The sequence below is a fragment of the Ostrea edulis genome, chromosome 2, assembly GCF_947568905.1.
Source record: "Ostrea edulis chromosome 2, xbOstEdul1.1, whole genome shotgun sequence".
In the NCBI taxonomy this organism is placed as follows: Eukaryota; Metazoa; Mollusca; class Bivalvia; order Ostreida; family Ostreidae; genus Ostrea; species Ostrea edulis.
This window is the reverse complement of record NC_079165.1, coordinates 24448106-24592284: the sequence shown is the minus strand read 5'-3', so window position 1 is coordinate 24592284 and position 144179 is coordinate 24448106. Positions and strand designations below refer to the sequence as shown.

Genomic DNA, 144179 nt, shown 5'->3' with positions numbered 1-144179 from the left:
CAAGTTTGTGCCTATTCCGCCCCGGCCCCAAAGAGGGGTGAATATCGCAAACTGGTAAAATGACCAGTTTTGTTTAAAACTATGGAAGTAAAGTGGAGTGACTACAACCCTCTCGATCCGCCACTGATGAACAAGAACTACATTACGGGGATTAGGAAGCACAGGGTTCATTTAGAATAATTGTAATCTTTAAGGAAATCTTCGTGGAGCACATTATCGCAAATAGTTGCTGAAATTGAACCTTACCATAATTCCGCCGGCGAGGATTGCAGCTATTTTCACTTTCACATCGCAGGAGGTGCGTTTGATGAGCTATCAACTTATACAGACAGTATCTCCTCATATCTACATGTACAGGGGCGGATCCAGGAATTGTGGTTACGGGGCGCCACTTTATGAGGCAGTGGGTCCATGGCGAAGCCCTGGTTGGGGCCCAGGGGGCGAAGCCCCCGGAAACTCCTGGGTTTTACAAATTTTATGGGGCTTGAAATATTTCTCCTATTTAGTCATTTGTACTACATGTATTTTCTATCAATTTAATAAGGTGAAATTAATAAAATGACCCAAATTTTAAGGTTTGGGGGGGGGGGGAATATTAAGTTCTCCCAATAAAGTAATTTAAAAAAATTAAAAGATTTTGTCATTTATTTCTCCGCCTACGCCCCCTCTAAATCCGCCACTGATGTATATTGCAATAATCTACCAGAATATACTGACACCTTATAGGTGATACTTCATTAGTACAAATGGACACCACCACCACCACCATCCCTCCAAAGGGAGGGGGGTGAGACTAACAACGAAAGGGGAAAAACACATTCCGCAAATTATAATATACATGTAACAGGCTGTCTTTGCATTTAGTCCGAGTGTTTTCAGTTATCTTTTTAAAAATTCTATATATTGATTGCAACACAAACATCCTATTATAATTACATGGCGATGATAAAGTCTCAGTAAGTTTCCACAAAGCTGAAAATTGGTATACACCATATTGTACAAACTGATACAGAACTAAAATATTGCGGAAACTTATCAAAACTTTGCGGTAGACTATCAGTATAGCAATGTGCATACTAAAACAGAACAGTTTCTGCAAACCGAAATTTGCGCAAACTTGATCAGCTTTCAGCAAATTGTCGTTGCGGAAACTACTTGAAAACAACGTAGATATATCAAGTTTCAGCAGGACACACCAAGTTTTTGCAGGGAGAAAGCTATCAAGATGAAAAATGAGTGCGGAAACTTGACGAAAACCACTTGTACACCTAAGTCTATGTAGTGAAATTTGTATTTTTCATCCATTTGTAAATTCCATGTTTTTAATGAAAAGAACTTATAATAATTGACATTAGTAAATACTATGTAATATTGCAGGTAAATTTTGTAGGGTATATAAGCGAGTGGGGGGGGGGGGGGGGGATTCAGACCAGCTTTTAGTGTTAGGAATTTGTGTTACTCTGAAGTGAAGTCCCAGTTGGTTATTAAAATGCACGTACATAGATCTATACATTTCCATACACCTATATTCAGTGCAACCCCCCCCCCCCCTAAAATTTTCAAATTTAAGGTAAATCGCGGTATCTTGTTTAGAAAAATGTACTAAACGATAAAAGAAGCAATAATTTCTTCCACTCCCGGAGAAATAAATGACAAAATCTTTTGATTTCTTGCATTACTTTATTGGGAGAACTTAATTTTGTTCTAAAACCCATAAAATTTGAGTCATTTTATTAATTTCACAAATGACTAAATAGAAGACATATTTCAAGCCCTGTAAAATCCCGGAGCTTCCAGGGGCTTCGCCCCCCTGAACTCCACCAGCGCTTTGCTCTGGATCCACTGTGGGCCTCAAGGCGGCCCCCAGACCCCCTGCCTCATAAAGTGGCGCCCCCTCCCTGTAACCGCATTTCCTGGACCCACCCCTAATATTACGAAGTTCATACAGCCAGAATCATCGAAGCTTAGACTGGGTATTTTGAATTGAAGATTTCCAAAACGCAGTTTGACAAATAAAAACGGGTGTGTAATGCTCTAGTATGAAATTATATTGGAAAAGAAGAATCTACACGCGTGCACATGCGCATGCCTTTCTGTTGTCTGACTGGCTCTATCCTTCAGACTCTCGCGTTATAATCTAGGGGATAATTGAATTATCTCTCAAGATCCATGCAAATGGCACATTCAAGTAATAGACAATTGTGTAGTATTACATGAATTTACATTTGTTGATTTTAAAGCAAGATAACCATGAATTATGTATTGTATTCAGAGGCGGGTGCAATATTTCAGTTTGGGGCCCGGAGAAATTGCTGGGTGGGTGGGTCTAAAGACCGCCTTTAGACCTCAGTAAGTCCAGGACAAAGTCCTGGGTGGTTCCAGGGGACAATGCCTATGAAAGCTCCCGCTTTTTTCTCTCTTCTTTTTATTGCAAAAACTAGCACCAGTACTCTCTAAAGTATTTTGATTGCATATCTTTATTCTTAAAAGCTGTATATTTGGCATGCGCATATTTAATATACATTAATGAAAAAAAAGTATAAAACTATATCGCATTAAAAGTGTACAAATTAAGTTTACTTAGTTCATTCCCAACATTGGGTGCATGATCTTTAGTTCCTTAGAATGTATTAAGTACTAGAGACACACGTTACATGGATATGAAAACAGACTCAGATTTGATTGATAGGATATTGTTTAAGTTTCCTCTCGAGAATTTTTCACTCATATGAAGACGTCACCATTACCGGTGAAGGGCTGAAAACATAGGCCTATGCTCGGTGCTTACGGCCTTTGAGCATGGAGGGAATTTATCGTGCCACAGAAGTTGAGACAGTGGGCCTCGGTTTTTGCGTTCTCATCCGAAGGACTGTCCCATTGGGTCGTCTCTTACGACAGGCAAGGAGTACTGAGGACCTATTCTACCCGGTGTTGTAAAGCATAAGATTCTCCCCCGCATAGACTTTCCCTCCGTAAAAACGGGCCCGGGATAGACATTCCCCCCGGAAAGATGGGCCTGGAATAGAATTTCCCCTTACGAAGAATTAACCCGGGTCCAACCCAACCCCCCTTGGAAAAACCGTCCCAAAAAAGAAATTCCCCCTAAATGACAGTACACCCCCATTCTTACATTTTAGCTATGTATCTGTTTCCATTTCTATTACTAGAATTCTCTTGCTTATTTAGACCCAGTAATTCTTCTGATTATTTTTGTGTGTGTGTATCGTGAACAATCATCATCTTATGATTTTTTATAAAAAGGAAATTGCTCAAATCGTGTAATGGTATATCAAAATTCATTCAGACATCTTAAAAGTCTTTATCGTTATTTACTAGTATCTAACATTTGAATTAGTAAAGTTGGGAAGAACTTAAATGATTTTTTTAATTTAAATAAACGAGAAAATTTAATAACTTTTATTTATACAGTTCATCTATTTTACTTTTCAAATATTTTAATTATACATCTTATAGTCGATTTTTTACGAAAAATCCTACTTATATTGACCATCGTTAAAGTCTTTTGGTAAGCATATTGTATTTACAATATGCATTTCAAAGTTTTCAGCGTGTAAATCCAACTTCATCATGTCAACAACAAAAAATATTCGTTTGTTTTATGAATATCGTAATATTAATGAGCGCATATCTATTTCCTTAAACTATTATAACAAATGAAATCCGGAAACAGGGGGGGGGGGGGGTTCTATATATACCAGGGTGATTTTTCCGCCAAAGGGGAGACTCTTTACTGACTTTGTACATAGGGGGAAATTATATGCTGGGGCGCAATTCCGGGCCCGTTTTTCCGGGGGGGGGGGGGGGGTCTATGATACAACACCGGATCCCCACGGGATAAAACATATCTGATATACATATTACATGTAAAAGCCCTACATTAACTGGATACTGGATATTGGACTACAGGAGCTTTGCAATTGAGGACTAACCAAATCACGGTTAGGGTGGTTCGGGAGGGGTTGTCCCCCTCCCTTACGGGAGAAAATATTGAAGCAGAGCAATTTCAAGCACATTAAATTCTTATCTTTGAAATGATGGGGGGGGGGGGGGGGGGTGCGATCTCCACACCCCTTAATTCCGCAAGTGAGACTGTTAGTTAACTCTATGGTAAAATTTAGAAGATATAAAACAGAAAGAATTTTGATACAAGTAAAAAGTTTCATATATTTTTGGAAAATTATCTAGATGTGCAATATTTAGGATTAAGCTCAATAAAAATCCGAAGTATGTAACATTTGATAAGGGTAATTTTCGCATGGGGCGCCTCTATGCCGGCTTGATTAGATCGCGTCGTATACGTACATTTAATGACAGAGTGAAATTTCAGTGTTTTTATTGAAGAAAATATGTGGTTGTCATAGACAAAAAACTCCGCACTTTTATCGTGTCCAGAGTTAAATGTCGCACTTTTAAAGGTATTTTGTTGATTAGGAATATGCATTGATTGATCACTATTTTACGATCAAGTGTTGCATCTATATATTTTGGAAAATGAACTATACGTGATGGCTGGTCGAGGGGTTGGGGAAAGGGTGGGTGCTTTGATCAGTCCGCTACTAAAGTTTTCCTAGTAATGAAGACAGTATTAGTTCTTCATTGTAAAATCTATTTCCAATATCAACCGTAACTATTTCAACTCCAGTAAAGCTTCCACCAAAAATTACAACAAACAACAAATCATCAATACATAAATGTTCGAGATTATGTCTCTAGGTAGTGTCAAAAATAACAACGAAATCTTTCTTTGGAAGCGGAAGACCATAATGATAACAGAGATAACAATGAGGTCTTCAGTTGGAAGCGGAGGACCTGAATTACAGTAATCAAAAAACCCATATATACTAGACTAGATAGGTTAGGGTCAATGACTTATGATCTCGTATCTGACGAAGCGTAACGTGTAGAATTTAATAGGGTAGTTTGTTAATTGGGAATACAAAATGACTGACTAGTGGGACCACTATTTTTTTAAATTTTATTATTATTATTTAAGTAGTGTCAAGAACAACGGAATCTTCCGTTGGAAACGGAAGACCTTAATGATATCTTATTCAGGTTTCCATTTGGGAGCAGAAGACCTTAATTACAAGACTTGTTCGGTTAGGGTCAATCTGTTATGTTGTCGTGTCTGACGAAGCGTAACGACTAGGATTTAAAAGGATAGTTTGTTAATTGAGAATACACAATGACTGACCAGTTGGGCCACTATATTTTTTTTTTTTATATCCGTGTGATTATTTCCTGTACATATAGTATTGAAATTGTACATTGTATAGAATATCAGGGACTAAGTAGAGTGATTGATCAGTATTTTCCGTTCAAGTGCCATTTCTATCTGGTCAAAACGAGCCTTTTGTCAATTTTGGACAATAAATCCTGCAGGAGGAGGGATGGCTTCTGCTCCTCCGCCGCTAAAGTTTTTTTTTTTTTAATTTCAAAATATTCAAAAATAAACACGATTATCTATTCTAAATATTTAAATTATTCAAAATGTTAACGTTGTCTATTTCAACTTCCAATATAGTTAGGAAGCTAAGTGAATAACGCTGAATATTACCGCAGATATCCATTGACTTCATTTACCTAATTATTATAGATCAACACAATTATATTTATACATTTACTTAAAAAAGTGGCGGATCCAGGGGGTTAAATTGCAATATGAATACTTTACTTTTGAAGAAGAAGAAAATAGAAAACCCAAACAAATAGAAACTCCAAATAAACAATGAAACATACTAGTAAAGATCACAGGAATTTATCACGTACAAAATCAGTATCTAGGTAGTATTAGTGGGTTAGTGTCTGACGAAGCGTAACGGTCAGGACTCAATGGTGAAGTTCGTTAATTGGAATTACACAATGACTGACCAGTGCTTTACGTTCAAGGGTAAAAATGGGCCACTTGTCAATTCTAGAAATTGAATTGTGCGAGGGAGAGGGGGATGTTCGCTCTCAGTCATCCACCACTAAAGTTAATAAACATCATATGATGAATTCCTTAACATGTATATATGTAAAGTATTCAAAATGTTAACATTATATCTACTTGTATTTTAACTTCCAATAATGTTACAATGATAGATGAGTACCGCTGTTATAGGCATCACCAAAATTATCTAGCTAGTGGCGGATCCAGAGGGGTAAGAAGTAGGCATAAAATCGTGATAACAGTACTTTGCTTTTGGAATAATGATAAATAAACCCTGACAAGACAACCCTGATATATATATAAATGTCTGTGATCATAGAAATGTATCACATAACAAATCGATGACTAAGTGGAATAACAATTAATTGTCAATGATAACAGGTTTTCATTGCGAAGCAGACCTTAATTACAATAAACAAGTACATCCATACATACAAGACTAGTTCGGATATGTTGTCATGTCTGACGAACCGTAACGAGTAGGATTTAAAAGGGTAGTTTGTTAATTGGGAATACACAATGACTGACCAGTGTCCCCACTACATTTTTTTTTTTATTTCCGAACTAAACATCGTGTGACTGTTTATACCATACAGATATGAAATATTCAAATTGTACATTGTAGAATACCAGGGACCAAGTAGAGTTACAATGGGAGTAGTTTTTTTAATTGGAAGTACACAATGACTGACCAATATTTTCCGTTTGAAAGTGCCATTTCTATGTGGTCAAAACGAGCCTTTTGTCAATTTTGGACCATAAATCCTGCAGGAAGAGGGATGGCTTCCGCTCCTCCGCCTCTAAAGTTGTTTTTCTAATTTCAAAATATTAAAAAATAATCCTCGTATGATTATGTATCCTAGATATTTAAAGTATTCGAAATGTTAACGTTGTTTATTTCAACTTTCAATATAGTTAGGAAGCTAATATTAAGTGAATAACGCTAAATATTACCGCAGATATCCATTGAATTCATTTACCTAATTAGTAGATCAACACAATACGTCTACCTAATAACTGGCGGTTACAGGGGGTTAAACTGCAATATCAATACTTTGCTCTTGAAGAAGAAGAAGAAGGGGGAAAAACCAAACAAATAAAAACTCCAAATAAGCGATGAAACATACGAGTAAAGATCATAGGAATCTATCACCTACAAAATCAACTCACGACTAAGTAGTGTCAGTGGCAACATAACGGTCTGTATTCAATGATGAAGTTTGTTTATTAGAAATACACAATGACTGACCAGTGTTTTACGTTCAAGGGTAATGTCTATCTGGTCAAAATGGGCCGCTTGTCAATATTAGAAATTGAATTGTGCGAAGTAGGGGTGGGGTGTTGTTCTCGGTTATCCACCACTAAAGTTAATAAACATCATAACATTATATGATGAAGGCATGCCTTCATCATATGATATATATATATATATAGTATTCAAAATGTTTACATTATATCTACATTTATTTTAACTTTCAATGAGTTAGAATGATAGGTGAGTACATGTACGTACCGCTGACCATTAAGTGGCTGGGGAAATAATTAGTATTATGCATGAGGGATGGGAATGGGACGGGGGATCCGCCCATTCGCCACTGAAGTTATAATTTGAAAAATAAACATCGTATAGTTAAATTCTTTTGCGTATACAAGGTATTCAAAATATTAACGTCATCTATTTTATCATCCAATGAAATTAAAATGATAAGTGAAGACTGTTGTAACCACACAACTTGTGTAACTAATTAGTGGCGGATCTCGGGGTTAATACATTTGTAAGTAGACCTAAAAATTTGCGATAACATTGCTTTGCTTTATAAGTAAAAAAGTCTACAATATTCATAAAACATTGATACACAAATGTCGAAAATCATAGAAGTTTATCACAATAAAATCGCTCGAGATGTTTAGAACACTTAGAGCCGAACTTCCCTAGAGTCGAGACGTCTGTTAACCGTTTATTCTGACACGCCTGTCAAAGTCTTTTCGACGCTTAAGGTAATGGTAGCAATCGGAGAAAGTACTTTGACTTGAGAATGAATACGATTGTAGAAGGGAGGGAAAGATGGACCGAAGCATGCATTTTGTAAAACGATTCTTGTGTTGTTAAATAATCGAGAATCTTATTTGAGATGTCTGATTCGGTTCACTAAACAACTTAGCATCACCTAGCAGAGTTCATCTTTCACCGTAAGCACTTAACACTAATTTTAGAATATGTAAACAAGTTGTAAGTTAGGCCTATTCCGTAATTCAACAACATATCACAGGAACTGGTAATTTAATATGTAGTAATAATACTGCTACCCTTTATAAAACCACAAGGATGGTGGGTGACGATAATTTTAAGAACTATTTGAAACGAAGTTTTGAGTGAAGTATCAGCCCTTGTAGCCCCCCCCCCCCCCCCCCCCCCCCCCCCCCCCCCCCCCCCCCCCCCCCCCCCCCCCCCCCCCCCCCCCCCCCCCCCCCCCCCCCCCCCCCAATAGCAGCTGATTAGGGGATGGTACGGTATATGGTATACCCACACTATTATTAATACACTGACAAATTACCGGTTCCTGTGAACATATTTTAACACCTGACGACATATGAAGGGTTGTGAATAGTGAATGTGAGCAACTGCATGTGAATGCACGGGCAATGGAAGTTGATGTAAATAGATACATGTAGTATGTGCATGTATATATATTTATACATGCACATACTATATATTTACATTAACTTAAAGTGCCCGTGTGTGAATGAGTATTTCATAGTGTTCTTGTCTGCTTGTTGCAATAATATAGTCCCGTCCAATTTTATATGGAGATTTTTGTGCAAGGTTATATGTATACAATTAAAATTGCATGGGGAAAAGTTTAGTAATGCAGAGCTCTAATATCCTTTATTATCTCTCATGTTTTTTAGACATTTATTCACAAACACATAGGCCGACACATAAGAGTTTATAATTACTATATATATTTAAAAATTAATGTCATGCCTTGGCTTTTAAGTATATTTTAAGAATCATGACAAACAACACTTTTTAAGATACAATTTTCTGTTTTATTGTTATATTCATGGAATAAAAATCCCATCCTGTGCTTTATTTGGGATATCTATTCCCATTCATGCTCAAATAGGATATTTACTGCCATTTCATGTTCATTATGGGACATTTCCTCCTATGGGACATTGTATCCCATAATAAGTTTAAATATGGGAGTTAAAATCCTATGGGAGAAATTATATTTTTTCTCCCACAGGATTTTTGGTGGGAGTGAAAATCCCCCAAGTGGGATTAAAAATCCCTCCAAAATCCCATGGGATTTTTTTATTTCAGGTGAAATATCTTAAAAACTACAATAGTTACAAGTGTAAATGTTGGTGCATGTCTTGTGAACATAAAATCCCATCTTTTTTTGTAAAGGGTTTATTTGTATCCTTAATAAAAGGGTTGGCGAAACTCCGGACTTTTGTCGTGTCCAGAGTTAAATGTCGCACTGTTTATTTATACTTAATCATTTCAAGAATTATGATATATTACTTATACAGTACACGACACGAGTTTTATGCGTGTTCCACGCAACGCGGTGGAACAAATTTGCCCCAAACACGGTGGACCTTTAAAATTGTCGGCACCTTTGAAGTCCTATTTTTCCGCGCGAGCTAGACATTGAAGTCCACAGAGGATCTCCGTGGATGCCACCGCTCATCTCCGTGGATGTCACCTGTACCTCCGTCGATGTCACCGTGTACCTCCGTGTGATAAAACAAAGAAATAATTTCCGAAATGATTCACCCAAAAAACCTTTTCGCTTGGCCAGCATACATGCCCTCACCACATTACTTATTTAGAAATTAGCTATAAATCATTCAATTCTTGTAATTGTTGTTTAATGATACGTTGGTGTTTTCGGTTCATATCCGTATGTAAACTTCCCTGCAGACGTTCACACCTTTTTATGAAACGCCCAAATTCTCGACATCCTGTATATAAACACCTGTGTTATTCCTACCACTCGTCGGTACATTGTTTCACGGCACGTGCAGCACAATTTCACCAAATAAAAGAAGGGTCATGAACAACGACAATCACATGCCAGTAATTTCAATTTGATAAACAGCAGTTCAAAGAAATGTGTACCATAAGCAATAGTTTATTTTTACGTAAGGTTTTTATTGTAATTAGGAATATGTGATTAAGGTCAGCTATATACATGTACATGTTTACATTGGATATGAATTTCATTATGTACTCAACTGTGAAGCAATGTGAGCAAAGAATCAAATTTTTATCACTTAAACAAATAAATATTAAAACTATCTTTACTTTTAAACAAACCTTTAGAAAACTCCGTACTTTCATTTAATAGGAAAATTTCATTAGAATGCCCATACTTCACATTAATAATAACACGTTGGAATTTTTTTTAGGTTTTTTTTCTAACTTGATAAATACTTTATTACACGCATGTAGTATTTACTAAATGTATATATAACAGCTTTTTGTCTTTATATTTTTATATACCATTGCATAATGGTGATGAGATCCAATAAATTGAATTGATTACATGTAGTCTTGAAATATCACAAAGTAAAGAGTTGACAACGATTGAAATAAAACTGCAGACGTTTTCTCGTTTATTCAGTAACTCAATAACTTGCGCGTCTTCTGAATGAAAGTTGTAAAACAAACGTACTAGGTTTGGTCAGTTATAACATAATACGGGGGTAAAATTCATCTAATCTCCGCTAGCAATGGGTTTTGAGTCAACTGTGACTTCGTGCACGAATAATCTCGGCTAACGAAGATGAAAAAAAAACACCTATTTTTTATGATTACCAATGCTCTCTCTCTCTCTCTCTCTCTCTCTCTCTCTCTCTCTTGCTTTCATTATCTAATGCATCTAAAGATTAAATTAAAGATTTTAATAATCGATAGCGTATATGAATAAAAGCAAATAATCGTTAAGTCATTTCTGTTTATATTTATATTAGTTTTTTTTTTTCATGAACTAGTTGCATTTGACACCGAGGATTTACATCCTTAAATATTGATTACAAGCACGTAGAATCGGAGAGGGTGTACTTTGAAAACTTGAAAGGTTTTCGTAATCGGACAATTTAAGCACCATTTTTGTTGTTATTTTATTGCTTGTCAAGAAATTTACACAACTTAACCGGCAACATACCCCTTCTGATACATTGAAAAATATAAGTAATGTTAGCACGGGGCTCTATAAAGTTCAATCTGCAGTTTGGTCATACTTCGTCATTCAATAACTTATTCAAAATGAAAAAAAATGTTTGTCGGGTTAGCGGTACTATGATGTATGACTATAACAATGACCTGTGTATAACTTGTACATTCCATGCAAATTCGAAGGGGTTTTCGCCTCAGTAGAACAATGGGAGTCAGCTAATCCGTGTGTATTTGAAATCAACAAAAGTGCTTAGCTTCTTGCGGAAAGTGTGAAATATATTGGGTCGGCGTAAGATACCCGTGATCTTAGACTAGAACTGATATCGCGCCGACCCAATATATTTCACACTTTTCATGAGAAGTCAAAACTCAAACTAGCTAACCGTAATTTAGTTATACTGTGAGAAAGACCCTAGCAATTTGCATGGTATATACTTATTATACAAAAATCATTGCATTATCCAGACACTCCCGATGAACATTTTTTTTAATGAAAACCTCTATCAAAGTACATCGAACATAAGTCTCGGTCAAATGTAATTAACTCGGGATTTTAAAAATAAATCATTCGATGGTTTGTATTTTTGCTTCTATTAATTACGTAATAAATTAATTCCAATTTGTTAATCATCGACAATGCTCTAATTTCTATATTGGATAAAGTTATATTTGTCAAGATGCATATCAACACAAGATGATGGAGGTAATTATGTTAAACAGCGCATTTGTCACAGAGAGAGAGAGAGAGAGAGAGAGAGAGAGAGAGAGAGAGAGCACATCGGTAATTATTAAATATCCCTATCACATGTTGTACATGTATGTTTTTCATTTACTGAATATACTAATTCGCATTCAAAACAGGAATTGCCTGCAAGTACGCATTATTTAAACATAGAATTTAAGAATATTCTAATGAAGAAAGAAGACTAAAAGAAAAAAAGTCAAAACCAGGTTTTCTTAAAAACATAATATATAGTGTTTGGTATCGTTGGAATCGGTTCAATATGCTGAAAAACAATATAAGTATCAGGGGGGAAAATATTGACATTTTTTCTTTTCTTAAAATTCCACCCTTATCTTGATTATTTGGCCTGCGGCACATTTTCACATCTCCCGCAAGGCGCCCGTAGCCAGAACAAAGCTCTTAGCAGCTGTGTGTATTATAACACACACCGTGGAACACGGAGGACACGGTGTATCTCCGTGGATTTTCCTCCGTGGTCTTTCCACGGTGGGGTGTATAAAACTCGTGTCGTGTACTGTATATTAATTCTAACTTTTGACATTTTCCTTTCAATAAATTCATGACAAGTGAGGGTTCTTACACTTCATTTCCATTTTATGCCCCTGTAATGGAAGATTAGACGGCTCATAGTGCTTGGTCTGTCTGTTTATCTGCAAAAACTTTTACCCTGGCCATAACTTGTAAATGGTTAATGCTAGGAATTTCATATTTCACATTTACATACCTTGTGACCAGACCTTTGTTTGGTATCAAATTACCTTGACATGGAGTTTGTCCTACTTTTGAAAAACTTTAACCTTTGTCAAAACTTTTGAATGCTTAGTGAAAGGGCTTTCGTATTTCACATGTGTATTCCTTGTGACATGACTTTTTTGGTACCAGAATTATTCCGCTGCCATATGGGGACATCGGTGTTTCACAAAAATATCTAATTTTTATTTTATTTTTAGTGAAGATTATCATTATTGTGAAAATATTCAAAGGTCTGAATGAGGTTTAAAAAAACAAAGCTTTTATTCAAGAAAGTGATCAAAATAGAATGAATCTATCTTGTTTTTCATGCCTTGCCACTCCTCCTCATCAAACTCAATAACGTCCAAGTGATTTTCATCACAGAGCCACATAAAAAAGTAACACCAGTTTAGACCAGTCACTGCAAGTTGCATCATGACTTGGTAGAAGTAATTATGATTTTTTTTTCAGTCTCCACACATCTCCAACTTTTGTCAAGTAGTTGCATCTTACAAGGGCTTTAGAGGACACTTGATCTCAAGCAAGCCGTAAGGTTGATTCATAGTGGGGTTGTATACCTTCCGATCAGGTGTAGCAGCAAGCCATGGAGCATAAGGGCTAACTACAACTCCACATGGGTATATGTTGACGTTGTTATTTAGTAGCTGCAATTTAAATATGAAATCAAATAAGATTTTGAAATACATGTATAGCAATTATCTAAAAGGTGCATTGAACTAAATAGAATGTTAAATGCCATTGATCTTTTGTATACAATAGTGATGGCATGGAGTCTGATATCAAACTTAAACTTACTCTAACAAAGGCGTCAGCAGCAACTGCCTCAAATGACAACCCATGACGCATGCTCTCTGTAACAACTTTTCTTGTTGTCTTCAGTCTTCCAGTTAGAGGTTCAAAGGCTGTGAGAAGATTGAATGTAAAATGTTGGGATGTTTGAATTTATATACATGAAAGGTGAAAATAACGAACAATGATCAATCTCATAACTCCTATAACGAATACCAAATAAAGAGTGGTGGGCAAACACAGACCCATGGATATACCAGAGGTGGGATCAGGTGCTTTAAAAGGAGTAAGCATGAAATTGTAAATATTATTTCATAACGTTGCATGATTTATTATGCCTAACCTGCTCTCCGCTTTACGATATCACCAGCCACTGAAGCAGTAATTCTCTCCCTACGGATTGCGTGCCACTTCGGACTCTCTCCTTGTAGTCGTGTCATCTCCTCAGTTTGATGACATTCCTCCTCTGACACAAAAATTGAAGAAAAGCTACCAGTTCTTCTCTCATTCAGAATGATATGAAGTTGTTGTTTCATTAGATTTTCAGCAGGGAGAAGAGGAAATTCACTGGCATCTAAAATATTCAGTACATAATGTGGTGACAATTTCTGTTGCACTGCTAGAGGGGATCCTTTTGGAAATTTACTAAATTTTGTCTCTGTATATTCACAGTCACCTTTACCACTCAAATTCACAACTGTAAGCAACAAACAGGTTTTGTCAGCTTCAGAGACTCTAGAACACAGTTCTGAAATTTTTGGAACATCAGAGTTGATTGGTATGTACAGAGTAGATCTCAATCCACCAGGTTGTTAAGGAGATGACTAGGCATTGTATCCATGCACAATCACGTTTTCATCTGAACTTCCACATATCTTCTCTCCTCGGGGCACATGCTAAGTCTGGGAAAGGGAAGTCTTCAGAACATCAGATGGAATGAATTCCAGGTTTGTAGATTTCATATGCACCAGAGTGAATAGGATACCAGTACATGAGCACAGTGTACCGACTGTCCAATCGTGCAGGAACAACGGCTACTCTCCACACATGGTCCATCTAACAGAACAATCTACAAATGGAACAATGACAACATAAACAAAGGTGATTCATTCTTGCGCTAGGATCAATGACATTTCCCCTTCACAACACATCCATTCACAGCACTGTGAGCTAAATTGTTTCAAAATACAAATTTGATGAGTTATTTGATTGATGGTGATTATTCATTAAACATCAAATTTAATGTAAGAATCTGTTTCTTTACGTTCGTCGTGTATTTTTAAAAGCAGCTGATTATCAATTCATAGGAAAAGGCAAACGAAGGGTTTTTACTTACTTGTAATGTTAGTCACATATCTCTCACAGAAATATTTATATCCTTTGGATATTTCCTTTTCTATAAGGCTTTGGCTATCTCTTTTGACAAATTTCTCAACGAAGCCGAACGTGAGGTCTGAAACGATACTTAAATCGCGCTTAGCAGATGTTTTTTTCTCTTCCGTTTTCTATTTTTGTTTTCACTCAATACGACCTTAGCCTCGTTTTGAGTTTGCTATACATATTCATGAGATCTCATTAAGAAAGGAGTATACCTTAAAAAAGTCAATCTCCTCAATCTATGAAGGAAGCTACAATTTATGCTACTTACCCATTGTATTAAGAATTGAAGATAATGAAAAGTGATCGGACTTAAAAGTCCTGTATGAAATACAAAATCATGTGAAGGGAAAACAAGGACACTTAGACACATGGGGGTGTTAACCAGTCACACCCGACGTTAGCCCTATATCCGAATCAGGAAAACGGAGTAAGTCCGTAATCAAATTTTGTATGTAAAGAGCGGTCTTACAATTGGTATGAAGCATGTCACACAACACGTGGTCTAATGACAGATTGTATTTGTAAATTAGATCGTTATAGTATTATAGTACAATTCTATTTATCTTATCAACACAATTGCCCTAAAGCTCTTTACATCTAAAACAAAGAACAATGAATATATAAAATAACATTAAACTAATGTAACTAAGAATAGACATAGCTATGTAAGGTTTTTGCAGGGGGGTGGGGGTTATACTTGAATTATTGTCTGGATATGCATGTATGCTGGAGCTAATTCAGAGCCTTGAACGGTTACAGCAGGATTTTAAATTTCGTTAGAATGTCACAGGTTGCCAGTGAAGCGATATGAAAATTGATGTAATATGGTCATGTTTCCTTGAAAATGTCACTAGCCTGAAATAACAGTGATCTTACAAGTATCCTGCACTTGTTAAAAAACATATAATTCTACCTATATTTCTAAGTTCGAAATAATATGATTTAAGGCAATGCACCTATTTGACACTTTATGGTAAGTGTTTTACGAAAAGCATCCCACGGTTTTTGACAAATAAATATCTATTGACGACAAATCCACCGAACGCCAGTTGATATCTCCATACTTCAATAGCCTCTATGTATTGCAGTACAGATGTTAAGTTGTCTTCTATATAGTACTTAACGACTTTAATACATATAAGGAATGTTCACTGAACAGTAATAGCTGGTTCACCTTTATCGACATAGGTTCTATAACCTGAAGATATTTGTGCAGTGCCAAGAAGTACGCATGTTCCGTGTTGAGGATGGGGACAAGAATATGCCCGCTTAATTGTAGAATATTGATTGGAAGTTTACTGTCTAACGTAACTCTTGAGAATTTTTCACTAATATGGAGCTGTCACCATTGCCGGTGAAGGACTGCAAAAGTTAGGTTTATACTAGATATTTACGGCCTTTGAGCAGGGAGGGATCTTTGCTGTGGCATGGGGCCTCGGTGTTTGCGGTATCATCCGAAGGACCGCCGCATTTAGTCTCATCTTACGACAAGTAAGGGGTACTGAGGACCTATTCTAACCTGGATCCCCATGGGATTTATTGTAAGACACAAACAATTTACATGAAGTGTACCGTTGTAGACGTTTCTACATCACGGTCACATGATAGTAACCAATTGTTTTACCGATATCCCTAGATTTATTTTCCTGACCAACTCACATAGTTTAATCAAATGCACTTTCTTATAAAATGGTTGTAGTGATTCTTTTCTTTCAAAAATATAATTTTGATGCACGAATTTGATAGCAATTGAAGTATCCATGCTTATGCACTTTGTTGTTATTATAATCTGAAAGTGATATGCCCTGCAAATTACGTTCAACGCAAGATAAAAGTCAGAGTGGATCCGTATCTCGAAAATCCCGTATTATAACTTAATCATGTAAAAATGTTCGAATGTCAGATGCCAGATGGTAATCATTCTTATACTCCAACTGCCCTTTCGAAAGATGAAATTCTTTAAAACCATGCTTCAGTTTTAGACACATTTAATATCCCAGTCAATGGGTCGAATGAATATGAGTTACCGTACCTGTACTGGATTCCCAAACGACATAAAAACCCTTACAACCAAAGATACATTGCTGGATCCAGTAAGTGCTCTACCAGGCCCCTATCTTTGCTCCTCACGAAAATATTAACAGCTGTGAAGGAGAAACTTCAAACTTACTGTGTGACTACATATGCCTGAAGTGGTGTTAATCAAATGTGGATTCTAAAAAATTCTGAAGAACTTTTAGTAAACTTGAAATCACAGACCTTTTCTCAAATCAATAACATTAAAACCTATGACTTTTCAACACTATACACAACCATTTCTCTCGATAAATTAAACAGTAGACTTTTTGACATCATAGACAGTTGCTTCCTCAACAAAAACGGAAAACGGAAATGTTCTTATCTATTATTGGGTCAAATGCTGTCTGACGTGTTTCATACCAATTGTTAAGCCGTTCTTGGCACACTGATTTTGACTGCGGATAACTCCGTTTACCTGATCAGGATATGGGGCTCACGGCGGGTGTGACCGGTCAACAGGGGATGCTTACTCCTCCTAGGCACCTGATCCCACCTCTGGTGTGTCCAGGGGTCCGTGTTTGCCCAACTATCTATTTTGTATTGCTTGTAGGAGTTATGAGATTGATCACTGTTCGTTATCTTCACCTTGCATCTAGTGATCAACATTCAAAAACTTACTTTGTTAAACACCACTCTGATTCCACGCACAAGTACTCTGAAGTTGAAATAAAAAATATGCTAGAGTTCCTCATTGACAATATCTTCGTGGTCTTTGGGGATCAGGTCTTCCAACAGTCTGTTAGAATTTCCATGGGCACAAATTGTGCTCCTTTGTTAGCTGACCTGTTTTTATATTCATATGAAGCAGAAAATATTCAAAAACTTCTACGTGAGAAGAAAAAATCTCTCGCTGTGACCTTCAATTCGACTTTTAGATATATCGATGACGTTTTGTCTATTAACAATGATAGCTTTCATTCATATGTCGATTTGATATATCCCTGTGAGCTCAAAATAAAGGACACCACAGAGTCATCCACTTCTGCTTCATACTTAGATATTTTATTGAAAGTAGACATTAACGGCAAACTGACAACTCAACTGCATGACAAACGGGATGATTTCAGCTTCTCCATCGTCAACTTCCCACATTTATGTAGCAATATTCCATTATCACCTGCATATGGTGTTTATATATCTCAACTGATTCGATATGCAAGAGCTTGTTCTGGGTATAGTCAGTTTTTAAATCGAGGTAAGCTACTGAAAAACAAGTTGGTGGTACAGGGATTTCAACAGTCTCGATTGAAGTCAGCATTTCGCAAATTCTATGGTCGTTATAACGATCTAGTTCGTCAATACAACCTCTCATTGGGTCAAATGCTGTCTGACGTGTTTCATACCAATTGTTAAGCCGTTCTTGGCACACTGATTTGACTGCGGATAACTCCGTTTACCTGATCAGGATATGGGGCTCACGGCGGGTGTGACCGGTCAACAGGGGATGCTTACTCCTCCTAGGCACCTGATCCCACCTCTGGTGTGTCCAGGGGTCCGTGTTTGCCCAACTATCTATTTTGTATTGCTTGTAGGAGTTATGAGATTGATCATTGTTCGTTTTCTTCACCTTGCATATAGCTAGTTTCCATTTTGGTCCTGTTCTCTCGGTTTTTGAAATGTTATCTCGCACACGGAAATCAATATGTTTGTTGCATGCTGAATTTTAAAAGCGATTTTTCGTGTAAGTATTTATTTCTGTTTGATTCATATGGTGTAGGATTGCTTCCAATTTGTAATTATTGTAAGGAAAGAGTTATTTGATCAGTGAATAATTTAAGCTTAAAAAAATAAATGACCTTGAAAAACCTTATACTTGTACTGCATTTAGAAATGACAGGAAATTCTTTATTTCATTTTGTTCTGACACTCCTGATGTTCAGGGTTTCAAGTCCAATTCTTTTAATTCTATGGAGGATTGTAATTCCATTTTTTCTGATGGATTTGTTTGACTCATTGGTTCTAGCGAAGTTAAGCATGTTCATATTTTGATAGATAGTGTTGCTGCCCAAACGTCGTTGTTAGAAACTGATTTAAATCTGTCTCAACAAACTCATACTGGTGGGTTAGATCTATTACAGGGAGTTAAGCTAGGTGTCATTAATGTTCCCTTTCATGGACTTTATCTGAAATCAGATTTAATGGGTGTTTGTACACGAAATCATTCTGCGAAACTGACGACCACCTGACGCATCGTTAGGCATGTTATTCACCAGATAGTTGTCCCAGTGATATATGGTAGGGCCATCATGATTTTGGCTCACGACACCTTCATGACAGGTGATTTATGTGTCAATAAGACTTGTAAAATAATTTTGAGTGATTTTATTAGCCTAAGCCGAGAAACGATGCTTATGAATTCTGCAAGTCGTGTCATGTTTGCCATATGCTAGGTAAACCTAACTGCTCCTCTCCCACCCATTCCAGCTTTTGAAGAACCTTTTATTCGAGTGTTGGTAGATTCTACAGGACTAGGTCAGGAAACCAATATTTACTTACTATAATTGTGTATGTCCATTGGATATCATAAAACTACACCTCTTAGTGATGTTAAGGCAAAGAACATAGTCAAGGCCCTTACCAAGGTTTTTTTTTCAGTTTTGTAGGCGTGCCTAAGACTATTCAGTAAGATCAAGGATGTTCAAATTTCACGTTAGGGTTGTTTCAAAAGGTCCTGCATGAGTTTAGTGTTAAACAGTAAAAGTCTACTGTTTAGCATGCGGAATCTCAGGGATTCTTGAAAGTTTTCATCAGAACATTAAAACTTTTAAGACATTGTTAGCGGTATAATAAAGACTGAGGTGAAGGGGTTCACCTTGTTTTATTTGGTGCACAAGAAGTAGTTCAGGAGTCTCTTGAAAGCTTCAAGTCAGTCCCTTGGAATTAGTGTTTGACCATGCACTTGGAGGTCCTTTGATTTTTTAAGTGAAACGTGTTGACTGAGACTAATGCTTTTAACGTTTTAGACATTGTATCTAATATCAACGAGACTTTACAATGCTTGTAATTTGGCACAAGAACATTTCAAGAGTTCTCAAGCCACAGCGAAAGTTTGGTATGACAAAGATGCCAGGAACAGAGTTTTTAAACCAGGTGATACAGTTTTATTGGTATTTTTCCCGTCCCTGGTTATCTTCTACAGGCCAGATATTATGCTCCCTGGAAATCAAAAACAAGCTTATTGATGCGAACTATATAGTTAAGACACTTGGTCAGCGTAACAAAACCGAGTTTGTTACACTTGTTGAAAGGGATGTTGCCGAAATTGTGTAAAATCAGTTTCCAATTTTAACCGACACCTGTGATTTAGATATTATTCATCAATATGAATACGTAAACCTTGTTTTGCCAATACACTGTCTGTTTAAAAATGAAAGGTCTGGAAACGTCATTTTTGCATGCATATACTATTTTGTGGCATTAAGCACTCAGAATTGTTATGCATTTTATAAAACTACGGAATTTTCCGGGAATTTTGGACTTATCTTAATGATTGAATTTAAAAGTTGATTTGGGAGTTTATATTCTCGTGTGGGGATGCAGCTCGACATTGAAACCAGCATTGGACTCTAATTTTGTATCCCTATTTCAATGTAGTTATTTGTTATTGAGATATCTTTTCTTTCACTCATTGTAAATATATTGTTTAAAATCTTTGTATATCTTTGTGATTGATGAAAGGAGAATATAACGAACAGTGATCAATCTCATAACTCCTACAAGCAATACAAAATAGATAGTTGGGCAAACACGGTCCCCTGGACACACCAGAGGTGGACTTAGGTGCCTAGGAGGAGTAAGCTTCCCCTGTCGACCGGTCACACCCGCCGCGAGCCCTATATCCCGATCAGGTAGACGGAGTTTACGTATTGCTTGTAGGAGTTATAAGATTGATCACTGTTCGTTATCTTCATCTTTCATGATTGAGGAGAAGCTTATCCCCATGCATAAAGAAGAATAAAGCTGCCGACTACAAAGTGTCACTATGAAGTATCAAACCAATGCGTTGGAGCAGTATGGGAGGCATCCACTAAAAAGGATATCCAAAATACCTAATCCGAAAGAAAATATATGAGATAGAAGAATCTGAGAGCCAGAGCAGATGTGAACCTGACATCAATGGTAACATCAGTTCACAAAGGGTACGAAAGCCGATAAAATCTAGGATATGACCACATTGTTGCCCTTTTGCAATAGGACAAGTTCTTAATACTTAGGAAGTCTTAAATATCCAGACACTATCCAGAGACAAAGAATATAAAATGAAGATTTCAGTAACATTCGGAATCACATAATGTTTCTCTGACGTGTCCGAAACGTCTGGTCCGCAAACAGAAAAAATATCCTTGTAACACACGAGGCCGTGTCAACGTGCATGATCGTGCTCACCGCAATTTCGCCACGAGGTTTAATTTTCCTGTAATGGGTTTTAACTTCCTATCAATTACGCTCTACTACAAGTCAAGTGTCCGACAACAATACAACGATTAATATGTTGCCTTTTCATAATTTGCATGTTTATGATAGATATGGTTTCTTAAAATATATCATGATAATGGTATAATGAATTTGCATGTATTATTACTTCAGTAGTTTGACGTTACGGAAAAGAAGTGTCGTCGTCCTATGATAAGAAAAATAGGTTAATTATGAGCCGCTACGACGATGTATAAAAATCTTCTAAGCCTGACTCTGATTAAATTCAAAATCGATAAACGGCTGATATTTCACCACCTCGCATTGGGTCAAATGCTGTCTGACGTGTTTCTTACCAATTGTTAAGCCGTTCTTGGCACACTGATTTTGACTGCGGATAACTCCGTTTACCTGATCAGGATATGGGGCTCACGGCGGGTGTGACCGGTCAACAGGGGATGCTTACTCCTCCTAGGCACCTGATCCCACCTCTGGTGTGTCCAGGGGTCCGTGTTTGCCCAACTATCTATTTTGTATTGCTTGTAGGAGTTATGAGATTGATCACTGTTCGTTATCTTCACCTTGCTTATAACCACAAACAAACACACCGTTTCATACCTCTCAACATTGTATTCTCTTAACATTGTAAAAACAAGCATCAAATTCAGCGGCAACTACTTGGTAACTATCAAAACTATGTAAAGTGATTTTTCTTTTTAGAAAATAACGAACAGTGATCAATTTAGAAAATACCATAAGGTATACGAAAACAAGAGTGAGACCCGTATATTAGAGGTTGGATCTGGTGCCTGGGAGTAAGCATACCCTATTAAATATCAAAACTATGTAAAGCAAACCATTTGAAAACCTTCATATTTTTATATTGAAGCTTATTAATTTCCCCCTGCAATAGTCCTCCAATATATAGTTCATTAAGGGTATTGTTCACAGATAATATCCCATTACATTAGATAAAATCCCATTGAATTAATTTTCATCTTTAATTTTTTTAAATACTCAAAATAGTCATTTGAAATGTTAAGGAATATTGTTAAAAATGCAAATGCACGGAGTCATACAGGCAAACTATCGGCAAACATACATGGACCCACTTCACTGAGACTTCACAGTTTTTACTTTATTTTATTGTTACCAACAAGCATAACATGCTTTTAAAGAATTCCTTTTATGAATGGTTCTTGGATAAAAGTTAATGCTATCATTGTCTTGTCCAACACATATTACGAAGGTACTTTTTAAATTAATGTAGACCAATGAGATTTTGATAAATTCAAGGTGAAGATAACGAACAGTGATCAATCTCATAACTCCTACAAGCAATACAAAATAGATAGTTGGGCAAACACGGACCCCTGGATACACCAGAGGTGGGGTCAGGTGCTTAGGAGGAGTAAGCATCCCCTGTTGACCGGTCACACCCGCCGTGAGCCTCATATCCTGATCAGGTAAACGGAGTTATCCGCAGTCAAAATCAGTGTGCCAAGAACGGCTTAACAATCGGTATGAAACACGTCAGACAGCATTTGACCCAATGAGAGGTTGTATTGACGAACTAGATCGTTATAACGACCATAGAATTTGCGAAATGCTGACTTCAATCGAGATTGTTGAAATCCCTGTACCATCAACTTGTTTGTCAGTAGCTATAGCGCAAATTAACGAATGGAAGAAACAGATGTCATCTCACAAATTCTGTTATGGTCTTTCCATTATTTGCCAGTCTTGACTTTTTTTCTACTGTTAACAGTTTTGGTAATAATGATACAATGTTGTAGAATATTTACATGATCAAAAGGACAATGAAAGTACACATCTCCAACATGCATGGAAAGTTCTAGTCCATTCAGTACCACAATCATAGTATATAAATCGATTGTTTGGATGCATTGTCAGTGAGCAGTTGAAAATACCACTTTGAGTCATAAGTTATCTAATCTAATCCTAAACCTTCCAGGGTGATTCATATTGATTTTATCAAATCACGCAACATGTATCTCGAGGGGAAAGTTAAAATACCAAAAGGAGAACATATGCATATTACATCTCATCTTCACATTGGTTGCGATAGTATTCAACTGTTGACGATAAAAAGTCATCAACACATATATAAAAGTTAATTTCTATAGAAGTATTACAGTGTATACCAATTTCAGACCTGCATGATCTTCTGTAGATTTTAAAGTTTGCCTCTCAGTGGAGTTCAATCCTACACATAGTTCCTGAAATGACCTGAGTTGGTGTAGTAATCAGCTAATAAACAACCTAATAATCTACATGGCTTACATGAAAGATGACCCATTTAGGAATAGAAAAGTCATCGTACCTTCACGGAAGAGTCAATTAAACCGCTATAAACATCCCAGTATGTCCTGTATGGCCATAAATAATTATACAGCAACCTTTTTAATCCATATGACCTCAAACTTACAACTTCTCTTACAAAGTTACTTCAAATGACACTGGGGAATCCCGGAAGTAATACAGATTATTCACTCTAAACATGGCAATGAGGGGCAATGAGAGATTTCCCGAGGTTAAGATTTAAATGGGAATGGGGATTTCAATTAGTAATAATGTAGACTGTGTAAAATAAAATAACCAAGTTTATAAAAGCTATGTGTTGCATACAAACATTTCATAAAAGATTGAAAAGAATCAAGCAGCCCCAAAGTCGTGTTTATCTTATTAATGAGCCTGTTGCTTAGGAGTTTCATGCAAGGAAATTTAAGAATCTTCAGCTGAATGTGCTAAAGGAATTTAAACATATACCTATGTCACAATTTTGATTCGAGATAAGAAAGCCTCCTCGTTTTCAAACTGAACCTTGACATGTGAAAAAGAAACACAAACGAAAAATAACTTTATTCATACAAATCCATTTGACTTTACGCAAACAGCATTCCCACACTATACACTCACTAACACACGCACTTAAAATACATATTATATGGCAACACTACAATCTATACTTCCCTTGGATACACAGTCTATTTCACATAAACCCGACCAGTTCAAGTAGAACGTTCATTGGTTCACAGTACGATGCGCACATTCGGTAAGGAAACTTCCACATATTTTACAGTACTTGTTTATGTCACCATTTGGGATCCCGTTGATGTAGTATGTTTTACGGAACTTTGTTATGTCTCGTTGAGGTGCGATACGCTGATACATGTAGAACTAGATTTTAGCGTTACTTGTAGTACATGAACACTCACATGTACAAGTAGAAAGAACCAGTACATGGGTTTAGTGAATCGCCTCAACGAGTACACATCAGAGGTCACTTATAATAATTGTTCATGGTCGGGTTATAGTCGGGATTTCTACATATACAAATATAGCTTAACTCTATAATAACATTGATCTAATGAATAAGAAGAAGAATATACGCGATTGTATATATATATATATATATATATATATATATATATATATATATATATATATATACAGAATATCCACACAGAGAAAATTATATTAAAGAAAACCAGATTTACTGTTACTATACACAGAAAACCCGGCACCACCACCATATAATTCTATTACCACATAGGATAGTTCTATGATAACGTACATGTATATGACCACAAAGGTCCATACAGATGTTATGTCAGTGCCCAATGTATAAAAGACACACCTCGGTGACTCGTGCTGAACTGACGCACTACTAAAAAAACTGCAGGTATGTTCAATTACATGTTATCTTAGGACTATGACGTGTCCTAAGTATGTCTTGGACACGTCTTAGTCTTAAGTCTAGTTCTCGAAACTTTCCTAAATCTGGGACACGTCCTAAGTTCACCTTAACTTTAGGAAATCATAACCGCACTATTGGGAATAGGAAGACCTCTGAGTGGATGGATGATTTTATATATATATATATATATATATATATATATATATATATATATATAAAGCACAAACAAACAATTATAACACCCAACCTTACGTTTACCCCTAGGATCTAAACGACACATGTGAAAATCAATTACGTCGTTGTGGCCGAGTGGACTTAAGCACTGGTTTGACAATCTTGGTAGGCGGTGGGTGCCGTACGTCGCTGGTTCGCCCACGGGGTGGGGCGAAAATTTTCAGTACCTAGTTGTGATTATTTAGTGCTTTATATATATATATATATATATATATATATATATATATATATATATATATATAGATAGATAGATAGATAGATAGATTGATTGATATATATATATATATAGTTTGTAAATAAAGAATTCGGTATTTGATACAGTAAATACATCAAATAATAAAAGTCAAGAAACACAAAACTCGAATAACATTTCACTGTTAGCGCTTTCGGCTTTAATGCCTCTTCAGACAGTTATATATATATATATATATATATATATATATATATATATATATATATATATATATATAGTATATCTTTCCACAAATTATATCCATCGTTTTTGCAACGATGTTAGATAGTCTACTAAGTAAAATGTCTTTTTTGTCTACCACATCAACTAGAACTTGAATTTTCCCAGTTCAAAACTTTGGGTTCCTCTTCCTACTTACGATAAAACACTAATATACACAGACCACAAATGAAATTCAGTATCGAGTTGTGTCGGAAAAACGATTATTGAGTTATTGTTATCAAAGACCTTGATATAAGTATACATATCGGTTCGATTTTCAAGAAATCGTATACGAGTATTGCATGGCTCAGTGGTTTCATCATCAGAATAGTAATGTACTAGTATATTAAACATACATACATATCACAATATCCGTTTGTTTTTCTGCTTTATGTAAAACTTATACGGTACCAATTTTGATGCACCAGATGCGCATTTCGACAAATAATGTCTAAAGCATTAGTTAATCTTAAAAATGCCTAGTTTATAACATAGCTATATTGAATTCACGGTATTTGAATTAAGAATATTCATATAAATAAATTATATCTGTCTTTTCTCTAGTTGTATGTGTCTAGATTTTAATTGTTTACTCGAAAATTTGTCACGAATATCATGTGTATAAATACATGTAAAGGAATAAGAATGCTTCTAAGTAGTTAGGACGTCCTAATTTAAGATGTTCCTAAGATGTCGTCAAGAAACATCCTAAGATGTATCCTAAGTTGATCTTAGGATGTTTTTAAGTTTTCCTAAGTTATATCTGAGGACATATCTTAGGAAAGTTTCGTGAACATGCCTGCTGGTTGATCGCACTCTCGACTAAATATAGTGACTCTTGCATACAGGTTATAGCGCACAATTAGGAACAAACTTAATGACTATGTACACAAATTTTGAAAACTTAAAAAACTTCTTGGAATACATTTGCATGCGATACCTGCCGTCTATAAAACAGAGATCTAGCCTAATGTACACACTAATACACATCCAGAATAGCAATTTTTCATTTGGTTCGTTCACTTCCTCTTTTCCTCGGGGAGCACGTAACCCTTACACACCAGTGGTCCATCCTTGTGAAGAAGCATGGCCGCCCACACACACGTGTCCGCAATTTTACCTTTCCTGCCGTGGTGAGAAAACAAGGCTTTGTCTATCGTGTCACCTTTCTTCGGGAAAACTAGCTCCATAGGAGGGTCCTGCATACACATGAACCAGCACAGTTCCACGGATTTATTGATGTAGCTTCGAACTCTCTCGTCCTGGTGATGTTTCTCATCAGGTAAAAGCTCCCTTAGCTTTTGTTCAATGAACAACTGTTTTAGAATAAAAGATGTGTTTCTCATAATGAAATTCTGTACACATCTAGAACTAATGGATCATATAAAGTCAGGTTGTATTATCATGGATTGTTTGTCTGCAAGCTGCTTCATTTCTCATTACAGAATTTTTCACCCATATAGAGGACATCAAAGTGGTAACAAATTCTAATATGTTATACATTCTGGTAGATAGACAATCCCTCATGTCAAGTTCCATGATGTCGAAATACATGTATCATCAATGAAGCATACTGTTTCCTCATTACCAACATTCCCCTCTGTCAGAATAGGAAGTTACAGATAGCTTTATGGAGTTTTACGAAGAGGCTTACTTTTACAATCGACAGCTGACTTTTACAATTTAAGGGGATCAACTCCAACTACAGAAATTGGACCGAAATGAATATAGAGATTGCTTCAGTAAAAACACCAAAATAACCCGACAATTATGTTTATTACAAGGGTATTGTAAACGTTTGAGCAACTTTTATTCATTCTACATTTGTTCAACACTTTCACTATGCACTACTCGTTTTAATATTTCATTAAGTTAAATTTATCGATATTCAAATGTACATGTAATCTATTAACTGCGAATGACGAGCTGAGAAATGCATGAAGGGACCTAGAAAATTACCATATAAAGAAATAGTGTTTTTAAGCTTTACTATATATCATAAGTGTACCACAGCGCGCTCAAAATAAGCAGACGACCTCAAGTTATCCTCACATTTCTAAATAATGTGTCATTAGCACTGAAAACTTAGAAGTTCTCTACACCTCACTTCTTAGGATTCTGGTTTCCCTAGGAAGACAGCAACCCCTACCCATCCACACACATGGCAGTTCTATACTAGACCAAAAAGGCGAGGGGGTAGGCTTGTCGAGATATATTTTTTCATAGCCCCTCCCTCTCATTTTGAAAATTAAAAAAATGCTACATCCTTGTTTTCCTTTCTTTCGTGTTGAATATCTAGGTTTAAATGTAAATACAACCAATAAGTGATGTGTGATTGTATACATCAATACGTATACATGTATAATGTATATCAATGTACACAGTAGAATCAACAATTTTTGTGGTAATAACTCATGAAAATTGGCCCCTATGAAAATCGATTACTCCCTAGTATACTAATATATTCTATACATTATCGATATAAACATATGAGATGTGCTTGTCCTTTAGAAATGCTGTACCCCGTGGATACCCGGATTAGAATGGGTCCTCTGCAATACCCCTTGCTTGTCGTAAGAGGCGACTAAATAAAGCGATCCTTCGGGTAAGACCGGAAAAACTGAGGCCCCGTGTCACAACAGGTGTGGCATGATAAAGATATATCCCTGATCAGAGATCGTAAGCGCCGAGCATATGCGTACATTTTGCAGCCCTTCACCGGCAATAGTGACGTCTCGATATGATTGATCAGTTGCTTTTATGTCCCTTTCTGGATTTTCACTGATATTGAGAGGTCACCATCTGTAGGTGAAGTACAACAAATGTTGATCTGGCCTATGTTTAGCGCTCATCGCCGTAGTAGTGAGGGCTCTTTATCGTGCCAACGCATGCCGTGGCACGGGACCTCCGTTTTTAAGGTCATACCTGAACGACTCGTGATTCTCACTTTTAAATGCCGTGGGTTTGGCGAAGGAGCAATCACTACTTATTTTAACGCCCTGGGTTTGCCATATGAGTGAAAAAAAATTGAGAGGGACGTTAAACAATATTTAAATCAATCAATCTTAAACTTGACGCGGCCATGGCACGAGATGGGCTCAAACTCGCAACCTCCCGGTTACGAAGCGAACGCTCTACTACTGAGCTACCGTGACCCCATATGAGTGAAATATTATCGAGTGGGACGTTAAACAATATATACAACAACTAAATGCGGTAAAGTTTTTGAATTTTGCAAATACCACTCCCAATTTTTTTCATATTTGGGGTTGGCCCCTTTAAATTGTAAAAGTAAGCCTCTTCGTAAAACTCTAATAAGGGGTCTACATCTCATACAGCCGGTTAGGCTTTATTTTTAGGGGGAATGCTACAAAAGTGGAGGATATGTACAAATATTTTTTGAAGTTGAAAACTTTCAGATTCACTTTCTTTAGTAAAAAAAAAAAAAACTACCGTTAATCGCTATCAACACATTCCGGTCTCGGATACCCAGGTGACTTGCTGGATTAAAGCTGTCAATTAGGACCTGAGCTATTGTCTCTTATATGATTGACAAGCGGTGGTTTTTTTTTTTTTTTTATCTTTATCCAGGTATATTTTAAGGGAGATGGCTTAGAAATGGGTCTTTCAGTTTTCTGTGTAATTTCAGCTGCTGCAATTAAATAAATGACTTATACAGGCTGCCTTTGGGACTTAAGGAGGTGTAATACATTGTCATAATGGCTGACTTCCTTTTAATTATAAATATCAGCCCATTATTTGTCTATAATTTCTTTTCGATTTAAAAGCCTGGCTGAGTAGCTCAGTAGGTTAGCATGTCAATTGTAGAACTGTAGATTGCGGGTTCAAGTCCAGCAGGGGTTTTAAATTTTTACAGATTACTGTCTACTAAAACTGCATTTTTGGACATAATAAAGTGAATTTGAAAGTTTCAAAATATTGTACATTTCTCTGGTGTAGCATTCCTCCTTAAGATTTATCTCGGGTGTCTTTATGACATAGATTTACATTGTACCTTAGTGTGATGTCTGTATGATATCTATTGTAAGTCCCTACCTTAGCCTGATGTTGGGCTGTCTCAGTAGATGTTGCCTTTCTGACCTCCTTGCCATGTCTTTCCACTACCTGATCTAGTAGAGAATTTCCACCCTCCATCTTCTCTCCTCCAACTTCTGTCTTTCCTTCTCCACCCCCTGCAGGGCTCTGATCCACCTCCATCTTCTCTTCCTCAGAATTTGATGTAGAGGACTTCAAATACCAAAGTACACTAATAGTTCAGGTTTTATGGTTTCATGTCTGTTGTTTTATTTTCTGGCACAAAGAAATGCTTATCATTCATATCATATGCTTCTGATCTGGGCTACGTCTGTGGCTCTGAATATAGAATTCTATGTACTGAATGATCCATCTTATGTCTGTGCCTCTGAATATAGAATTCTATGTACTGAATGATCTGTGTTACGTCTGTGGCTCTGAGTATAGAATTCTATGTACTGAATGATCTGTGTTACGTCTGTGGCTCTGAATATAGAATTCTATGTACTGATAGATCTAGGTTACGTCTGTGGCTCTGAATATAGAATTCTATGTACTGATAGATCTAGGTTACGTCTGTGGCTCTGAGTATAGAATTCTATGTACTGATAGATCTAGGTTACGTCTGTGGCTCTGAGTATAGAATTCTATGTACTGATAGATCTAGGTTACGTCTGTGGCTCTGAGTATAGAATTCTATGTACTGATAGATCTAGGTTATGTCTGTGGCTCAGAACATAGAATTTTTTGTACTCAATGATCTAGGTTACGTCTGTGGCTCTGAACATAGAATTATTTGAACTGAATGATCTCGGTTACGCCTGTGGCTCTGGAGCCAGTTGCACAAAAGTTAGATAATTTTAACTGACAGTTAACGTTTAGTTAATACTATATAAATGTAAGAGTTAATGGGAAGTTAACTGTCTGTTAAAGTTAACTAACTTTTGTACAACTGGGTCCTGAATATAAAATTTTATATACTGAATGAAGCACTCACTTGTCTTAGTTGTAGGGCTTCTTTCATGTAATTTTCCAGTCTTTGTAGTTGTTCTATTGACTTCTTCTGGCAGAATGTGAAAAGAACAAGGTACGGTTGTATACATAAAAAGGCCCAAAAAATTTCTCTCTATAAAATGTGTCTGGAATTAACCTTAATCAGCGTTTTAAGAAAGTAAAATAAATGCCAAGTATACTATGTCAACAAAATCAGAATGATAGTCCTAAATGGATAGCATTATGACATCATGAATAAGATATTTCCCGCCTTTTTCTCAAAATAAGCCTGAAAACTGTCAAATGTCATACAAATTATTGCTCAGGAAAAGATGTGCGCATTTGTCGAGCAAAATGAAAATGATATGTATTGTGTATTATTTTGAGATGAAAAACATGCTTCAATATGAATTTGCTCGACGCATGCTCTGTATGTTTTCTAAATGGAAAACCACCTGAATTTGTGGATATTTTCATTGAAAATGGCATTTTTGCAATTTTATGCCAACTTCAAGCTCTCGTCATATGACACAAATTATTTTTGCTGATCAAACTTAGTGAATTTTGGGTTTGCTTAACTATTCCTTAATTGAATGCCAGGATTTGAGCTCCAAGTGAAATCATCAATATTTTGGGCCAGATGACTGTAGAAACTGTACCTACTTCTTTCCTACAAAAATATTGTGAAAACTTACAAAACACCCTCCAGTGTCATGCTTCATAAAACTTCCAAGGGTTGTATGCAAGGTGAAGAAAACGAACAGTAATCAATCTCATAACTCCTATAAGCAATACAAAATAAATAGTTGGGCAAACACGGACCCCTGGACACACCAGAGGTGGGATCAGGTGCCTAGGAGGAGTAAGCATCCCCTGTTGACCGGTCACACCCGCCGTGAGCCCTATATCCTGATCAGGTAAACGGAGTTATCCGCAGTCAAAATCAGTGTGCCAAGAACGGCTTAACAATCGGTATGAATCACGTCAGACAGCATTTGACCCAATACGAGGTTGTATTAACTAACTAGATCGTTATAACGACCATAGAATTTGCGAAATGCTAACTTCAATCGAGACTGTTGAAACCCCTGTACCATCAACTTGTTTGTCAGTAGCTTACATCGATTTAAAAACTGACTATACACAGAACAAGCTCTTGCATATCGAATCAGTTGAGATATATAAACACCATATGCAGGTGATAATGGAATATTGCTACATAAATATGGGAAGTTGACGATGGAGAAACTGAAATCATCCCGTATGTGATATACTTTGGATCAGGAGCCACTTTGAGGCTAATAAGTTATTTCACATTTCTCTTGGTTCAACAACAATAATGCATCCTCTCTCTCTCTCTCTCTCTCTCTCTCTCTATCTCTCTCTGTGCATGTATTTGTTTCTGGAAATTAGATATTGACATTAAAATTGACCAATCACACGAACAATATGGTATTGTCAAATTTTCGAGTTGACTTGTCCCTTCTTCAGGATGATAGAATATTTAGATAGAAGCGAAAGCCAAATTACCGCAATAAAAACAAAGACGATTAGCAAAAGTCAACATTTTGAAATTGTCAGATTTGTCACAGAGCTATAAGAATATGTCTGTTTTCAATTAAATTCAAGACAGCTTTGACTCACGCATGTAACTTTTGAAAGGTACTATACCACTTTTGACAGTCTTGTCTCACTTGTGTAACTTATGACAGGTACTGTACCACCTCAGACTGACCAATCACTGACCTATACAATCTTCTGAAGCAGTGCCAGTGTATTGGGGTAGATATCATCCTCGTCTTCCTTTGTGGACGGTTTCAGGGCTTCAAACGCCTCGGACCACTCATCATCAAACAGTTGACTGTACATTTCCCCTAGTCTGGTTGGGCGCCGGACATAACTAAGGCCAGCTATGTTAGGGTTTCCCTCCGTCAACTGTTGGCTGGTAAATTTGCTCAACCTGAGATTAAAAAGAAAATTAATATGATATATTACATGTTTAGTTACAAAGCTGTATATTGTCAGAAGAGAAAGGTATGGTGCCTAGAAGGGACATAGTACAGGTAAGTAGTTTGACTGGGGTTTTATAGCTATACTAAAGAAGGTGAACAATGCCTTAGAAATCAGAAGTTATAACAGCCATCTTGAAATTCAAATGATTATAAAAGGAAAAAGAGCTTCCTCGGGATCAATCAAGCAAAAAACATTTAGAATAAATTTCATTATGCCTATATATAAATCCTAAAATATATAGATGTAACAGGAAGGGAGAAAATGCAGAGGACCAGAAAGGGATTTGAACCCGATCCTCCTGAATCTCTAGTCAGGTGCGCTACCAACTGAGCTATCTCAATAAAACCCGTGTGACTACCGCAAAGATAAGTTATTCCAACAAATTCGTACGTTAACTGATACTGCAATCAGGAAAAGTTCCTTTCATATATAATTATTATTACTGTACAAGTACATGTATGATTACTTATAGAAATCAAGAATGATAACCATAAAGCAATTTTCTTTAGCTACATGTAGCAAATTTGTGCTTCAATTACTTTTGATTCATTATTTAATGTGAGTACTGACATGTATACGTCAATTTGCGAGTGCTATGTTGATCAAGTACATGTATTTCAGTAATATAAAAATAAAAGCAAGTAATTTTAATTTGCGTGCCATGCCTTTCATGAAATTATATGATAGTAAATTCTTCGCTTACATTTAGGAATTTACATTATCTGATGTTAAAATTATCAATAATTTGGTTTGTTACTTTTAATGAAGAGAGTGTGTGCTACACAGTTAATGTTCACAAAAGAAATAACCATTACTGCAACTTTTTTTTAATGACTTTTACAAAAAATATATATTCAGCCATTCTACAGAAGTCAAGTTATGATGAGTCTCATCAACAAACAGAAATACATAGACGAATTAAAGAAACTGTGGACATAGACGGATTAGAAGAGACCGTGGACATAGACGGATTAGAACAGAGAGACTGTGGACATAGACGGATTAGAAGAGACTGTGAACATAGACGGATTAGAAGAGAGAAACAGTGGTATTTAAATTACATTTACATGTAAGTACATATAGTTATCTACGTGAACATATAGACGGATTAGAAGAGACTGTGGACATTAGACGAATTAGAAGAGACTGTGGACATAGACGGATTACAAGTGACAGTTGACATAAACGGATTAGAAGAGATTGTCAATATAGACGGATTAGAAGAGAGAGACTGTGGACATAGACGGATTAGAAGACACTGTGGACATAGACGGATTAAAAGAGACTGTGGACATAAACGGATTGGAAGAGATTATAAACATGGACACATTAGAAGAGACTGTGGACATAGGGGGATTAGAAAAAAATGTGGACATAGACGAATTAGAGGAGAGACACTGTTGACATAGACGAATTAGAAGAGGGAGACTGTGGACATAAAGGGATTAGAAGAGACTGTGGATATAGACGGATGAGAGGAGACTGTAGACAGAGACTGATTAGAAGAGATTGTGAACATAGACGGATTAGAAGAGACTATGTACATAGACGGATTAGAACAGACTGTGGACATAGACGGATTAGAAGAGGGAGACTCTGGACATAGACGGATTAGAAGAGACTGTGAACATAGACGGATTAGAAGAGACTGTGAACATAGACGAATTAGGGGAAAGAGACTGTGGACATAGGCGGATTAGAAAAGACTGTGGACATAGACGAATTAGAAGAGGGAGACTGTGGACATAGAGGGATTAGAAGAGACTGTGGATATAGACGGATTAGAGGAGACTGTAGACATAGACGGATTAAAAGAGATTGTGAACATAGACGGATTAGAAGAGACTGTGTACATAGACGGATTAGAACATAATGTGTATATAAACGAATTGGAAGAGATTATAGAGATAGACGGATTAGAACAGACTGTGGACGTAGGCGGATTAGAAGAGACTGTGGACATAGACGAATCAGGGGAGAGAGACTGTGGACATAGACGGATTAGAAAAGACTGTGGTCATAGACGGATTAAAAGAAAGACACTGTGGACATCGACGGATTAGAAAAGACTGAGAACATAGACGGATTAGAAGAGAATGGACATAGACGCACTCGAAAAAAATAGACTGTGGACATATACGGATTAGAAAAGACTCTGGACGTAGATTAATTAGACTATGCGCATAGACGAATTAGAAGAGACTGTGGACATAGACGGATTACAAGAGAGACACTGTGGACATAGACGGATTAGAAAAGACTGTTGACATAGATGAATTACAAGAGACTGTGGACATAGACGGATTACAAGAGAGAGACTGTGGACATAAACGGATTAGAAAAGACTGTGGACATAAACGGATTAGAAAAGACTGTGGACATAGACGGATTAGAAGAGACAGTGAATGTAAACGGATTAGAAGAGGGAGACTGTGAACATAGACGGATTAGAAGAAAGAGACTGTGGACATAGATGGATTAAAAGAGACTGTGAACATAAACGGATTAGAAAAGACTGTGAACATAGATGGATTAGAAGAGAGATACTGTGGATATAAACGAATTAGAAAAGGCTGTAGACATAGGTGGATTAGAAGAGATTGTGAACATAGACGGATTAGAAGAGGAAGACTGTGGACATAGACAGATTAGAAGAGGGAGATTGTGGACACAGACGGAAAATATTGTGTGGACATAGACAGATTAGAAGAGATATACTTTGGACGTAGACAGATTAGAAGAGAGAAACTGTGGACATAAACGGATGAAAAGAGACTGTGGACATAACCGGATTAGAAGAGACTAAGGATATAGTCGGATTACAAGATGGAGACTCTGGACATGGACGGATTAGAAGAGACTGTGAACATAGACGGATTAGAAGAAACTGTGAACATAGACGGATTAGAAGATGGAGACTATGGACATTGACGGATTAGAAGAGGGTGACTATGAACATAGACGGATTAGAAGAGACTGTGGACATACACGGATTAAAAGAGGGAGACTGTGGATATAAACGGATTAGAAGAGACTTTGAAGATAGACGGATTAGAAGAGGGAGACTGTGGACATAGATGGATTAGAAGAGGGAGACTGTCAACATACATGGATTAGAAGTTGGAGACTGTGAATATCAACAGATTAGAAAAGACTGTGGACAATAGGTGGATTAGAAGAGACTGTGGACATAGATGGATTAGAAGTGACTGGGAACATAGACGGATTAGAAGAGGAAGACTGTGGACATAGACAGATTAGAAAAGACTGTGGACATAGACAGATTAGAAGAGACAGTGAACATAGACGGATTAGAAGAGAGAAACAGTGGTATTTAAATTACATTTACATAGAAGTACATATAGTTATCTACGTTAAGATATAAACGGATTAGAAGATACTATGAACATAGACGGATTACAAGAGACTGTGGACATAAACGGATTACAAGAGACTGTGGACATAAACGGATTACAAGAGACTGTGGACATAGACGAATTAGAAGAAAGAGACTGTGGACATAGATGGATTAGAAGAGACTTTGAACATACACGGATTAGAAGAGGGAGACTGTGGACATAGATGGATTAGAAGAGGGAGACTGTCAACATACATGGATTAGAAGTTGGAGACTGTGAATATCAACAGATTAGAAAAGACTGTGGACAATAGGTGGATTAGAAGAGACTGTGGACATAGATGGATTAGAAGAGACTGGGAACATAGACGGATTAGAAGAGGAAGACTGTGGACATAGACAGATTAGAAAAGACTGTGGACATAGACAGATTAGAAGAGGGAGACTTTGGACGTAGACGGATTAGAGGAGAGAGACTGTGGACATAGACGGATTAGAAGGGACTTTGAACATACACGGATTAGAAGAGGAAGATTATGGACATTGACGGATTCGAAGAGACTGTGAACATGGACAGATTAGAAGAGACTGTGAACATGGACAGATTAGAATAGGGTGACTATGAACATAGACGGATTAGAATAGACTGTGGACATACACGGATTAGAAGAGACTGTGGACATAGACGGATAAGAAATGGGTGACTATGAACATAGACGGATTAAAAGAGACTGTGGACATACACGGATTTGAAGAGACTATGAACATAGACGGATTAGAAGAGATTATAGACGTAGACAGATTAGAATAGACTCTAGACATAGACGGATTAGAAGAGACTCTGGACATTTACGGATTAGATGAGACTGTGGACATAGATTGATTAGAAGAGACTGTGAACATAGACGGATCAAAAGAGAAAGTGGACATAGACGGATTAGAAGAGAGACTATGCACTTAGACGGATTAGAAGAGACTATGGACATATATGGATTAGAAGAGACTCTAGACATAGATGGATTAGAAGAGACTGTGAACATAGACGGATTAGAAGAGACTCTGAACATAGACGGAGTAAAAGAGACTGTGGACATAGACGAATTAGAGGGGACTGTAGATAAACACGGATTAGAAGAGATTGTGAACATAGAGGGTTTAGAAGAGACTGTGGACATTGTGGACATCGACGAATTCGAGGAGAGAGACTGTGAACATAGAAGGATTGGAAGAGACTGTGGACATAGACGAATTAGAGGAAAGAGACTGTGGATATAGACGGATTAGAAGAGAGAGACTGTGGACGTAAACGGATTAGAAGATACTGTGGACATAGACAGATTAGAAGAGGGAGACTGTGGACGTAGACGGATTAGAAGAGAGAGTGTGGATATAAACGGATTAGAAGAGACTGTGCACATAGACGGATTAGAAGAGACTGTGGACATAGACGGATTAGAAAAGACTGTGGAGATAGATGGATTAGAAGAGGAAAACTGTGGATATAAACGAATTAGAAAAGACTGTAGACATAGGTGGATTAGAAGAGATTGTGGACATAGATGGATTAAAGGTAGACTTTGGACGTAGACGGGTTAGAAGAGAGAAACTATTGACATAAACGGATTAAAAGAGACAGTGGACATAACCAGATTAGAGGAGACTAAGGAGATGGTCGGATTAGAAGAGGGAGACTCTGGACATGGACGGATTAGAAGAGACTGTGCACATAGACGGATTAGAAGAGACTGTGAACATAGACGGATTAGAAGAGGGAGACTATGGATATTGACGGATTAGAAGAGACTGTGAACATGGACAGATTAGAAGAGGGTGACTATGAATATAGACGGATTAGAAGAGAAAGACTGTGGACATAGACGGATTAAAAGAGGGAGACTGTGGACACAGACGGATTAGAAGAGGGAAAGTGGTATTTAAATTATATTTACATAGAAGTACATATAGTTATCTACGTGAAGATATAGACGGATTAGAAGAGACTATGAACAAAGACGGATTACAAGAGACTGTGGACATACACGGATTACAAGAGACTGTGGATATAGACGAATTAGAAGAAAGAGACTGTGGACATAGGCGGATTAGAAGAGACTGTGAACATACATGTACATGGATTAGAAGATGGAGACTGTAGATATAAACAGATTAGAATTACAATAGGTAGATTAGAAGAGACTGTGGACATAGATGGATTAGAAGAGACTGGGAACATAGACGGATTAGAAGAGGAAGACTGTGGACATAGACAGATTAAAAGAGGATGACTGTGGACACAGACGGATTAGAAGAGACTATGGACATATATGGATTAGAAGAGACTCTATACATAGACGGATTAGAAGAGACTGTCAACATAGACGGATTAGAAAAGACTCTGGACATAGACGGAGTAAAAGAGACTGTGGACATAGACGAATTAGAGGGGATTGTAGACAAACACGGATTAGAAGAGATTGTGTACATAGACGGTTTAGAAGAGACTATCGAGATAGACAAATTCGAGGAGAGAGACTCTGGATATAGACGGATTAGAAGAGAGAGATTGTGGACATTAACGGATTAGAAGATACTGTGGACATAGAAAGATTAGAAGAGGGAGACTGTGGACGTACACGGCTTAGAAGAGAGAGTGTGGATATAAACGGATTAGAAGAGACTGTGGACATAGACGGATTAGAAAAGACTGTGAAGATAGATGGATTAGAAAAGGAAGACTGTGGATATAAACGAATTAGAAAAGACTGTAGACATAGGTGGATTAGAGGAGATTGTGAACATAGACGGATTAGAAGAAGTAGACTTTGGACGTAGACGGATTAGAAGAGAGAAACTAAGGACATAAACGGATTAAAAGAGATTGTGGACATAACCGGATTAGAGGAGACTAAGGACATAGTCGGATTAGAAGAGGGAGACTCTGGACATGGACGGATTAGAAGAGACTGTGAACATAGACGGATTAGAAGAGACTGTGAACATGAACAGATTAGAAGAGGGTGACTATGAACATAGACGGATTAGAAGAGGAAGACTGTGAACATAGACGGATTAGAAGAGGAAGATTGCGGACACAGACGGATTGGAAGAGGGAGAGTGGTATTTAAATTATATTTACATAGAAGTACAAATAGTTATCTACGTGAAGATATAGACGGATTAGAAGAGACTATGAACAAAGACGGATTACAAGAGACTGTGGACATAGACGGATTACAAGAGACTGTGGACATAGACGAATTAGAAGAAAGAGACTGTGGACATAGATGGATTAGAAGAGACTGAGAACATACATGGATTAGAAGAAGGAGACTGTAGATATACACAGATTAAAATTACAATAGGTAGATTAGAAGAGACTGTGGACATAGATGGATTAGAAGAGACTGGGTACATAGACGGATTAGAAGAGGAAGACTGTGGACATAGACAGATTAAAAGAGGGTGATTGTGGACACAAACGGATTAGAAGAGGGAGACTGTCGACATAGACGGATTAGAAAAGACTGTGGACATAGACAGATTAGAAGAGAGAGATTGTGGACATAAACGGATCAGAAGAGACTGTGGACATAGACGGATTAGAAAAGGGAGACTATGGACATAGACGGATTAGAAGAGACTGTGAACATAGACGGATTAGAAGAGACTGTGAACATCGACAGCTTAGAAGAGGGTGACTATGAACATAGATGGATTAGAAGAGGAAGACTGTGGACATAGACGGATTAGAAGAGGGAGACTTTGGACATAGACGGATTAGAAGAGACTGTGAACATAGACGGATTAGAAGAGACTGTGAACATAGACGGATTAGAAGAGGAATACTATGGACATTGACGCATTAAACGAGACTGTGAACATGGACAGATTAGAAGAGGGTGACTATGAACATAGACGGATTAGAAGAGACTGTGGACATACACGGATTTGAAGACTGTGAACATAGACGGATTCGAAGAGATTGTAGACGTAGACAGATTAGAATATACTCTGGACATAGACGTATTAGAAGAGACTCTGGACATAGACGAATTAGAAGAGACTGTGTAAATAGACGGATCAAAAGAAAATGTGGACATAGACGGAGTAAAAGAGAGACTATGGACTTTGACGGATTAGAAGAGACTCTGGACAAAGACGGAGTAAAAGAGACTGTTGACATAGACGGATTAGGAGAGACTGTGAACATAAACGGATTAGAAGAGGGAGACTATGGACATAGATTGATTAGAAAAAACTGTGAACATAGACGGATCAAACGAGAATGTGGACATAGACGGATTAGAAGAGACTGTGAACATAGACGGATTAGAAGAGGAAGACTGTGGACATAGACGGATTAGAAGAGACTGTGAACATAGACGGATTAGAAAAGAGAGACTGTGGACATAGACTGATTAGAAGAGACCGTGCACATAGATGGATTAAAGAGACTGTGTACATAGACGGATTAGAACAGAGATACTCTGGACATAGACGGATTAGAAGAGAATGTGGACATAGACGGATTAGAAGAGAAACTATGGACTTAGACGGATTAGAAGAGATTATGGACATATATGGATTAGAAGAGACTCTAGACATAGACGGAGTAAAAGAGACTGTTGACATAGACGGATTAGAAGAAACTGTGAACATAGACGGATTAGAAGAGGGAGACTGTGAACATAGACGGATTAGAAGAGGGAGACTCTGGACATTGACGGATTAGAAGAGACTGTGAACATGGACAGATTAGAAGAGGGTAACTATGAACATAGACGGATTAGAAGAGACTGTGGACATACATGGATTTGAAGAGACTGTGAACATAGACGGATTAGAAGAGATTATAGACGTAGACAGATTAGAATAGACTCTAGACATAGACGTATTAGAAAAGACTCTAGACATAGACGGATTAGATGAGAATGTGGACATAGACTGATTGGAAGAGAGACTATGGACTTAGACGGATTAGAGGAGACTATGGACATATATGGATTAGAAGAGACTCTAGACATAGACGAATTAAAAGAGACTGTGAACATAGACGGATTAGAGGAAAGAGACTGTGGACATAGAAGGATTAAAAAAGATTACAGACATAAACGAATTAGAAGAGACTGTGGACATAGACGGATAAGAAGAGACTGTGAACATAGATGAATTAAAGAGACTGTGTACATAGACGGATTAGAAGAGGGAGACTGTGGACATAAGCGGATTAAAAGAGACTGTGGACATAGGCGGATTAGAAGAGGGAGACTGTGGACCAAGTTTACAGAGAGTCTTTGCTTTGAACAAGTAAACTTCTGGAAAATTTCCACATCCACAACATATATACCTGGTAGAAAGTTCTTCTACTTCCTGTGTTTTCTTCTGAAGTTCTGTCTGCATGGTGTAAAACATTTTCTTTTCAAGCACAACATAAATATTTTTGTCTGGACCCTGTTGTAGAAAGAAGTAGAACATTGATAAACATCATGAGATATCTTCACAGTAGATATCTGACATGGGTGATGATCATTGATTCACAAGCTGCAGATAAATGTCTGGCTCTGTCAGGTACATGCACTTCTACTTTCAACCAACGCCAATATCTTGATTGAATATGTCTCTACCAATACCTCATTATATTTACATTTCCAATGTTTTTGCCTTTGATATTTTAACAAATTGTATTGATAGCCATTTCCTCATCAATGTGCTGCAGTTGTAAACAATGTATGTTTCTTGATGAATATAGTATGTCTATTTAAACAGTCTAGTTCGATCATCAACCATAGTATATATCTAGTTGACTTCCGAAACTTAATTGTACATGCCTAGCTTGCTTACGGACCTTCAGTGCACATGTCTGGTTACTAGAGTTTATCCATTCTGTAAGTCATAATAATAATATCTATTTATATAGAGAATTTACCATAATCCCTCCAGGCATCACGTGGGTCCACTCCGAACTTCTTCATGTCAATTGTTTCGAGAAAGGTACACAGTCTTCTGTTTCTGAACTCCACGGGGACATCTTCCAGTCTACTTATCTTGGAGTTGGCCAGATCGAAAATATACTGAAAATTACAATCAAATTCGTGTTATGCAATCATGCAGAAAGTGATAAGATGAACTACTGCTGTAGGCGAGGAATAGTGCCATCACTAGGACCAAATCTTTTAAACGGTGAATAATTTTGACTATATACATGTACATGTAAATAAAAAAATGACAGCCAGGTCAATATTAAACATAATTGACTTTCGTAAGATTATACTCACCCGGATGCACTATATTTTATTTTGCATTGTACATACATGGATGTGCACTTTGATTATGAATTATACATTATACAAATCATATATTTGTCTGTCTGTGTTTTCAATTTATTTTTAATAGATAAATGAGGTCAAATATCATTGCTGTATTTTTGACTTATGGATATATAGCTATACGTGAACTTTACCTATTGCATATATCAATTCATTTTTAATAACTGTGATTGTAAATTGACCATGCCCTTTTAATACGCAATTTCTGAGTTGCCCAATGCAAGGTGAAGATAACGAACAGTGATCAATCTCATAACTCATAACAATAGTTCTTTCCCTTTGTTGAACTCTTACGCACAGTGAGACGCAAAGCATATTATCGTCCACATGCGTTGGTTACAAATGCTTATCGCTGCCATCGTGTATTGCCTTAAGGCCGATTATCAAACATTATGCAACCACCCAATCTGCAGGGACACACAATATCAGTAAGTTTATTCGTATTTAATAATAAATTAGCTAAAAAAATTGAAAATCACAATTTTTCTAAGATTGAAATATCACTCGTGCAGAGGAGGAAATAAAAAAATAATTTCATATTTAATTTAATGGCCTAATTTAAACAAATATTATTCTTGATATGGTCAGTTTGATGTAAACCAATGGCTGATGTAAGCAAATTTTACTCTTTCATTACTTTTATCCGTATTCACATATCTAGCCTATAGTATATGTATACATCTTGTACCCACCCAAGCGTTCAACAGAACACTTTACGTACCTCCATCACAGAAGAGCTGATATCTCGGAAGTTGCGTATTAAATTTTTCTCCAAGATGTAGTAAGTAAAGATTTTTTTAAATGTGCAAAACCATCTGGCTACTTACGGCGTCTGGGAAACTGGACCTGAGAACGCTTTCCGAGGTAAAGAAATGTCGGTAATCATATTCCACAGCAGATTTAGGAATAAAGTCTGACTGCCACTCTTGGTCAAGCAACTTCTCTATGTTGTTTCTATACTCCTTCTGTTTCTTCTTTTGGTAACCAGAGGAGGATCGTGGTCTCTACAATTACATTCACCTGTCTGTTACATTCATTACAAACCTCGTGGACCTACCATCACTGTCAGCTGTCAATACAAAGACACTTGACGCATGTGTCCGCTGTAAAATGTTTGATCACGCATCGTAACAACACCTACATATACATGTGTGACATAGATCATAAAACGCTTAAGATGCTTACTGTATCACATGGGCACTACACGTGATTTAAGAGTTTCGCCAATCAAGTGCAGGTGCATCATGTGCTCGTGTGTCAAAAGAAAATGCAAACAACACAAAATGTGTATCGGAGACATTTCGCAATCTCATTATCAAATAATCAAACATGCTAAATAAAACAACTACCTTCTGGTTTTTCGAGCACTGAGGTTCTGATTTGGAATACGTTGTCAAGGTTATGAATTCTCTCACAGCATCCCTCCAGGTGGATTTCAGACATTTCTCAGAAACAATACTGATAACGCCATAGAGCATCGGAGCCTCCCTGCGTTGGTCTTCATTCACATAATTTAATTCAGACGGCGGTTCATTCTTCTGCATCTGATAAAAAGAGGCCAATGGGACACAATGCTCACCTGAGTGAACTTGGATCTGATATTTTGCAAAAGAGGTTTACCCCCACCCCACCCCATTCCAAATTTTGAACCAATGAAAGGTGAAGATAACAAACAGTGATCAATCTGATAAATCCCATAAGCAATACAAAATAGACAGTTGGGCAAACAGGGAACCCGGGACATACCAGAGGTGGGACCAGGTGCCTAGAAAAAGTAAGCATCCCCTGTGGACTGGTCATACACGCCGTGAGCCCTATATCTTGATCAGGTAAACGGAGTTATCCGTAGTCAAAATCAGCGAGCCACAAACAGTCTAACAATCAGTAGGAAACACGTCAAACAGCATTTGACCCAATGATAAGTTGTACTGGCAAACTAGATCGTTATAACGACAACAGAATTTGCAAAATGCTGACTTTAAACGAAATTATTGAAACCCCTATGCCATCAACTTGTTTGTCAGTAGCTTTCTTCGATTTAAAGACTGACCACACGCAAAACAAGCTCTTGCGTATTGAATCAATGGTATGCCCCCAGCTAGCCCCATTGGGGTTACGATTTTACCAAACTTGAATCCTCACAATGTGGGGATGCTTTAATATCAACACGACTAACAAGAACTTGCTGTTCTGGAGAAGATGTTTGTATAAAGATGGTTTAAGATTTTCCTTAATATCTATGTACTTTGGTCACTCAGATTTTAGGATCAACTTAACCCAAGAGTCCTTAAAAAAAAACAACAAGGGACTCGCACACTTTCGGAAGCTTACATATTAACATCATTTAATTAGGAGTAGGGTCCTGCTCTTCTGGAAAAGTACCTCATCTATAACTCTGAATTCAAATTGAAGCACAACCCTGGTCAAATATCGATCTGCTTTACATTGGAATGCTTACATATCACTATGATTAATCATTGCCAGTGGTTTCTGATAAGACAATTTTCTAAAATTATATTTAAATGCATCAATTTTGTAACCCCTATAATTGAGGCCCATCCTAGTAACACCTCGTGCCTCGATTGGAAGAAACAGGAGTCTGCAGTGTCTGAGGATGCTTGCATATCAATATTACTAATCACAGACTTGCTGGTCAGGAGAAGATTTTTTGAAAATCCCCATACATCAACATGTATTCCATTACAACCTGCATATGGTGTTTATATCTCTCAACTGATTTGATACACAAGAGCTTGTTCTGTGTATGATCAGTTTTCAAATTGAGGCACGCTTCTGACAAAAAAGTTGATGTTACATGTACTTCGACAGTCTTGTTTAAAGTTAGCATTTCACAAACTATAATGATCTAGTTCGTCAATACAACCTATCATTGGGTCAAATGCTGTCTAACATGTTTCATACCAATTGTTGGGCTGTTCTTGGTACAATGATTCTGACCACGGATTATTCTGTTTACCTGATCAAGATATAGGGCTCACGGCGGGTTTAACCGGTCGACAGGGGATATTTGCTCCTTGTATGCACCTGATCCCACCTTTGGTATATCCAGAGGTCCGTGTTATCAAACTCTTTATTTTGTATTGCTTATAGGACTTAGATGTATGTGATTGGTCACTGTTCATTATCTTCACCTTTTCATGTAAAAATTTAATCTCCTATTGTGGCCCCATTTTACCCTCCACGTCCATGATTTAAGTAAACTAGAATCATCACTACCTGAGGATGATATCACATTAATGTCACTGATGATGACACTGTTGCTCTAGAGAGAAAAAAATACGTTAAACAATTTTTCACTATGTAATCCTGTATAGACATTTCTTCCCTTTTGTGGCCCCATCCTACCCTCAGGGCCCATCGTCGGTTACCCAAGGGTGCTTCTAATCATTGAGGTAGCGTGCGTGGACTCAAAACCGTGGTTTGCGACGATGCCTCGGGGGCGTGCTATGGACAAACTTGAACCTAATCTACCTACGGATGCTTGCATATTAATATGACTAATTATGCCAATATTGCTCTACAGAAAGATTTTTAATAATTTTCCCTACATATATGTATTCCCATATATAAAAGATTTCCCCTATTGTGGCCCCATCCTACCACCAGAGGATACTTGCATATTACATGTAATATGACTCATCATGGCCCTGTTGATCTTGTAAAAAAGATTTTTAAAGGTATATCCTTTATCACCATGTGAAAGTTTGACCTCCATTGTGGTCCCATCCTACCCCAGAGTGGCATGATTAGAACAATTGTGAACTCTTCTTCCTCAAGAAATCTTTCACATAAGTAATTGTCTTTTCTGGTTCAGTTATTCTTGAGAAGATGCCATAATTTCACTATTTCGTCATTATCTCCCTTTACAAAAGGATGTACCTCTTCATTTGAAGAATTTTAACCCCCTTTCATCCTAAAATGCTTTAGAGCAAGTTTAGTTGAAATTGGTCGAGTAGTTCCAGAAAACAAGTTGAAAATGTTAAAAAGTTACGGACAGACAAACGTCGAACAAAAATGATCAAAAATTCAGATCAGGTGAGCTAAAAAGTGCAGCAAAGCACTGAATTACAAACATTTGCAAGATTGGTGTTTTCCATTATGCGTAATTTGGAAATAATTTAAAGAATACATGCCATTAACAAATTCAAATGGGGTTCATACTTGTGAAACTGATTCCAGGGACTGCATTTCTTTCGTCCGTTTTAGAAGGTTTTGATATTCCTTCTGGGCTCCCTCTAAGTCTAGGCCTAGCTGAAGTTCAGTTTTATATCGGCTACAATTCTCCAGTAGATTAACCGTCGGCTGCTGGTCTGGATTCTATAGATTAAAGTAAGTAGTTGTTATTGGCAAAACTTTTGTCAATGTCTTCAAGACGTCGACTGGACACCGGACGAGATTTATGTATATGTTGTTTTACTATCGTTCCAAAACCAGTGTGTCACTTCGTTTGTTCGAGCGTGCAAATATTGGGACGAGCTTCACATAGTTTTACTTTTGCTTTCAGTGACAAATCAGTTGCATGTTCAAATGACAATTAGTCATCCAAAATCACTTTTATTGAAACTTATTCAATGTATGAAGCCTGCCTGATCGATCAAACAAAGTGACCTGCTGTTATTGGAACGATAGTAAGTTACAATTGTGATTTTCTATTCCTATAGAAACGCCACCAATGAAGATAGATGGCTGAAATAGTGAATGTGAAATTATTTCATGTCTTTACTTTTATATGTAGCATTGAGTTTAAAGTAAATGACAGACGAAATATCTTAGTCAAAGAATATTGCATTTTCTATAAATACATCAATTTAGGTATACTATGACTAAATGGTACTGGCAAATTATCACACGTACGTAAATGGTATCACATACATTACAGCAACTGCTTTAATGTAATGCATTCAATTAACTAACAGCAATCGGTATCAAAATAACCATAAACTCTGCAAATTAGCAAAACAAAAGTTGCAGATCTGTATCATTACTTTTTTGGGAAGATCCTAAACCACAGACGATCGTGTCGTGAATAATGTAAATCTAGACTAAAGAGCTATCGAGGGAATTTGAACTATGATCGTGACTTTTTTTCCACCATGAATAGAATTTTTTTATTTTTAGCTTAGCGTATATACTAGTATGCTGTAAAAAATTAATGACGCATGAAAAATGAAAATCGACTTGAAACCAAACATGCAACAAGCCACGGACCCTGAAATTATTTAGAGTTCCTCAACAAATATCAGAATTCTTGCGTGACTAATTCTACGAGAAATTCCAAATAAGAAGACAGTTCCTTATGAAATATAACTTTTAATGTAAAATCATAGTCGGCAGCAAATATGTCCAAATCCCGTACACAAATGCATAAACAACGAAGCACGTAGCAATTTGGTCCGTTTCTCCGGCAAGGCGTTAGGTTACCAAGTACTTTTATAAAGACATTCCCCTGCACTATTACACGTCACTAGATGAACATATTATTATACTGGTACTGATATACTTAAACCATTTCTCTCACGCTAACGTTCACAGAGTTTGATATTATTCGCGTATTTTTAAAATCCCTATACTACTCTTACTAGTAATATTACATGTACATACGGTTTTAGTATGACGCCGGGTAGAAGTGATGGCTTGCAAGCGGGTATATGTAAAATTCATACATGCATAATTTAAAAAAAAGAGAAATAAGCACCTTGATACACTTGTCAACTATCCGCCGCGAGGTACATCACTTTCCGGGGTCAGCCAAAGGTCAATCTGTGAAAAGCCAAACCCCTTCTTTACCCGTCCCGTGGGGGTTACAATAGGTCATCAGTACCCCTTGCCTGTCGTAAATATAGGAGGAAACTAAACGGGGCGGTCCTTTGGATGAGACGCTAAAACCAAGATCCCGTGTCACAGCAGGTGTGGCACAATAAAGATCCCTCACTGCTCAAAGGCCGTAAGAGCCGAGCATAGATTGAAGATTTGCAGCCCTTCACCGCCAATATGAGTGAAAATTTTCGGAGCAGGGCATTAAACCAATCTCCCTTTACCCTACGAAATGTAAGAGTATACTACTATGAATTAAATATTATAGCTGATTATTAAGTTTCCATACAAGTATACGGGTTGCCCTACCCTAGCGCATTATTGTACTTTCCTGATCAATAAATAACGAATCAAATCTGCAAATCAAATTCACTCAGTCTCGGGATTATGCAGGGAAAACACTGAACCCTGAAATTATTTTTAGTGACAACTACACATTGGAAAACTTACTTCAATGAAGAGACCGTCGACCTTTTCAGTCTTTTCTTTTGCATCAAGAAATACATCACCCTCCTCATTTCCCTCCTATAAACAAAAAAACAAACTATACATTTTACTATCCATGGTCACCAAATCATGAACAAAAACACATGTAAAGATAACCTAGTGGATGCAAATCATCGGTAGGTCTCATCGTCTCTGATGACGGCCGTTTTTTCTCCTGATTTGGAGGTTCTTGCTGATTGATCTCTTTTTTGGGCTCTGGATCCGTTTCTTTAAGTTTTTCTTCGCCATTAAAGTCGTCACCAGCTGGTAGATTCTCCTTGTTGCCATTTTCCTGTGGCACTTCCTCGTTTTGTCCTTGATTGTCTGTGTCAAAGCCTACCACTGGAGCACCTGTGTTTGTCTCTGTGGTATTATCGTCTGCTCAGTATTTCCAGCAGTTCATTCCGTGTCAGGTGTCGTGGGTGATGACGTCTGTTCCTCCTCGTGAAGGTTTGTGTAAGTAGTGTGCTGTACTGATTTTTCTCCCCCCCTCTGGTTCTGTTATAGTTTGTTCCTCTGGTTCTGCGTCAGTATCTTGTTGTTTTATATTGTCTCCCCCTACTGATTCTGTTCTAGTTTGTTTCTCTTGTTCTACATCAGTATTATATTGTCTCCCTCTACTGGTTCTGTTGGCGTGAATTTCTCTGGTTCTGCGTCAGTATTATCTTGATCAGTATTTTATGCTGATCACTGTTCGTTATCTTCACCTTGCATTTTCTCTCCCCTTTGATTCTGTGTCAGTATTGTTTTGTTCTGTATTGTCTCCCTCTACTGGTTCTGTTGGAATTTCTTAATCTGGTTATGTTGGCGTAGTATCTTGTTTTATACTGTCTCCCTCTACTGGTTCTGTCGGCGTGGATTTCTCTGATTTTTCTACGCCATTAAAGTCGTCACCAGATGGTAGATTCTCCTTGTTGCCATTTTCTTGTTGCACTTCGCTGTTCTATCCATGGTGGTCTGTGTCAGCGCATACCATTGGAGCACCTGTGTTTGTCTCTGCTTGTGGTATTATCGTCTGCTCTTTCCTCTGCTTGGTATTTCCAGCAGTTATTTCCTTGTCAGGTGTCATGAGAGCTATAAATCACATTTATATGTGTAAATGTGTCGGTAGTCTTGTTCTTCTAAATGGCCATCAGGAGCCTTCTGGTTTTCAATGATCGATTAAACCATGGAATACAAATAATATGTTTTTGACATCCTAGAATTTGCACCGAATCAAAATGTATTTAAACTTGGCCAATTTGGTTCTGGCTGTTTTAAATCGAGATCAATAGCAGTTAAACTGTGTGGATGAATATGAAAGATGTGGCTTTTGAAGGCAAGGTCTTGGCTTCATGATTTCACATTTATATATATTTGTTTTTATTTAACAAGGCTTTGATTCATTAAGAAACATAGTCAAAATTATTTCGTTCATTATTTCTCATGTCAAGACCCTAAATCAGATTTTCTATTCAAGCTGGCAAGATCAGGTATTAGAAAGACAATGAACGTGCATATCGACAAGGTCTAAGTACGACGAGCCTTGATTGTCCAAACAATGTTCCTCTAGTTTTCCAGATCTTTTCAAATGTGTAAAATGTAAATCATCGCGGGTGATTTCAATGCAAACCTTACAATCTCTCGCGAAAATTTTTCTGTCTTTGTCTGAAATCAAAATCTTGCAATACAAGAAACTAGTATGGATACCCATTTCCAAGATTTCGTAATTGGTGTTTATCGCATCACATTTCTTATTTTCCTGCGATTTCAATGTCTCGTTGTATCTTGCAAGTCTTAAGAATCCTTGGAAATCTTAAAGAACCATAGATAAGACATTTTATGCAATCAGCTGGACGCATAAAGTGACTGAACATCTGAACGTGTTCATCTGAACTGGCTGCGACTGTTAGAGAAGGTTGCCACAGAACCATCGGGCAACAAATTGTTGAATAAAACAAGTCCCACAACTCCAAATATACTTAGACAACAAGATCATTGACAGATATTTGTTTGCAGGATAATTATATGTTCCTTTTTATCTAGAAAAGTAACACAGATCATTAAAGACGGAGGAAGCCACTTGTTCTGTGAGAATGACCAGACGATATCTTATCATGCAAACCCTAGTGATCAATCTAATGAATATTTGTTTAGGCCTATCACTCAATGTAAATCCTCTAATACCTATGTATTAAGAGGAATTCCTCAAATATCTATTTTGTATTGCTTGTAGGAGTTACGAAATTAATCACTTTTCGTTAACTTCGCCTTTCACTAAAGTGCTGATCTTATACTAAAGCTCGAGAGATTCTTCTTGGCGCTATCACATCGATGAAGTTAGATGAATCAAAATTTGTCCTGCATAGTCCTTGGGCCGGTGGTGCTACTACTGCAGCTAATCAAGGTATTTGTGATCGAATATCCAAAACAAAAACACAAGCACGGTCGATGGAACTTAAACTTGACTAAAATGGTTACGTACATGTAGCAGAAAATATTAAGTACCAACTTATGGTTACAAAAACATTATGTACATAAGGGGAGGGGGTAATCCTTTTTGTCTTTATTGATCGATGGTTGTTGCGCTAGCACAGGTGGGTCAGTTCCTTTATCCGTGTTTGGGTTTTTAAATATTTGTAAATAATCTATGTTCCGTTGATCTAGTGAATAAGAACATAAATTAATGTATTTATGAATGTTTAGATAAACATGTGTTAGTGTTTATATCCGATGTTTTATGAGGTATTAATTGTATAAAGGTTTTGATCGAATTGTGTGATTATAAAGGGGTAAATGAACTCGTGCGGAACAGGTAGTTTACCTGTATCCAGTATACGAAATTTGAAACAATTCGAGATTAGCTGCTTTACGTGCAACTCTGCCTGTATACGGAAAGAAATATTTGTTCTGATTTAATTTTCGTGAATACTTAATAAGTTATCATAAACATATAATTTACCAGATGCGAATTATCGTCACATCTCATTATTTCTGACAATGATTTTCTTTCCTCATAATATTTATGTCCTTGCTGTTTAAACTTATTGATACATTTGTTGACTAATGAAATAATTATTGTATTATGGTATAGTTTTAGAATATTTATTAAGTATGGTTGTCCCATGTTTGTTTTGATCATTTTCCAACTAAGGCTATTTTGCCTGATATCCATATTAAGTGTATTGATGTATGCATTCCAACAATCCGAGTCAGAATAGGTCCTCAGTAACCCTTGTTTGTATTAAGACGGGGCATAAATGGGGCGGTCCTTCAGATGGAATCGAAAAAACCGAGGTGCAGTGTCACAGCAGGTGTGGCATTAAAAATATAGAACCATACAACCAATCTTGCAAATAGAGTTAATATTACTATAGCAATGATAAAAGAAAATACTCTTACCGTGTTGTTTTTCTCTATCATCACTCTGCCTGGAATAGGTAACTGAATATTGTTTTCCACATCTATCTCAAATATTCTCCGACGTGTAGATATACTGTAAAAATATAATAAATCGTTTTGAATTCTAAAGGCACAGCACTTCATATAATTATTATCTTGTTGAATGATTCATTATCAAAAATGATGGATTTCATAAAAAGTTTTAATACACTATGAAAACGTCATGGTCTAACGAAACATGTGACCTGATAAAACAACCCTAACATAATTTCGAACCTTAGTGTCATTGAAAAGCCTTATATACCACTACAAAGCTGAAAAACTTTGAAATGGTTTTCCTAGAGATGTCAATTTAACTCGGATAGCCAAGTCGAATACTCGGAGGCTATAGTGTAGCGATAGTCGAGTACTAGGTAAAAAGAGGACAAGGTACCAGTGCACTTAAGTCATCACTCAGACCTCAGCGCACAAGGATAGCCAAGTTTAAGGTAGCGACGGATAGCAACCATGTGATAAGTAAGAATTACATGTATTTTCACGTTAATTTATTTTCCGGAATTCCTTACTCCGTCATAGAATAGTCGAAAAACAAAAAGGGATTCCGAAAGTATTTTGTTGCTGTGACTGACTCGTCTAGAGAAAATCAGCACATAGCACATAAGTATATGTCAATATCTGTAATAATGGTAGATCAAATGTTTCATCTGTGTGAAACTTTTTGCTAATCGAAATGTCAAACCAACCACCAATCCATGTACATAGATGTGCTACATAAACAAAGTTGTTGGTTGATACATCGTAATGTCCGAGTGCAGCATGCTGCGAGATTAAATACTGTTTATACAGTCATTGAGAGGCTAAACAAAGTTTCTTGCAAGAAGAGGAAGTTGGTGGATGCATTCAACTTGGACAACGAAATCATAGTTTCGTTTGGTGAATAAAAAAATGCCATCAATTTGTATTCCAAAGTTCAACTCACATTTCCTCTGCTATTTCAGAACGCGATTTATAATAACATCTGTAAGTTTAAACACACGACATACAGTAGATGTGTTATTGTGTATGTATATATGTATTCCAAGTGTGCTTAAAATATAACCCCCACCTGTGCATGTGATTGTAAACGAACGGATGTCATGTAAATGTATACCACATTTGTAAACATGGACTCTCACAACTCTTTTATTAAGAAAATATCGTTATGAAAATAACCGTTACGAAAATAACATACCTTCAACTACATGTATAAAAGTAATGAAAAACAAATATCTGTATAGACCTACTATCTAGGGGTATGAGGGAACCGGATAGAAAGTGGAGGGGGGACATGTGTTGAATTATAATTCCCTAGACTATAGTATACATATACTATTACTTTGAAATTTCAGTGACCTAAAAAATATATCAAACCTGAGGTTTCGTGTTTCACACAAACATGTAGGTTGACAAAACCTTTTTAAAAATAATGTAAATTAATCACAAGTCTGCATATATGCCCTCTCATAGGCAAATGTATGCACTGTATGTATAAGTAAGATATGTATACTACACGTATGCCCTTCTCTTGACCCACATTTTGTAAATAAAACAGATATGATAAGTCTATGGCAGTTTATGAAACATATATACATGTCATCTCATATTGCAATTTATAATTTTGAAACATCAGTATTTAAATTTTCACTGAATATGTGTTGAGACACAATTTTAAAATTCACATTGTCCGACACAGTCTAACTACTCAATGGTATAATATAGACCTAACTGTGCAAATATCAATTATGATGATCTTTTTTCTAGGCATCAGCCTGCGGACCAAGGGAGGTTAGATAGGACCAGTGCAGGTTGAAGTGGATTTCGAGTCAACAAGTATAACAGCAAGAGAGGTACTATATTTTCTTTTGATAAGCATTTGTAAAGACAATTCTGAGTATATCAGATATTCATCTTTTTTTGCTATATTTAAATATATTTATCTATATTTTGAACAGGTACTCCATTTACAGTGATGATGACATATCCCCTGGACCCCCACAACTCTACAAATTTAAAAATGTTTGATCAAGTTCCGAAGATTAAAGAACTACTGCAAAATTTGGGTGAGTTCAGATCAGTGGATGTTGTACAACATACTTTAAACTAAATTGTGAATTTAAGGGAAAACAAGTACATGTACTCGTGTATTACATGTACATGCCTTTTGAAAGACAATAATATTGCATAGATGTAAAGGAAATTTCAATGTTGATTATTCTTTCTTAGATATATTAGTGAAAAATGTGTACATGATAGAATATCAATTTTATAACTTCAATCAATGTGTTTGAATTTTCCTTGTAATTCAGAATTTAGTTGAAACATACATCATTGATACATTAATGTACATCAATTTTTTAGAAAAATTTCATAATGGAACTAATTCACCCCCACCCACCCCCCTTATACATACAGTGAACATAGACCTTCACTTAAAATTACAGTTAGTTAATGCAATATACATGCATTCTCAGTTATCCAATAATGAGTTTTTGGTTCATTGTGAAACTACAATTAGGAATCTTAAATTTATAAAAGACACACCTATCTGTGAGGGCAAGATGGCTCAGATGGACTTAGTGATCCATGGGTCTCTTTCCATTGATATTAATTATTTATTAAAATATGAAATGGTTATTTAAACATATTTGGTGTATTATACTGTATAGTGATATCAATTTCTATCAAAAAATGTGTATTGGGTCCAGTTATTAGAAGAAATTGTATAAAAAATAACTAAATATTTAGGCAATTATTGTGAGTGCAAAAAGGTCAACGGCAAGAGCACACACTATAGATCATTCTTAAATGGCTCATAGAAACTTCTAGTATTGTGATGTTGAATGCTCAAAGTGGTAATTTGGGAATGCTTAATCATTTAAGGTCAGTAGTTTATCTCTGCTGACTGTATCTCATAAAATGCATTTCTGGAAGGGAGGGGGTAGGGCTACAAAATCTGACATAGTTTCAGATTAAACCTCATTTGGTATATTTTTTTCTATAATTCAATATTTTAGATACTACTTGACTTATTGTAAAAATGAAATAAAATCAGAAATTTTATGAGCAGAATTTTTTTGTTGTCAGAAAATTTATGCCTGATAGTGTTTGAAAACGCCATATTATGGGTAAATTTGGCCAATTGCCAAGTCGAATCATCCCAATGTTTTCCTTAGATGCATTTTGAATTCCTAATTAATATTGATTTTTGATCTGTTTGTGTTTAATTTACATAACTTTATATGACAAACAATATTTCTGGTGTCAATAAATTTTTTATTGGCTTTTATGTTAATTTGTTCAATTTTGGCATTTTTTCCCTTTTGGGACTGCAAAAGAGGGGATTTCAATCTCGCTTTCCTCAAAAATTAACCTGATTACTTTTGTTGATTTTTTAATATGTTTTAGGATAAAGTCCAAATATTATAATAAATAAAATTGAAAAAAAATTCAATGAGTGGGTTTTTTGGGGCTAGCTATCAATAGCTACCTTAAGGGATGAAAGCCTGTCGATAATGACTGGATATTTGTTCATTTGAAATAAAGACACCGTACTAATTGCAAATAGCTAGAACAATGACATTACGATAGACAGGCTTGAGTTGATTCAAGTACTCTAGCATGAAAAGTACAACAGCGTGCAAAATAAAAGACAGGACTTTATCTTGATTTATCGTTGATGTTTTCGAATTTTGTGGGTGAGCCCTGTCTTTTTTCCAAAGAAATTCTTCTTCTTAAAATCAAAGTACTGATAGTATTGAAAGACGGAGGCGTGGGTTTCGAAAAGCTTAACTCTGGTGAACTTGAAACAAGACAGAGATAGTAATTACCTGAATGAAGAAGCAATAATGGTAACTCATTTGTAATAATAACTTAATAATGGTAAAACAGGGTTAAAGAGTTCATAGATAGTGTATTCAATTAAACAAAGGAAACATATACATGTAGTTTAAAAACTCAGTTTCCGAAATTGAATTAAAATCATGCTTTGTAAATCAGCAAGGTTTCTTTTTTCTCAAGAGAATAGAGGAACTTGAAACTCATATCCATGCACTGTTTTCCTCTTGAACTTATAGGGAGTATTTGGAACTTTGAGAATGATCACCTTGTAATATGGAGAATGGCATTAGAGTCTGTGGCCTTTCCATTTTGAAATATTCATATGATTTTAGCATGCTATGGCACTCAAAACTTAAATATTAAACTCAGAAGAAACATAGATGCTATCTTTCTTATTACATGTCAGCATTTTGGAAATTCTATGGTCGTTATACTGATCTAGTTCGTCAAAACAACCTATCATTGGGTCAAATGCCGTCTGACGTGTTTCATACCGATTGTTAAGCCGTTCCTGGCACACTGATTTTGACTGCGGATAACTTCGTTTACCTGAACAGGATATAGGGTTCACGGCGGGAGTGACCAGTCGACAGGGGATGCTTACTCCTCCTAGGCACCTGATCCCACCTCTGGTGTGTCCAGGGGTCCGTGTTTGCCCAACTCTCTATTTTGTATTGCTTGTAGGAGTTATGAGATTGGTCACCGTTTGTTATCTTCACCTTTCATGTGAAGATGATAAAGTTTTTTAATGATCTAATTACCTGGATCCAATTGTACGAAGGTTAGTTAACTTTAACTGACAGTTAATTTCTCATTGACTCTTGCATCTGTATAGGTATAACTTAGACATTAACTGTCAGTTTTGCAACTGGGTCCAGATAAGTAGGATTTTATTGTGTACCAGTATGTATGGAATAAAAGAAACGAATAGCACATGTATATACTGTTTTTTCTAAAGATATTTAAGATAAGTCGTTTATCATGTGTTCAAAATATTCTTACATGGATTTTTAATCTCCATATTGTTTTCGTGCTTTAAATTGTTCTCGCGCTCTGTCATATTATTTCAAAATAAATTATAATACCAGGTAGATTCGTGAAGTTCTCAAACAATATCTCAATTATGCCTCATATATTTGAAATAGTTCTCAAATTTTGATTAATTTCATGCAATGAAAACGTTTCGAATATTCTAATTGCTGAAGTATCAGAATTCTCAATCATTGTTCGTTATCGTCACCTTTCTTTTCAAATGGTTGTTTGACCTCGCATACTTTCTTAACTGGTAAACTGTCAAAAGGGAAGTATCACCAAGATCAATTTCATGATATAAATTAACCGTATTAAAGGCTTGAACATGGTCAGTCTCCATTTCTCGTCTTCTGGCCATCGCTCTGGTAACCACACAGTCATTAGCATTGGACGCGACAAAGTATGTGATCAACCCTAACCCTAACTCCGTTTACCTGATCAGGATATAGGGCTCCGTGTTTGCCCAACTATTTATTTTTTATTGCTTATAGGAGTTATGAGATTGATCACTGTTCGTTATCTTCACCTTGCATCTAATACAATTTTATTACCAGCTAAATCGTTGCCTAAGAACAAGGAAATGTCTTTGCGCTTTGCCTATCACACCACCTATGACGTAACAGTAGCATTTTCTCTCGCTGCAGAATGATGTTTTCCTTTTCTCCAACGCGTTTTTTATTTGAAATACAAAAGTAGGGAATTTTTAACATATATTTCTTCACAGTATTTTTCATTGTCATTATTATATTTTAGTTGACCTTCGGGAGTTCTAATAGAAACTGATACTATATGACTATCGACTCGAGAGTAGATACAGATTTCTCTCTGCTCAAACGTCGTAAGCGTTAAACAAAGGTCTAAATTTTGTAGCCCTTCACCGCCAGTAGTGACATTTCCATATGAGTAAGAAATTCTCGAGAGGGACGTTATACAATATACAACCAACCAATCCAAAATAGAACGTTTTTTCCATATTCTCAGAAAATAGGTCACATATCTAAATCTAGTGCATATGTACTATACAACACTAGTCTTTGATTTATTGCAACAAATGGTGTTGTAGTGCGTTGAAATGTTTTAAGGAAATAATTGTGATTTAAAGTTTTAAAAAGATTCATTGGAAATTTTGAGAATTCATTGTTGAGTTTCTTCATCTCTATCATAACTTATGAAACAACGCGTCTAAAATTTGTCCTTCACAGCAGTGAATTTTTCGTGAGGGCTTGTTGGAATATTTACTGGATCCTGCAATGAGTCTTCTAGGGGTATTTATGAAGTTGAGAAATCTAGTATCAGGTTTGTAACTCAGAGAGTTGGGAATAAACTGAAACATGATTTTGAAAAATATCTTCCGTTGAAAGAGAAACTGAGTATAAATTGGATTATATTTCTAATAAAAGGCAACCAAATTGCACATTTACAAATAGGTATAGCGCTTTTCTGACGAAACGGCCGGCTCAGAAATCTAAAGGGAAAACACCGGTTTCCAATAATAGATTGGCGTGTTATTTTCAAATGTAAGGCGAACGTTTTTAATGCTTCGTTCAACAAGATAAATAACAGCCGCCGTTTAGCATTACTGACATTTATATGAGTCGTTTTTTAATCAATAAACCATGTTCCTATGTGGAAAGATGAACAGTACATTAATTTCATAGGTGCATTCATATCACAAAAAAAAAAACCTTTTGCATATGGCATTAGCTAGCTCACTGTCTTTTTCTGGCATGGCTGCAGCACCTTTAATAAATTCCATCTGTTCATTTGTCTTTGGTTGATAATTCGAGTGTTTAGCTTTCGCTAAATATCATATGACAGTTGCTACATGAGTTTTTAATATTTACCTTTGAGAAGTCAAACTGTATAACAGTTATTTTCCTCCCTTGGTGTAATTTTACTTATTACATGTTGTGCATTTGTGACCCTTTTCTTGTAGTGTTTGTTTAGCTTTTCGTCAGTCACATTACGGTTTGATAATCTTGTGCACACAGAAACAGGTTAGTGTAAACAAACGGAACTACATTGATCTCGGAATAAATTCCTTTTCTTTAAGGGGATATGATGCTGAGATGAAAGTAATTAGATTTTTCTGAAAATCATTTTATCATAGAAAGGAGATCTCTCCTGTTTGAAAAATGACAATTTTTATACATGTAAATGAGTTCGTTTCCATGGAAACAACCCCTGAACCTAACAATGTTGAAAAAACACAAAAGGCCAAAATTTAGCAGTTGCGGATCCAAAAATATGTACAACAAACAAACAGGTTGTAATATGGCTATATTTAATGATCATCATACAAACAGTCTATGTGCAGACACTATGATGTGAAAATATGTTCCACGTAACGCAAAAACAAATTGCCCAAAATTCAGTCCGAATTTCCTCAGCGCCTCTAAAAATATCTTTTTGAGGATAGAGTTTTGTAGGAAAATGGTCAAAAACATTTACTGAATGTAATTAGATTTTAATTATTTTACTATGAGTTAAAGATGGCATCCATAGCTACAGGAATAACCAAAAATATTGGCATGTCAATGAATTGGATAAAAAGATATGATGAACTGAAGGTCATATGAGGTCATTGAAAATTGCTACAAATAAATCGGACTGTTTTTTGGTGTGTTTTTTTCCCCTGTAAAACACATTTTTTTAAAACATCAAACACAATGTTTAAATCTTATGTTCTTAAAAGTGGTTAATTTGTGAAAATATTTTAGTTGGTATGAAAACGAATTCAATTTGGAAAGAAAACAGTCTGAATTTCCTCTGTCTTTCTTTTATTTTGCACTTTGAGCGTAAATTGTTCAGATAAACGCCAAAAAAAACCATATCCTGTATGAATGTATATAGAATTTTTGAAATTTCATATAAAGAATGCATAAAGATACCAAACCAAATAAACAAAAAAACCCACTTAAAATCATATTAAAAATCCTATCACCGACCAACCTAAATGTTCTGATCTCATTAAAACTTTAATACTTTAGTGAATCTTTAACCACAAGAAGAAGAACTTTGGCTCGAATTGTTTTGAACACAACCTTCTTGTGCTTTGAAAAAAAATAATTCAAATAAGTAGCAATCTGACATCCGATATTGATACCGTAATTGCGCCTTAGTATTTAATAATCTAAGATAGTCTTGTGCCATTAGTTGTAATTGAATCAGTGCATGTAATTCATTATAGTAAAAGTGTAAACTGTGAAAAATACAATAGAATGGACATGAATCAACGGATGATGGACACATACTAATTAGATCATTAATGATTCAACTAGATACTCACGTAAAGAAATTACGTATCGCAGATCTACATTATGTACCGCTCTAAACTGCAAATATTGTTTTAGATGTATGTGTAAATTATTTGATTGCTATTGATTGTAGTTATTCTAAAGTTTCAACTGATATAATTTAACTATTAATGAAAGTTGAAGAAAACGAACAGTGATCAATCTCATAACTCCTATAAGGAATACAAAATAAAGAGTTAAAGAGTTGGACAAACTCGGAACCCTGGACATACCAGAAGTGAGATCAGATGCCTAAGGGGGGGGGGGGGGTGTTAGTGCTTCATCCCCTCTAGATCCCCATCTTTATTATTTATTTATACAAGAATTATAATTAAACGTTTGGTTTTCTTTCTACGCATCTGCGGAGGGGGTGAAATTGGGTCTCTTTGAATAGGGAATTTGCGTAACAAATATGCTCGTTTCAAAGTCGAGCAGGGGCAATCTAGAACACTTGTTTAAGTCAACCCCCCTCCCCCGATCTGCAAATGAAAATTAGATGGGTAAAATACATGTACTATGTTAGATTTTTTAAAGCATTCAATCATTATTTGATGAGAGCAGCTACAGGATGATAAAGTAAGTTTTGATTTTGCCTATTCCGCATTTCCTCCGTTTTATGACATCTAGGTGTTTCGACACGTATCGGCCGATCTAATTTCAAATCCAAACATCTAACAATACATATAATTTTGATTCAAATAAGCAATTAAACTTACGTACATTTCAATTATTTTTGCAAAAAATGCATGCATAACACACCTCATTTGGACTTTCATTTTCTCTGATGAGTAAATCCATCGGTAATTAAATTCCGTCATGCATATATGCAGAAATCAGTGCTAAATAATTCGTAAATGCTTTGTATATATCTACTTATGAGGTTACATGTATCAGATGAACCAATGAATTGCATTAAATAATTCACAAGACGCAGACACAGTATATACATGTACCGGTAGAGGTATACACGTAATCGGTACCACATGTACCTATGTGCCGACAAAATGTTTAGTCCTCGGGTAAATATATTTTTCAATTATTTTTATTATTTACGAAATCTCGGAATATAATACAAAATATTTATTATTACTCTGGTATGATAAAATTTTTGCAGAATTGTTTAGTCCCAAGTATAATTATTGTCGTTCAATTTGGCTATATGTACTTTTAAAATTGTGCAGAGATTCTGTTCAACGTGTTACGACTTCGTCTTTCATTTCTATTTTGAGTCTATTTTGAACAAAATACACAGGTCTAGAAATATATGATAACATGTGGTACCACGACATCTGTCAAACTCTGTCTGCTGTCAACGTAACGTAAACATGGCGTCAAAAATCACGCGCTTATGTCGTTACCTCATATTTCCTTAAAAAAAAACGTCATAACGGCATTCATAAAAAAATATTTAATCAAAATAATGCCCTAACTGTTGTGATTTATGCTTTTGTATTTCGAAAATATGACTTTAGTCAAAGTCATAATCAATATATGTCACGACAATCATGACCTACGAACGTTAGTTCGAGTTCCGCAGTGACTTAAAAAACGTCACAATCATATCCCCTTAAGTCGCAACTTGCAAATATTAGAAGCTATGATGAAAATTACTAATATTTGTTATAATATATATCACATTTATAACACACACACCCCTCAAGAAAACGACTCCCCCAAAAAATGAAAAGCAAAAAAAAAAAAAAAAAAAAAAAATAGAATGGGAAAATATTGGACTTGTACTCGGAATGTATGTGTTAAGAGTAAGATTACCGAAAACCTAAACCACTAGGCTTTAAGTTTAAGGGTTGAACGTATGACAGTCTGCTAAATCTCAAAAACGATTTTTTCATATTTTAGCCATTCTCAACAAGAGGGTCAACTTAAACCAAATTTCCTCAAATGGACTTATGTACAGTCATACTCAAGTAAAACAATTTCAGTGTTTTATTTCTGGTTTAGGGTGGCCTTTTGCAACAATTTGCATTTTAGGCCCATTACGTTACATCTACTATATACTCTATATAATCACGGTGATGTTTATGCTTATCAAATAAAGATACTATCAACATATAGATATCTTTATTGAGTAATTTGGGTAAACACAAGTATAAACTGACATTGTACAGCAGAATAGTTGTAAAAAATGATATTCAAGAAAAAAGTATTTATGTAGGCGAAATTGCATACCAAGTGCGCTATACTTCAAATTTGATCAATTTCAGAGATGTGGAATTTTACCTTTTGAATGCCCCGACGTCAACAGTCCACTTGTTTGGAGAAACATATTGTGGAAATACCAGCCCAACCGAGTGATCCATATCCAATAGGCCTTCATCAAACTTGATTGTTAGAATGTCTTCAACAGATTTCTTTGCAGCTTCACATTTATCGATGAATTGATCAATAGTTTGCAGCTTTGCCTTGCTATTCGTTTTCAAATCTGTCAATCGTGTCAAAGTTTCATTTCTTCTGGTTTCCATTTCATCGAGCAAAGCTTTCATAGCCGCCGTGACTTTGTCATGTAAGACCTTCTCAGCATCAATCATTCTTTGACGTTCTTGGTCATATCTTTTGCTAGCCTCTTCATAAATTTGGTTCAGTTTTTCAATACCAGATTCAATATCTGGTTGAACCGTTGTCCTCAAAAAGCCCATATTTTTGTCAATATCCACATATTCCGAATGTATACACTGTCTTAAATCCGTGATTTCGTGTTCCACATGTTCTAAAAGTCCCTTCGTACATATTTGAACAACACAGCTCTTGCAAAATAGCGTTTTGTTTTCGGTTCGATGTGTTGAGCATTGCCTTGGTTTAACATTCCGAGCATCTCTGTATTTATATCGAACAATGGTGTGCCCTTCTACAGATTCAGAACTCAGATGTGAAATGACACAGTTGTTGCACAGACGAACTTCACACTGATTGCAGAAGTGCTGAAGAGGTTCAATCTCACAAACTTCACACACTATGATATCCTGACTTGTTGACATGATTTCGGAGACCTGGATATATAAAATCCGGACCAACAATATATGCAACACTTAAAGCTATAATAATTCTTGTATGATATAAAGTTCATTGGATTATTTTAATGTTTTATAACAAAGTAATACACCTTATTTTGATTGAAATAGTCTATGCCACTGTAAGTCTGTGAAATGTAACTTGAAATCATTTCTAAATGAATTCCAATGAACTGTCGAGATCAGTCCTTGTGTAAAACAAAATCCATTAAAAGTAATTCCACCCTACTGTGACGTCCAAATATTTTGCAACATCAACGATTCATTTAAATCTATGTATGATAGGAACATAAATTTTGTTGGAGTGTTTTCCGATTTAATCCAAGGGCAATAACTCTGTTTTCATTAATTTCTAAAGCTCGTCTGCTATGCAATAAATTTCTTTTATTTCCCCCCAGATATTTTGTATATTTTTGTAAAGAAATAGTTTCATGAAATTTTTATCTCGTTATAACTAATTTTTGTGAAATTATGATGATGCTGTTTAAGAAGAATTGCAATTTTCGGATGTTGATATGATTATGTATGTATGTCTCGCATCTTAAAAAGTGTGTTGACCTCAATATTGTATAATTATGATAATATCAGTTTTAACTCTAATGAATAAAGATAAATACATTTTCTAAAGTATCTAGACTTGTATCAGATAATAATGCGAATATAGAGTTACCTTAAACACGAATGAAAATATTTGAATTGTTGAAACAATACATATCCTTTGTACATTCTACAAAAAAGCTTATTTTGAAATGTTTGGTAACTCGATGTAAGACATTATAATGTCTATATTCACCACTAATGTTAAACATTTTACACCTCAAAGCGCAAGGCAGAAAAATTGAGATTCACGCCTCGATTCCTCTGCCTTGAGTTTCATACATAATCAAATTGTCTGTGTTTATAAAGCCCCTATATAAATGAATGTTTATGATATGGGTCGTAAATCTAGCAATAAGTTAGAGGGTGCCATTTAAAAGTCTGTCGATCTTTATAATCAGCTGCTTTTAACTTTAACTAGATTCAACTGATACAAAACTGTACGTAACAAAGAAATTCAACTTTCGGTTTGTTCAAAACATATTTTTACCTTAGACTTATCTTATTTCTGCTGTTTTGGGAATGGAGACCTGCCCATTACATCATTCTTTTTGTCATCTACTATAAATGTAGCATAGTTTAAAATGGCATTTAAGGAAAACTGAAGTATTCTTCTCTGAAAGTAATATCCTGACGTGATGATATTCATCCCAATTCACAAAAGAGTTCTGAAAAGGACCGTAACCCGAAATGGTTTACTGCATATGTTTGATATGCAGTCAATCATTTCGAGTTACGGTCCTTTTCATATATATATATATATATATATATATATATATATACGATCTCAATACAATGTCGGTACATTATATAAAAAATATTATTAACATTATTTCAATTGCAATGTCTTTCTTGTATGATCCTATATCCATTCTCAATGACTATGTAGCCTGTGGTATGAAATTTGAAATTTGGTAAAAAAAGATAAAGCACGAAGACGTTTGGTAAAGGTATAGCGCTTTCATTTCAAATATTCAGAATCTTTACACGACAAACAAGTTGATGGTACAGGGGTTTCAACAATTTCGTTTAAAAGCAGCATTTCGCAAATTGTATGGTCGTTATAATGATTAACTTTGCCAATACAACCTATCATTGTGTTAAATGCTGTCTAATGTGTTTCATATTAAATCTATTTGTAGCTGAAATCCTGGTTATGAAACTAAAAAAGAATAAACAACTATTTGGAATAAAAACCTTTTAATTTCGTGAGGAAATGAAACATGCTCACCATGTCGATGATCTCACTTTATTTTTAGAAATATTAATTCAATGAAAGAAGCTTTGGAAGAATTGAAGATATTCTGTAAAAATACAGAATCTAAAGTGAATATTACTAAAACAGAATACATACTAACTGGTACTTTAAAATACACAACAAAAGAAAGTTTTGGTATAAAAGTAAACACTGGGTCTTTATGATGTTTAGGAATATACTTGGGACATAATATGATTGATTGAATATTATTTAACGTCCCGCTCGAGAGTATTTCACTCATATGGAGACGTCACCACTGCCGGTTAAGAGCTGCAAAATTTGTGGCCTATGCTTGACGCTTATGGCCATTGAGCAGGGAGGGATCTTTTATCGTGCCACACCTGCTGTGATACGGGACCTCGGTTTTTGCGGTCTCATCCGAAAGACCGCCCCGTTTAATCGCCTCTTACGACAAGCAAGGGGGTACTGAGGATCTATTCTAACCCGGATCCCCTAAAGAAAGAATGTTAACGCAAAAATTGGATAAATGTGAAAACATGGAAAAACTCTTTGAAGCATGAAAAAAATAACAATCTTTGGAAAGAATGAAATCATAAATACTTTAGGCATAAGCAAATTTATTTACATAGCATCTGTGTTACTAATTCCAAGAATTGATATTCTAAAACGAATAAACAAAATCATGTTTAACTTTCTGTGGAGTAAAAAGGTCAGGATAAAAAGAAAAAAACCCATAAAAGGTCTAGTAAATGAAGGGGGAATAGGTGTTATTGATAGAATCCTTACAAGCACTTATAAAGCTGCATGGTTATCAAGACTTATCAGAAATGAGAATTAAAAGACTATTAAAACACCCAAAGTCAATAAAAGCGTGCAATTGAGGGTTTCAAAATCATGGTTTATCGACCATTCAAAATATATATGGTAACATGCGCTTATTAATGGTAAATATCTCTTGAACACTCATCTCAAATTGTTTCAAGTTAAGTATGACAGATTGTTTTTACAGAAGGTCAAAGTATGTTATATTTTTCGAGATTTTTCTCACATGTAACCTTCGTTACTGATTCCTTGACATGATAATATGTAAGATAAACATTAATTTTCCATGTATTATTCCATAACTTGTATTGGAATTGACTGAGCATATATTTTTCTAATTTGCAAAAGACAATAAATACAGGTTTTCAAAGAAAATATTTAATCAACACAACAAGAAATTATCCGCTGTAAAAGTCAGCATTAAGATTTTAAGAGCGCAAAATAAACGACTAGATATCACTTTCAATATCTTTGAAATGGCAGAAAATAAAATTGATTAACAAATATTCTCGAACAGTTCAATATGTATGAAACATGGAAACAAAAGACTAGCAATAGATATAGAACAATAGCTTTTTTGTATGTAAATGAAGTAGCGCTATAATTATGTAACGTATGTTTCAACACTTACACAACAGTACATCCATGAAAATATTATGCCAAAATCATGTCATCATCAGTTATTCTTTACGATTGATGTTGCAAAATCATAACGACATCACTAATGACTTGCAAAATGTAATTCAATAGAAACACCAATTTTAATAGAAATATAACGTAGACAAGCAAAGAAATTTACCAAATGTGTCTTTTCTTCTGAATTTGTTAATTTGCAATAAATATGCGATTAAAACAAAAGTAAAAGATTGATGTTTCGCTATATAAATGCTCATGATTCTTATAGAAATAACAGACACATAATTTAAAACCTGGATTGGTCTTTGTTATAATAAACAAAGAAAGTAACGTATGTTTCTTATTTTTCCTTTCATTACTATAAACACATCATTTCTATTCAAAAATGGAAAGAAACATATTTACACATTTCTAACAATCTGTTTACAATAATAATATAAAGAAAATGTTTAATTTCCCAACATTTTGATTAAATTATACCGACTCTTATGTTTTTGTTGCTTATTTTGGAATACCTGTCAATAGAAACTGTCAGTATAATCCACCACGCGGTGTTATGAATGAATATTTAACGTGAACCTTAAGACATAGATGTCCCCTATTGATTTTGAGGTCAAAAGGACAAAGGTTAAACTACTCTGGACATAAGCTATTGTCCGTTGAGAAGTCTTTGCTTGATAGACATCAAATTTGAAACACTGGTGCCCCCTTATGAATAGATGACCCCCATTGGATTTCAAGTCACAAGGTCAAAGGTCATACAAAATGACCAGTTGCTTATAAGTATTTTGAGAGATCAAACTTACATGTATCATTATGGTAGCCTTTGACCAGTAGTTAAACCTATATTTTCACTGTCTATACAGACATTCTACCTTAACAGTATTGCCATGCACGGGGAGCATATAATTTGAGTAACGTATGTTACCAGCGTTCTACTCGATTTAATTCTTACACCAGAGGAATTTTGAGATATTTGGAATACGATATACATTTTTTGATATCAGAAGAACAAATTCAGACCAGAACATTCCATCTGCTTAATCAATATGTATATCAAACATTGTAGTTGTTGTAACAGTACTTACCGTAAGAGAAAATTAATCCTAATTCTCAAAGTTTAACACGTGTTGACTTTAAAACTCCAATGTTCATAGTAGACGTTCATGTCGTATGTAACCGAGTAGGAAGGCAGATGTTGGTTTTATTAATTTATTCAGTAGAAAATAAAGGCATTGACCTACAATAACAGATAGATAAGATTACAAATCAAGAAAGAAAAACATAAGTGAAATATGACAATTGTAAATTGTACCCACAGTAAACGTTTTAGAAGCATACTATACTTTACAAAAATATGTACATGTGTTCTGTAAATAATTTAGATTAAGATCTTACAGACGCATATAATCATTATGAAATGAAACATATACTTAAATACAGAATAAAACTTTACTCAGCCAACTCAATCCAAATGCGCAATTGAACTTACGGTAAAGTGAATTTTAAGATTGTATTTAGCAAAACGATCAATGAAAAATATCAAAACGAATAAATACATATAGAAATTCATATTTATACTATCACACGTATACCACATCATGCAGACAAAGAGCAAAAATACGCGGGAAATTGTTATATCATTCCCTTTAATTAATTTCTCGGTAACGAATGTTACATCACGAATGTTACATCTCGACACGTTTGTCAAATTTCAGACCAACCAATGACTTCTGCAAAAGAAATGTTTATATTTTCATTATCTGTACACTACGAGATTTTCATAAAAGGGATACCATTTGCTCTGCACATACGTTTTGATAAAAAGTTTATTGTATCGTATGTTACAGAAATGCAAACTTTTGAAAATAATAATAACTTCTTCTCAATGTCACATCCAAATATCACTTGGTGAATATTTTCCGAAAGTTTTTGAATATTTTAGCGCCAAAATAGATCAAAAACATAAAGATAATACGAAATCACGCCTAGGGAGGCTATGGGTCTATGAATGTATAGCACACAATTTATATGATTTGATATAGCTTATTTTCTAATAAAGTGCCGGCGACATCGATTGCACGCTTTTATTGACTTTGAGTGAAAAAGCATATGCAAAGCATTCTTAGACGTCAAAATACATATACTGCATATGTCATTAAAATACATTCTATAGATGTTAAAAATGTTGATGCATTTTACAATCTGTCAATGTTTTACAAAGCACATTTATATACTTTAATAAATGCGAAAAATTAAAACCGTTAAATACAATGAAACACCAGAGATACTCTAAGAGCGTCGGTGGCCTAGTGGTTGTCAGACTCTCGACGGAAAGGTCGTGGGTTCGAGTCCTGGCCGCGGCAGGGCCGACGTTGTGTCCTTGGGAAAGGCACTTTACACGAATTTCCTCACTCCACCCAAGTGTAAAAGGGGTACCTGGCTATAGACAGTGAAGGAAATTAAGGAACTATACATCTGCACCACGCTAGACTAGTGATACGATGACGTTGAAGCATGATTGGGCGCACCGCTGAACGTCTTGGTCTGATGTTGTGCTTGCGCAGACGATTACGCACAGTTCTTGGACTGATTGGTCGAAGTCCAGATATGCTACGAGCAGTCGAACTTGCTGTCTGGAAACGATTTCTCAGGTGCACAAGTCTAATGTGGTTGTCCTGTCAACGCGACGTCACACGAGGACGCCCAGAACGTGGTCGATCCTGAGTGTTACCAGATTGTTGGAAACGTCTCCATAATGACTGGATGGTGTTCCGATGAACTCTAAAATGTCTTGCTACGATATTTTGTGCCATCCCAGCTTGAAGCATCCCAACAGCACGATTACGTTGGTTTTCGCTGAGTCATGTCATGACAGAAGGGTAAATTTTGTCAAAACTAAAGTGCTTTCCTTAACGAATAGTGTCCAAACAAACCTTGTACACTTCTTACTCCAAACAGCATTGGCCAGTAAAACTCGTGCGTACGAACACTTCAATAAACAACATGTTTTCACTAACCATGAAAAAGTCCGTGCATCCGAGTCGGGTACTCACAGGCACTTGTTTCTGTAAATAACTTACGACCTCTGTATACTAATAATTAGTATACAGAGGTCGTAAGTTATTTACAGAAACAAGTGCCTGTGTGGGTACTATCCGATATTGTTCAAAAATATCACCTTTATCGATTGTTTAGATTTTATAAATAAACAATATAGAAAAATTATACTAAATTTTATAATGCACAGTTTCTTTTTTCCGCTAATATATATACATGACATTTGACAATTCAATGTTGTTCATGTTGTTGGTCTTTTTAACTGCAGTTAGCACATTGACTGATGAACTGTAGATCACGGATCAGAGTCCCGCAGGAGTTTTAAATTATTTTTCTGATTGCTTTGAACTAAAACTCAGTATTTAACTAAATAAATTTGAAAGTTTTTAATTCTGAAATATTATTGTACATAGACACCACTTTTCATCCGTATCAAATTACTCTGCTAGAGCATACCTTCTTAAAGAGGCGTGGACACGATTTGAGCTGATAATTCGAAAATTTTAGTTTTCTATTTTTTGACTGTTTACAATGCTTTCTAATGATCAACCAAAATTTGAATAACAGTTGTTGAGTTACAAGTGAGATACAACACTCACAATTCTTTGTAAACAAGGTTTGTGCCATGTTTTTTGTTTACATATAGATTGGTTAATGGAAAAGATCATGTTTAAAACAAAATGAGATTCCCAAACACTAACAACATTTAATCATGTTCAGAACTAACTTGTAAAGTGAAAAACATCTGCTTCAAACGAAACTTTTACTAGTATATTCAACCTATGTAAACAAAAACATGGCACGAGCCTTGTTTACATAACAAAGAATTGTGAGCTCATCTCCCATGTACCTTGACAACTGACATTAAAAATTGTGCAGACTATTTGTAATACCTTAGTTAGGCATTTTAAACATCAAAAAATGGGAAAATAAATTGTGAATAAAATTTTCCAGCTGAAATCCTCTCCATGTCCCTTAACGTCCCTTTCGAGAATTTTGTTTGTCTGACTACTGATTATGTATTGTTTATAGAATTTATGAGCGCGATAACTGTTCCTCATCTTCACTGTTCCATTACAATTTCTGACAATTATCAATCATTGGTTTTAGTTATATTGAAATTTATTATTCAAGATAAATAACACTCATTTCGTCTTATCGTTATGACAAAATCATATCAAACAGCACTTGTATCAATGTAGTCAAAGTTGAAAGAAAGTATATTGTACATTCAAAAAATTTCATCTCTCAAACCATTTGCAATGACCTAACGATTTTAACACAAATGTGTATTATGGCATCAATAAGAATATAGTAGGCCGATAGTAAAGCGTACTCAAAACTTTATACAAACAATGCGTACACAAGCAATGATATGATTCGTTTCTCTCTGATCACTTCATTGCATTCAAACAATCAAAAAGGACAATAAAGCTTTGAAAATTGATATAACCCAGTTGAAAAAGCCATGCGTATAATATACACTGTATAATTCTCCGGTATTGCAGTCAGCCATAATTATATGATATACAGTGTTCTTGTTACGTGATAAACTCTATTTCTTTCGTTTCCTCTCTTCTGGCAGGATGTATCCTTTACACACCAGGGGGCCGTTATCATGAAGCAGAAGAGCTGGCCACACACATACCTCTACCGTCTTCCCACGTCGTCCATGAAAAGAAAACAAGCCCTTATCGATTTCTTCCCCCTTTTGGGGAGTAATGATTACCATAGGCGGATCTTGCACACACATATACCAACACAATTCTACACATTTTCTGGCGTACATCAAGGTCCGAATATCAGATCGAATATCCTCATCCTTCACAAGTGTTGGCAGTTTCATTTCAATGAACAGCTGCATATAGAAGAAATTATATTACTTAGTTATGGCATACATGTATATCAATATACGTAAATCTAATAAACACGAATTTTTCTTTCATAATACTTCGAGAATCACTGTCAGTAAATAACATAGGCTTCCCTTACAACATAATTCGTTTACAAATAATAAGAATATGATTGGTGGAGAATGACCTTTGACTTTGTCTGAGCTGATGTGCCTGCTGCTGTCATTCTGAAATATCGGGCGTGTCTCTCGATCATTGGAAACGATGGGTCAGTCCGGTACTCGCTGTGTTCAATGTCCTCCTTCGGTTCTTCTAGTCTCCTTTTCTGTCCTTTCACTTCCGGTCTGTCGTCTTGTCCGTCATTTTGCCTTTCTTCTTCTGGTTTTTCTACTTTAGGTTTCTCTTTTTCTTCTTCTAAATTAGATGTTCCAGTTTGTTCGCACGATTGTCCCCCAGACTATACAAAATAACATGACCAAGCATTACCAATTGACATTGAATTTTTATTGATTTTCCCTCTCCTTTTCCTTTCCTTTTTCCTCTTTCTTCCAAGTTAGTTTTGTTTTCTATTGATTTTTTCTCTCTTTTCGTCTTAATTTTCTATGAATTAAATCTAAAGCTAACAGTCCCTAGATGTACACCAGCATATTATTTGATATCTTATGAGAAGAAAAAAACCATTATTTTACCTTTGGTTCCTTTAACCCAGTAATAGTGGCCAATCCGTCCTCCAGTTCCGTCATCTGTTTTTGGGACTGGTTCTTACAAAATTCAAAAGCTTCCTGGAAAACATGAAATGGATGTAGGAGTTGTTTCTTTCAAGGAAAAACTAAAGTCTACCTCCTTTTAATCTTAATCCAAATATTCAATACATTGGATTGACCTTTAAATTGACAATTCTTAGCACTGTAATCTTGCATGTTCTATAACCCTGTTACTTAGCATGTTCTGTAAGCCCAATATTTACATTTTACATCATCTGTCAGCATGTTACTTACCCTTAACATGTTCTGTAAGCCTGCTACTTACCCTTAACATGTTCTGTAAGCCTGCTAATTACCATTGGCATGTTCTGTAAGCCTGATACTTACCCTTAACATGTTATGTAAGCCTGATACTTACCCATAACATGCTTTATAAGCCTCTTACTTACCCTTAACATGTTCTGCAAGCCTTCTACTTACCCTTAACATGTTCTGTAAGCCCGATACTTAACACGTTCTGTAAGCCTGCTACTTACCCTTAGTATGTTCTGTAAGCCTGTTACTTACCCTTAGCATGTTCTGTTAGTCCGATACTTACCCTTAACATGTTCTGTAAGCCTGCTACTTACCCTTAGCATGTTCTGTAAGCCTGTTACTTACCATTGACATGTTCTGTAAGCTTGTTACTTACCATTGACATGTTCTGTAAGCCTTCTACTTACAATTAGCATATTCTGTAAGCTTATTACTTGCCCTTAACATGTTACGTAAGTCTGCTACTGACCCTTAACATGTTCACTAAAACTGATTCTTACCCTTAACATGTTCTGTAAACCTGTTACTGACCCTTAACATGTTCTGTAAGCCTGCTACCTACCTTTGACATGTTCTGTAAGCCTGTTACTAATCGTTAACATGTTCTGTAAGGCTATTACTTACCCTTAGCATGTTCTGTAAGCCTGATACTTATCCTTAACATGTTCTATAAGCCTGTTACTTACCCTTAACATGTTCTGTAAGCCTACTACTGACCCTTAACATTTTCTGTAAGCCTGTTACTTACCCTTAGCATGTTCTGTAAGCCTGCTACTTACCCTTAGCATGTTCTGTAAGCCTGCTACTTACCCTTAGCATGTTCTGTAAGCCTGCTACTTACCCTTAGCATGTTCTGTAAGCCTGATTCTTACCCTTAACATGTTCTGTAAGCCTGTTACTTATCCTTAACATGTTCTGTAAGCCAGTTACTCACCCTTAACATATTCCGGAAGCCAGCTACTTACCCTTAACATGTTCTGTTTGTTTGATATTCGTAGGATTGGTTAACTATATATCGTTAACCGATTGGTGACTGTATTATCTGCCATAATAGTATCCATCTCATTGCGATCCAGCCTCACCCTCCAACACCTCCCAAATGCACCAACATAGTGAAGTTGAAGTGTGTTGTAGTAACATACATATGCTACTACTTACCATTAACTTGTTCTATAAGCCTGTTACTTACCATAACATGTTATGTAAGCCTGTTACTTATCCTTAACATGTTCTGTAAGCCTGTTACTTATCCTTAACATGTTCTGTAAGCCAGTTACTCACCCTTAACATATTCCGGAAGACAGCTACTTACCCTTAGCATGTTCTCTAAGCCAGCTACTTACCCTTAACATGTTCTGTAAGCCTGATACTAACCCTTAACATGTTCTGTAAGCCTGCTACTTACCCTTAGCATGTTCTGTAAGCCTGATTCTTACCCTTAATATGTTCTGTAAGCCTGCTACTTATCCTTAACATGTTCTGTAAGCCTGTTACTTACCCTTAAAGGACACATCTCGTGTTTTCAAAGTATACAGAATTATATGCATTTTGTCTTCCTTATGCTTATAGAAATTAATTGTAATAGTTCGTTCGCTGAAGTATTGCGATAATTAGCCACAATACGGACTTAATCTAAGCCCCGATTTCAAAAAGCCTAGTTAATTAGATAGGTAGTCACGTGGTACAGTGACGTCATATGCGACCTTCGTCCATCAACTTGTTGTAAAAGAAGTGTTAGATATTTCTAAAAACTCGGGTTTTAGGGGCCTAATTTATTTACCATGGATAACATTTATCTCGATGTTGACAAATTTCTCGAGTCTTATATCTTTTAGCCACCAGTGCATACAAATAACGACCCAAATGTAGCGAGAAAAGCGAATATGAAATCTGCATAAATTTGCGAGTAAATAATGTTTACATCGGATCACTGTCTAAACACAATTTGGTAATGCCATGTCTGTAAACAACTGTAATTAGCGGTGTTGCTTTTCTAAAATAAACATTGCAACTATTATTAAATTTATTTTTGGAGAAGTTAGATAGGCCTAAATTATGATGCGATTATGTATCATTGACAACTAGACCTACTGTCACGGGAGCATTTCGAAAAAGAAAAAAAAAAAAAAAATAATGATCAAACTTATTGTGAAAATCACAGTACTTTTAAATTATTTTATTAAAGCAATTTTATTAGGCCTAATCATTATTTTTTGTTATCAACACGTTGTTACTTAGGAAGTGGGAGCGCGGCGTGCTGTTGTTGTAAACACATACGCGTTCCTTAAAAAAAATGTAAGCATTATAATTCAATTCAAAGTCGGGAAATATTATATTTTATTATTTATAATTGAAAGTTCAATTATCTTTTATCTTTAAATTTCTTTTTTAAAACTACCAGTTGGTAGACACTGCTAGCAAAGTTCTGCCTATATGTTGTTACAAGGTGAAGGTCAGTTGGTGCGAGTGTGTATTGAATTCGAGAGCAGAACGGAAAGCATATGCCGTAGGCCTATATGTAACAGTGCGTAGCTTCGATAGAACCATTTTCTCGCAGTTTATCTACGTATTTGTCCAAGTGCTTGTTTGAAAAAGTACAGGGACAAATTCTACTGGGGGTTTTTATGGCAAAGTCGTTGTGCCGACAAAAAATATTCAAGTCTTGTCCCTCATGCCTTCCTTCGAAAATTGAAAAAAAAACACAGTCCAAATCTTCTCTACTGACAGCAAGTACACCCTTAAACGGCACAAAACACCCTAATGCAGTGTTATTTACAAACTGTTAATGTGATAATTGTTTGTTTGTCAATTAAATCTAATCTGTTTATGAAATGACTATCAACTGTTTTCAAATCTTCTCGCTCGAGGTCGCATATGACGTCACAGATAATGGCGCGTAAAATATCGAAGAAAATATGCATATCGCAAGATTTGAATTTCATCGCTTTCAAACTCGAAAACTACGCAAACTGTTTCCTTTAAAACACATGTAAAGTAGTTTTAGGCATGAAATGAATTAATTTTGCAGAAAAAATTAAAAAGTTTAAAAACATGCGATGTGTCCTTTAACATATTCCGTAAGCCAGCTACTTACCCTTAACATGTTCTGTAAGCCAGTTACTTACCCTTAACATGTTCTGTAAGCCTGATACTAACCCTTAACATGTTCTGTAAGCCTGCTACCTACCTTTGACATGTTCTGTAAGTCTGCTACTTAATACGTTCTGTAAGTCTGCTACTAATACTTAACATGTCCTGTAAGCCTGCTACTAATCGTTAACATGTTCTGTAAGGCTATTACTTACCCTTAGCATGTTCTGTAAGCCTGATACTTATCCTTAACATGTTCTGTAAGCCTTCTACTTACTCTTAACATGTTCTATGAGCCTGTTACTTACCCTTAACATGTTCTATAAAACTGTTACTCATCCTTAACATGTTCTGTAAACCTGCTACTGACCCTTAACATGTTCTGTAAGCCTTCTACTTACTCTTAACATGTTCTGTAAGCCTGATACTCATCCTTAACATGTTCTGTAAACCTGCTACTGACCCTTAACATGTTCTGTAAGCCTTCTACTTACTCTTAACATGTTCTGTAAGCCTGATACTCATCCTTAACATGTTCTGTAAGCCTGCTACTTACCCTTAACATGTCTGTAAGCCTGCTACTTACCCTTAACATGTTCTGTAAGCCTGATACTCATCCTTAACATGTTCTGTAAGCCTGCTACTTACCCTTAACATGTCTGTAAGCCTGCTACTGACCCTTAACATGTTCTGTAAGCCTTCTACTTACTCTTAACATGTTCTATAAAACTGTTACTCATCCTTAACATGTTCTGTAAGCCTCCAACGTACCCTTAGCATGTTCTGTAAACCTGCTACTTACCCTTAACATGGTCTGTAAGCCTGATTTTTACCCTTAACATGTTCTGTAAACCTCCAACGTACCCTTAACATGATCTATAAGCATGATACTAACCCTTAATATGTTCTGTATGCCTAATACTAACCCTTAGCATGTTGTGTAAGCCTGATTCTCACCCTTAACATGTTCTGTAAGCCTGATACTGACCCTTAAAATGTTCTGTAAGCCTGATTCTTACCTTTAACATGTTCTGTAAGCCTGCTACTTACCCTTAACATGTTCTGCAGACTTCTACGTACCCTTAGCATGTTCTCTAAGCCAGTTACTTACCATTAACTTGTTCTGTAAGCCTGTTACTTACCCTTAGCATGTTCTGTAAGCCAGTTACTTACCCTTAACATATTCTGGAAGCCAGCTACTTACCCATAACATGTTCTGTAAGCCAGCTACTTACCCTTAACATGTTCTGTAAGCCTGTTACTTACCCTTAGCATGTTCTGTAAGCCTGCTACTGACCCTTAACATGTTCTGTAAGCCTGCTACTGACCCTTAACATTTTCTGTAAGCCTGTTACTTACCCTTAGCATGTTCTGTAAGCCTGCTACTTACCCTTAGTATGTTCTGTAAGCCTGTTACTTACCCTTAGCATGTTCTGTAAGCCTGCTACTTACCCTTAGCATGTTCTGTAAGCCTGCTACTTACCCTTAGCATGTTCTGTAAGCCTGCTACTTACCCTTAGCATGTTCTGTAAGCCTTCTACTTACCCTTAGCATGTTCTGTAAGCCTGATTTTTACCCTTAACATGTTCTGTAAACTTCCAACGTACCCTTAACATGATCTATAAGCCTGCTACTTACCCTTAGCATGTTCTGTAAGCCTGATACTGACCCTTAGCATGTTCTGTAAGCCTTCTACTTACCCTTAACATGTTCAGTTAGTCCGATACTTACCTTTAACATGTTCTGTAGACTTCTACTTACCCTTAGCATGTTCTGTAAGCCTGTTACTTACCCTTAACATGTTCTGTAAGCCTGATACTTAACCTTAACATGTTCTGTAAGCCTGATACTAACCCTTAACATGTTCTGTAAGCCTGATACTAACCCTTAACATGTTCTGTAAGATAAATAGTATGTCAGGAAATATATCGTCGTCATCATCATCTTCATCTTCTTCTCTTTTAGGTTTGAAGGCTTCAAACGCCTCGGACCACTCATCGTCAAACAGCTGACTGTACATCTCCCCCAGTCTGGTTGGCCGATGGGTGTCACTCAGATCCGCAATGTTAGGATTGCCGTCGGTCAACTGTTGGCCGCCAAACGTACTCAGTCTAAGGAAAATACAATGTATAAACTTAGTTGCAAAAGCTGCAATATTGTTAAAACAAGAAGGATTCTTATGCAACTTATTGTATTTACCTCATCTGTCACGCACATGAAGTTTAGTAGTTTTGAGAAAAACATGCACGTATAATAGTTTTTAAAATAACTGTTTTGTTGGTATGGTTTTTTTTTTTTTGTTATTCTTTGATTTGCTCCTAAATAGATGACTTTATTTCACCATCATCCAGCACAAATTGCAACAAAGCAGGTTGTTTGAAAAATAATGACAAAAATAGAGTATTTGCCTCCATTTTCACTCTGAATGACAATCAGTAAACATTTTATAACCAGTCAATCATAAATTCTTTCACCAGATTAAGCTGTTAAGTTTTTTTCTTTAAAATAGTTTGGTCTAATACAAATGCATTCTTTCACAGGGGGTGGGTTACGCAAGCTCCATACTTGCATAATGCACTCTCTGGTGATTGCAACAGATGAAGAATTTTCTTTACGAAAATTTGGACAACGATTATTATTATTACATGGGAGTCTATTTTAAGGAAGTTTAAATAAATAGCGCAATTAATTATTTTATCTTTAAAAAGTTAAGTTTTTTCCAAAGTAATCGTTCAACTGGTTAAGCACTGCCATCGTAATTCCTGACAAACATTAAAAAACTGATTATTTTATGGAGATTTTAAAATACGTAATTATGGTTAATGGTCAGTTGAACTATTCTTATTCCACACCTGGTAGACAGTTCTTCAATTTCCTGTGTCTTTTCCTGCAGCTCATTCTGTATTTTGTAATAAGTCTGTTTGTTGATTAACATGTTCTTATCCAAATCAGGTCCCTAAAACAGAACAAACAAATATTCTAAATGGATCCCCAACAAAAGACAGATGTTTAATCTACAAACACATTTAGCTAGGTGCAAACGAAGGTTTACTCTGAGCAGATCACTTAAACTAATCACCAATAAAACAAAAACTAAACGTTTACACTAACAAATCACAAACAAAACACAAAGGAGGTCCACATGTATCACTAAAAGAGGTATCACTAGTCCCAAACGCTGGGAAATCTAGATGAGTTTCCTGTTCTAAATATCAAAGTAAAGGTGACGATAACGAACTAAAGCTAAATTCGAGTATTCGGCAACAGTATAAAACAAGATGTGTTCTTAGTACTTAAATGCCCTCGAAAGTGCCTATACTGATGAAAGCCTTTATATGATATATGTAGCATTAACTAATTTGGATCAGTCCTGGAATCACGTTCCTGGGGTTGCGAAATTCACAAATTTGGTACACCCACTTTTGCTTTTTCTACATATGCATTTAGTTTTTATACTGTATCAGCAAACTGAAAGAAGTGTTTCAAATGATAAAGACAATAATCGATATAATGATTTTTGCTCAACCCTGGAACCAAACCTTACCCCCTTTACAATTTACAAATTTCATAAAGGACTATCTACTCCTTTTAAACATCTATCTAGTTTTAATTTAGTATCAATAGCATCAAAGAAGGTGTTTTTAGTGTTTTACGATGTATCAAGTTTGACCTCGCTCTGGAGTCAGGACCTCTACCCCGTGGATCATGAAATTTACAATTTTTAGTGAAGGTCTTACTGCTCCACATCACCGTGTATTTAGTTTTTCTTACAAATATGTAATCGTATTTTGCCGTGCCCCTAAAGTCAGGTGCAGGAGTAATGAATTTACAATTCATATCCCCTTTGACCTACAGATCCTTGATACTATATGTATTTAAAAAGAAATGGAATGGCAATTATCAAAAAGTAGTTATAAATGTTCAATTGTTAACGCACGACGATGGACGCAGACAACTTTCAATAGGTCACCTGAGTTTACTCTAAACAGATCCTTAACAAAACGCAAAGGTTTACCGTAAAGAAATCTTTACCTAACCAAACAGGGTGACATGTACTCTAAACATATCCCTAACAAAATACAAATATAAACTCACACTAAACAAGTAACAGGTACTTACATATATAACAATTTACCAAATACAATTATTTGTACAAATGACCTGAACAAAATTTAAATACATGTATACATCTACTCTAACCAGGACCCTAAAATACATTTTGAATTTTCCCTATTATCTAGAAATACATGTCCTTTACATAATTTTTTGTGAGTGTATTTCGAATGAAATACACTTCATTTGATATGAAATTCTCGATTTCATTTCCAATTTATGTAAAGGCAAGTGTTCTACAATGTTTATTACCTTCAGCAAAGGCAGTAAAATGAATTATTTCAACACAATCGTTATATAGTGCAATATATATAGAATTTACCACAGCTCGACGAGCTAGGTCTAACTGCTTCTCGGCCAGGATACATCGACCATAATCCCTCCAGGCCTCACGCGGGTCCACTCCGAACTTCTTCATGTCAATCGTCTCGAGAAAAGTACACAGCGTTTTGTTTCTGAACTCCATGGGGACATCTTCCAGACTACTTATCTTGGAGTTGGCCAGATCGAAAATGTACTGCAAATTACAATCAAATTCGTGTTATGCAACCATCCAGAAAACGATAAAATGAACTACTCCTGTGGGCGACGGATAACATCACTACTAGGAACAAAAGCTTTGTTATTTAAAGGGTACTCCGTTTATTGGTTCATACTACCATAATAACCAAATGAAGGATGAAGATAGCGAACAGTGATCAATCTCATAACTCCTATAAGCAATACAAAATAGAGAGTTGGGCAAACACAGACTCCTGCAGATCAGATGGGAACAGGTGCCAAGGAGGAGTAAACACCCCCTTTCATCCGGTCACACCCGCCGCGAGCTCTATATCTTGATCAGGTAAACGCAGTAATCCGTAGTCAAAATCAGTGTGCCAAGACGAATGAAAGGTAAAACTTTCTAAAATGTCACATGAAATTGCCAAATCAGAACACATTTTGGAAGCAAAATGAAAATGACTGGACGATTAAGACAACAATGACGGAAACGAAGAAGTGGGAACCCCAAAAGGAAGGAACAAATCTGGCATTCGTAAAAAGGAGATTCCAACCCATCAAGAAAAACAGGAAATCAGCGAGGTAATATGTTTTCAAAATCAAAAGAAATATTTAACCAACAAGGATACAAACGGCGTCAACTCGGAAACGCTCAACTACAACTTGGTTGTATGAGGAGAAGCCACTAAGTTGGAACGTGTGAAAGATATGAAAACTTAAACGACGAAATGAAAGGCGAAGATAACGAACAGTGATCCATTTCATAACTCCTATAAGCAATACAAAAAAGATAGTTGTGGGCAAACACGGACACCTGGACACACCAGAGGTGGGATCAGGTGCTCAGGAGGAGTAAGTATTCCCTGTCGACCGGTCACAACCACCATTCCACATTCAACTTTCCGAAGAAAACCTCAACACAATAGCTCAAATTGTTGAGAGGATCATACCGAAAAGATCGGTACAAAATCCGGAAATCGGTGAGGAACACGTAAATTCCGATAAATTCAGTAATACTGATCCTAAACTTATTAACATTTCATCAAAGGATCTAAACAAATCTGAAATTAAACTATTAGAGAAAGGTTTAAAATTTACGGCAACGCCAAACAAAAACACCGTAGGAATTTTTTCAAGACTCGGACGATGAGGTAAACAGAAAAAAAGAAGAAAAAAAAGTAATTTCGAACCCAACTTTAATAGAAGTAAGCATCTTGAGAAATATATCCAATGTCTTAAAAGTGCATCTCAGACAAATGACAACAACACAAACGCAAACTATAGTATTTCGAGAGAAGAATAGGAGTCAATAAAAACTCTGATAGAAGATTATGCCATAATTCAAACAGGCTGGCAAGGGTGTTACTATAGTGGTAATTGACAAAGACCATTACAAAAATATGGCTTTTGATCAATCAAATAATTCCAAGTTTTACAAAGAGCTGCTTATTTGTGAAGATAGACAAAAGGTGAACAAATTAAGAGAATTTGCTTGCAAGTTTTCTACTACCCTTGCTAAAATGAGTACATTCTACCTGCTTGAATTTGAAGTTTTTTAATGTTAAAAGTAGCAACTTTTATGGACTTTCCAAATGTCACAAATCAAGACAAATAAAAGACGGAATTCGGGGGAGGAAATCTACGTATATTAAATCACCGAAAGCGGATGAATTAAAACTGAGAACAATAATAACCGGTCCGTCCTGTCTTACAAAGCGACTCAGTAATATGTTAAATATTATCTCAAGCCTCTTTTTATAGAAGTACCTAGTTTTATTAGAATTGTTTCTACATCATATCCCCGATCTTGTTCTAGTTGGATAAACAGGGAAACCAAATACATGTAAATCCTAGACTTCCGAAGGACTTTATTCTTGAAGACCTACAACTAATTCTTCAAAACAACAGTTTTTGTTTTTATGACAATTACTTTTTACAAATCCATGATACAGCGATGGGTACAAAAGTTGCGCCGACTAACGCCTGGTTTTGGGATTTCTGGATAAAAAAAATGCATACGGAAATTGAGAAAACTTGGATTCGAGTTTTCTAATTATATCAACTGCTAGTGGAAACGCTATTTAGACGATTGCTTTATTTTCTGGTGTACATCAGACAGAGAATTGAAAGAATTTCATTTGTTATTAAATGAACTCTATGAAAACATCTAATTTACAATCGAAACCAGCCAAAACCAACTTTCATTTTTGGACATACTAATCATCAAGCAAAATGATAACATTTCCACGGATCTATTTTATAAGGAAACCAACAGTCATCGATATCTTCTTTTCAATTCTTGTCACCCATCACATACGAAACGGAACATACCATTTAACTTAGCCAGGAGAATTTCCATTGAAGTTATCAACAAAGAACTTAGAACTAAAATATTAGAGGAACCCGATAACTATCTCCATCGCCAAAAAATATCCCAGTGATGATATAAATGAAGCTATCAGAAAAGCAAAACAATTACCAATCACAGAGTTACGGACAGTTAACAGAAAAAATCGAATACATTACGCACGGAATGTTTTCTTGTCATCACGCATAATCTGAGAAACCACAACAATCCAAACAAGCCTATAGGGGTTATGAGATTGATCACTGTTCGTTATCTTCACCTTTATAGGAGTTATGAGATTGATCACTGTTCGTTATCTTCACCTTTATAGGAGTTATGAGATTGATCACTGTTCGTTATCTTCACCTTTATAGGAGTTATGAGATTGATCACTGTTCGTTATCTTCACCTTTATAAGAGTTATGAGATTGATCACTGTTCGTTATCTTCACCTTTATAGGAGTTATGAGATTGATCACTGTTCGTTATCGTCACATTTATAGGAGTTATGAGATTGATCACTGTTCGTTATCTTCACCTTTATAGGAGTTATGAGATTGATCACTGTTCGTTATCGTCATATTTATAGGAGTTATGATATTTGTAACTGTTGGTTATCTATCACCTTTATAGGAGTTATGAGATTCATCACTGTTCGTTATCTTCGCCTTTCATCTTCAATACAGCGAAGATTTGAAAGACATTATTCAACAAAAGAACATCATCTATTGCAGAAAACGACCATCAAATTTGAAGAAACTCTTAACCAAAGCTAAATATGCATCTGATAGAGAAATGTCTACTGTCTCCAAATGTGAAGACCTAGGTTGTGGAACCCGTGATTTTTTATAAACCGGAAATTCTATTACATTTAAAAACAGAATGACTTTTAAAGTTTGATCAAATATTAAAAAATTTTGGATGACCATTAGAAATATTTTAATTAAACATTGTAAACAATAAAAATAGCAAAATGAAATTTGAAAATCTTCAGCTCAAATTGTGCCCATGCCCCTTTGAAATAAGGGGCGTGCATAAAAGCAATCTGATTAAAATCAGCTCCTCATTCCGCTCCTTTATTTTTTGTTGTTGTTGCTACAAAAACAGTTTTACAAGTTTGATAGTGTGTATGACCGTCATTTGCATCGATGAATCAGGCATGCAGAAATACTCAGGGAATGTTTGGCAATATGCGCAATAAAGAACGACACAAAGCATGTAAAGTAGCAGGTGAGTTTGACTCTAGACGTAAACGTCGTTCCATTTCATCACAAACATGCTCTATAGGCAATAAATATTGTGATATCGCAAGACAAGGTAGCACATTCACGTTTTGCTGCTGTAGTTAGTCACTAACAACGCGTACGGTTGTGTGTTGTCCTGCTGCAGAATGACGTTAATGGTTGTTGTGAATGAATGGAATGACGTACTGACGTAAGATTTCGTCAGGGTAGCTTTCGTCGGTTACATTCCTCTTCATTATCACCAAAGGGGCTTTCCATGTATTGTAATTCCACCCCAGATCATAAAGCTCCCTTCGCCGAATTTGTTACACTGAGTAGCACAGGCGTCAATGTAACGTTCTCCGGCACGAAGGTAAGCCCGAACGCGACCGTCACTGCTGTCGTGATAAATTCTCGACTCGTTCGTAAACAGAACTTCCGCCGAATCCCTATTATCAAAACGACGATGCCTCCTAAACCACGCTAAACTCGTAACACGGTGACGCCAGAGCAGAACAGAGCGGATAGGACGTGGAGGAAGGATGTTGATCTCTCGTAATTTGTACGGTACGGGGATGCTTCTAATGGTCAAAGAAGCCGATTGGAATCGATTACGCAAATGTGACTTCGTACATACGAATATTGCCTACGTGACGTCACATGTGGGCAAAAGATCATTTTCAGTCACCCGAGGCATCTCTCAAACAATATTTTATTTTTTTAAAAACCCAATGTTGTTCTGTTTCAACAAATGTAGTGAATTATAATCGAAACTCCAGGAATGCGTGTTGTGGCAATTAAGGAGATCCGAACGCGATATTTAACATGAAAAGTGAAGATAACGCAGAGTGATCAATCTCATAACTCCTACAAGCAATACAGAATAGAGTGTTGGACGAACACGGACCCCTGGACATACCAGAGGTGGAATCAGGTGCCTAGGAGGAGTAAGCATCCCCTGTCGACCGGTTACACCCGCCGGGAGCCCTGTATCTTGATCAGGTAAACGGAGTTATCCGTAGTAAAAATCAGTGTGCCAAACACTGCCCAACAATCGGCATCAAAAACGTCAGAGAGCATTTGACCCAATGGCAGGCGGTATAGGCAAAGTAGATCGTTATAATGACCATAGAATTTGCAAAATGCTGACTTTAAACGAGACTGTTGGAACCCCTGTACCATCAACTTCTTTGTCAGTAGCCTGCTTCAATTTAAAAACTGACCATAAGCAGAACAAGCTCTTGTGTATCGAATCAGTTGAGAGATGTAAACACCATATGCAGGTGATAATGGAATATTGCCACATAAATATGGGAAGTTGACGATGGAGAAGTTGAAATCATCCCGTTTGTTATAAAGTTGAATTGTTAGTTTGCCGTTAAAATCTACTTTCAAGAAAAATATCTAAGTATGAAACAAAAGTGTACGACTCTGTGGTGTCTTTTATTTCGAGTTCAGTTGGGTATATTGAATCGACATATGAAAGAAAATTATTGTTGTTAATAGATAATACAACATCTCTCTCTCTCTCTCTCTCTCTCTCTCTCTCTCTATATATATATATATATATATATATATATATATATATATATATAAAGCACAGAAATAGCAATGAACTCTTAAATGAACATAACTGCCCTAACTTAGGGCAGTTATGTTCATTTAAGAGTGTTCATTGCTATTTCTGTGCTTTATATAGAATATTTCGAATGTAATGTGTATCATGTATGATCCTCTTAAATGTATGTTAAATAACTGTATCCCATTTCGATTCTCAATGACCGTGTAGCGTGTGACAGCGTGGCGAGAATTCCATCGTCATCGAAAGCAAGTTTATTAGACTTGCCTACATGGTCGAGCGGTCTAGCGCACTGGTTGCATGCTGCTAGGAGATTTGGTTCCGCAGGTCGTGAGTTCAACCCCGGGTAGGGGCGGAAGTAGGTATCCACATAAAGTGAAATTTCCTGTGTGTTTTTTATATTCATGTTCAAGAGTTTAATGAAGTCAGATACCGTTGCTGTATCGAACAGTATATATGGCATACAGCAATTATGAAATAATTGTAATTGTTAATTGACCATGTCTTTTAATTGAATTTTTTCCCTAGATAATAATGATGATAATAATACCATATTTATATAGCACCCTTTTCATACACTATGTACGCTCAAAGATGCTTTACAATGCAATATACATTACAATAGAATGTTATACACATAATATATAGAAAATAAATAAAACATTAAAACAAATGCATATTTTTCACTACTTACGGCATCTGGGAAGCTGGACCTGAGAACGCTTTCCGAGGTAAAGAAATGTCGGTAATCATATTCCACAGCAGATTTAGAAATAAAGTCTGACTGCCACTCTTGGTCAAGCAACATCTCTATGTTGTTTCTATACTTCTTCTCTGTCTTCTTTTGGTAACCAGAGGAGGATCGTGGTCTCTACAATTACATTCACCTGTCTGTTACATTCATTACAAACCTCGTGGACCTACCATCACTGTCAACTGTCAATACAAAGACACTTGACGCATTCATCTGTTGCAAAATGCTTCGATCACGCCGCATAACAACAGTTACATGTACATATGTCCTAAATCATAGAACGCTTAAATGACGCTTAGTGCAATAAAATCTAAGAGTTTCGCCAATCAAGTGCAGGTGCATCATGTGCCCGTGTGTCAAAAGAAAATTTAAACGACACAAAAAGGGTATCAGATACATTTCAGAATCATTATGATAGAATCAAACATGTTAAATAGTACAACTAGCCTGGTTTTTCGAGCACTGAGGTTCTGATTTTGAATGCGTTGTCAAGGTTATGAATTCTCTCGCAGCATCCCTCCATTTGGAAGTCGGACATTTCTCAGAAACACTACTGATAATACCATAAAGCATCGGAGCCTTCCTGCGTCCGTCTTCATTAACAAAATTTAATTCACATGGCGGTTCATTCTTCTGTATCTGATAAAAAGAGGACAATGGGACACAATGCTCACCTGAGTGAACTTGGGCCTGATATTCTTCAAAAGAGGTTTACCCCTACCCCACCCCATGACAAATTTTGAATCACTTATATGCCCCCAACTAGCCCCATGGGGTTACGATTTTACCAAACTTAAATCCACACAATATGGGGATGCTTCAATATTATTATGACTAACATGGCCTTGCTTTTCTGGTGAATATTTCTTTTTATGTTTTAAGATTTTCTCTTATATTCATGTATTATACAAACTTTGGTCCCTGATTTTAGGTTCAACTTAACACAAGGGTCCATGGGTAAAAAAACAAAACAAGAAACTCACACAACTTCGGAAGCTTACATATTGACATTATTTAATTAGTAGCAGGGTCCTGTTAATCTTGAAAATATTATGATGCAAGGCGAAGATAACGAGCAGTGATCAATCTCATAACTTCTATAAGCAATACAAAATAGATAGTTGGGCAAACACGGACCCTTGGACACACCAGAGGTGGGATCAGATGTCTATGAGGAGTAAGCACCCCCTGTTGACCGGTCACACCCGCCGTGAGCCCTATATCCTGATCAGATAAACGGCGTTATCCGCAGTCAAAATCAGTGTGCCAAAAACGGCTTAACAATCGGTACAGACCCTGAAGCGTACTACTCCACCACTTGCACGGAACGAAGCGAAACGATTCTTGCACGGAACGCTGAACGGTTTGCACGGAACGATTTGCACGAAACGCTTCCCATTTCCTGAACGGTCAGCACGATTTGCACGAAACGGTAGGCGTGGCTTGCACGCTTTATAAATGATTGTGAATGGTTTACATGAAACGGTAGGCGTGGCCTGATTCGGGTCTTTACGGAGTGATTAAACTATGATATATATGTACAGTGTATAATACATGTACATGTAATGATAAACTTAGAAAAATTATTAAGAAAGGAATGGTAATGATATCCCCGACATGGTATTACTTTTGTTTTGATTACAATAATTGTGTAAGATGAATAAAGATTAATCAAAGACTGTCGGACAACAGGTAACGAAATATACACACGTCGAGAAAAAGAGAAAGACATGCAAAAACATTATCGTTGTAGAATGAAAATTAATCAGCTTGCATATTTATTTTATGCTCTTAAACAATATCCTAAATTAATTCAAATTGAAAGAACAAAGTTCGCTTCTGTTTCATTATATACATGCATATCAATCGGAGTGAGCATAGTGTTAAAAAGCACGTGTAATTTGTATATTTCAAGAAACTTTTTAAAAAAAAAAAAAAAGGAAAAACCAATTACACATTTCTTAGAGAAAGAAAATGAATAAAGACGCATTTTTATAAATGTACAGTAACGCAACAGATAAAATAAAGGTTCTCGTCAGTCATGCCATCTCTGGGAGCCCGTATAGCCATATGCATGGGCTTCGTGCTAACCTGTCGACGAAAATTGTTACTTGTCATTTCTTGGAACAAAGGGATCAATCAAAACAATTGGGATCTCCAAGCTCATTCAACTGTAACGGGGTACACCGTTGCTGTAGCAACAAACACCTCTTCCGTCTTCTAACAACCCCTTCTTCACTCTTCTCGCCACAAGTATAGAACCGCGCTACCGGTTTTCCGAAATGTGATATATTAACAATATCGGTTTGACTTTTACGTGGCGTTATGAATATCCGATATAGATTCAGATCTGGCCGCTTTTATCAGCCATGGTGAAATTTAAGGGGAAATTTTGTAAAAAGGGGAAAATAAAGATAATTCAGGCTTTAAAGGAAGGGAGAGATAATCGTTGGGAAAATAAAGATGACATTTCGGCGGATAAGAGCGTGCCAATTAGCCATGATCATGGATATGCTACATGCAGCACTATCAATTCCGACCCGAGCGAGACAGTGAGTCGGGGAGTTGAAATATGTTCAGTGACAGATAGCTTGGAAGAAGAGGAATGGCGTACAGGACGACGTATTGTTGAATTAGGTAAAGACTTCTCCTACATATTTGTAAATGCAAAAAAAAACCTACCAAAAACCAAACGAAAATCGAAACGTAGTGGAGATAGTCAGCTGATAGTCGTGTTTGTTTCTTGTTTCCATCCACTCATTACTAGTGTGCTTGACCCACTATTTATAATTTGATAAAATGAATTTGATCAACTTGTATTTGAAATTTGATATAGAGGTCTTAGCAGATGGGCTGAAAGCTTGCCAACTCTGTAGTCATCCCCTCCATTTAAAAGATTGTATTGGTGAGCGAAAATTTGGATTGGGTCATATACTGCTTATAAGATGTTGTTATGAAGGATGTAAACTTGTAAATGAGGTTGTAACTGGTAGTAAACACAAGACCATTGCCGGTGGAACTGCCTGGGATGTAAACACAAAGTTGGCAGCAGGTAAGTCATACATTGAAAGTTCTAACGAGATTGTGTTACAATCTTTCTATGATTTATGGGATTGATCACTGGTTTTTTTATTAACTAAGGCAGTGTTCTATTGACTACAGGCATGATAGATGTAGGACTAGGTGAGAAGCATGTGAACAGTTTATTGTCGGCTTTAAACATTCCAACAATATCACCCCGGAGCATCAAGTGCAGAGAGCGTGAACTTGTGCCCCATTTATCTGAAATAGCAGAAGAGACGTGCAGAAAAAGTCTTGAAGAAGAAGTTAGAATGTATGTAATATCATGTTGTCTTTTATTTTACTACAATGTAAAATTAAAAGCAATATTTGTTCTGCATAAACAAATTTCATTTTGTAACTATATTATGACCGTATTGGTGACAACTGTCTGTAAGTCAACATTCTAATGTCATGCAAGCTATTTATGCTGCACACGATCCTGGAATTCTTTTTGAAATAAGAATTTATACAATATATTTGCATTGTATACTTAATTAGGAGTGGTGGCAATTTAACTGCAAGTTTTGATGGAGCCTGGTAGAAGAGAGGAACTGGTCGAGCTTACAACAGTTTAACAGGTAATGTCTATTATATTTTATAAATATATACCTTAAAATTTTTTTTATTACTATTGCATGAAAAATGAAAGTAAGACATGGTAAAATGAAATTCAAACAAAAGGTAACTTGTAAACTGCCTTCATAGTATTTTTTCTGTGATGTTCTTAGTACCTAATGTACCTCAGACACTAAATCTGTACTCTTTTAAAGAAAATATCATGTTTCGTTAACATACAATGTAATTACAGGTCATGCAACTTTGATTGGAGAGTCTACAAAGAAATGCATAAGATATGCTGTTAAGAGTAAATGTTGTAGAATCTGCACAAATGCTAGGAAGAAGGGAGTTCCTCCAAGAAAGCACACATGCTCGTGTAATTGGACAGCCTCAGCTAAATCAATGGAACCAGCCATGGCCTGTGAAATGCTTCAAGGCATAATGGATGAAGGGAAACGGGTATTTCTAAAGCTTTTACTATATTGTAGGTTTCAGTTGTTTATATTTACATCATGCCAAGACTTCCTGGTACTGTGCGAACAACATGCATGAATATGATATAATTATCGCAGCAAATGTGGCAATTTACATCAATACACATGACAATATTTTTAAATATACAATACAAATTGAAGGTAAACACTCTGGTCATGGATAATGATTCTACCACCATAAAGAGGGTTAAAGCTACTGTGGATCCTAACATTACAAAGAAGAGCGACAGCAATCACACACGTAAAGGTTTTACAGGCAAGCTTGTGGATATGAGCACCACATACAGAGTGTTAAAAAATGTCAAAGTTCGGGGACACATAGAAAGATGCTTCATGTATTGTGTAAAACAGAGGCAAGGGAGCCCACACAGCTACAGGAAGAACTCCAAACTATTGTTCCTCACCTATATGGTGTGTATGTTAATAGAAAGAAGCATATTGTTGTAAACTAATACTTTATCTATAATTATAAAAAATTCTAACTGAAAGCATTTTGATGATTTTAGGTGAACATGATAAATGTGGAACTTGGTGCAAAAGCGAAAAATCCGGGTACAAGCAAAAGAATTTACCATATGGTAAGCCTCTGTCAGACCGACCTTTACGTGCTGCATTACAAGACCTCTTCAAGATATATGGTGGGAAATCTGACGAACTTGCAATGTTAGGATCAACACAGACCAACGAAAATTTTAACCACATGGTAGCCAGCAAAGCACCCAAAAGAATGTAAGTTTGTAGTAATCTTATTTTATGTACATGTGTTACCAGTAATTCATTTTTAGCAAAAATACATTCATATGAGGCCAACATGATTATTATGACAGGTTTTATGGAGGTTCTGAAAGTTTAGAAACAAGGGTTTCTGCCAGTGTTTGCCAAAAGAATGATGGTTACAAATATATCACTGAGGTAGAACAGTTGATTTCAGATGCAGTTCATGTTGACAGTTTCAATGGTTTCACATTGTTTATTTTATTGAGGTTTAGTTTATTGTTAAGACTTCTTGGCCAGAGTTCACAGTCAACCTAGTGGATCTTTACAAATTGATATGCAAGTTATGTTCCTCCAACACTTGTATTTCAGGTTATATTACATGTGCATTTGAATTTTCACAACTGTTTACAAATATCTTTAATGATTTCAGTTTATGTTGTTTCATCGTGTGACCAATATCCAATATGGCCATTTTGCAACTAACATTTAAACCTTTGTTTTTAATACTAATATACTAACTGTGCAAACATGTAATATAGTTTTAGAGAAATCTTTGTTAGTATTGATAGTGTCATGTCACCAAGGAGACAGATGATTTGCATGCTTATAAGTAAATGTGATGTGTTATATAATAATGATTAACAAACTTGAGGAAAGCTAATTTGGGGCTATTCCATTAATAAAGGGAGGGGGAGGGGGCAGGTACTTTATTCATATTTTGTTTTATTTATGTGTGTATGTATGGTTGGTAAACATTTTGAAAATTGCACATCATATAAAATGCATACATTAATTTTTCATTTATATGTAATGGCAGAAATGCATGTTTACTACATGTGTATTGTACCATGTACTTTTTTTATACCAATTACTGGTTATCAAGTGTCTTTTTCTCAGCTTAACAAACGATGTCAGATGTCCCCTGGGAGATATACCATCAAGTATACCACGAAATTAACCCAGTCCCTAAAGAGAAAGCGGTTACGCCAAGCAGAACGCAGTAAAAAGCGAAGGCGTCTTGAACTGAAGAGTGAGAGACTATCAAAAGATGCTACACAGTCAGTGCTTGAGGGTAAATTAAAAATCCACTGTACATGTTGTAAAGTGAAAATCAGAAGAATGTAAGTTAGATCTTCCTTTTATGATTACATATTTGTAGTTAGTAATTCTGTTTTAGGTGAGACTTACAGTTCCAGTGTTGGACTTAATGGTGTTGCTGACATTCAAGATATTAACATTGCTCCAGAGGATAGATCATTAGACAGCAATCCCTTGATATTTTTTTTATTTAGAAACTACTGGATTAGGTAGGTTAAAGATGAAAAGTTATAATTGATCATTATGGAATGATGTGATTAATGCATTTTATGTCACATGTATTTTTGCATTACAGCTAGAACATTAGACATCCTTCAGATTGCCTGTGTCTGTGGATATGCTCAATGTCATGTGTACACAAGACCAACCTGCCATATTAGCACTGGTGCTTCAGTTGCTGCAGGATTGACCTATACTGGAGGAGTTCTGAAGCTGAATGATGGTGCTGTAGACTCTACAACAATTGCTGATAGCCTTCACAAGTTTTTGGACTTTGTTTTAATGTTCCCCAATGCAGTTTTGATTGATCATAATATACAGAGTTTTGATGTTCCTGTACTTATTCACCAACTATCAAAATATAATTTAGTACAGAGATTTAATTCATCAGTTATTGGATTTCTCGATACTCTAAGTTGTCAAAAAGAATCTACCCGAAAGCAGAGGTCGGTAATTATCGTCAAGAAAATATTGTCCTGAAACTTTTGGAAGAGACATACAGTGCTCACAATGCTCTCGCAGATGTCATTGTCCTTAAAAGGCTCTTCTATGAGAAACTGAAAGATAATTGTAACTGTGATGATGTTTTTAGATTATGCTATTACAGCTGCAAATCATCTTTGGAGCCTCTTGTGAAGTTGAAAGTGATTTCTGTTGCTACCATGAAAAAACTTATTGGACTTTCATTGGATTTAGCACAACTGAAAGTCATACGTACACGTGACCCAAACAATGGCATTCGCAATGTCTTTAGTGACCCACTACCAAACTCAAAGAAATGCAGAGTATCAAAATCAAAGACTGTCATTGAAAAACTTGTGCACTATCTTTCAAATATGTGAAATGCCACCAGACATACCAGGGGTCGAAATTAACTTTTTCTTCCACAGGCTAATTTTAGCCTGTGGGTAAAAGATCCACAGGCTAAAATGAAAACCTACAAGCTAAAATAAAAATAATGAAGTAGTGCTCTTTTTTCATTTTTTTTTTAATCAATGATTTTCCCCACCATTACTGAGCCTAGTGGGTCAACAGGCATCGTTTGGACAAAACACTAATTTACGTAAGTCATATGATGCAATGTTTAGGTCTCTTGACCATCGCACCTCTAATATTCACAACCTGTTTACTGCAGGTATAGATCCAATGTCTTCCAATTTCATGCCACGTCAGGGTTGTCACGAGTAATTTTTCAAAGTGAATCCCAGACTCGTGGTTTATAAGCAGCACGATCACGAGTCCCATGATTTTTTGTTTTGTTTTTGTTTTGGGTAATCGCCTACACGGTGAGCAGTGCACTCGTGCCGTGACTACAACCCGACCTCAGTATGAAAATGAATTAATGTAGATAGAAAATTCTGATTAAATTAATTACCAGAAGACTTGAATTCCAAGTATGAGCTTTTTGTTATTCATTTATTTAACAAGAAATCGGAATTTATGTTTTACCAAGTCAATTTAATCACCCCTATAAGTAAACAGGTCTATATTTTTCATTATAATGCGATGTCCGACCTCTAAAGCATTTGTTTGACGCCGAGTTTCTTTAAAAATCATAAAAGAAAATCCGGATAGAAACGGTTGTTGAAATCATTCGTTCATGTAAGCCTTTGTATGATTTTGAGTGCAAGTTTTTTTTTTAAGAAAAGCGAATGGCGCATCGCGGCTTAAAACGGATACAATACGATCATGGTTTGTAAATCCCCACTCGCTAAGATTTGCGAGTGTCCACTATTTTTACTCGCTATTTTTCAAATCTACTCGCAATTTGCGAGTATTTCTCGCTAATTTCGAACCCTGCATACATGTATGTAAATTTATGATATATTGTACACTTTGGCTCACTTATTTCAAGTTAGGGTTATTGCATTGTACATGTTCATGATCAAGGCAATCAATATATATATCAATGTAAATCTTTTTAAGTGAATTAAGTGACTGAACATCAAGTGAATGTTGTTATAACTAGTGCTTTTCTGCAACATATGATGCCAGAGCTTTGAATTCTGTTTATCAATGAGACTGCACCTACTTATCATTTAGAGGTATACATGCATAAATATAACATAAAGGATATAACATGTGATGTATATATATATATATATATATATATATATATATATATATATATATATATAAAGCACAGAAATAGCAATGAACTCTTGAATGAACATAACTGCCCTAAGTGAAGAAATATTAAAGATAAAGCACAGAAATTTCACTTTATTTGGATACCCACTTTCGCCCCTACCCGGGGTTGAACTCACGACCTGCGGAACCAAATCTCCTAGCAGCATGTAACCAGCGCGCTAGACCGCTCGACCATCTAGGCATATATATATATAATATATCCAACGATGACTAAGTACAAATGATCCACATTTAATTAATTACACTTAGCACTTTCACCGTGTAGTTCGGCTCTTCAGAGTGTAACAAGTTCTACAAAAAGAGTACAATGTATTTGTTATGACATTCATTATATATATATATATATATATATATATATGTGTGTGTGTGTGTGTGTGTGTGTGTGTGTGTGTGTGTGTGTGTGTGTGTGTGTGTGTGTGTGTGTGTGTGTGTGTGTGTGTGTGTAACGTATGTGACTTGTTGTGTATATATTAGTTGATCAATAACGTAAAATGAATATAAATTTGATCAACAAAATTAAATAGAATCAAAATTGTATATGTTACTTTAAAGTTCCCTGTAGAAGTACTAGGTATTCAGTTATTAAATCGTTAAAACAACAAGATGTATCTCCAGTACCCAAGGTAAGTGAGGTGATAAATTTACAGGATGAGACCTTTTAATGCAAGGGCTTCAATATCCCGGCATCAGAAAGACAATACCAGCCATGAAAGGTGTATGTGAAAACAAGATAAATCTGGACTAATATTTACTTTAAATTACGCAAAGTTAAGGACAATCTACGTCCACCTTTCCTGGATGCCATAGCGGAAGGACTTGCACGAGGCGTGGCTTGAACGGTATGCACGCTTCTGTAGGCGTGGCTACTGCACGAAACGTTTCTTGCACGAAACGATTCTTGCACGAAACGGTTTGCACGCTTTGCACGGAACGGTGAACGGTCTGCACGGAACGGTGAACGGTTTACACGAAACGAAACGATTCTTACACGGAACGGTGAACGGTTTGCACGAAAAGCTGAACAGTCTGCACGGAACGGGGAACGGTTTGCACGGAACGAAACGAAACGCTCTGGAGGTTAGTAGCACGCTTCAGGGTCTGTATGAAACACGTCAGACAGCACTTGACCCAATGATAGGTTGTATTGACACTCTGAATCCAAATTGAAGCACAACTCTGGTCAAATATCGATCTGCACTACATTGGAATGCGTACATATCAATATAATTAATCATTGCCAGTGGTTTCTGATTGGGGAAAAAATCAGATTACAAATACATATGCCAATGTCAAATTTTGATCTCCTATTCAGGACTATCCTAACATTATTGAGCCTTGATTTGAAGAAACATCAATCTGCAGTGTCTGAGGATGCTAGCATATTCAGACATGACTAATCACAGAATTGATGGTCAGAAGAAGCTTATTTTGAAAACTTCCAATATTACAATAAAAAATTTAATCTCCTATTGTGGCCCCATTCTACCCTCCAGGTCCATGATTTAAATAAACTAGAATCATCACTACCTGAGGATGCTATCACATTAATATCACTGATGATGACACTGTTGCTTTAGAGAGAAAAAAAGACTTTTAACAATTTTCCCTAAGAAATTCCCATATAAACACACACACCCCCATTGTGGTCCCATCCTAGCATCCTAGCATGAGGCCATTTAACTTTAACTTTAACCTAACTTACCCGAGGATGCTTGCATATTAAAATATGACTCGTGATGATTCGGTTAATTTTGAGAAGAGCGTTTTTAAAGGCATATCCTATATATACCAATATCAACTTTGATCCCCTATTATCGCCCCATCCTACGCCCAAGGGGCATAATTAGACCGATATGAATCTCCACTCATAAAAAAGCTAACACAAAAGTTTTGGTTTTTTTCTAGTTCAGATTTCTAATTTCTAATTTCATTATTGTTTCATTATCTAGAGTGTGGCTCTTCATTTGAACAATTCTAAATCCCCTTCACCCTAGGATGCTTTATAGCAAGGTTGGTTGAAATTGACCCGGTTATTCTAAATAACAAGTTCAAAAACGTTAAAAGTTTACGGACGGACTGACGCCAGACAAAATATTATCAGAAAAGATCAATTGGGCCTTCAGATCAGGTGAGCGAAAGAGGAGAAAGCACTGAATTACAAACATTAACAGGAGTGACTATTTCCATTATGCGTAATTATGAAATAATTTAAAGAATACATGTAGTTAACAAATTCAGTTTGTGTTCATACTTGTAAAACTGTTTCCAGGGACTGCGTTTCTTTTGTCCGTTTTAGAAGGTTTTGATATTCCTTCTGGGCTTCCTCTAAGTCTTGGCCTAGCTGAAGTTCAGTTTTATATCGGCGACAATTCTCCAGTAGATTAACCATTGGCTGCTGGTCTGTATTCTATAGATTAAAGTAAGAAGTTGTTATTAGCAAAATTTTAATGTCAACGTCTTCATTGTGTTACGTTATTGAATAGTTTGACTATTCAATATTTAACAGCTGAATAGTTAACTATTCAATGACGAAACTGTTGATTAGTAAACAATAAGTTGTATGTTCAGTTATATTATATTACACATTAAATGAATTTAATTAAGGTAGGTCAACCAACAACCTCCGCCATGAGGCATTACTTTAATTGACTGCAGATGAGAGAAAGATAATGAAAGGTGAAGATAACGAACATTATTCAAACTCATAACTCCTATAAGCAATACAAAATAGAGTTGTACAAACATAGATCCCTGGATATACCAGAGGTGGGGTACCAAGGGGAAGTAAACATCCCCTGTCGACCGGTCACATGCGCCGTGAGCCCTATATCATGATCAGGTAAACGGAATTATCCGTAGTCAAAATCAGTGTGCCAAGAACGGTCTAACAAGCGGTATGAAGACGTCAGACAGCATTTCACCCAATGAAAGTTTGAATTGGCAAACTAGATCGTTATAACGACCATAGAATTTGTGTAATGCTGACTTTAAACATGAAAGGTGAAGATAATGCACAGTGGTCAATCTCATAACTCTTATAAGCAATACAAAATAGAGAGTTTCCAAACATGTCAGACATCATTTGACCCCATGGCAAGCTTTGTTGGTAAACCAGATCGTAATAATGGCCATAGAATTTGCGAAATGTTGGCTTTAATTGAGACTGTTGATACCCCATGCACTATCAACTTATTTGTCAGTAGCCTGCGTCGATTTAAAACATAAACATACACAGAACAAGTTCTTGTGTATCGAATCAGGTGAGAGATATAAACACCATATGCGAGATACAAACACCATATGCAGTTGATAATGAAATATTGCTACATAAATATGGGAAGTTAACGCTGTAGAAGCTGAAATTATCCCATTTGTTATAACGTCAAGTTGTTAGTTTGCCGTTAATATTTACTTTCTATAAAATATCTAAGAATGAAGCAGAATTATACGACTCTGTGATGTCTTTTATTTCGAATTCACAGTTATAAATCGAATGAAGTCATAACTACAGATCACACAATCACACAAACCAACATAGAGAAATACGATTTTCTCACCACAAGATGGCGGATAAGGGACGTAACTTGTGTGAATTGTTGACACGTGAAATGTTATCATTTTACCAGATCAATTCAAATATATGCAAGGAAAATACTGGATCTTGAAATTATTTTTAGTGACAACTACAAATTGGAAAACCTACTTCCATGAAGAGAACGTTGACCTTTTCAGTCTTTTCTTTTGCATAAAGAAATAAATCACCCTCCTCGTTCCCCTCCTGCAAAAAATATATAAATACATGTTGATGTAATTTCAATAGACACCTAATCGTGAGCAAAATCCAAATACAGATAACCTACAAATGCAAATTATCGACAGGTTCACGTCTTTTATGACAATGACTGTTTTTCTCCTAATTCAAAGGTTCTTGCTGATTGGTCTCTTTATTGGGCTCTTCCCTATGTAAATTATCCCTGTTGCTATTTTCATGTTGCACGTCTCGGCCTTTGGTGATCTGTTTCCGCTCCATCCACTGGAGAACGTGGAATTGGTTCCTATTATTGTTATCGTTTGATCTTTCGTCCGTATTTTCAGTAGTTTGCTTCCGCATGGGGTATTGTCGTCCGATAAGTTATTCCAGCAGTTGGTGTCATGGGTGATATCATCTGTACTATTCAGACATCCTTGTTCGGTATGAACAATACTACACCGTCATGACCTTTGCGGAAAACAGCATCCCATCCGCTAGCAATCATTTTACAGCAACATTTTAACTTTCTAATCATTATAAAATTAGGTCACAGAAATTAAAAATAAGGTCGGTCAAAACTTGTTCAGCTATACTTATCAAAGGATGAAAATTCCAGACGTTTATACGAACCTCGAGTTAATATGTTTCGCTATAAGTATTTATTTACATGTAATTACAATTCGAAAAAGTACATTTACATTCGCTGGAATGTTTTGCCAGAGGTCAGGGATCAATTCAAGTTTGTTGAGTTATAAATCTGATTTTTTTTTCTTCTCAAAATGCTTCGAAATTCAATTTCATTTCTTGTTTTTTGGATTCCTAGAAACAAACACAATTTAATTTTTCCACGAGATATGGGTCCACATACTATCAATAGGTCTGCCAGTGTTCGAAATATGAAATTGAGAAGGTTTAACCCACTGTTTTCGTATTCGGACTTCGAGGTAGTTGATGACTTCACGCAAAATTGGCGTTTTGAGAATGATCGGTTAATACCACCTATCAGGTTAGCTAGCAGAGCTACAAATCACATTATCATGTGTAAATTGTTTCAAAATGGCCATCAGGAGCCTTCTGGATATTAATGTTCGGTAAAAACATGGAGCATAAACAATATACTGTTGACATCTTGGAATACACACCACACCAAAGTATATTAACAGGTTCAAATTTCAATAACTTTTGTTCTGATTCGAGCTGGAGTATTAACAGTAAGGCTCTGTGTGGATGAATATGAAAGAAATGGTTTTTGAAGGGAAGGTCTTGGTTTCATGACTGTGATATGATTCACATTTATTGAACATTTGTTTTTATTTGACAAGGCCTTGGATTGTGAAAAGGTGGGTCAATATGATTTCTTCCAATATTTTGTCATGACAATGCCATACATTAGATTCTTCTATTTAAGCTGGCAATGTCAGGTATTGAAAATTATTTCAACTATTGTATTTGATGTCATTTGATTGTACGGCGTGGAACTTTTTTCATGCATATCATGTTTTAGATTTTAGTAATTTTACTTCACATTATTGATGGTTTTCTAGCATTGTTTTGATATTATCTGTCTTAATGCTATCAAAATTTCCTTTTACTACGTTTATAACATGCTGTATCATTTCTATTGTGTGCAGCGCTTTAGAGTGGTTATTTCTAGTCATATGGGGCGCTATATAAATAAATATTATTATTATTATCGAGAAGGTCTAAGTGCATTGATTCTTGGATTTCCAAGGACGGTCAATCAATATGATCTCTTTCAGTTTTTCAGATGTTTTCAAATGTGTAAAATGGAATCGCGGATGATCTCAAATCAACCTTACAGTCTCTGGGGAAAAAAGCTTCTGACACTCTGCTTAAAATCAAAAGTTAACAATACATGGAATAGGTACGGATATGCAGTTTTAAGATTTGGTAAGTGGTGTTTAGCACATCATATTTTGTATCTTCCTGGTATGAATTTCAATTTATCGTTGTATCTAGCAAGTGAACAAGCTCAAAAAGCTACATGTGTGTATGGTGTGATACGAAAAATTAGACAATTTAATTTATCTGTAGAATGTCAACTTGATCTATTTGATAAAGTGGTTGTACCTGTTTTACTTTATGGATGTGAAATTTGGGGTTATGAAAAACTATTTTTAATTTGAAAAGCTCAACTCCTAGTAATATGATATACGGAGAATCTGGGCGTTTTCTTGAAAATACGGATGTATATTTAATTGCTGTTATAAAATTTAGAAATTCATTTCAAAATTAAGGATTATCTCCCTCATGCAGAGCTCTTATCCTTAGACGAATTTGACTACACTTTTTTTTTGGCACGCTGTTTTTGGCTATAACTTCATTGTTATTTCGGATTTCAAACATTTCGGTTGAGCATCACTGAAGAGACATTATTTGTCGAAATGCGCATCTGGTGCATCAAAATTGGTACCGTATAAGTTTTACATATCAAGGTTTATTCAAGAATGATTACATACTGGGCAAAATTGTTACACTCAGAAAATAAAATTGTTCATATTGTTTATAGATATTTTTGTACCCAATATGAAAAAGTTGGATATAAAAACCCTTGGATTGACTGTGTTCAAAAATTTTTAAACATGTGTGGACTTTCAAATATTTGGAATGAGCAAGGTCATTGCGTAAATGTTAAATGGTTATCTACAACAGTTAATCTGATTTTCAAAGATCAATTTATTCGGAAGTGGTCTTCTGATATTCATGACTCTTCCAAGGGCCAGATTTATAAACTTTTCAAACATTGTTTTGATTTAGAGAAATATGTACTTTCTCTGCCTGTAAAATTAAGAAAATTATTTATCAAATTTCGTACTTCAAATCACCGATTACCCACAGAGACAGGAAGATGGCATGGTATTCCCCTGAATGAAAGACTATGTACATTTTGTAATAAAGGAGAAATAAGAGATGAATTCCATTTTATTTTACAGTGTCCAACTTTATAACTCCTATAAGCAATACAAAATAGATAGTTGGGCAAATACGGACCCCTGGACACACCAGAGGTGGGATCAGGTGCCTAGGAGGAGTAAGCATCCCCTAATCTATTGTCAACTCAATATATGAAAATATTAAGAAATCTCTGTGTTTTCATTTCTCATATTTTTGAGATTGTCTGTTGTTCTTCATAATTGTTCTTCTGCTACCCCTTAAACGTATTACTATTATGTTTATTTATACATACATTGTTTTGCATGTTTCCTTCTGGTATCTAAGAAAGCTGTATTATTCCATATATGAACCTCTGACGATTTTTCTTGCATGTATATTGCAATATATTTATTGTACCTCATTTTTGAGTCTTCTGGTCTCAAGACGGTACGTCTAACATGACGGTACGTCTAACATGACGGTACGTCTAACATGGTTTGAGAGAAATCAATTGAATTGAAATTGAAAGTGTTAGGAATCCTTTCAAATTTACAGGAACCATAAATGAGGTATTCCATACGATTCACTGCGCGTGTACAATGACCGCACTCCTTGTTCCGTGTCTTTCTGAACTTTCTGAACCATCAAGGTTAATAGAAAGATCCCACAACTCCAGGTATTCTTAAACAACTGTGTATTCTTTGGCAGCGAATCATGTTCTTTATCAGATATAACAACGTGTTGTGTGTGTTTAGTCATTCATTTGAAAAGATTTGTTTCCAAGATAACCATATATCTTTTTTATCCAGACAAGTGAGAAAAATGTTATAGAGAGGGCAGTAGTGCATGAATGAAACTACTTGTGCTGTGAGAATGACCTGAAGAAACCTTAACTATTGCAAACTTTAGTGATACATCTAATGAATATTTGTTTAGGCCTACCCCTTGCTGTAAAAATCGTAATAACTATGTACGTGTATTAAAGGAGATAAGTACAAGAGCTCGGTAGCTTCTTATAAGTTCTTTCACATCGATGGGTTTAGATAAATCAAAATTTGGCCTGCATATTCTTTGGGCCTGTGACACTACTGCTGCAGCTAATCAAAATATTTGTGATTGAATATTTAAAAAAACAGGGTGAATTGAAATCAAACTTGGCTTAAAGGTGACGGACCTAATTCGTTTCTACAATAGAGATGTTATTCAAATTTTGATACAAGGTAAAACATGCATTAAAGAGTTAAAATCATTGGAAAAAACAAATGAAAATCGTATTTGATTTTCAGTGGGGGCGTTTCAAAAGTTGGCTATGAAGTAGTCGTAATTGCAAAGGAAATATAGGGAAATTTCCAATGTGCAATATAAAAATTAAAATTAAAAACATTCTACAATAGAGTTTTAATCCAAATTAAAGAATGATTTTAAAATGACAATAAGCTTACTAATTGTAAGAAAAAATGTATGGGTCATCGGCAATTCTTTTTAAGGGGAGCATGTGAAAAAAACGATTTTTGGCCAGTCTTCAAGGAAAATGGCATTAAATAAGAAATGGATAGGTTTTCTTCTTGTAGTTTCACACTTTTTCTTTATACTAAATAATCATATGGATTAAGAAAAAGTTCACCAATCATATGTAAACACTGAGTCATTGGATAATATTCCAGGGGTGGTGTCAAAATATGTAATGTATGAACTGTCACAAATTCAATAAATCCGATATAGAGCTCAGTATGCAGCTTAAGACAACGGATTTGTATATAGTGTGTATGTAATGTGCACATTTTGTTTTCATTTTCATAATCTTTAACTTTTCTAAATTTAAAAAGTTCAAATGTTTGAATAAAAACATACATATTCTATATTGATGAGAGACCAAGTACATGACTTATCAGACAGTTTCAAGATAGGATCTAACATGTACTTCAATTGTCATCATCATTTATAAGATTTTTCTTATGAACACTCTCAGAAACAAAATGGACTTTTATTCCCTGAAACATTTTTATAAGTTAAGCTTAATAAGAGTAGTATAAATTTATTTTAATAAAGGAATTCTGACATTTCTTGTACTTGTATTGAATGTAAATGCATATACATGTTTATGTAATACGTGGTACTGTGACATGTTGATTGGCAATTGCAATCTTAGACATGAGTAACTAAAGCATTATTCTACCTGAATGTATTTTTCTCTATATCAAATGATGACGATAAGCCGACTATTTTCGCCAAAATATATGTATTTCTGCCGTGTGATCGGTTCTGTGCTAAGATCTGCGCTGGGGTGATAGTCTTCAAACTATTCAACGGCAGCATCGATTTTCCGCGCAATTCGGCATTGTGACTCAAATACAAAGCCCAGCGGCGTATTCAACGTCACAACTATAGCAGCTGTTCCCAACATCATGACGGGACGATTTGCTTTGTTGTCGGAAGAGGAATTATTCTGCTTTGGTATAATAATAAAATATCTATCCAATGGGTAGGGGCGATAGCGTGTTTATTGTCAGCCAAGAGAGAAACTACCCCGGCTCTGCCTCTGTTCTTTGGTTGTTGTTGGTTGATACGGTTTTAGTAATTTTTTCTGTGTCGTTTTAATGGATGGTCGAAAAATTTCAAAATATAATTCTACTCTTTTCCACAGTTGGTTGTAAATAGAAATTATCGTCGGTTTTGGGGTAATACGCTTCTGGTGTATGCCGTAAATCGTTAATTGTTTATAGAATAATACAGTAATTACTATTAATAAGAATATCCATGATATAAACTATATTCAGAAGTAAAATTTTAATCACAAAAGAGTATGTTGTTTTTTACTTCGTTGTGCATACCTATGACAGTTTGATTCATGGCATATGCACGGGAGGTTGTAAAAACACGGACAATTACGGAATCCCAGAAATTACACATAAAACACGGAAGAATCACGGACAGATTTTTTAAAGTCACGGATTCACAGATACAAACGTTACGGAAATTCTATAAATCGACTTTATTGAAGAATTCATATAAAATATGGATTAAAACAAGATGTATTACTTGTATAATGACAGAAATATACAGTCTCAAGTTCAGCTCGTAAATTTCGCATGCTCATAATGTGATGAAACAATTGCAGCGACGTCACAATGCACAGAGACTGTAAATAGCGATGTGCGCGGCTTTCTGCGCAGAAGTGCAAAATTTCGAATTAGGTCTGTCATCCTTAAGATGGTTACGTAGCAAAAAATATTACGCAACAACTTATGGTTACATAATTCTTGGGTTTATAAGGGGAGGAACCATTTCTTCTGTCTTTATTGGGATAATGTTAATAAGGTCCATATCAAGTGTATTTAATTTATGTTTGCATTTCCAATATTCCTTTTATATTACTATAGCAACGATAAAAGAAAATACTCTTACCGTGTTGTTTTTATCTTGCAACACACTGCATGACACAGACAACTGCTTATTGCTTTCCACATCGATCTCCAATATCCTCCGACTTTCAGTTATACTAAAATATAAGCAATGAAAGACACTTCATCGTTTAGAATTCAAAAGGTACAGCACTTCCTACAGGTATTGTCGTCCTGAAAAATTTATTATTTAAATTTTATTGCCTTTCATAGAAAGTTTTAATAGTCTATGGGAACTTTATGCATGAACTGATGAAACAACCTTGACATAAATTCGAAACTTGGTCTCATTGAAAAGCCACTACTACAAAACAAAATAAAAAACATGGTATGGCCTTAGTAATGGTTTTTACCTTGATATCCCGAAAATGTATGTATTTAGGTAAACGAGATGACAAAAAACGTCATGGTTTTTTAACACAGTCTTAGGCAAGCGTCTTGCACAATCTACTAGCAAAACTAAAGGTTCTGCAAAGGATGGAATGGTCTCGAGAGGGGCATATAAAATGTAGTGAATAGATTTTTCAAATCCTGATGTAACAATCACCATATGCTTGTACCTGTATAAATTTAAATTTCCCGCTGTTGGGAATCGTTCCAATGATTTATTGCAAGTCAGTTAAGCCAGTCTGAACCTTGGCAGCTGGGTCATTACCGGCCGAGCATGCTAGCAGAGTAGAGGTGGCCAGGAGACTAGTCCGACATATAACTAGTCTGATATATACATTGGCAGTTACTATGTTTTAAAACACTTGACAATGGCACGGAGAAAGGTCTGTAGTGAGTACAGTTGTATTTTGTAATTTTTCTCGTTATTTTTGTAGTATAATTTCTTTTTCAAGTTAAATTCATTGTTGAACGCAATTCGTTCCAATTCATGCACTTGGCCAGCTCTCGCCATATTTTACCTGTATGTGTGCTCAAGTGTGACGGTTATCGAGAGTGTTTGAATGGCTTTTGTATTATATCGATAACATTGTATTAATGCTATGTGGTTTTTATTTTCTATTGTCAATTGTCGCTTTATTTGGAAATATTTTGTCCATTTAAATGTCTTAGTTAAAATTTCGGGGCGGAAGTGAATGACCGGAAGTTGTGAGTATGGGGCGCCATATTGGAAATGCTTTGTTATTTACATTTTACATTGTTAACAGTCAATAAGTTTTGCATTGGAAATATACATTGCCAAACATATATACCTATGTGTTGCCAAACATTTCATAGAACACTTGACTTAATAAACATTCATTGTTGTAGCGTCAGGGGTATAATCATGGACTACCAGTGATCGTGAAGACCGCCTGATACAACAGGGGTTTCGAAAGGACAAAGCGTCTGTACATGGGTATATCTACCACTAGGGTTCCTGAATACAGTCCGGAAGTGTGGGGAATACCACTACTAATTCAGAGGGAGACAGATAAGTTTCCGAAGAACACTTTAGTCATTTGATGATTAGTAGCAGACCAAATCTGGAGCACTCGCAGCAGTGTATAGGAATAGTGGAAACATTCGGACAGTTTGGCAACAATAGCTAGCTTATATTTCATGAGAATTTTTTTAATTAACCCGGGATTAAATGTGAAAAGAATACATGTAAAAGTTTAGCGGTTTCGAATTTGATTATTTTTTTTTTTTTTTTTTTTTTGTAAATAGTAAGGAAGATATTTTTGAGTGAATCTGGGTGAGAGAGTGAGTGTGGGAGTTTCACTAAGTTATTTATATTTTCCCCTTATTTCTTGTTAAATAAATTTCTTTATAACTTTGATCCTTTGTTTTTGTGTGATTAATGGAGAAGGCCAGCTTGACCACGTGACACCGGGTAAGCTACTGAACAAATACGTTTATGTTACAGGGATATCAACAGTCTTGTTTAAAGTCAGTATTTCGCAAATTCTATTACGTGGATACCTGGATATACAAGAGGTGGAATCAGGTGCCCAGGAGGCCTAGAAGGAAGCATCCCCTGTCACATCTGTCGTAATCCATGTGTCTTGATCAGGTAAACATGGTAATCCGTAGTCAAAACCAGTGTACCAATAATGGCCTAACAATCGGTATGAAACACCTCAGGCGGGCATTTGACCCATCGATAGGTTGTATTACCAAACTAGATCATTATAACGACCATAGAATTTGTAAAATACTGACCTTAAACGAGACTGTTGAAACTCCTGTACCATCAACATATTTGTCAGTAGCCTGCTTCGATTTAAAACCTGACCATATACAGAACAAGCTATTGTATATCGAATCAGGTGAGAAATATAAACACCATATGCGAGATATAAACATCATATGCAGGTAATAATAAAATATTGCTACATAAATATGGGAAGTTGACGATGGAGAAGCTGAAATCATCTCGTTTGTCTAAAGTTGAATTGTTAGTTTGCCATTTTCAATGAAATATCTAGGTATCATGTAGAGGTATGTTGTTTTCATTCAAACAATCTTAAGGGTTAGATTAAAAGTTCAATGTCTGATAAATTCATATAGTTTTCACCAAGAAAAAACTAAATATGATGAATGTTGAAACTAATCTATTAACAAGAACATACGATTATAAATAACACTCTATACACCTTTTCTACTATTTATTAACAAATGAAAGTGTACATAAAAATTATTAAATCTTCATTAAAATGCAATTTACTGTATCATTATGTGGTTTTTAACACTCACTTGTCTTTGTTCTTTTCCCACTCAAGTGTAATCGATGTCGGATGCCGGGAACTTATGGGAGATTTCATTCCCCTCCCCCTAACTATTTGAATTTAGATTTTTATCCAACATCGATCTTTTGATCTCGCCCCTATCACAAGATTTTATTCTTGATTTCAAAGAAGAAGAAAAAACTCAATTAATTTAATTTTACACAAGCTTTAACATTCAATTATACTGACAAGTGAATCAGTATTATCAAAAAAATAAAAGTACAATTTAACCTTTGAATGCACCTACGTCGCTATGTCAACCATTACGTTACAGATAGCTGACCAAACATATCGCGATTATTTCAAATTTTCCAAGATTTTCTCAAAGTGTCGAAAATATTTAAGCATTGATTTTTCTTCGGAACTAACCTTGAATTTTAAGCTATATCAAATTCAATCACGTTGGGGAAAATTTCAGATCCGCTCTCCAATCTGAACTTTTTAAATCGAATTTTTTCTACCTCTAATTGCAACACCAATCTTGCCCATTATTAACATTCAAATTATCGTATTCTCAAGAATTTGATTTTGTACAAGTTTCATCTGTAACCTTATCCTTACTCTCTTGTACTTTTTCTTCACAGAACCGGTCGCGGTAGCTCAGTGGTAGAGCGTTCGCTTCGTAAACAGGAGGTCGTGATTTCGAGCCCTGCTAGTGCAATGGCCGCGTCAAATTTAGCATGTTGATAATGTGGCAAAACAGCCATTGAGTCCAGTCCCCAGTAATGTAATATTCAATGTTGTTATTCAGAGTGCTTAGTACCACAAAATTTGCTGTCTATTTCTACTGAATTACAATTCTCACAAATTCTATAGAATGGTGCTCCTAGAATGTATAGTTAGCATATAATATTGCGTATTATCCCACCTTTCTATTTAACTCTCCAAGACATTAGGTCGCATTTGTTAATTAACTATAATTATTTCTAGGAAGTATACGGTGGGAGTAAACAGGTCATTATATTACCTTTCTATTCTCTCAAACATCATTCGACAAATAGAACGTCTTTTCAACTAATTTCAAAATCTAGTAGACATGTACGATACAACACCCAGTAACATAATTTGATTGGGGGCGCAGCCGACTCCCCCACCCCCTAAATATTTCAAATTTAAGGTCAGTCGTGGTATCTTGTTTAGAAAAATGTACTAAACGATAAAAAAGCAATAATTTCTTCCACTCCCGGAGATATAAATGACAAAATCTTTTGATTTCTTGAATAACTTTATTGGAAAAACTTAATTTTTTCCAAAACCCCTTAAGATTTGCGTCATTTTATTAATTTCACCTTATAAAAATGATAGAAAATACTACAAATGACTGAATAGGAGACATATTTCAAGCCCTATAAAATCTGTAAAATCCAGGAGCTTCCAGAGGCTTTGCCCCCTGGGCCCCCACTAGGATCTCGCCCTTGACCCAATGGGAGCCTCAAGGCGGCCCCAGACCCCTTCCTCATAAAGTAGCGCCCCCTCAACAGCAATTCTTGGATCCGTCCCTGACACCAATCTTTAATTCATTGTAACGAATGATGTTGTACAGCGTTGAAAAATGGTCGTTTTGATTTTCTATGGAAATAATTGTGACTTTAAGTTTTAAAACGTTCATTGGAAATTTTGAGATTCTGCTTTGAGTTTCTTCACCTCTCTCATAACTTATGGTACAACGCGTTAAAATTTCTCGTTTACAGAATGAATTGTTCGTAAGGAGAAAACAAAGAGGCTTAATAGTTACTGGATCCTACAATGAGTCTTCAAAGAGTATAAATTTTTGAAATATAGTAGAAGTTGTGTAAGTCAACGATTTGTGTATAAACTGAAACGTGATTTTGAAGAACATTGTCCTTTAAAAGGGAGCTTCAATATGAGTTCAATTATATGTCGAATAAAAAGGTGAATATAAGGAAGAGTGGACAATCTCATAATCCATACATGTATAAGGAATACAAAATAGAGAGTTGGGCAAACACGAACTCCTGGATAAACCAAGAGGTAGGAGGATCTGGTGCTAAGAAGGAGTAAGCATCGGTCACACCCGCCGTGAGCCCTATATCTTGACCATGTAAATGGAACAATCTGCAGTCAAAATCGGTGTGCAAAGAACAGCCACAAGATTGATATGAAACACGTTAGACCGCATTTGACTCAGTGATACATTGTATTGGTAAACTAGATCAATATAACGAATACAACTTTATAACGATATATACGGCGGGTGTGACCGGTCAACAGGGGATGCTTACTCCTTCTAGGCACCTGATCCCACCCCTGGTGTGTCCAGGGGTCCGTGTTTGCCCAACTATCTATTTTGTATTGCTAATAGGAGTTATGAGATTGATCACTGTTCGTCATCTTCACCTTGCATGTTATAGTTTCCAAAGTTGCTGACTATAAACGAAACTGTTGAAACCATTGTAACATCAACGTATTTGTCAGTAGGCTGTCTCAATTTAAAAACTGATTATACGCAGAACAAGTTGTTGTGTATCGAATCAGTTGAGATTCATATAAACTATATGCAGGTGATAATGGAATATTGCTACATAAATATGGGAATTAAGGACAACCAAATTGTACATTTACAAATTTGAAAAATTACAAAGATAAACCTCTAGATTGTAAGTCTCATGAATTAAATAAAACAAGAATTTTACCTTTTGAAGGCCCCGACGTCAACAGTCCATTTGTTTAGAGAAACATATTGTGGAAATACCAGCTTAATCGAGTGCTCCATATCCAATAGGCCTTCATCAAACTTGATTCTTAGAATGTCTTCAACAGATGTCTTTGCAGCTTCACATTTATCGATGAATTGATCAAGAGTTTGTAGCTTTGCCTCGATATTCGTTTTCAAATCTGTCAACCCCGTCAAAGTTTCATTTCTTCTGGTTTCCATTTCATCGAGCAAAGCTTTCATAGCCGCCGTGACTTTGTCATGTAATTCCTTCTCAGCATCAACCATCCTTTGACGTTCTTGATCATATCTTGTGCTGGCCTCTTCATAGATTTGGTTTAGTTTTTCAATACCAGACTCAAAATCTGGTTGGACTTTCGTCCTCAACAAGCCCATATCTTTGTCAATATCTACATATTTCGAATGTATAAACTGTTTTAGATCCGTAACTTCGTGTTCCAAGTGTTCTAAAAATCCCTTGGTACATATTTGGACATCACAGTTTTTGCAAAATAGCGTTTTGTTTTCGGTTGGATGTGTTGAGCACTGTCTTGGTTTAACATTCCGAGCATCTCTGTATTTATATCGAACAATGGTGTGCCCCTCTACAGATTCAGAACCCAGATGTGTAATGACACAGTTGTTGCACAGACGAACTTCACACTGATTGCAGAAATGCTGAAGAGGTTCAATCTCACAAACTTCACACACTATGATATCCTGACTTGTTAACATGATTTCGGAGACCTGAATACATAACATCCGGACCAACAATATATGCAACTCTTAAGGCTATAATAATGCTCGTATGATATAAAGTTCATTTGATTATTTCAGTGTTTAATAACAAAGTAATACACCTTATTTTGATTGAAATAGTCTATACCACAGTAAGTCTATGAAATGTAACTTGAAATCATTTCTAAATGAATTCCAATGAACTTTCGAGATCAGTCCTTGTGTAAAACAAATTTATCCATTAAAAGTAAGTCCACTCTTCTGTGTCCTAATATTTTGCAACATCAACGATTCATTTAAATCTATGTATGATAGGAACATAAATTTTGTTGGAGTGTTTTCCGATAGTTCTTCTAAAAAATCTTGTTAGCCATCAACAGATTTGAAAGTCCAAGTTATATGTGAATAATCAATGATAAATTTCAAAAATTTAATCCACGGGCAATAACTCTGTTTTCATTAATTTCTAAAGCTAGTCTGCTATGCAATAAATTTATTTTATTTCCCCCCAGATATTTTGTATATTTTTGTAAAGATATAGTTTCATGAAATTGTTATCTCGTTATAACTAATTTTTGTCAAATTATGTTGATGCTGTTTAAGAAAAATTGCAATTTTCGGACGTTGATATGATTCTGTATGTATGTCTCGCATCTTAAAAAGTGTGTTGACCTAAATATTGTATAATTATGTTAATATCAGTTTTAACTCTAATGAATAAAGATAAATACATTTTCTAAAGTATCTAGACTTCTATCAGATAATAACGCGAGTATAGAGTTACCGTAAACACGAATAAAAATATTTGAATTGTTGAAACAATACACATCCCTTGTACATTCTACAAAATAGCTTATTTTGCAATGTTTGGTAACTCGATGTAAGACATTATAATATCTATAATCACCACTAATGTAAAACATTTTAAACCTCAAAGCGCAAGGCAGAAAAATTGAGATTCACGCCTCGATTCCTCTGCCTTGAGCTTCATACATAATCAAATTTTCTGTGTTTATAAAGCCCCTATATAAAAGAATGTTTATGATATGGGTCGTGAATCTAGCAATAAGTTAGAGGGTGCCATTTAAAAGTCTGTCGATCTTTATAATCAGCTGCTTTTAACTTTAACTAGATTCAACTGATACAAAACTGTACGTAAGAAAGAAATTCAACTTTCGGTTTGTTCAAAACATATTTGTACCTTAGACTTATCTTATTTCTGCTGTTTTGGGAATGGAGACCTGCCCATTACATCTTTCTTTTTGTCATCTACTATAAATGTAGCATAGTTTAAAATGGCATTTAAGGAAAACTGAAGTATTCTTCTCTAAAAGTAATATCCTGACGTGATGATATTCATGCCCAATTCACAAAAGAGTTCTGAAAAGGACCGTAACCCGAAATGATTTACTGCATATGTTTGATATGCAGTCAATCATTTCGAGTTACGGTCGTTTTCATATATATATATATATACGATCTCAATACAATGTCGGTACATTATATAAAAAATATTATTAACATTATTTCAATTGCAATGTCTTTCTTGTATGATCCTGTATCCATTCTCAATGACTATGTAGCCTGTGGTATGAAATTTGAAATTTGGTAAAAAAAAAAAAAAAAAAAAAAAAGATAAAGTACGAAGACGTTTGGTAAATGTATAGCGCTTTCATTTCAAATATTCAGAATCTTTACACGACAAACAAGTTGATGGTACAGGGGTTTCAACAATTTCGTTTAAAAGCATCATTTCGCAAATTGTATGGTCGTTACAATGATTAACTTATCCAATACAACCTATCATTGTGTTAAATGCTGTCTAATGTGTTTCATATTAAATCTATTTGTAGCTGAAATCCTGGTTATGAAACTAAAAAAGAATAAACAGCTATTTGGAATAAAAACCTTTTAATTTCGTGAGGAAATGAAACATGCTCACCATGTCGATGATCTCACTTTATTTTTAGAAATATTAATTCAATGAAAGAAGCTTTGGAAGAACTGAAGATATTCTGTAAAAATACAGAATCTAAAGTGAATATTACTAAAACAGAATACATACTAACTGGTACTTTAAAATACACAACAAAAGAAAGTTTTGGTATAAAAGTAAACACTGGGTCTTTATGATGTTTAGGAATATACTTGGGACATAATATGATTGATTGAATATTATTTAACGTCCCGCTCGAGAGTATTTCACTCATATGGAGACGTCACCACTGCCGGTTAAGAGCTGCAAAATGTGTGGCCTATGCTTGGCGCTTATGGCCATTGAGCAGGGAGGGATCTTTTATCGTGCCACACCTGCTGTGATACGGGACCTCGGTTTTTGCGGTCTCATCCGAAAGATCGCCCCGTTTAATCGCCTCTTACGACAAGCAAGGGGGTACTGAGGATCTATTCTAACCCGAATCCCCTAAAGAAAGAATGTTAACGCAAAAATTGGATAAATGTGAAAACATGGAAAAACTCTTTGAAGCATGAAAAAAATAACAATCTTTGGAAAGAATGAAATCATAAATACTTTAGGCATAAGCAAATTTATTTACATAGCATCTGTGTTACTAATTCCAAGAATTGATATTCTAAAACGAATAAACAAAATCATGTTTAACTTTCTGTGGAGTAAAAAGGTCAGGATAAAAGGGAAAAAAACATAAAAGGTCTAGTAAATGAAGGGGGAATAGGTGTTATTGATAGAATCCTTACAAGCACTTATAAAGCTGCATGGTTATCAAGACTTATCAGGAATGAGAATTAAAAGACTATTAAAACACCCAAAGTCAATAAAAGCGTGCAATTGAGGGTTTCAAAATCATGGTTTATCGACCTTTCAAAATATATATGGTAACATGCCTTTATTAATGGTAAATATCTCTTGAACACTCATCTCAAATTGTTTCAAGTTAAGTATGACAGGTTTTTTTTTTACAGAAGGTCAAAGTATGGTATATTTTTCGAGATTTTTCTCACATGTAACCTTCGTTACTGATTCCTTGACATGATCATATGTAAGATAAACATTAATTTTCCATGTATTATTCCATAACTTGTATTGGAATTGACTGAGCATATATTTTTCTAATTTGCAAAAGACAATAAATACAGGTTTTCAAAGAAAATATTTAATCAACACAACAAGAAATTATCCGCTGTAAGTCAGCATTAAGATTTTAAGAGCGCAAAATAAACGACTAGATATCACTTTCAATATCTTTGAAATGGCAGAAAATAAAATTGATTAACAAATATTCTCGAACAGTTCAATATGTATGAAACATGAAAAGAAAAGACTAGCAATAGATATAGAACAATAGCTTTTTTGTATGTAAATGAAGTAGCGCTATAATTATGTAACGTATGTTTCAACACTTACACAACAGTACATCCATGAAAATATTATGCCAAAATCATGTCATCATCAGTTATTCTTTACGATTGATGTTGCAAAATCATAACGACATCCACTAATGACTTGCAAAATGTAATTCAATGGAAACACCAATTTTAATAGAAATATAACGTAGACAAGCAAAGAAATTTACCAAATGTGTCTTTTCTTCTGAATTTGTTAATTTGCAATAAATATGCGATTAAAACAAAAGTAAAAGATTGATGTTTCGCTATATAAATGCTCATGATTCTTATAGAAATAACAGACACATAATTTAAAACCTGGATTGGTCTTTGTTATAATAAACAAAGAAAGTAACGTATGTTTCTTATTTTTCCTTTCATTACTATAAACACATCATTTCTATTCAAAAAATGGAAAGAAACATATTTACACATTTCTAACAATCTGTTTACAATAATAATATAAAGAAAATGTTTAATTTCCCAACATTTTGATTAAATTATACCGACTCTTATGTTTTTTGTTGCTTATTTTGGAATACCTTTCAATAGAAACTGTCAGTATAATCCACCACGCGGTGTTATGAATGAATATTTAACGTGAACCTTAAGACATAGATGTCCCCTATTGATTTTGAGGTCAAAAGGACAAAGGTTAAACTACTCTGGACATAAGTTATTGTCCGTTGAGAAGTCTTTGCTTGATAGACATCAAATTTGAAACACTGGTGCCCCCTTATGAATAGATGACCCCCATTGGATTTCAAGTCACAAGGTCAAAGGTCATAAAAAATGACCAGTTGCTTATAAGTATGTTGAGAGATCAAACTTACATGTATCATTATGGTAGCCTTTGACCAGTAGTTAAACCTTTATTTTCACTGTCTATACAGACATTCTACCTTAACAGTATTGCCATGCACGGGGAGCATATAATATTATTTCTAAAACATTTTTTCATGGTTGTTCTTATATTTTAAAACGGGTTTTTTTTTTTCATGGTAGTTAGTCTGTACTTCTGCTCTCACAGGCGCCATTTCTGAAAAAATAAATAAATAAATAAAAACAAATAGAATAATATTACGTAATGGGATTTCTGGTAACATACGTTACACTCAGATAAAATATTTTTTAATGATTTTTCTATAAGATTGTATAGAACAATCATCAGAGGTTAACCCCTTCATTTCTAACATATATTATGAAAAGATGCTGAATTCTAGGAAATTGATAAATGTAGAGTTGCATAGTTACATGTATCATAAATAAGACAGTAGCAGAGAAAAGCATGGCCTGTATTTCTTGCAGATGATATCTGTATATGCTAGTGAATACGGGAACAATAACACATTTGTTTCTTCATGACATAGTTGATATTCAACAAACATATCGTTAATGATGATATTTTGTCAATATGTAGTTCAATATTTGATGTCTAATCAAGCATTTCATTAAGTAACATACGTTACTTTGAGTAACGTATGTTACCAGCGTTCTACTCGATTTAATTCTTACACCAGAGGAATTTCGAGATATTTGGAATACGATATACATTTTTTGATATCAGAAGAACAAATTCAGACCAGAACATTCCATCTGCTTAATCAATATGTATATCAAACATTGCAGTTGTTGTAACAGTACTTACCGTAAGAGAAAATTAATCCTAATTCTCAAAGTTTAACACGTGTTGACTTTCAAACTCAAATGTTCATAGTGGACGTTCATGTCGTATGTAACCGAGCAGGAAGGCAGATGTTGGTTTTATTAATTTATTCAGTAGAAAATAAAGGCATTGACCTACAATAACAGATAGATAAGATTACAAATCAAGAAAGAAAAACATAAGTGAAATATGACAATTGTAAATTGTACCCATGTGTTCTGTAAATAATTTAGATTAAGATCTTACAGACGCATATAATCATTACGACTTTGAAAGCAAAATTACAATAAAGTAAAGAACTTCCAATCAAAATAATTACGTATATCGGCTCTTTATATGGAAATGAAACATATACTTAAATACAGAATAAAACTTTACTCAGCCAACTCAATCCAGATGTGCAATTGAACTTACGGTAAAGTGAATTTTAAGATTGTATTTAGCAAAACGATCAATGAAAAATATCAAAACGAATAAATACATATAGAAATTCATATTTATACTATCACACGTATACCACATCATGCAGACAAAGAGCAAAAATACGCGGGCAATTGTTATATCATTCCCTTTAATTAATTTCTCGGTAACGAATGTTACATCACGAATGTTACATCTCGACACGTTTGTCAAATTTCAGACCAACCAATGACTTCTGCAAAAGAAATGTTTATATTTTCATTCTCTGTACACTACGAGATTTTCATAAAAGGGATACCATTTGCTCTGCACATACGTTTTGATAAAAAGTTTATTGTATCGTATGTTACAGAAATGCAAAATTTTGAAAATAATAATAACTTCTTCTCAATGTCACATCCAAATATCGCTTGGCGAATATTTTCCCAAAGTTTTTGAATATTTTAGCGCCAAAATAGATCAAAAACATAAAGATAATACGAAATCTTTGTCTTTACATTGGGTGTTTAATTGACCCTATGATCACAGAATATAATCTGGCGACATGGAGTAATATAAACACCACTGCTTAAAATCCTATGCAAAAGGTGTTAAACTTTTATTGAATGAAAATTTAAGTAATACAAATGATATTAACGCAAAGAAAATTAAAAACCACGCTCTCAGATTTTTATATTTGCTTGTTCAATTTTTAAAATTGAGTCGGCGACAGTCACGTATGTTACAAAATTAGGGTATCTACGATTCCTACCAAGTTTATAAGGAAAGGGGAAATAAAAAGTATACCACGCCTAGGGAGGCTATGGGTCTATGAATGTATAGCACACAATTTATATGATTTGATATAGCTTATTTTCTAATAAAGTGCCGGCGACATCGATTGCACGCTTTTATTGACTTTGAGTGAAAAAGCATATGCAAAGTATTCTAAGACGTCAAAATACATATACTGAATATGTCATTAAAATAAATTTTATAGATGTTAAAAATTTTGATGCATTTTACAATCTGTCAATGTTTTACAAAGCACATTTATATACTTTAATAAATGCGAAAAATTAAAACCGTTAAATACAATGAAACACCAGAGATACTCTAAGAGCGTCGGTGGCCTAGTGGTTGTCAGACTCTCGACGGAAAGGTCGTGGGTTCGAGTCCTGGCCGCGGCAGGGCCGACGTTGTGTCCTTGGGAAAGGCACTTTACACGAATTTCCTCACTCCACCCAAGTCTAAAAGGGGTACCTGGCTATAGACAGTGAAGGAAATTAAGGAACTATACGTCTGCGCCACGCTAAACTAGTGATACGATGACGTTGAAGCAGTATTGGGCGCACCGCTGAACGTCTTGGTCTGATGTTGTACTTGCGCAGACGATTATGCACAGTTCTTGGACTGATTGGTCGAAGTCCAGGAATGCTACGAGCAGTCGAACTTGCTGTCTGGAAACGATTTCTCAGGTGCACAAGTCTAATGTGGTTGTCCTGTCAACGCGACGTCACACGAGGACTCCCAGAACGTGGTCGATCCTGAGTGTTACCATATTGTTGGAAACGTCTCCATAATGACTGGATGGTGTTCCGATGAACTCCAAAGTGTCTTGCTACGATATTTTGTGCCATCCCAGCTTGAAGCATCCCAACAGCACGATTACGTTGGTTTTCGCTGAGTCGTGTCATGACAGAAGGGTAAATTTTGTCAAAACTAAAGTGCTTTCCTTAACGAATAGTGTCCAAACAAACCTTGTACACTTCTTACTCCAAACAGCATTGGCCAGTAAAACTCGTGCGTAGGAACACTTCAATAAACAACATGTGTTCACTAACCATGAAAAAGTCCGTGCATCCGAGTCGGGTACTCACAGGCACTTGTTTCTGTAAATAACTTACGACCTCTGTATACTAATAATTAGTATACAGAGGTCGTAAGTTATTTACAGAAACAAGTGCCTGTGTGGGTACTATCCGATATTGTTAAAAAATATCACCTTTATCGATTGTTTAGATTTTATAAATAAATATAGAAAAATTATACTAAATTTTATAATGCAGTTTCTTTTTTCCGCTAATATATATTCATGACATTTGACAATTTAATGTTGTTCATGTCGTTTGTCTTTTTAGTTCAGTTTGCACATTGACTGATGAACTGTAGATCACGAATTAGAGTCCCGCAGGAGTTTTAAATTATTTTTCTGATTGCTTTGAACTAAAACTCAGTATTTAACTAAATAAATTTGAAAGTTTTTAATTTTGAAATATTATTGTACATAGACACCACTTTTCATCCGTATCAAATTACTCTGGTAGAGCATACCTCCTTAAAGAGGCATGGACACGATTTGAGCTGACAATTCTAAAATTTTAGTTTTCTATTTTTTGACTGTTTACAATGGTTAACTAAAGTATTTCTAATGATCAACCAAAATTTGAATAACAGTTGTTGAGTTACAAGTGAGATACAACACTCACAATTCTTTGTAGGTTCGTGTCATGTTTTTGTTTACATATAAAACAAAATGAGATTCCCAAACACTAACAACATTTAATCATGTTCAGAACTAATTTGTAAATTGAAAAAAATCTGCTTCAAACGAATCTTTTACAAGTATATTCAACCTACATGTATGTAAACAAAATCATGATACGAGCCTTGTTTACATGACAAAGAATTGTGAGCTCTATATCTCCCATGTACCTTGACAACTGACATGAAAAGTTTTGCAGACTATTTGAAATACCTTAGTTTGGCATTTTAAACGATACAAATGGGAAAATAAAATGTGAATAAAATTTTCCAGCTCAAATCGTGTCCATGTCCCTTTAACGTCCCTCTCGAGAATTTTGTTTGCCTTACTCTTTATGTTTTCTTTATAGAATTTATGAGCGCGATAACTGTTCCTCATCTTCACTTTTTCATTGCAATTTCTGACAATTATCAATCATTGGTTTAAGTTATATTGAAATTTATTATTCAAGATAAATAACACTCATTTCGTCTTATCGTTATGACAAAAAAATCATATCAAACAGCACTTGTATAAATGTAGTCAAAGTTCAAAGAAAGTATATTGTACATTCAAAAAAATTTCATCTCTCAAACCATTTGCAATGACCTAACGATTTTAACACAAATGTGTATTATGGCATCAATAAGAGAATGGGCCGATAGTAAAGCCTACTCACAACTTTATAACAACAATGCGAACACAAGCAATGCTATGATTGGTTTCTCTCTGATCACTGAATTCCATTCAAACAATAAAAAAGTACAATAAACCATTGAAAATTGATATAACCCAGTTGAAAAAGCCATGCGTATAATATACACTGTATAATTGTCCGGTGTTGCAGTCAGCCATTTTGATGGCGCCATCCAATAATTATATGATATACAGTGTTCTTGTTATGTGATAAACTCTATTTCTTTCGTTTCCTCTCTTCTGGCAGGATGTATCCTTTACACACCAGGGGGCCGTTATCATGAAGCAGAAGAGCTGGCCACACACATACCTCTACCGTCTTCCCGCGTCGTCCATGGAAAGAAAACAAGCCCTTATCGATTTCTTCCCCTTTTTGGGGAGTAATGATTACCATTGGCGGATCTTGCATACACATATACCAACACAATTCTACACATTTTCTGGCGTACATCAAGGTCCGAATATCAGATCGGATATCCTCATCCTTCACAAGTGTTGGCAGTTCCATTTCAATGAACAGCTGCATAGAGAAGAAATTATATTACTTAGTTATGGCATACATGTATATAAATATGCGTAAATCTAATAAACACGAATTTTTCTTTCATAATACTTCGAGAATCACTGTCAGTAAATAACATAGGCTTCCCTTACAACATAATTCGTTTACAAATAATAAGAATATGATTGGTGGAGAATGACCTTTGACTTTGTTTGAGCTGATGTGCCTGCTGCTGCCTTTCTGAAATCTCGGGCGTGTCTCTCGATCATTGGAAATGATGGGTCGGTGCGGTATGGCCTGTCTTCTATCTCCTCCTTTGCTTCTTCTGGTCCCATTTCCTGTCCTTCTTTCACTTCCGGTCTGTCATCTTGTCCGTCATCTGGCCTTTCTTCTTCTCTTTCTGGTTTCTCTACTTGAGGTTTCTCTTTTTCTTCTAAATTAGATGTTCCATCCTTTCCAGTTTGTTCGCACGATTGTCCTCCAGACTATGGAAAATAACATGACTAAGCATTACTAATACGTTTTAGTAAAGTTATAATGAAGTACGTAGTAAAGCATCTATTTAATCATCTTTTTAATCATCTTTTTCATCGAATAAAGAGTTTAAATTGAAATAAAATTGCTACAAATTAAGCAATTCACAGAGATGTGCCAGTGACCCAGCTTACCTCATCAGCTGTATTGGTGTTCACTGGAATTTCTGCTTGCTCATCTTTCTTTTCTAGAAGTGTTGCATCCGTGTCAGGCGTCTCTTTCTTCTCCATTTTGGTATCATCTTTCTTATCCATCTCTTTGGATGGTACTGTTTCTTGTCCATCTATATCTCCCTTCTGATCAATCTGTGACACTTCCTCTTTCTTACCTTTCAATTCTGTCTTCTCAGTTCCTTCATTATCAGAGTTATTAGCACCGTTATTTGTTTGCTGTGTTTCAGGATTAGTCTCCTGTCCCGCTGGGGTGTTTTGGTCCCTTGGTTCTGTGCTTTGATCTGAAGGTTGACTCGGTTCATGTGTTTTCTCCTTCGCTTCGTCTTTCTCACTAACATCATTGTTTGTATCATTATTTTCTGAAGTGTCGTTTTGTTCTTTGTTATCACCGGTGTCTTCTGTTACTGGGGTATCTCCTTCCACACTTGCCTCACTTTTGTCCACAGCTTCGTTAGATAATTGTGATTGTTCTGTTGATTTGTCCATCGCATCAACATTAACAGAGGGATCTGTTTCTTGTCTATCATCACCAGCATCCCCTCCTCCTCCTTCTTTCATTTCTTCACTCTCTACTTTTTCTTCCCAATTAGTTTGGGTTTCTATTGATTTTCCCTCTTCTTTTTTCTTAATTTTCTATTAATAAAATCTAAAGCTAACTTTTCATAGACTTTTATAAATGTACACAAACATGTTCATCACTTGATACCTTCAAAGAAAAAGTCGTATTATTTTACCTTTGGTTCCTTTAACCCAGTAATAGTAGCGAACCCGTCCTCCAATTCCGTCATCTGTTTTTGGGACTGGTTCTTACAAAATTCAAAACTTTCCTGGAAAACATGAAATGGATATAGATAGAAGTTCATTTTTTCAAGTAAAACCCGAATCTTTATCCCATTATTCATTACCTTGCATTCACTTTTAAATTGACAATTCCTAGCACTGCAGTATTGCTACATACCATTAGCATATTCTGTAAGCCTGCTGCTTACCCTTAACATGTTCTGTAAGCCTGATACTTACCCTTAACATGTTCTGTAAGCCTGCCACTAATCCTTAGCATGTTCAGTAAGCCTGTCACTAATCCTTAGCATGTTCAGTAAGCCTGCCACTAATCCTTAGCATGTTCAGTAAGCCTGCCACTAATCCTTAGCATGTTCAGTGAGCCTGCCACTAATCCTTAGCATGTTCTGTAAGCCTGCCACTAATCCTCAGCATGTTCAGTAAGCCTGCTACTTACCCTTAACATGTTCTGTAAGCCTGCTACTTAACCTTAACATGTTCTGTAAGCCTGATACTAATCCTTAGCATGTTCTGTAAGCCTGCCACTAATCCTCAGCATGTTCAGTAAGCCTGCTACTTACCCTTAGCATGTTCAGTAAGCCTGCTACTTACCCTTAACATGTTCTGTAAGCCTGCTACTTAACCTTAACATGTTCTGTAAGCCTGATACTTAACCTTAACATGTTCTGTAAGCCTGATACTTAACCTTAACATGTTCTGTAAGCCTGATACTAACCCTTAACATGTTCTGTAAGACAAACAGCGTGTCAGGAAATATATCGTCGTCATCATCATCTTCATCTTCTTCCTTTTTAGGTTTGAAGGCTTCAAACGCCTCGGACCACTCATCATCAAACAGCTGACTGTACATCTCCCCCAGTCTGGTTGGCCGATGGGTGTCACTCAGATCCGCAATGTTAGGATTGCCCTCGGTCAACTGTTGGCTGGCAAATTTACTCAGTCTGTGGAAAATACAATGTATAAACTTAGTTGCAAAAGCTGCAATATTGTTAAAACAAGAAGGATTCTTATGCAACATATAGTGTTTACCTCAACTTTCGCACACATCAAGTTTAGTATTTTTGAGAAAAGCATGCACGTATAATAGTTTTTGAAATAGCTGTTTCGTTGGTTTGGAGTGTTTTGTTATTCTTTGATTTGCACCTACATAGAAGACTTTATTTCACTATCCTGCAGCACAAATTGCAACAAAGCGGGTTGTTCAAAGAATAATGATAAAAACAGAGTATTTACCTCCATTTTCACTCTGAATGGCAATCAGTAAACATTTTATGACCAGTTAATCATAAATTCTTTCGCCAGATTAAGCTATTAAGGTTTTTTTTCTTAAAAATAATTTGGTCTAATACAAATGCATTCTCTCACCAGGGGGTGAGTTACGCTAACTCCATACTTGCATAATGCACCCTCTGGTGAGAGATTGCAATAGATGAAGAAGTTTCTTTGCGAAAATTTTTGAGATGAATGAAATCAGTTTGGATGTAACTAAAGTTCCTCGGAATGCAATATATTTCTTCACCAATATTGCTAATTGTGGATATTGTGTGCATTATTTACAAGGATCAACAATCTTTGGAATATTTGAAGTAATTTAGCTTGCAATCTTAATGTAATTGGCATTGTCAACATATGAAAACCTGGTAAGAAAATCAAGGGATTGCTGAAGGACAAAGAATACTGCTGTTGTTATTGAATTTCATAAAACTAAATGTTTATGTTTTCATATTGCTAAACTCCATATTTACCATAAAAATATGAAGCAATTCTTATTTTTGCAAATTCACAAATCTTTAAAACGCATAGAAAAATATTTCCAAACAAATTAAATCTTTTTAAAATGTCTTTTATCATGCAATTTATGTATTAATGACTGATTTACATTGTTGTTTGATCAGATAATAGAAAATATCACGTAAACACAACAAAATCCTACATCATTTAACACGTCCAAAATCAGGGTTCTCCTATTATCTTACCATTGCATTGTTATGAGCAGAGTCTGTAAATTAGTATCACCACCATTATTAGTGCAACACTGTTCCATAGTTTATTTATTTCATGCAGGACTGAGTCTGACACTAGGAACTGTCAAGGTACTGGACAACGATTATTGTTATTACATGGACGTATACTTTAAAGATTGTCAAATGGAATCAGTCATTAAATTATTTTTTTTAATATAAGGCACCACTCCAACCCTTCATCCCCATCTTTCTACATACAAATAAATAGTGCAATACATTATTGTATTTCTTTGTATCTAAAAAAAATTAAGTTTTTTCCAAAGTAATTGGTTAACTGGTTACACATTGCCATCCTAATTCATGACAAACATTAAACAAGAGGCCCATGGGCCACATCGCTCACCTTGGCCCATATCTGAAGACTTTCCATATATATTTGCATGTAAAACCTTAGTCCCTATTATGGCCCAAACTACCCTTTGCAAACTTGAATCTTAACACTATGTCAGAAAACTTTCATGTAAATGTCAACTTCTTTTGCCAAATGGTTCTTGAGAAGAAGATTTTTTAAGCTTTTTCCTATATTTGTATGTAAAACTTTGACCCCCCCCCCCCCCCCCCATTTGTGGCCCCATCCTACCCCCCGGGGGCCATGATTTGAACAAACTTGAATCTGCACTATGTCAGAAAGTTTTCTTGTAAATATCAGCTTTTCTGACTCGGTGGTTATTGAGAAAAAGATTTTAACTATATATTTGTATGTAAAACTTTGATCCCCCCCCCTTGTGGCCCCATCCTACCCCTGGGGGCCATGATTTGAACAAACTTGAATCTGCACTATGTCAGAAAGTTTTCATGTAAAAATCAGATTTTCTGGCTTAGTGGTTCTTGAGAAGAAGATTTTTAAAGACTTTTCCTATATATTTGTATATAAAACTTTGATCCCCTATTGTGGCCCCATCCAACCCCAGGGGCCCATGATTTGAACGAACTTGAATCTGCATTATGTCAGGAACCTTTCATGTAAATCTCAGCTTTTCTGGCTTGGTGGTTCTTGAGAAGAAGATTTTTAAAGTTTTTCCCTATATATTTGTGTGTAAAACTTTGATCCCCCTTGTGGCCCCATCCTACCCCCGGGGGCCATGATTTGAATAAACTTGAATCTGGACTATGTCAGAAAGTTTTCATGTAAAAATCAGCTTTTCTGGCTCAGTGGTTCTTGAGAAGAATATTTTTAAAGATTGTTCCTATATATTTGTATGTAAAACTTTGATCCCCCCTTGTGGCCCCATCCAACCCCCAGGGCCCATGATTTGAACAAACTTGAATCTGCATTATGTCAGGAACTTTTCATGTAAATCTCAGCTTTTCTGGCTTAGTGGTTCTTAAGAAGGAGATTTTTAAAGTTTTTCCCTATATATTTGTGTGTAAAACTTTGATCCCCCCTTGGGGCCCCATCTTATCCCCGGGGGCCATGATTTGAACAAACTTGAATCTGCACTATGTCAGAAAGTTTTCATGTAAAAATCAGCTTTTCTGGCTCAGTGGTTCTTGAGAAGAAGATTTTTAAAGTTTTTCCCTATATATTTGTATGTAAAACTTTGATCCCCCCTTGTGGCCCCATCCTACCCCCGGGGGCCATGATTTGAACAAACTTAAATCTGCAATATGTCAGGAAGCTTTCAGGTAAATTTCAGCTCTTCTGGCCCAGTGGTTCTTGAGAAGAAGATTTTTAAATGACCCCACCCTATTTTTGCATTTTTGTGATTATCTCCCCTTTGAAAGGGACATGGCCCTTCATTTGAACAAACTTGAAAGCCCTTCACCCAAGGATGTTTTTGGCCATGTTTGGTTGAAATTGGCCCAGTGGTTCATGAGAAGATGAAAATGTGAAAAGTTTACAGACAGACAGACAGACGGACGCCGGACAAAATGTGATCAGAAAAGCTCACTTGAACCTTCGGTTCAGGTGAGCTAAAAACTGTCGTATTTCATGAAGATTTAAAAATACATAATTATGGTTAATAATGGTAATTGAGCTATTCTAATTCTACACCTGGTAGACAGTTCTTCAATTTCCTGTGTCTTTTCCTGCAGCTCATTCTGTATTTTGTAATAAGTCTGTTTGTTGATTAACATGTTCTTATCCAAATCAGGTCCCTAAAACAGAACAAGCAAATATTTACTCTAAATGGATCCCCCCAAAACACATAGGTTTACTATGCATATCTCCCTAACACAAAACAAAGGTTTACTATACACAAATCCCTAATAAAACACAAACAAATGTAACCTAAACAGATTTCAAACAAAATACAAACAAAGGTTTTCTCTAAAAGGATCCCTAACAAGCACAAACCAGTATTTATTCTAAATCGAACCCTACCACAAACATAAATTCTGTAACAATATACAAACCTATGGGCCTGAATTGTGCTTTTCTATTGGATTACCTGTTTTGTATTCTCGTGGTTTAGAATTTATTCAAAAGCTTCCATTTGAGGAAAAAACTTCTTTGCTTTGATCTTCAGCATGACATTTATAAGTTTTATTAATTAACTTTCATCCATATGTCAATTTGTTATATTCTTGTGAACTCAAAATGAAAGACACACCAGTCTTCCAAATCTGCTCCAAAATTGAATATTCTATTAAAAGATATGTTAACAGCAAACTAATGACTTAATTTTATGACAAACGGGGTGGCTTCAATTTCAATATTCTGCTATCACTTGCACATGTTGTTTATGTCTCTCAACTGATTTGTTACATGAGAGCATGTTATAAGTATGATCATTTTTTCAATCGAAGCAACCTACTGATAAATAAGTTGATGCTACGAGAGTTTCAATAGTCTCGTTTAAAATCAGGATTCCGTAAATTCCATGGTCATTAAAATGATCTAAGAAAATACAAACTGCCATTAGGTTGAATGCTGTCTAACGTGTTTCATACTAATTGTTAACCAATTTTCTATATTCTGATTTTGACTACAGATTACTCTGTTTATCTTATTAAGATGTAGGGCACATGGTGGGTGTGACAGGTCAACAGGGGATCCTTACTCCTCCTAGGCACCTGATCCCACCTCTGGTGTTCCCAGGGGTCCATGTTTGCCCTACTCTCAATTTTGTATTTTTAAGGTATTTGTGATATTGATTACTGTTTGTTATCTTCATATTTACACTAAACAGATCTCTAACAAACAAAACAAAGCTTTACAACAAACAGATCTCTAACAAACACAAACAAAGCTTTACAACAAACACACAAACAAACATTTACACTCAATAGGTCCATAACAAACAAAGAGAGATTTACTCTTACATGTAACAGTTCCCTTACAAAACCACAAACAACGGTTTAATCTAAGCAGATCTCTAACCATGATAAAACAAGGATTTACATGCATTTTAAATGGACCCTAACAGAATACAAATATAGATTTGCTCCAAGCAGATCCATAACAAAACACAAACACATGATTACTATAAATTGTCCCTGAAATGTAGAATTATAATTATACATAGATTTTTTGTTAATATATATCAAATGAATATTGACTACAGTATTGCTTTTATTTAATTTTTTTTACCTTTTGTTATTTACTTTTTGGACATTCTATACGATTACGAGGAAAAAATTTATTTTATTTTCAATCAAGAAAGTCACGGTTTTATTTCCATTTTATGTATAAGCTAGTTATGTCATTTTCTCTGATTTTTTATGATCTCTATCACATTCCGCAAAAGCAGTAAATTGAAAAGGTGTCCACATAATGGTTCTATAGAGCAATATATATAGAATTTACCACAGCTCGACGAGCTAAGTCTAACTGCTTCTCAGCCAGGATACATCGACCATAATCTCTCCAGGCCTCACGCGGGTCCACTCCGAACTTCTTCATGTTAATCGTCTCGAGAAAAGTACACAGCGTTCTGTTTCTGAACTCCATGGGGACATCTTCCAGACTACTTATCTTGGAGTTGGCCAGATCGAAAATGTACTGAAAATTACAATCAAATTCGTGTTATGCAACCATCCAGAAAACGATAAAATGAACTACTGCTGTGGGCAAGGAATAGTACCAACACTAGGACCAAATCTTTTAAACAGTGAATAATTTTGAATAGATACATGTAAATAAAAAAATGACAGCCAGGTCAATACTGAACATAATTGACTTTCGTAAGATTATACTCATCCGGAAGCACTATATTTATGTTCCCCAAACAAAGTTTGGGAACATATTGTTTTTACTCTGTTTCTTATTAAGGTCTTCCGTTTCTAACGGAAGACCTTCTAGTGATTCTACTGTTTATTAAGGTCTTCCGTTACCAACGGAAGACCTTATAGTGATTCTACTGTTTATTATTTTTTTTTTTTTCCCTTTCGTCTCCGAGACCGTTGGATGGATTTTCCTGAAACTTTCACAGGTTATAGAGAACGATGGTACCTCGAGGCATTTTTTTCATTTTTTCAAAATTCACTTCCGGTCGCAAGATATGTCCAATTTTCGTCTTTTTACAGATATTTTGTCCAGCGTTTTTCTCAGAAACGGTAAAAGATAGAGTCACCAAATTTTCAGAGTTAATAGATCTCACTTTGTAGGCGTGCAGTAGGGGGTTAAGAATGTCGGCCGTCACTTCCGGTCGTCACCGGAAGTGATTAAAGGAAACATGAATTTCAAACTTTTTTCTTTCAAATTGAAACCTAATTCGGTTTACTATATCTCGTTCTAATTCTCAAAAAATGTTGACCCCACCGGAAGTTGAATCTTCAACTTCCGGTTTTATCAAAGAAAGCCTATTCATTCTCTCATTTTTCAGTGCCATAAATCTCGGTCATGAAACTAGTTAATGACTTGAGTTTTAAATATATAATAGTCACTATAAATGTCTAGAGTAACGTCAAATATTTTTGTAAAATTTACTTCCGGTCGGCAAATACGGCTTATGAGCTGTTTTCGTTGTCCAGCGTTTTTCTCAGAAACGGTAAAAGATAGAGTCACCAAATTTTCAGAGTTAACATATCTCACTTTGTAGGCGTGCAGTAGGGGGTTAAATATGTCGGCCGTCACTTCCGGTCGTCACCGGAAGTGATTAAATGAATCATATATTTCAAACTTTTTTCTTTCAAACTGAAACCTATATCGGTTTACTAGGTCTGGTTCTAATTCTCAAAAAAATGTTGACCCCACCGGAAGTTGAAACTCCAACTTCCGGTTATATCAAAGAAAGCCTATTCATTCTCTCATTTTTCAGTGCCATAAATCTCGGTCATAAAACAAGTTAATGATTTGAATTTTACATATGTTATAGACACTATAAATGTCTAGAGTAAATTTCAATATTTTTGAAAAAATTCACTTCCGGTCGTGAGATATAGGGTGGACATATTCAAACCTTGTTTTTTCAGTTTCTCAATAATGAATATAGATAGACGCTTGAAACTTGTAGAGTTGATCAACTAACATTAGTCCATTGTACACATACATTCAATTTTTTTGTCCGTCACTTCCGGTCTATACCGGAAGTATTTGAATAATTGTCGATTTTCCGATTTCTTCGAGTGATTTCTCAGAGATGGCTGAAATTTTCAGGAATAATGTCTTATGAAATGACCTTGCTATAATTCTTTTTGTTTTTACAAAATTCACTTCCGGTCGGAAATTATGGCCGATTTTTTGTTTCTCAAAAGGAATTTTGTCCAGCATTTTTCTTGGAAAAAGTAAAATATAGGTTCATCAAACATTCAGGGATGATCAATCTCCGTTTGTAGGCGTGCAGTAGTGGGTTGAACATGTCGACCGTCACTTCCTGTCGTCACCGGAAGTGATGGAAAGAATCGCAAATTTCAAACTTTTTCCTTTAAATTGAAACCTATACTAGTTTATTAAGTCTCTTCAAAGTGTCAAAAGAATATTGACTCTGTCGGTAGTCAAAACGACTACTTCCGGTTTCTTGATAAAATACCTTTTTAATTTTCGTCTCTTTGTCCCCATAAATCTCGCTTATATTTGAAGTCTTTCATATGATTTTCACATGTCTTAATAAAAGTATAAACTTCCAAAGTTTTGATAATTTTGTTTTTCAAAATTGACTTCTGGTCGGTAGTAACCTACTACTTTTTCTTTCTTAGGTTTACTTCTTTTTTTGAGAACTCTTTCAGATAGAGACGTGAAATTTTCAGGGAATATAGACAGTAAAGAGTCGCTGTCATTTATAGGAAAACGCATCTGAATAGTACTTCCGGTCGTCACCGGAAGTTACGAGAAAGGAGTAAAAAATTCGATAATACATTTCTCATTCATTGTTAAGACACATTTTCTGATATATTTAAATGGTTTTTGTAGGAACAGAAAGTTCTTTACCGGAAGTGGTCTAACGGAAGACCTACTCATTACTAGTAATGAGTGTCTAGTTATTATTATTATTTTTTTTTTTTTTTTCCCTTTCGTCTCCGAGACCGTTGGATGGATTTTCCTGAAACTTTCACAGGTTATAGAGAACGATGGCACCTCGAGGCATTTTTTTCATTTTTTCAAAATTCACTTCCGGTCGCAAGATATGTCCAATTTTCGTCTTTTTACAGATATTTTGTCCAGCGTTTTTCTCAGAAACGGTAAAAGATAGAGTCACCAAATTTTCAGAGTTAATAGATCTCACTTTGTAGGCGTGCAGTAGGGGGTTAAGAATGTCGGCCGTCACTTCCGGTCGTCACCGGAAGTGATTAAAGGAAACATGAATTTCAAACTTTTTTCTTTCAAATTGAAACCTAATTCGGTTTACTATATCTCGTTCTAATTCTCAAAAAATGTTGACCCCACCGGAAGTTGAATCTTCAACTTCCGGTTTTATCAAAGAAAGCCTATTCATTCTCTCATTTTTCAGTGCCATAAATCTCGGTCATGAAACTAGTTAATGACTTGAGTTTTAAATATATAATAGTCACTATAAATGTCTAGAGTAACGTCAAATATTTTTGTAAAATTTACTTCTGGTCGGCAAATACGGCTTATTAGCTGTTTTCGTTGTCCAGCGTTTTTCTCAGAAACGGTAAAAGATAGAGTCACCAAATTTTCAGAGTTAATAGATCTCACTTTGTAGGCGTGCAGTAGGGGGATAAGAATGTCGGCCGTCACTTCCGGTCGTCACCGGAAGTGATTAAATGAATCATATATTTCAAACTTTTTTCTTTCAAACTGAAACCTATATCGGTTTACTAGCTCTGGTTCTAATTCTCAAAAAAATGTTGACCCCACCGGAAGTTGAAACTCCAACTTCCGGTTATATCAAAGAAAGACTATTCATTCTCTCATTTTTCAGTGCCATAAATCTCGGTCATAAAACAAGTTAATGATTTGAATTTTACATATGTTATAGACATTATAAATGTCTAGAGTAAATTTCAATATTTTTGAAAAAATTCACTTCCGGTCGTGAGATATAGGGTGGACATATTCAAACCTTGTTTTTTCAGTTTCTCAATAATGAATATAGATAGACGCTTGAAACTTGTAGAGTTGATCAACTAACATTAGTCCATTGTACACATACATTCAATTTTTTTGTCCGTCACTTCCGGTCTATACCGGAAGTATTTGAATAATTGTCGATTTTCCGATTTCTTCGAGTGATTTCTCAGAGATGGCTGAAATTTTCAGGAATAATGTCTTATGAAATGACCTTGCTATAATTCGTTTTGTTTTTACAAAATTCACTTCCGGTCGGAAATTATGGCCGATTTTTTGTTTCTCAAAAGGAATTTTGTCCAGCATTTTTCTTGGAAAAAGTAAAATATAGGTTCATCAAACATTCAGGGATGATCAATCTCCGTTTGTAGGCGTGCAGTAGTGGGTTGAACATGTCGACCGTCACTTCCTGTCGTCACCGGAAGTGATGGAAAGAATCGCAAATTTCAAACTTTTTCCTTTAAATTGAAACCTATACTAGTTTATTAAGTCTCTTTCAAAGTGTCAAAAGAATATTGACTCTGTCGGTAGTCAAAACGACTACTTCCGGTTTCTTGATAAAATACCTTTTTAATTTTCGTCTCTTTGTCCCCATAAATCTCGCTTATATTTGAAGTCTTTCATATGATTTTCACATGTCTTAATAAAAGTATAAACTTCCAAAGTTTTGATAATTTTGTTTTTCAAAATTGACTTCCGGTCGGTAGTAACCTACTACTTTTTCTTTCTTAGGTTTACTTCTTTTTTTGAGAACTCTTTCAGATAGAGACGTGAAATTTTCAGGGAATATAGACAGTAAAGAGTTGCTGTCATTTATAGGAAAACGCATCTGAATAGTACTTCCGGTCGTCACCGGAAGTTACGAGAAAGGAGAAAAAAATTCGATAATACATTTCTCATTCATTGTTAAGACACATTTTCTGATATATTTAAATGGTTTTTGTAGGAACAGAAAGTTCTTTACCGGAAGTGGTCTAACGGAAGACCTACTCATTACTAGTAATGAGTGTCTAGTTATTATTATTATTATTATTTATTATTATTCTTTTTCTCCGGTACTTTTTTGTCCGGTAGTGTTCTCAGAAACTACAAAAGGGATCGATATGAAACTTTCCAGGATGATAGTATAGCGTTTGTAGATGTGCATAGTGATAGTCATTTTGTTTGCACGTGCATGCACGCGCGCGCACGTGCATTGCAATTTTGGTACAAAAAATGGAAAATCAGAATATTGAAGGAAGCGATATAAAACCTAAATAGGATGATAGTATATCATTTGTACATATGAAAAATAATAGTTATTTTGCCAGCACGCGCACACATGCGCGTGCACGCGCATTACAAAATTTGTACGCTAACTTTGGAATCAGTCTAACTTTTTTGTTGTTCATTGAAATGGCTTGAAATTCATATCATAGGTAGATATTGAGACCCTTAACTGATTTACATGGTCAAAATTACCAATTTGCACGCGCATGCACGTGCGCTTCATTTTGATTGGATAATGCTAAAACGTTTGTAACTATCTTATTTATGAAGCGAATGAGATGATATTCACAGCATATGTAGACAATATGTGTATCTATATGTTGGTGTAACAAAAAATGCCAACGCACACGCGCATGCGCGTGCAACGTTTTTTAAATGTTCAATTTTTAAAGGACGATAACGTTTTTGTTTTTCATCAAATTCTATTCATATTAGGGGTTTAGATGTATCTTGGTACTCCTTACAAATTGCTGTGGTTAGAATTACTGCTCAGCACGTGCATGCACGTGTGCTGATTTCTGATTGGACGATTTTAAAATCGCTATAACTTCCTTATATTTGGTGGAAACGTTATGAAATTCATACTGTGGGTATATGATACAAATGCCTGTTGAACGACATCAACAAAAATTCGGAATCATACACGCGTGCGCGTGTATGCACGTGCAACGCTTTCTTTCATTTCTTGGTACTGAAATGACCATATTGAACGTACTACATGTAATTAAAGGCTAAAATAAAATGATTTTTTCCTATAGATTCACAAGGACATCACTTTTTAATTGGGGGAGGTTTGGGGAACATCTGTAACGGTCCCCGTTACAATTAGAACTAGTTTATTTTGCATTGTACATGTGGATGTGCACTTTGAGTATGAATTATGCATTATATATATCATATATTTGTCTGTCTGTGTTTTCAATTTATTTGTAACAGATAAATGAGGTCAAATATCATTGCTGTATTTTTAACTTATGGATATATAGCTATACATGAACTCCACCTATGGTATATATCAGTTCATTATTAATAACTGTGATTGTAAATTGACCATGCCCTTTTAATTCAATTCTTCTCCAAGATGTATTTAAAGTAAATATTTTTTTACAATGTGCAAAACCATTTAGCTACTTACGGCGTCTGGGAAGCTGGACCTGAGAACGCTTTCCGAGGTAAAAAAATGTCGGTAATCATATTCCACTGCTGATTTAGGAATAAAGTCTGACTGCCACTCTTGGTCAAGCAACTTCTCTATGTTGTTTCTATACTTCTTCTGTGTCTTCTTTTGGTAACCAGAGGAGGATCGTGGTCTCTACAATTACGTTCACCCATCTGTTACATTCATTACAAACCTCGTGGACCTACCATCACTGTCAACTGTCAATACAAAGGCACTTGACGCATGTGTCCGCTGCAAAATGCTTAGATCATGCATCGTAACAACACCTACATATACATGTATGACCTAGATCATAAAACACTTAGATGATGCTTAGTGTATCACATGGGCACTACACGTGCAGGTGCATCATGTGCTCGTGTGTCAAAAGAAAATGCAAACAACACAAAATGTGTATCGGAGACATTTCGCAATCGTTATCAAATAATCAAACATGTTAAATAGAACAACTACCTTCTGGTTTTTCGAGCGCTGAGGTTCTGATTTAGAATACGTTGTCAAGGTTATGAATTCTCTCACAGCATCCCTCCAGTTGGATATCGGACATTTCTCAGAAACAATACTGATAACGCCATAGAGCATCGGAGCCTCCCTGCGTCCATCTTCATTCACATAATTTAATTCACATGGCGGTTCATTCTTCTGCATCTGATAAAAAGAGGCCAATGGGACACAATGCTCACGTGAGTGAACTTGGATCTGATGTTCCAAATTTTGAACCAATGAAAGGTGAAGATAACAAACAGTGATCAATCTCATAAATCCCATAAACAATACAAAATAGACAGTTGGGCAAACAGGGACCCCGGGACATACCAGAGGTGGGACCAGGTGCCTAGAAAGAGTAAGCATCCCCTGTTGACCAGTCATACCCGTCATGAGCCCTATATCTTGATCAGGTAAACGAAGTTATCCGTAGTCAAAATCAGCATGCCACAAACAGTCTAACAATCAGTAGGAAACATGTCAGACAGCATTTGACCCAATGATAAGTTGTATTGGCAAACTAGATTGTTATAACGACCACAGAATTTGCAAAATGCTGACTTTAAACGAAACTGTTGAATCCCCTGTGCCATCAACTTGTTTGTCAGTAGCTTTCTTTGATTTAAAGACTGACCATACGTAAAACAAGCTCTTGCATATCGAATCAATGGTATGCCCCCAACTAGCCCCATGGGGTTACAATTTTACCAAACTTGAATCCTCACAACATGGGGATGCTTTAATATCAACATGACTAACATGAACTTGCTGTTTTGGAGAAGATGTTTGTATAAAGATGGTTTAAGATTTTCCTCAATATCTATGTACTTTGGTCACTCAGATTTTAGGATCAACTTAACCCAAGAGTCCTTAAAAAACAACAAGGGATTCACACCCTTTCGGAAGCTTACATATAATGACATTATTTAATTAGGAGTAGGGTCCTGCTATTCTTGAAAAGTACCTCATCTATAACTCTGAATTCAAATTGAAGCACAACGCTGGTCAAATATCGATCTGCATTACATTGGAATGCTTACATATCACTATGATTAATCATTGCCAGTGGTTTCTGATAAAGACAATTTTCTAAAATTATATCTAAATGCATCAATTTTGTAACCCCTATAATTGAGGCCCATCCTAGTAACACCCCGGGCCTCGATTGGAAGAAACAGGAATCTGCAGTGTCTGAGGATGCTTGCATATCAATATTACTAATCACAGACTTGCTGGTCAGGAGAAGATTTTTTGAAAATCCCCATACATCAACATGTATTCCATTACAACCTGCATATGGTGTTTATATCTCTCAACTGATTTGATACACAAGAGTTTGTTCTGTGTATGATCAGTTTTCAAATTGAGGCAGGCTTCTGACAAAAACGTTGATGTTACATGTACTTCGACAGTCTTGTTTAAAGTCAGCATTTCACAAATTATAATGATCTAGTTCGTCAATACAACCTATCCTTAGGTCAAATGCTGTCTGACATGTGTCATACCAATTGTTAGGCTGTTCTTGGTACTATGATTCTGACCACGGATTACTCTGTTTACCTGATCAAGATATAGGGCTCACGGCGGGTGTGACCGGTCGATAGGGGATCTTTGCTCCTTGCATGCACCTGATCCCACCTATGGTATATCCAGAGGTCCGTGTTTGCCCAACTCTCTATTTTGTATTGCTTATAGGACTTATGTGATTGGTCATTGTTCATTATCTTCACCTTTTCATGTAAAAATTTAATCTCCTTAGTGTATTGTGGCCCCATTCTACCCTCCACGTCCATGATTTAAGTAAACTAGAATCATCACTACCTGAGGATGCTACCACATTAATATCACTGATAAATAAACTAGAATCATCACTACCTGAGGATGCTACCACATTAATATCACTGATAAATAAACTAGAATCATCACTACCTGAGGATGCTATCACATTAATATCACTGATAAATAAACTAGAATCATCACTACCTGAGGATGCTACCACATTAATATCACTGATAAATAAACTAGAATCATCACTACCTGAGGATGTTATCACATTAATATCACTGATGATGACTTGAATCATCACTACCTGAGGATGCTATCACATTAATATCACTGATAAATAAACTAGAATCATCACTACCTGAGGATGTTATCACATTAATATCACTGATGATGACTTGAATCATCACTACCTGAGGATGCTATCACATTAATATCACTGATAAATAAACTAGAATCATCACTACCTGAGGATGCTACCACATTAATATCACTGATGATGACACTGTTGCTCTAAAGAGAAAAAAATACGTTAAACAATTTTTCACTATGTAATCCTGTATAGACATTTGTTCCCTATTGTGGCCCCATCCTAGCCTAAGGGCCCATCGTCGGTTACCCAAGGGTGCTTCTAATCATTGAGGGAGCGTGCGTGGACTCAAAACCGTGGTTTGCGACGATGCCTCGGCAGTGATTTTTCTACATTTTTTACAAGGGTCTTGTGGCTTTCGAATTGGGAAAAATTGTCGACATTTCAGTCAAATTGGGAAAAATCAATTTTATCATAAATCAATTTTAAAATCATATCAAACGTTATATTATCTTTATTTTACACATCTAATTTTCTTTAACCTTCTAAAATTTTCAACTATTCTATCCAAATCATAATTCCCATAACTCTTTGTTAAGTCATATGTATATAATTCACATCGAATGTTTATATTTTTCAAATACATTTTTCTTTTATAATTTTATTATTGGGAAAAATGCAAGCTAAATTGGGGAAAAATTGACAATTTTTAGGAGGGGAAAGGGCCGAAATTTGGACCCAAAATGGGCCTTAAAAAATCACTGCTCGGGGGCATGCTATAGACAAACTTGAACCTAATCTACCTACGGATGCTTGCATATTAATATGACTAATTATGCCAATGTTGCTCTACAGAAAGACTTTTAATAATTTCCCCTATATACATGTATATGTATTCCCATATAAAAAAGATTTCCCCTATTGTGGCCCCATCCTACCACCTGAGGATACTTGCATATTACATGTAATATGACTTATCAGGGCCCTGTTGATCTTGAAAAGATTTTTAAAGTTAGATCCTATATCACCATATGAAAGTTTGACTTCCATTGTGGCCCCATCCTACCCCAGGGTAGCAAGATTAGAACAATTGTGAAATCTTTCACATAAGTAATTGTCTTTTCTGGTTCAGTTGTTTTTGAGAAGAAAGATGCCATAATTTCACTATTTTGTCATTATCTCCCTTTTCAAAAGGATGTACCTCTTCATTTGAATAATTTTAAACCCCTTTCACCCTAAAATGCTTTATAGCAAATTTGGTTGAAATTGATCGAGTAGTTCCAGAAAACAAGTTTAAAATGTTTTTTTAAAAAGTTACGGACAGACAAACGCCAGACAAAAGTGATCAAAAATTCAGATCAGGTGAGCTATAAAGTGTAGCAAAGTACTGAATTACAAACATTTGCAGGATTGGTCTTTTCCATTATGCGTAATTTGGAAATAATTTAAAGAATACATGCCATTAACAAATTCAGATGGGGTTCATACTTGTGAAACTGTTTCCAGGGACTGTGTTTCTTTTGTCCGTTTTAGAAGGTTTTGATATTCCTTCTGGGCTTCCTCTAAGTCTAGGCCTAGCTGAAGTTCAGTTTTATATCGGTGACAATTCTCCAGTACATTAGCCAGTGGTTGTTGGTCTCGATTCTATAGATAAAAGTAAATGGTTGTTATTAGCAAAGTTTTAATGTCAACATCATGATGCGCGTCTGGGCACCGGAAGAGATTTATTTCTATGTTGTTTTACTATCGTTCCAAAACCAGTGAGTCACTTCGTTTGTTTGAGCGTGTAAACTTTTGGATGAGATTCTTATAGATCTAAATAAAACATGTTTTACTTTTGCTTTCAATTACAAATCAAGTGCATGAATGACATAAGTGTAGTCATTCAAACTCACTTTTATTGAAACTAATTAGTGAATGAAGATTATATGCTTCATCAAGCAAAGTGACACGCTGTTATTAGAACGATAGTAAGTTACAACTGAGATTTTATTTACTCCTACAGAAACGCCATCAGCTGTAGATAGATGGCTGAAATTATAAAATATATCTTTACTTTTCCCCCGTGTGTTTAATATGTAGCATTGAGTTTAAAGTTCGTGACAGACGGAATATTTTAGTCAGAGAGTATCGCATTTTCTAAACTAAATCAATTTAAGTATACTTTGATTAAATAGTACTGGCAAATTAATCCACGTATGTAAATTGCAGCACAGACATTGTGGCAAGTTTTTAACGTTTCCATTCATTTAACATCGGTATCAAAATAACCAGAACTTCTGCAAATTAGCGAAACAAAACGCACAGACCTGTATCATTAATTATTAATGACTTTTGGGGAAGATCATAAAGCACAGGCGTTCGGTTCGTGGATAATGTAAATTTAAAGTATATTGCTATTGAGGAAATTCGAACTACGATCGTCACATTATTTTTCACTCTCTATTTTTTGCAATCTATTTTGCTTATTATATGCTCTAAAAAAAAATCCCATACAACATCGAAAATTGTATACTTTTTAGTGGGTGAAGTCAATTTTTAAACGTTTATGATTTTTAGTCTTCATATTATGTACAAGATCCATGGCCCGAGCGTCTACATGTATGTTAGTCGATTTTACAGTACCATGAAGCAACCTTATCAAAATTTATCTAGATGAAACCAAACCATGCCCCACAACATGGACCTGAAATGATTTATAGTTCATAACAAATATCAAAATTTTTGTAGGACTATACACAAGTATATACGAGAAGTTGCAATTAAGAAAATATTCACTTTAGAGAAGTGGACAGGCATAGCCTAAGCTGTGCCTATCCACTTCTCTAAGCGACTAAAGAGAATATTTAGAAGACAGTCGTTTACACGAAATTTGATTTCTAATGTAATATCACAGTCTGCTACAAAATCCCGCACACAAATGCATAAACAACGAAGCACGTAGCAATTTTGTCCGTCTCTCCGGCAAGGCGTTAGGTTACCAAGTACTTTTGTCACTACATGAACATACAATGGTACTGATATACTTAAACCATTTCTCTCACGCTAACCTTCTCACACATTTTGATGTTATTCGTACATTTTTAAAATCCCTAAACTACTTTAACTAGTATTACATAAGGTTTTAGTATGACGGTAGAAGCAATGACTTGTGGGTATATGTAAACTTCTGCATGTACAAGCAATAGTTATTGTACATTTATTTCGATGTATCTTGATTTATTTGAACAAAGGGCATTTCAAGAGGGTTCACACTCGTCACCACCCTTCGTCCAAATAAATCAAGATAACCCGAAATAAGTATTTAATAACTTACTTGTATCATGACCAATTAGAAGTATAATATCTGTCATGTGACCAGTGGTTATTGCGTGATTTTTAATTACCCCCAATGAGAAGTAAAGTGTTTGTCATGTGATCGCTTGGGTATTTTAGATTTGTTCATTGCACATTATTCGGTGCGAGTAGATAAGCAAAATTTAAACGAGGATTTGATTTCATCACAAGCATATCATGAAGTTGAAATGAATCACACCTTTCGTGAAATAAAACTGAGAAATGATACATGTAAAATGGATATCGACATGGCCGCGGGCTTAGATCTGGTGAATTTTGATTTGAAGTTCACCAATGCAAACGAGGAATGTGTTGAAATCATAAGGTGTTGTTCAATAATTTATTTACACAGCAGTTTTAAAAAATATGCAAATGATGGTTCCGCCCACTGGTGTATCTCCAGTCGTTGTACACTTTTTACAAAAGGAAAAAACATCACAGCCATGATACAAGTGTGTAATAAAAAAGGAATATAGAACCCTAATACACTTATCAACACTTCGCCGCGAGTTACGTCACTTTTCGGGATCAGCCAAAGGTAAAGTGAAAAGCCAAATTCCCCTTGTCCCGTGGGGATCCGGGTTGGAGTAAGTCCTCAGTACCCTTGCTTGTCGCATGAGGCGACTAAATGGGAGGGGGGGGGGTGGGTTCTTAGGATGATATCACAAAAAAGGAGGTTCCGTGTCCTAGCAGGTGTGGCGCGATAAAGATCCCTCCCTGCTCAAATGCCGTAAGCGTCGAGCATAGGACTACAGTTTGTAGCCCTTCACCGGCAATGGTGACGTCTCCATATGAGTGAAAAATTCTGGAGCGGGACGTTTAACAAAATACAACTAGCCAACCCTTCTTTACCATACCAATGTAAGAACTTACTACTGTGGATTATAACTAAGTATTAAGTTTACAAGCAAGAAATAGAGTTGTCCCACCCTGGGGCTTTATTGTACTTTACAACAGTTGATGAAAAAATAACGAGGTCAAAACTGCAGGTTAGAAAATTACAAAAATCAACTAGGGAAATACGATGTATTCACTGCAAGATGGCGGACAAGGGACGAAACTTGCGCGAAGTGTTGATACGTGATTAGATATCAAATTTCCTGATTAATTTACTCGATCTAGGGATTATACAGGGAAAACGCTGAACCCTGAAATCATTTTTACATGTAGTGACAACTACACATTGGAAAACTTACTTCAATGAAGATAAAGTTGACATTTTCAGTCTTTTCTTTTGCATCAAGAAATACATCCTCCTCCTCATTCCCCTCCTGTAAACAAAAACAAAACAAAAAAAAACTATACATTTTAATATCCATGGTCACCCAATCATGAGCATAAACATATGTAAAGATAACATACCGGATGCGAATCATCAACAGGTCTCATCGTCTCCGACAATGACCGTGTTTTCTCCTGATTTGGAGGTTCTTGCTGATTGATCTCTTTTTGGGGCTCTGGAACCGTTTCTTTAAGTTTTTCTTCGCCATTAAAGTCGTCACCAGCTGGTAGATTCTCCTTGTTGCCATTTTCCTGTGGCACTTCGCCGTTCTGTCCTTGGTGGTCTGTGTCAGCGCCTACCACTGGGACACCTGTGTTTGTTTCTGCTTGTGGTATTATCGTCTGCTCTTTCGTCTGCTCAGTATTTCCAGCAGTTGATTCCGTGTCAGGTGTCTTGGGTGATGATATCTGTTCCTCCACATACAGTTTTGTGTCAGTTGTATCCTGTTCTGGTTTTTCTCTCTCCTCTGGTTCTGTTCTAGTTTGTTTGTCTGATCCTGTGTCAGTATTATTTTCTTCTGTATCATCCCCCTCTACTGGTTCTGTTGGCATGAGTTTGTCTGGTTCTGTGTCAGTAGTATCTTGTTCTATATTGTCTCCCTCTACTGGTTCTGTTGGCGCGAGTTTCTCTGGTTTTGCGTCAGTATCATCTTGAACTGTATCTTTTATCACCTCTACTTTTTCTGTTGGAATTTGTTTCTCTGGTTCTACGTCAGTAGTATCTTGATCAGTATTTTCTCTCCCCTTTGATTCTGTGTCAGTATAATCTTGTTCTGTATTGTCCCCCTCTACTGGTTCTGTTGGCGTGGGTTTCTCTGGTTCTGTTGGCGTGGGTTTCTCTGGTTTTGTTGGCTTGGATTTCTCTGGTTCTGCTTCAGTAGTATCTTTTTTTATATTGTCTCCCTCTACTGGTTCTGTTGGCGCGACTTTCTCTGATTTTGTTTCATCCTTTAATTCAGTATCGTCCTTCGTCTTATTGATTGATCCACCCTCGTCTGGTGGACTTTGAGTAGTATCCTTTACATTCATCACCTGCTTCTCACCATCCTTTAGATTTCCCTCTCCCTCCTGTGAAACGTTTTCACCATCTGCTAAACTTTCTTCTCCCTCCCTGCCACCCTCCCCTTCACCCTCTCCGTCTTTCTGTTTATCATCAGGCTCCTGATTTGGCGGTGGATACCTTTCATCTCCATTATTTGTTTTTGTTTGTTTGGTCTCCGCTTTGTCTGGTTCTGTGCCCCCGGATCTGTCTTCCTGTTTGGTATCTTTAGTTCCCTCTCCCTCCGTTTTAGCATCACTTCCCTCCCCTGTCATTACGTCTCCTGTTAAGCCACCCTGCTCAGACTTCTAAATCAAATTTAAACGCCAACATTAGTGAACATAAAACAGATATCACGCTAAAAAAAATCAAAAACGTAACCTGGAAATAAATAATTCAAATACAATGAATAATACACACGGAGATTCGGAATGCTATTCAATTTAACATTCAACTCACCTCCTAATTACATTTGTATACAGACATCATAATCGTCTTTAATTGGGAAGTTTTACAATACTTGTCTACGACGTCTACATACTCTCTCTTGCAGAATGTTACTGATTTCACTATTTTACTCTTGCGGCTCACAGTCTTGATAATCAATTTTAAAATTATTTGGCAAGATACCAAAATAAGCTAATAAGGAGTAAAAAAAAAAAATGTCAGCGATACATGACCAGTACAGAGTTTGATGTGAACTGGAAGCTTCATCCCCAGATCTCTCTTCCGGTGTGCCCCCCCCCCCCCCCTTCTGTCTGTTTGTGAAGATTTTACAATGTTCATATCTAGATCTATGTGTTATCTATCTGACGAAGTACTATCGATCTAAATACGTCTGAGTGAACTTGTAGTAGGAACACGGAAATTATTATATGAACCTCTAGTATTCAATATACTGCCTTCATTATTCAGACATATTTGTTCGATAACAACACTATCCCGTGTTCATCTTTGCAGGAAATAGCATCCCATCCCCTCGCGATAATTTTGACAGCAACGACATTTTAATTTTTTCTAACCATTGTAAAATTAGGTCACAGGCGGGAAAAAATAGGTCAGAACTTGATTGACGATACTTATCAAAGGATGAAAATATCAGGCGTTTACACAGACCTCACATTAATGTATTTCGTTATGATTATTTATTCACATATAATTCTAATCAAAAGAAGTACTTTTGTTTTTGCTGGGGTATTTTGCCAGAGGTCAGGGGTCGATTTAAGTTTGCTGATTTAGCGATCGGGCGTACTGCGAAGAAACACAGCGCGTAAGGATGGGGGATATGCATTCATTGTACATAGCAAAATACTGAAGCACAGAACTACAAAAACTTTGGTTCGAATTCCTTACGAGTTGAGCACGAATTGAGGGACATAAGTATATTGATTTCATATCACATCGACTCTTCGCCGTCATCAAAACGGGGGCAAAATATATATCAAGGCTATTTGAAAGTATGTAGAATATTGTAATTATCATAATGTGTGTAAGTAATCTAATTGAAGACATTCCTTACCTGAGTTCCACTCATTCTGCGCCTTTACTCCAGACTGAACAAACCGAAAGTAGAATTCTACAACTTCACTACGGAACACCAGTCAATTTACAAATACATAATTCACTTCCCAGTTAGGGACAAAAATGTTTCACGTTCAGACTGGATAGAAATCATAAATGGGTCAGAAGTGGTAGAGAACTTATTCATACGATTATCTCAAGTCTGCCTGTTTCTTTTTTATCATTTCATTCACATATATCTTTTCAAACATACAGGAAATCATTATTTCTTTACCCAGTTTCCATACAATGCACATATTGACTTCCTTGTCGGAATTAAATGAGAGTTATCTCTCTTTAACTGTGAAGAATATATGAAATTAACGTTCTTTCATATTAGTGGTGGATCCAAGATTTTCCAAATGGGAGGGGCAACCAAAGACAAAATGGTTACCAAGGCTTGATTCTTCGAGGGAGGGAGGGGGGTGCCCCACTGGAAATATTTCGCTAATCAAATGAAGAGTTTGCCAAACTCTTTATTTTGTATTCCTTTATTTATTAGGAGTTATGAGATGGATCACTGCTCGTAATTTTCGCCTTTCATAGTATTCTTTGCAGACAACATCACTTTGTAAGTTTATGATGCCACTGAACGTGCAATTCAAACTGTGATGAAAGGAAGATTTCAGATTCAAAAGGGACCCCGGACTATATATAAATTGGCCAGCGCATATGAACTCATCAATTAATATCTGGTCAATAACAAAATGAGATTTGGAATTAGTTAAAATCTAACACAATTTACAAATGTACAGTTTTGTACGTTTCAGACCACATTTTAATGAGGACCGTTTTTAATCATTCTATATATCTGACAACTAATCGTAATAGATAATTCTTCAGGATTATTGCAATACTATCAATACTGAACATGACGGATCTCTCTATAAGATTACTGAACATGACGGATCTCTCTATAGGATACTGAACATGACGGATCTATCTATAGGATACTGAACATGACGGATCTCTGTATAAGATTACTGAACATGACGGATCTCTCTATAGGATACTGAACATGACGGATCATTATATAGGATACTGAACATGACGGATCTCTCTATAGGATACTGAACATGACGGATCTCTCTATAGGATACTGAACATGACGGATCTCTCTATAAGATTACTGAACATGACGGATCATTCTATAGGATAATGAACATGACGGATCTCTCTATA

At 35.8% G+C, this 144179-nt stretch overlaps 5 protein-coding genes and 1 pseudogene across 8 annotated transcripts; 1 reads left to right on the top strand and 5 right to left on the bottom strand.

Moving 5' to 3' along the window:
- Positions 1 to 12884: 12884 nt before the first annotated feature.
- Positions 12885 to 14233, bottom strand: LOC130052187 (uncharacterized). Its single transcript, XM_056156466.1, has 3 exons — positions 13775 to 14233; positions 13438 to 13544; positions 12885 to 13286 (listed from the first exon to the last, which is right to left on the bottom strand). Exons 1-3 carry the CDS (start codon positions 13965 to 13967, stop codon positions 13131 to 13133), a joined length of 456 nt encoding a protein of 151 aa, XP_056012441.1. The 5' UTR covers positions 13968 to 14233; the 3' UTR covers positions 12885 to 13130.
- A 12360-nt stretch (positions 14234 to 26593) lies between these two features.
- On the bottom strand, positions 26594 to 32481 carry LOC125679575 (uncharacterized). The gene is made up of 3 exons (XM_048918889.2): positions 30745 to 32481; positions 29769 to 29960; positions 26594 to 27028 (listed from the first exon to the last, which is right to left on the bottom strand). The coding sequence occupies exons 1-3, from the start codon at positions 30769 to 30771 to the stop codon at positions 26732 to 26734; spliced, it is 516 nt and encodes a 171-aa protein (XP_048774846.2). The 5' UTR covers positions 30772 to 32481; the 3' UTR covers positions 26594 to 26731.
- An 83-nt stretch (positions 32482 to 32564) lies between these two features.
- Positions 32565 to 69652, bottom strand: LOC125679555 (uncharacterized). 2 transcript variants are annotated; one of them, XM_048918867.2, is made up of 10 exons: positions 67732 to 69652; positions 62582 to 63348; positions 52140 to 52233; positions 48723 to 48797; positions 46620 to 46775; positions 43787 to 43981; positions 43265 to 43441; positions 42038 to 42182; positions 41459 to 41562; positions 32565 to 32700 (listed from the first exon to the last, which is right to left on the bottom strand). In XM_048918867.2, the coding sequence occupies exons 2-9, from the start codon at positions 63334 to 63336 to the stop codon at positions 41531 to 41533; spliced, it is 1629 nt and encodes a 542-aa protein (XP_048774824.2). In that variant the 5' UTR covers positions 63337 to 63348; positions 67732 to 69652; the 3' UTR covers positions 32565 to 32700; positions 41459 to 41530. The 2 variants fall into 2 exon arrangements, with proteins under 2 accessions (XP_048774824.2, XP_048774823.2); XM_048918866.2 differs by lacking the exon at positions 67732 to 69652 and adding an exon at positions 64457 to 64653.
- A 1155-nt stretch (positions 69653 to 70807) lies between these two features.
- Positions 70808 to 112057, bottom strand: LOC125679542 (uncharacterized). Of its 2 annotated transcripts, XM_048918822.2 has the most exons (13): positions 111860 to 112057; positions 109901 to 110667; positions 104534 to 104627; positions 98186 to 98260; positions 96734 to 96889; positions 86630 to 86821; positions 86123 to 86299; positions 80101 to 80295; positions 78518 to 78621; positions 77551 to 77776; positions 72246 to 72338; positions 71744 to 72013; positions 70808 to 71561 (listed from the first exon to the last, which is right to left on the bottom strand). In XM_048918822.2, the coding sequence occupies exons 2-13, from the start codon at positions 110653 to 110655 to the stop codon at positions 71259 to 71261; spliced, it is 2640 nt and encodes an 879-aa protein (XP_048774779.2). In that variant the 5' UTR covers positions 110656 to 110667; positions 111860 to 112057; the 3' UTR covers positions 70808 to 71258. The 2 variants fall into 2 exon arrangements, with proteins under 2 accessions (XP_048774779.2, XP_056012440.1); XM_056156465.1 differs by lacking the exons at positions 109901 to 110667; positions 111860 to 112057 and adding an exon at positions 107215 to 107626.
- On the top strand, positions 88422 to 93299 carry LOC125683236 (uncharacterized; annotated as a pseudogene).
- Positions 112058 to 119052: 6995 nt separating the features above from the next.
- On the bottom strand, positions 119053 to 143261 carry LOC125667374 (enolase-phosphatase E1-like). Of its 2 annotated transcripts, none has more exons than XM_056156463.1 (13): positions 142957 to 143261; positions 140480 to 141745; positions 140314 to 140388; positions 137270 to 137425; positions 133657 to 133851; positions 133159 to 133335; positions 127092 to 127286; positions 125337 to 125440; positions 122032 to 122257; positions 121250 to 121342; positions 120477 to 121148; positions 120009 to 120293; positions 119053 to 119826 (listed from the first exon to the last, which is right to left on the bottom strand). In XM_056156463.1, the coding sequence occupies exons 1-13, from the start codon at positions 142969 to 142971 to the stop codon at positions 119524 to 119526; spliced, it is 3762 nt and encodes a 1253-aa protein (XP_056012438.1). In that variant the 5' UTR covers positions 142972 to 143261; the 3' UTR covers positions 119053 to 119523. The 2 variants fall into 2 exon arrangements, with proteins under 2 accessions (XP_056012438.1, XP_056012439.1); XM_056156464.1 differs by having other exon boundaries at positions 133159 to 133337; positions 133662 to 133851; positions 142957 to 143243.
- Positions 143262 to 144179: the final 918 nt, after the last annotated feature.

What these genes read in the sequence shown, in the direction of transcription:
- LOC130052187 (XM_056156466.1), bottom strand. Translation starts at nt 13,967, where the DNA reads ATGAAACAACAACTTCATATCATTCTGAATGAGAGAAGAACTGGTAGC. An exon ending in TATCGTAAAGCGGAGAGCAG is followed by an intron (nt 13,545 to 13,774) that starts GTTAGGCATAAT and finishes ATCTTCTCACAG; the next exon opens with CCTTTGAACCTCTAACTGGA. An exon ending in CTGCTGACGCCTTTGTTAGA is followed by an intron (nt 13,287 to 13,437) that starts GTAAGTTTAAGT and finishes TTTAAATTGCAG; the next exon opens with CTACTAAATAACAACGTCAA.
- LOC125679575 (XM_048918889.2), bottom strand. Translation starts at nt 30,771, where the DNA reads ATGAAAGAAGCCCTACAACTAAGACAA. An exon ending in AAGCCCTACAACTAAGACAA is followed by an intron (nt 29,961 to 30,744) that starts GTGAGTGCTTCA and finishes TGGTATTTGAAG; the next exon opens with TCCTCTACATCAAATTCTGA. An exon ending in CAGCCCAACATCAGGCTAAG is followed by an intron (nt 27,029 to 29,768) that starts GTAGGGACTTAC and finishes ATTCTAAAACAG; the next exon opens with TTGTTCATTGAACAAAAGCT.
- LOC125679555 (XM_048918867.2), bottom strand. Translation starts at nt 63,336, where the DNA reads ATGTCAACAAGTCAGGATATCATAGTGTGTGAAGTTTGTGAGATTGAA. An exon ending in TGATAGAGAAAAACAACACG is followed by an intron (nt 48,798 to 52,139) that starts GTAAGAGTATTT and finishes TTTTGTTTATAG; the next exon opens with GAGGGAAATGAGGAGGGTGA. An exon ending in TGATGCCTGGAGGGATTATG is followed by an intron (nt 41,563 to 42,037) that starts GTAAATTCTCTA and finishes TTTCTACAACAG; the next exon opens with GGTCCAGACAAAAATATTTA.
- LOC125679542 (XM_048918822.2), bottom strand. Translation starts at nt 110,655, where the DNA reads ATGTTAACAAGTCAGGATATCATAGTGTGTGAAGTTTGTGAGATTGAA. An exon ending in CCCTGGAAACAGTTTTACAA is followed by an intron (nt 86,822 to 96,733) that starts GTATGAACACAA and finishes TCTTTTTATCAG; the next exon opens with ATACAGAAGAATGAACCGCC. An exon ending in ACCTAGCTCGTCGAGCTGTG is followed by an intron (nt 78,622 to 80,100) that starts GTAAATTCTATA and finishes GTTCTGTTTTAG; the next exon opens with GGACCTGATTTGGATAAGAA.
- LOC125667374 (XM_056156463.1), bottom strand. An exon ending in CTGTTGATGATTCGCATCCG is followed by an intron (nt 140,389 to 140,479) that starts GTATGTTATCTT and finishes TTTTGTTTACAG; the next exon opens with GAGGGGAATGAGGAGGAGGA. An exon ending in CCCTGGAAACAGTTTCACAA is followed by an intron (nt 133,852 to 137,269) that starts GTATGAACCCCA and finishes TCTTTTTATCAG; the next exon opens with ATGCAGAAGAATGAACCGCC.